We start from the raw sequence: 144,179 nt of genomic DNA, 5'->3' as shown, positions 1-144,179 counted from the left end.
TATCATTAAAATACTATAATTAAAATATCATTAAATAATATAATGATGAAATAAAATGTTGACCAGATAAGAGTCATATGCAGTTGCACATAAAAATAATAAATAAAACAATAAATAAAAGCAATTGTACACAGGCCTTAGTGAAATCAACACACCAAAAAATCTTAAAGAGAAATCCATATTAGATGTATAATCAAGTTAATACAAGACTTTAGTGATGTTAACTTAACTGCCCAAAGCAATGATTTTGTAATTTTATCAAACCAAACTCACTTTAAAAGTTTCTTGTGATCATTTCATTTATGTTAGTGTAAGTTATAAAAGACAAAGCTATTACTGCTAAACAGGTATTCATTGATGGAATTATGCTCAAATAACATTTACATAGAAGGATTCTGTGTCTGTTAAATAAAGTATTATAAAATGTCTTACCTGGCTTTTATTGCACTATTCATGCCAGTCTTCTGAATGAGGTACTTTGACTCAGTCAAGCAACAAGCTAGAAGGAAATGCAAATTAATGCAAAAACAAAATTATTTCTCTATTGACAGTGCATCCCCTCATTGGACCAATAATGAACCAACAGGATGTATGCTGCAGTGCCAATCAAAAGGATCTATTCAAGTCAGCACACTATACAAATGTGTATGTGTTGTGAGTATCTATATCAACACTGCAGTATGGATGTGCCTGCGCAAATGTTGCTTTTCAACATTCTGTGTGGAATTCCTCTTTTCCCCATGAATAATGAAAAGCAAACAAACCCTTTACATGTTTGGTGAGACCACAAATCAAAGAGATTATTCCCTTGTAATACAGGTGCATCTCAGAATAGGGTGAAAAAGTTATTTTTTTCTTGTAACTTATATCAAAAAGTGAAACCTTCATATATTTTAGATTCATTACATGTAAAGTAAAACACTTCAAAAGTTTTTTTTGTTTTCATTTTGATGATTAGAGCTTACAGGTCATGAAAATAAAAAATCAGTATCTCAAAATATTTTAATATTTACATTTGAGTTTCAATAAATGACCATCCAAACAGTATACATTCTGGGTATCTCTTGTTCTTTGAAACCACAATAATGGGGACACTGCTGACTTGCCAATGGTCCAGAAGACAAACATTGACGCCCTCCACAAAGAGAGTAAAGTCACAGAGGGTCATTACTGAAAGGTGTGGCTGTTCACAGAGTGCTGTATCAAAGCATATTAAATGCAAAGTTGACTGGAAGGAAGAATTTGGGTAGGAAAAGGTGCACAAGCAACAGGGATGACCGCAAGCTTGAGAATACTGTCAAGCAAAGCTGATTGAAACACTTGGGAGAAATTCACAAGGAGTGGACTGAAGCTGGAGTCAGTGCATCAAGAGTCACCATGCTCAGATGTCTTCAGGAAAAGGGCTACCAAGCCACTTCTGAAACAGAAACAATGTCAGAAGCATCTTACCTGGGCTAAGGAGAAAAAGAACTGGACTGTTGCTCAGTGGTCCAAAGTCCTCTTTTCAGATAAAAGTAAATTTTGCTTTTAATTTAGAAATCAATGTCTGGAGTCTGGGGGAAGAGTGGAGAGACACAGAATCCAAACTGCTTGAAGTCCAGTGTGAAGTTTCCACAGTCAGTGATGATTTGGGGTGCCGTGACGTCTGCTGGTGTTGGTCCATTGTGTTTGATCAAGTCCAAAGTCAATGCAACCGTCTATCAGGAGATTTTAGAGCACTTTATGCCTCCATCAGCTGATGAGCTTTTTGGAGATGCTGATTGGCTTTTCCAGCAGGACTTTAGCACCTGCCCACAGTGCCAAAACCACTTCCAAGTGGTTTGCTGACCATGATATTACTGTGCTTGATTGGCCAGGCAACATGCCTGAACCCCATATGGAATATATGGGATATTTTCAAGAGAAAGATGAGAAACAGTCGATCCAACAATCCAGACGAGCTGAAGGCTTCAAAATTAAAACAAAAAACTTTTGAAATGCCTTACTTTACATGCAATGATTGTAAAATATATATGAAAGTTTCACTTTTTGAAATAAGTTACAAAAAAAAGCAGTTTTTCACGGTATTCTAATTTTTTTAGATGTACCTGTACTTCTGCAATTTTGTTCAGTGATACAGCCAGGGCTGGAAATGGGGGGGACGGAGTCCGGGGAGTGAATTTCGAGGGGGGACGGCATTTAATTTCCAACTGGTTAGATTTATTTGAAAATTAAAGTGATTTCTATATTTTATCCATTCAAAAGACTACAAAAGCGAACCCAGTTCTGCACAAACCATAGTGCAGAGCAGACTAAACAAAATGTAGCGGGATATTTGTGTCTATGGATATTTGTGTGTATGGTTTGCTGGGCAATGCCGTCTTTGATTGGCCATCAAGAGCAGACTGCAGACAATGGAAATGCTTCTCTATTGCTGGGCATGCTGCACGGATCGTGAAAGCAGACTGCAGTTTGTCATTCATTGTAACAAACAAAGTGTAGAGACGATGTAAATAATAGATTCAGTGTGCAGTGTAGAGAACTTCATTCACTAAAACAGAAGTTTGTGAGATTGTGATGAACTTAATGATTATAAAGAGTTTGCAAAAGTGAAATTGAATGTATACAACAGATTTATACATTATTGATTTTATTCAAAAGTTAATATAAAGCTACTTACATTTTAGGAACACTTGTTTGATCTGTTCAGAACTATTTTGTTGATGAAATAAAGTCACAGCTGAGCCGCTGCGCATCTCCAAGCAAACACAGCGCTGTTTCGATTATAAATTAATGTTTTTGAACAAATCTAGTGAGTCAATGATTCAATGACCCATTCATAAAGAGAGTCACTTGCTTCATTCCTTAATGAATCAGCCGTTTGAACGAATCGATTAGATGAATGATTCAGTGACAGACAGTGACTTGCTGCCACCTACTGGGAGTTTCATTTTTAAAGTATACATTTGAATTGTTTAATATTTCTATATTCAATCTCATAACATTGTTTTTATTAAGGCGAGACACTGCAGGTGAATAGGGTAAAAAAAAAAGAAACTAATAGTTATCACCTTACGTACCTAGTTGATTGATTACATTGATAATTGCAAACATTTTTTTGTATTACAAGCTTTCTAAAATGTTAGGTTTAAATATGCAAATGAGGCATTATTTAATGAAATATGCGCTAATTTGCATACATTTCTAGAACAAAAATCTAAACACTGGATGAAGTTGGAAATTCTTATTTCATTTTATTGACATATTAGAGTCAAAAGTTTTTACAGAGGGAATTTTGGGTATCTCATTTTGTCACTCCATAATTCAGAAAATACTTACAACAGACAGAAAACAATACATTTTCACAATTTTTGGGGGAATAAAATGTTGTATATAATCAAGCAAATGATATATGAACAAATCCCTCTGTAAAAACCTTCAGGATATAGACAGGAATAAAGATGTAAAGTTTGGTGTGTGTAAGTGCTACTGAAGTGGAGATATATGGCTCAATGTTGGAGAGAAAACTCATTTTGAGAAAACGGCCTTTAAAAATATGTATTGTAATTTAAATCTATTGACACAAATAGATAAAGTGCTATAAAAGAAACACTTAACAGTGTCTTTTGGATGTTTTCTTTCCACTAGTCTGAAAAAATACTTTATGAAAAACCAAAAAGCCCAAATCTCAAATTTGACAGGTGCATGAAAATTATTATTTTTTTGCCTGCAGTGTCTCCCCTTAAATGTATTAATGCCACCTCTGAGTCTTGTTAAAAAGTCTGTAAATATTCCACATTTGTGCTCTTCGGTTCCGTGCAAAGATTAATTGTTGATGCTGATTTCAGGCCTTCCTGATTGTATCTTATTATTTTAAATTAATTTATTGTTTAATTAATTTTTTTTTTTTTTTTTACAAAAAGTTAATAAATCTATTTTTGGCACAACATATGACAAACATTTAATAAAGTTAAAAATGGCATTACATGGGTTAAAAATACTTTAAGGAGTCAACAATCACCTTATGATAGTAAGGCTAATTTCTGTCATTGATCAGAATGTGTTCCTAATCTATTTATTAAGTATATTAATTTTAATATTAAATGTTGACTTGTGTATTTATTGCTTGGGCTGTATTTCTTGACTGCTCTGTCTCACGCCATGATATCTGTCTTACACAACCAGTCTTACAGGAAAAAACAAACCAAATCAAAACACTTCACTCTCTTCCGTGTTGAGAATACAGAAAATGAACTTTGGCTGATGAGGAACAATAGACCATAGCAATCAGAGAAGACTGCCGAAATACATTACAGAAGACTGGAACTTGGTTAATAGAATGCTCATGCTTGCATATCTGTTGTCATGCTTGACAATTGTCAATGCAGGTAAGTTAATTTGCTGCTTGCTTATTCTTTTTATTTTATAAAAAAAGATGTGGATGGCCATAAATGGTTTTTAATGTCTGCATGTTAAACTTAGTTGAAACCCTGTGCAGCAGGAATTTCCATGCAGTGCAATTTGTTTTCTTAGTATTTTGTCTTGTTTTTCAGTAAAATATGTAAACATCCTTAAAACAAGATATATTCCTTGACAAGCAAAATTGCATAAAATATGAATTTGTTTCCACAGAATATATATTCTAATAGATATATAGATTATAGATATAATAGATATAGATATATAGATATAATAGATTTTTCGAACCCCATTGGGAAATTTGCTGCTAATATATTCATATATTAAATGAGGTTTATGCTTGAAAACGTCTTGGGTTACACATTGCGCTGTCTGAGTAGCGAAGAGGTCCACCTGAGCCTGACCAAACACTCTCCAGATCTGCTTCACCACCTCGGTGTGAAGCATCCAGTCCCCGGATAACAGCCCCTGCCTCGACAGGGTGTCTGCTCCCACATTGAGATGCTAACTCAGATGCTCAGAAGGGAGCGGAATGCTCAAGGTGACCCTCTAAGTTGAGGGGAACAGTGCCAGCTCGACCAACAGGAGAGCCGAGAGGGAGCAGCATGCTCATAGGTGACCCTCTATAGTGAGGGGAGCAATGCTAGCTCTACCAAGGCAGGGCTCTGGAGAGCAGAGAACTTACTCTCAGCATGAGAGGGAACTCATACGCTCAGAAGGGAGCGGTATGCTCAAAGGTGACCCTCAAAGTTGAGGGGAGCAATGCCATCTCGACCAACCAAGAGAGTTCGGCCTCATAGCCCACACAAGGATCTGGTGCACCAGCCTGTACAGGGGGCGCGAACCGCAGACCTCCTTGGTGGTTGATATAAGAGACCACCGATGTGTTGTCAGTGCGAACTAACACATGGCAACCTCTTAGGTCTGGGACAAAGTATTTCAGAGCCTGAAACACGGCCAGCATCTCGAGCCTGAGCACGTGCCAAGCAAGATGATGACACAGACCGTGGGCAGGGTGGCCACTCATGATCGCTCCCCAACTGGTGTAACCGGCAGGGAACGGCCAAACTAGCTGCTCCAGAGACCCCCGAAGGGGTGGTGAGCATCTCAGCTCCGCTACGGTTCCAGGCGGAAGAGACTGAGATATGTGCTCGCTGGAGACCTCTGCGCCATGTAACACCATATGTGGCAGGGTTAGCAGATCGATCTCCTGAGGGCACTGGGGGAAGACGAGCACCGTACGCTGCGGTGAATCGTGCTCTACCCCAGCGGGGGTACCCTCATAAGCCCTGATCCCACTCACATCAGGGCTTCTTGGCCGAAGACCTCTTCGCCTGCTTGGCTGGGAGGTCCTTGACCGCGCACCCTTCTTACCGCCCGACCTGCTCCCGCGGGGGCGAGCTTGCCTATACGAGGAGCCAGCACGCGGCAGGGGCTGCTCTCGCCCAGCAGCCCCGTGAGCTAGAGAGCGGCGAGGGAGAAACCGCTGGAACGCCGCCGCCTGCCTCCCGAACCGAAAAGGCCAGAAGGCAAAGAGGGGCGTCCAGAAGGATGACCCTGTCGCGTTTTTTTTTTTCCTTAAATCCGACAGGGTCAACCAAAGATGCCTCTCCGCCGCCACCAGGGCTGTTCGCCCGACGGTCTCCCTGGCGGCGCGGAGAGACAAATCAGCGGTTTTGCGGAGTTCATTTTTTCTTTTTTTTTCGGATGTCCTCCGCACTAAATCCCTCGCCCTCATCCAACTCCTTGAGCAGGTCAGCCTGGCATGCCCGCAACACCACCATGGTGTGCAGACATAAGCCAGCCCGACCTGCTGCTGCGTACCCCTTGCCTTCAGAGACGATGCAGCGCCAGGGGACAGATAGCTTGCAAGCGTCTGTTCCACACGCGGCATCGCTCTGTAACCGCGCTCACTCGTCCCCATCACATTACCGTAGCAATCGAATGAGGGGACGAAGAGGCGGGCCGAAATGTTTTCCCTACGACCTCGACACTTCAGTGTGGAGGTCGGGGGAAAAAAAGGCATGCTCCGATGTGGAGGCGAGTCTGAAACCGCAGAAAACGCTCGTATAACCCTCTCTGCGGTTTGACAAGACACTCCACAAGGCCCTCATATTGGGGTGAAAGCGGGGGTGCAACATACTCTGCGTCTCCCGTGTCAACCTCCTCAGAAGAAGACAAGAGAAACGCAGAGGCTACTGCCCGAGGGGAAGTATCTGCGAGGCAGGTTTCCGAACTCGGGGAGCGGTCATGGGATCCGACAGGTGAGGATGGAGATAGAGACTCGCTCGTCTCCGATCCCTCCATCAGATCCTGCCATGAACCCCACGCTGAACCCCAAGAGCGCCGCCCCCGCTCCGCCTCAGTGGAAGCGGGGCCAGCGCCGCGGGGAACGCCAAAGAAAGAACCCACCTCCGGAGAGATACAGATTTGTATTCAGAGCCGGTCACGCTGAAGGCATTCCCCAAAGCGTCTCCAGATGCAGCTCGAGTTCCTGAAGAGGAACTATTATGCCTTTGTCTTATATTACACACAAGGTACTTGGACTTTAAACTGCTGAGTAAAGGCAAATATTTCATTGCAACATCAAAGAAAAAAAAAGTGAAAGACAGACAAAGGCTTTTACTTTGGTTACATTGTTAGATACAGATCTATAGATGCTGTCAGATTTGTCTGAGCATTATATTCACAAAACATGATCAATGTAGAGTACAGTCTCATTCTACAGTATTTGTGGAAGAAAACTTTAAAGCATTGAGAATCATATAAAAGCAATAACAAACTTGATTGCTTCAGATGGCTCTACTTACCATATAAACAGATATCAGCATCAAAGAACACCTGAACTTAAGTATTCATCAGAATCTGCCATTTGTATATATGCCCTATGCAGAAAAAAAAGAAAAATTTTCTTTAGATGTTCTTTGAGAGCTGCACTCATAGAACATCTGAACATATCCATCGAAATATGTCATTTGTTCTCCCTTGGTACAATTAAAAAATTTTTTTTTTAAATAATAATAATAATAAAAAAAAAATTATATAAACAGTCCTTATCCTCATGTTGCACAAAATACTTCAGATACAAAGACGGTGCACTCCTATTACTTATGAATTGGAGAAAGTGCAATATGCAATATGGAGGAATAGTCCCCCATTCTAAATAAAATCCAATCGCTAATTGGTAAAGACATCGCATCACTGCAGCTCCAGTTGCTGCAGAAACAATAGTGGTCTGAAACGCGTGCTTAGGACTGCACTGCGCATTGCCTGCACTGTAAAAAATCCCATTAACAAAATGTTGGAAGGGCAAAAATGGTAACACTTTATTTAATGAGAAGTAGTTGACATGTAGTTAAAAAGTTATTTATAGTTAGTAGCATGTCTAAAGTGGACTATCGAAATAAAGTGTAACCATAAAAACATTAATGAATGGTTATTTTCAAATCCAGTTAACATTCAGAATGCTAAATGTTGACTAAACTAAGAAAAACAAATCCAGCCAACACTGGGATCATTCTGCACGTGCACGCGCCTGAGTGACTTCGCGGGAGAAACAGCGCCGCCATCTTGTCAAGTTCACGCGTCAGGTAAGTTGCACTAAATAAATGTAATTTTTTTAGACTAAAATTAACAAGACAATCATACAACATTTTTTGAGTGGACATTTAGAAAGTGTTTTATGAGTTGTAAATACGAAGAAAATTGGGTATAAGACCAGTGATTGATATAAGACCATATTGAATAAATATTTGTACTTAACGTTAGACTGAATTTATCAAAACGTTTATTTAAAATGTATATATTTATACACAAACGTCCAACATATATAAAAACATCGAATGAGCGTTGTATGATCTGTCTTAAGGAAATTTAAGTGAAGGGAATGTGGTCTTTCACCTTGTTTAAAGGTCCCATGGCATGAAAATGTGACTTTATGAGGTTTTTTAAGATTAATATAAGTTCCCTTAGCCTGCCTATGGTCCCCCAGTGGCTAGAAAGGGCGATAGGTGTAAACGAGCCCTGGTATCCTGCTTCGCCTTTGAGAAAATGAAAGTTCAGATGGCCCGATCTGGAATCTTTCCCTTATGTCGTCATACAGGGAAAGGTTACCTCCCCTTTCTCTGCTTTGCCCGCCCATGAGAAAATGAACTACGACCGTGCGAGGTGAGCACAATTTTTTTTTCGAGAGAGAGACATCATGGCTTGCAAACGAGCGAAGCACTGTTTTGCGTCTGAGTAATAAACTGCGCATATTAACAGACAAATTATGTTCATATTTAAAAGTCCAAACAGTCAGTAAGTCAGTGGGGAAGTCGTGGCCTAATGGTTAGAGAGTCGGACTCGTAATCCAAAGGTTGCGGGTTCGAGTCTCGGGCCAGCAGGGATTGTAGGTGGGGGGAGTGAATGTCCAGCGCTCTCTCCACCCTCAATACCACGACTGAGGTGCCCTTGAGCAAGGCACCGAAACCCCAACTGCTCCCCGGGCGCCGCAGCATAAATGGCTGCCCACTGCTCCGGGTGTGTGTTCACGGTGTGTGTGTGTGTGTTCACTGCTGTGTGTGTGCACGTTGGATGGGTTAAATGCAGAGCACGAATTCCGAGTATGGGTCACCATACTTGGAAGTATGTCACTTCACTTCTAAGCGACAAGTGCTTGGAAATGCTGTTTTGTAAATTATTTATTGATGAGTCTGCTGCTTTAAGGCAAACTGAAAGCGTTGCTTCTCTGCCGCTCGCTGCTCAGAACAGATGAGAGAGGCGACACTCCGCCGGGAGAGAGACCTCACGCTCGCGGGGCAGTACTGGAGACATCTTCCAACTGAATGATAAGGGTTTTTTTTAAATCGCTAGGTTTGTTAGTATGTACCCGTTATGGGAAAAAAAAGCCACCTAAAGGGTCTGAAAGTTATTAAATATTGTGCTAAAGTCGCGCTCGTGTGTGTGAGACGCGGGAGCTAATGGCAGCGAGCGGTGGATATTGTTGCGGTCCGCCCAGGTAAAGTCTGTGTGTGGGAAACACTGACCGTATCCAGACACAATATTTTAAACTAACCAATGTTACACAGCGTCTCGTTTCTCGTGAAGGCACTTCGGAAGAGAAGTTCGTCGTTCCGAACTAAAATGAACAACCGAATTGTTTCACAAGGCCGTTCAAAGCGTCTCAGTCAGTTCCCTAGGTAGTGAATCACTAACTTAGATCGTGCATCAGATGCAACCCAGTCAGTTCTTCCAAGGCACCAAACACTGGCTCGTGACCAGACCGCTCCACTGCAACTACATACTGTGTGTACTTTCAAGACTAGGAGTTTATTGTTTTCATTCCAGGTAATATGTGTAAATGTTTAGAGTTTTTACTACAATTATAATGTGCTTTACTGTTCTTAGTGGCATCTACACTAATATTTGTCTGTTTCATTCTTATTCCAAGGTGAATGTAGCCACCCAGTCCATATCCAGATCATATGGTCACTGCAGTCACCCGGATCCAGTCCGTATTCAGATCAGATGGTGGATCAGCACCTAGAGACAACCTTGACAGCCCTGAATGTCAGCGGAGACCATGTCAGCTAGATGAGCTCCAGAGACAGATAACCCGTCCAAAGACTCCATCAGCCATCAGGACAAGACCACGAGAACCAGACAAGTCCTCTTCTCAATCTGACCTGTGTTGCAGCCTAGAATTAAACCACATGGTTTCGTCTGGCCAGAGGAGAACTGCCCCCCGACTGAGCCTGGTTGCTCACAACGTTTTTTACTCAGTTTCTGTCACCGATGGAGTTTCGGGTCTTTGCCGCTGTCGCCTTTGGCTTGCTTATTTGGGGACGCTTGGCTGATTGGACACACTATTGGAAGAGGGCTGAACTGGATGACGTCAACACTGAATCACCAATGAACTGACTTTAACTGGAAAAATGACTTGTTAATGCCCTCTTGCATTATTGACAAACTAGTTTCCTGTTTGACACTGTAAAGCTGCTTTGACACAATCAGTGTAATTTTGAACAGTAATAATAATTGTAAATGTTTGTTTGCTAACATTTTGTTTAGCTTTAGTTTTTTCTTAGTTCATTAAACAATGTTTAAATGGAATTTTGCAGTTGTATTACAGATGTAGGCCTAATGTTTGTCAACTGGAGTTTTAAAGGGATACTTCGCCCAAAAATGAAAATTTGCTGTTAATTTACTAACCCTTAGGCCATCCAAGATGTAGGTGACTTTTTTCTTCATTCCTTTAATTTGTATGAATTTGTATGAAAATTTTTATAAATGGAGCTTGTTATTAAATAAAGGCTATTATGTGTTGTAAAGTGTGTTTTAAACCTTATTTGAGGTAACATATAAAACGCATGGAGTAAACGGTTAAATTTTAATTGACATAACTTTCTGTAGTCTTCTAAATGTTTGACCAATTAAAACATTTTAGCTGAATGGAATATAAAACTAGTTCACTAATGGTTGAGCCAACTAAAAAATAACAATTCAGATAACACTTTGAAGTCAGAAATTGACTGAACGTAAAATTTCTGTGGAACTAGTTACTAAATAATAATTAGTTGAAACCACTTGAAATTTTTTACAGTGTGGCCTAACCTAAAAAAAATTAACTTTTCTGACGCTACTTAAGCATTACAAAACAGAAGAAGAATTTGATGTTTCCCCATTCAAAGAGATAGAAGCTGTACTTGCATGACTCAAATAGCTGCCCGAGGGGCGTTTCAAACATGGCCGCAGAGTGAAATGACTTGCCTTAAAGGGACTTTGCATCTATTCGGCATAAATAAAATGCATTCAGCATCTATTCAGCATAAATTTAAATTTTAGTCAGCCAGTGATTTTATTGCCATTTGAATCCAAAATGCCAGTGTTTTTCTTCCACCACCCGCATAAAAATCCACAGCTGAATTACCTACGATCGATTAAAAATTCACAATTTAAATCTTTATTGAACCCTGTCAAACACCATATAGTAACTATTGCACTTCAATGTAATTTGCATGCACGTTTATTACTGAAATACTGTAAACTGTTGACTAATTAAGCATATACCGCCTTTGTGTCCCTGGACACGGTGTTGGAGGATAAAGATGGCCCTCCAAAGGAACTGCAGCACTGGCTTGTCTTTGGGCAGCAATAACTGCTGGAACATGCCTTTGATGTCCCCGTTCACTGCAACAGTATGTTGATAGAACCTCAGAAGTACACCTAATAAAGATAAAGACAGCAGTTGACTGTTCAAAGATTGTGCCTGATGTTGAAAGAAACAGTTAACCCTTTGAGATAGTACGGCCAGTGCTTTGCATATATCACAACTTTTCAGTGTTTTCAACCACATAATGTTTATTTTGGTTTTCAGACAATTAAATACACAAAAGTACTAGCAAAAATTAATTTATAGTTTTTAAAATACACACTGATGTCTATGGAAATGGCTATAATGATCCTTTCAAATATAATTTGATGACGTTTTATTTATATCATATACACATTGTGTAGCTAACTATAAAGTATACTCAATTATTCTCCCAGTTCACCAGCCACTTACTTTCATGTCTTTTTGGAGGACAGGATGAATGTACGTGTTGTAAATCCAACAGTTCAGATTCAGCATGAACTAACATGGTGGTGGCCCGTTGCCCATTATAGATCAACTAACATGATCAATATAAAGGTGTTTAAACTACCAAATACATTTACTTAAACATATTTGAGAATCATAATATTAGGTATTTCGCAATATAGTGAACACATTTGTGAATATTTTAAATAAAAAAGGGAAAATGAAATAAATACGATACATCACTCATACAGAACAGAGGTATTTTGGCTGCGGTGTGTCACGTGACAAGCATAATGCATCGCCATGGAAATAATGTGATGATACATTCTAAAATAACAGTTACCTCAGGCTTAACCCTTTCACATGTCAGTTTATAATTCTCATTGACAACCCCCACCCACACCGCCTGTGTGAGACAACCATTATTTTAGAACACATCACATTATTTCCATAGTGATCTTGCTTGACACACTAGCGCTTTATGACAGATGTACCACTTTTATTTCACTTTTTCTTTTTTGTTCAAAATATTTACAAACTTGTTAACTGTCATGAACTGACTGATATGTGTAAAATGTGTGAACTCATTTATGTGCATATGAATATATATATGTGTAACTGAATGTTTTGTTGTTTACAAACCTTTATAATTATCTTGTTATTTGATCTATAATGTTCAATGTGTGCTGCCATGGATTTACAACACATAAATTCATCCATTTCTCATGAAATACATGAAAGTAAGTGGCTGGTGAACTGGGAGAAGAATAGAGTGGTCTTTATAGTTACACAATGTGCATGCGATATATATATAATATCATCAAATTAGAATTAAATGGATTGTTATTGCTGCCTCCATGGACATCAGTGTGTATTTTACAAACTATAATTGTATTGTTTTGCTAGTACTTATGTGTAATTAAATGTCTGAAACCTAAAATAAACATTATGTGATTGAAAAGTTGTGATTAAACACCGAGTGCATCCATCTTTGGCTCAGCACCAGCCAAATTACAAAAGCACATTTGAATATGGCAGTTATGTAATGTCACTGCACACTCTAAAATACCCAAAATAACGATCTCACATATGGGACTGTACCACTCAAGTGGTTAAAAAATTCACACCGGGGGCTCTGCTAGAATATTTTAAACTTATGTGTGAAAGAGTTAAAGACTATTCTGTTTTTACTGTTGTGATGCACCATACGGTGAGGGATGAACTAAGGCTCCACAATTTTGTGCCTATGCATCCAGTTGATTCCAACATATAGATTTCAGTGTACTAGGCTTTTGACTCTTTCAGGATCCTGTGCCAGTCTGCATTTAGTGGTTTGACGACTTGGAAGAACAGTATCTTTTTCTGCATGGAGTATGTTTATAGGCTTATGTCAAAGTGTTGCAAAAGTATCACTTTGAAGCAGAGTGTCTGTCTCGCTTGGACCTGTTGACCATTTTCTCTCTTGGCATGTCAGAACCAGTGAGGCGCAATGGCTTCACTCTGTCTACAGGAGAAAGTGGCAGATCTCTCAGATGATGATATGCCCATTAAAGAGCAACCACTGGATAGCTGTACTCTGCAAGACTCAAACTGGCTGCAGTGAATACATTGTGAATAGCAAAAGATTTCATGGGCTTGGATTCAGATGATGCCTCTAAGGAAATAGATGACCCTTCAAGTTCTGTGAGACATTATTGGACAGTCTGTCAGGGAAGTAATAACTTGGGTGCACAGGTTAGCTTGAGGTGCTGTATGACTGGTGAAATAACTATTGTTCTCTCTGGCCCATTGTCATGAACTGCATGGGCATCCATTGTGCGGCGACCATTGTGAAGAAGGACTTTAACCACCTTCAACATTACCCTTTGTGAACTGTTTGGTCTGTCCAGGTAAACCCAGGTAGGTGGAAGGATTATAATGAGAACAGCTCTGGTGGTGTCACAGACTGGTCAGGCTCAATCACCAGTCTATCACAGCGCACGCTGTCACCTGAGTTCTAATCATCTGCACCTGCACGTCATCATAGCAATCATCCAGTACTCCTCGAATACACACACCTCACAACACTCCAGTGTCCGGTCTCGTTCATTCGAAGAGGACTAACATTGCTATCACAATCGCTAAGCCTGATTCTAACCTCCTTGTCTACTTACCTGCCATGTCTCTTCCCAAGTGTTCCCTTCAGCGATCCCCAGTCCGTCTGCTCCCGAGTCCAGTCCAAGTCCGCCGCTTCAGTGAGGTGTGTGTTCAGCTCCTGTTCCTGTCACCTACCAAGAAAGAGATTCTCAAGTTCATGTTCCTCCCTTACTCCGAAGAATCCAAGCATGACCTCTTACCTGTTCCACTCCATTTGCCTTAGTCTGTCAATAAATATCTGTTTATTTATACACCACGCCATCCGTGTCGTGGTCTCGACAACCTCGGTTGACAGACCGGAAGCTATGAGTTGTGCCCCCTCAGGGGCCACACCCACAGCTTCCATAACTCCGGGTGAGGGTGCACCTCGGTGCCCCCGGCCTGTGAGAGGAGGCCCCTTCTGATGGGCACTTCCCACGGAGTGCCGTCGAGGAGAGATATCGGGTCCGAGAACCATACTCAGCCCGGCCAGAACGGCGCTACCAACGGTAGACTGACCTCGTCCCGGCGCACTCTCGCCAGAACTCCCGGGAGCAGAGCGATCGGGGGGAAGGCGTACAGACGGAGCCTCGGCCACGTCTGTACCATAGCGTCCAGTCCCGGAGGAGCTGGAGGAACCAGAGGGGACATTGCGCTGACTCTCGAGTGGCGAAGAGGTCCACCTATGCCTGGCCAAAACCTTCCACATCTGCTTCACCCCTCGGGTCCATACCCCGGGCCTCGGCCTCTGTCTCGACAGGACGCCTGCTCCCACATAAAGATGCCCAGGAATGTGCACAGCTCTCAGTGATAGGAGCTTGCTCTGGGACCACACAAGGATCTGGTGTGCCAGCTTATACAAGGGGCGCGACCGCAGACCTCCTTGGTGGTTGCTGTAAGAGACCACTGCCGTGCTGTCGGTGCGCACCAGCGCGTGGTAATCTCTTAGGTCTAGGAGGAAGTGCTTGAGCGCACGGAACACAGCTAGGATTTCTAGCTGGTTGATATGCCACGTCAGGTGGCGACCACTCCACAGACCGCGGGCAGGGTGGCCACTCATGACCGCACCCCAACCGGTGAGGGAAGCGTCCGTCGCTAGCGAGACGCGGCGACAAGAAGCTCCCAGCACCGGCCCCCGGGACAAGAACCAAGGATTCCTCCACATGTCTAAGGCACGGACAGCGGCGTGAAACTTTGACAGCGCGGAGCGAGTCTCCCCTCAGGGAGACCCCCTTGCTCTTGAGCCACCACTGTAGGGGCCTCATGTACAGCAGGCCAGAAGGAATCACGCTGGATGCAGCTGCCATGAGCCCAAGCAGTCTCTGAAACTGCTTGACAGTGAATGGCTGGCCTTCTCACACTCTCTCGACTGCCGTGAGGATCGGCTCGATCCGAGCAGGGGTCAAACGAGCCTGCATCGTGGTCGAATCCCACACTACACCTGGATAAGTGGTTCTCTGAGCTGGAGAAAGCACACTTTCCTTGGCGTTTAGTCTTAACCCCCCAAATCTTTCATGTGGGCGAGAACGACACCTCGATGCCGAATCGCCGCCCGCTCTAATTGAGCGAGGATCGACCAATCGTCGATATATTTGAGTATGCGGATGCCCTGCAGTCGCAACGGGACCAGTGCCGCATCCACACACTTGGTGAAAGTGCGGGGCGAGAGTGCTAGGCCTAGGGGAAGAACCCGATACTGATACGCTTTGCCCCCGAAAGCGAACCTCAGGAACTCCCTGTGAGAGGGAAGGATGGGTACATGGAAATAGACATCTTTGAGGTCTGTCGTGACAAATCATTCCTCGGACCTGATTTGAGACACGATCTGCCTGACAGTGAGCATCTTGAACTTCAGCTTTCTGGCTGAACGGTTCAGAAGACTAAAATTCAGTATGGGCCTCAGCCCCCCATACTTCTTTCGAACAATGAAGTACAGGCTGTAGCAGCCGGCGTGGACTTCGTGAGGAGGAACCAACTCGATGGCTTCGTTCCTCAGCAAAGTATCGACTTCCTGTTCCAAGACCAGAGCCTGCTCGGGGCGGACCGTAGTCACACAGACCCCGTTGAACAGCGGAGGTGGCCCATCGAACTGGATGGAATAGCCAGCCTCTACCGTCCGCAGGACCCAAAGAGACACATTCGGCAGCTCGCTGCCCAATGATCTTCTAAGGGAATCAGTCTCTCGAGACTGACCTTTGGGTTCAGAGAAGCGGCCAGACCGCTGTCTCGATGCGGCGCACCGGAATGAGACGCGTAATCTGGCGGCTGAGGCGAGTTTCTCAGGCCCGCTGAAATCACAGGCGGAAGAACCTGAGAGTAACACTCGCTGGGACCTGCTGTGCCCTGGAACTGCAGGGTTGACAGACAAATCCCCGGAGGGCACCGAGGGGAGACGGTCACCGTGTGCCGCGGTGTAAGCCGCTCCACCCCAGTAGGGGTCGTCCTCCGTAGTCCTGGGGCTCACCCGTCAGGACCTCTGAACGAACCAGACCCTGCAAGGCAGGACCCAAAGAGACACATTCGGCAGCTCGCTGCCCAATGATCTTCTAAGGGAATCAGTCTCTCGAGACTGACCTCTGGGTTCAGAGAAGCGGCCAGACCGCTGTCTCGATGCGGCGCACCGGAATGAGACGCGTAATCTGGCGGCTGAGGCGAGTTTCTCAGGCCCGCTGAAATCACAGGCGGAAGAACCTGAGAGTAACACTCGCTGGGACCTGCTGTGCCCTGGAACTGCAGGGTTGACAGACAAATGGTTGACAGACAAATCCCCGGAGGGCACCGAGGGGAGACGGTCACCGTGTGCCGCGGTGCAAGCCGCTCCACCCCAGTAGGGGTCGCCCTCCGCGGTCCTAGGGCTCGCCCGTCAGGACCTTTTGCGCGAGGAGCTGGTATGCGGAGGAGGCTGCGCCCGCCCAGCAGCCACCTGAGTTTAGAGAGCGCGCATACCCTCTGCCCACCAAAAACGTTGTAAGCAGAGCAGGAGCCTTCAAAGGCGATGCCGTAGAGGGAGACAGATAGCTCGCAAGCGTCTGTTCAACCCGCGGCATCGCCGCATACCCGCGCTCATTCAGTTCCCGCGGGAATGAATGGCCGGGACGAAAAGATTTCACCCGCAATCTCGACACCTCGGTGAGGAGATCGGGGAAAACGGAAGGCTCCTGTGTAGAAGTAGCTCCTCACACTGGAGCGAGAGAGGCGGCGAAACCTCGTCAATGCTCATCACATCAACCTCCTCGGAGGAAGAGAGACGAAGCGTTGAGCCCTTGTCTCGGGGGGAAGAGACCGCTTCCGAACCGAGAGACGGGGCGCCAGATCAGGCGTGGGAGGAGATAGGGACATGCCCGTCTGACTCTCGCCAGCCAGATCAGCCTTTTTCTTTTTTCTCTCTCTCTGCAAGCCCCGCGAGCGCAGCCGCCGCTCTGCCTTTTTTTCTCTCTTTTTTACGGCAGAAGCGGGACCGGCTTATTTTTCTCTTTGTGCTTGTGCAAACACTGCAGCTTACAAAGCTCATAGTTATATCATATTGGGGTGACAGAGGCGGCGAAACCTCGTGAACGCTCGTCACATCAACCTCCTCAGAGGAAGAGAGACGAAGCATTGAGCCCTCGTCTCGGGGGAAGAGACCGCTTCCACACCGAGAGACGGGGCGCCAGATCTGGCGGATACGGGAGGAGATAAGGACATGCCCGTCTCACACTCACCAGCCAGATCAGCCTGCGAGCCCCACGAGTGCAGCCGCCGCTCTGCCTCGGCAGCAGCGGGTCCGGCACCGCGTGGGGAGCTCGCGAAGGCTCCCTTCTCGAAGAGAGCCCTCCGGGTGCGGAGACCGATTCTGCGTGCTCCGCACCCAGGCAGACCACGCACAAATCGTGTGTGTCCTCGCTCGTGATATAGCGAGGGCAAGGATGCACACACGACTTAAAACGTGGTCTGAAAGCTTCACCCCTGAGCTTGCCCTTGGCTTTGGCATGATACTGAATGCTTTCCACTTAAAACTAGGACAAACAACAGTAAATTAGACTGACACACAGAGCGCTTCGCTGAATGACAAAAAGCTGAAGCCGGCTCCGCCGCACGTGCTTATATGCTTCCTGGTCGTGACGTCACCCCGCCCGTGACGCCTCGCCCTTGTTTGACTGATTACACATCATATTCAGAGCCTGGTCACGCTGAAGGCGTTCCCATATGCGTTTCGACGCAGCTCGAAGTTCCTGGAAGGGAACAGAAAAACAATTAAAACAAGTTACATCATCAAAAAATCTGTAATTTAAAGCCATAGAAAACAAGTATGTTTTCACGCGAGATTTAAAAACATCAACTGAGGGTGAAAATCTGATGTCAGGTGGAAGAGTGTTCCACAGCAACCAAAAATGCATGATCCCCTTTAGTTTTCAAATGAATTTTCTGAATTGAGAGCAGTAAGAAGTTGAATGATCTTTGAGGTCTACAAGAGTTCATATGAATCAGGTCCTTAATATATTCTAGGGCCATATCATGGACAGCTTTAAAAACGTACAACAACACCTTATACTGAATCCGATCTTTAACTGGAAGCCAACGCAGGTTTTCCAAAACTGGACTAAAATGCTCCCTTTTCTTTGTGCTAGTAAGGAGCCTCGCAGCTGCGTTCTGGACCAACTGCAATTTTGAAATAAGAGATTGGCTTACTCCCAAATAAAGAGCATTACAGTAATCCAAACAGATTCATGAATAGTAATTCATGAATGCATGAATTACTATCTCAAGGTCACGAACAGACAAAATCGCAATAGTCCTCAACTGAAAAAAGCAACTTTTCACCACACATTTAATCTGGTGATCAAACGTTAGAGCTGAGTCAAAAATTACACCCAGATTTCTTATGTGGGACTGCACATTTGTTGTCCATGTACCTAACACATCGTTATGTCACTGTCAACCTTATTTGGCCCAAAAATTATTACTTCAGATTTACTCGCATTTAGCTGTAGGCGATTTTACTCTAACCAGCACTTCACTTCCTCAAGACATAATAACAAAGATGAATGAGAACTTGATCCTCCAGAATAGGCAAGTAAATCTGAATATCATCAGCATAAAGATGATAAGACATACTGTATTTTAAAAAAAATAAGGCCTAAAGGCAACAGAAAAAGTGAAAACAGAATAGGCCCCAAAATGGAGCCCTGAGGTACTCCACACTCAAGAGAAACTGAAGAGGATGAAAATTCCCCAACCCTCACTGAAAAAGATTGTCCCTTCAAATAAGATGAAAACCATTTTAAAACAGTCCTTCTCAGCCCCACTACATGTTCTAAACGATTAATAAGAATATTGGGATCTATTAGTTTAAAAGCTGCACTAAGGTTGAGAATAATTAAAGCTCCTCAACTACCCGTGTCTGCAATGAGTAACAAATCATTGGAAACTCGCAATAAAGCTGATTCAGTGCTGTGTCCTGCCCCTAAAACCAGACTGAAAAGCATCTAGCACATCATTATTAGCCAGCTGAGAGCTCAGCTGAGATAAAACCACTTTCTCCAGTATTTTTGAAATGCAAGTCAGCTTTGAAATTGGCCGGTAATTTGTGAATTCCAAAGGGTCCAAAGCAGACTTCTTAAGAAGGGGCTGAATGACCGCTTGCTTAAGACATGATGTAAAAATACCTTTAGAGAGACTACAGTTCACAATAGATGTAATACTTGGTCCAATAAAATCAGCTGTCGCACCAAGCAAACCTGAAGGCAAAAAATCCCAACTGGTTGCTGGGCATTTCAACTGAGCAATGATATGACTAATATCCAGAGGTGGAAAGAGTACGAAAATATTCTACTCAAGTAAAAGTACCATTACATTAATTAAATTTTACTTAAGTACAAGTAAAAGTACCAGTCTAAAAATCTACTCAAGTAAAAGTAAACAGTTAGCTCTAAAAGTAAAAAGTAGCTCATTTAAAATTTACTTAGTTACATTTTAACAGTCGGAGGGAGGCAAAAATGGGACAGGCCAAGGGTGTCAAACTCAGTTCCTGGAGGGCCACTGCCCTGCACACTTTAGATATAACCCTAATTAAACACATCTGATCCAGCTAATCTAATAATTTAGGCTTCTCTGAAAACTATATGGAATGTGTGTTGGAGCAGGGGTTGGAACTAAACGAGTTTGACACCACTGGGATAGGTCTATAAATCTCAAACCGGTTGTTTTTCTCCTGCATTTACAAATGCAGAAATTATTATTCAGAGCCGGTTACGCTGAAGGCGTTCCCCTAGCGTCTTTTGACGCAGCTCGAGTTCCTGAAGAGGAACGTTCTTAATACATAAAAAACTGGACGTTTTCAACGTGTACAAAACATTCCGAAATAACGTTTTCATAACTTAATGGGATTGTTAACAAGACGTTCTGACAACTCGTTTTTGTTAGCTGGGGTGACAAAAGAATGACTTGAACCTGAAGACTCGCGAGATAATCATTGCTGTTTCTGGTACAGACTGCATAGCTTTAGTTTATAGGAATGTGACGTGACAAAAGAACAAATGATACAGATCACTTGTGTCACAACCTGAAACAATGAATTAATCGCTTCTATTTCTCATAATTTGGCCTTGGTTGCATTATTGTTTTATTGCATTAACAGTCTTATTCGAAGCGTTGCGTAAGTAGATGTGTTAAATATAGCCTACTCCGCTGAAGTGAACGGCATGAAAAAAGATTTGTTAATTTTGATGAATGATCCAAAGATCAGAGTCATTAAATTTATCCGATCTTCCCATCACGATTACAGGCAACAAATAAAAAATAGATATAGAAATAAAAATTACTATTTATGGCCTAAGGGCTTGACGTGAACGTTTATGCGCTAATCCAGCCCTTAGCTGACAGATCACCAAAAGACACAAATGTAAGATCCACAAATAATTTATTAAAGTGGAATGAAATAATAAAATTAAGGAGCAATGGTTTTAGTGTGGCCCAAGACCATAACAAACTGAACAAAAATAAACATAAATAACCTAATCAGAAATAAACTAATAAAGGAACTTCCCTAGCTCCCTAAATAAACAACTCATAAACAAAGTCAAAACAAATGTTAGGACACCCCTACACTCCTAAATCATGTTTAAGGGGCTTGTGAAGTGTTGTCACAAATGAAAGTATGATCCAGTTACAACAATACAGTGGTAACAAAGGTTTTAGGATCTGTCGACTGGAGGAGGAATCCAGATATCCTCACGCCAAAACACTTCATCTTTTAACAGCGCCACACTTTTACAGCAGAGCATCAGCAGGTTCAATCACATTCATCCATTAGCAACCAATCCCTGCACACACAACAAAAGAACAACCCACACAGGAACACAGATGCCGAGGATCCTAACATCTATGTCTCCCTCTGTAAATGTGTGCAAGAATGTATGGTTACATTTAATGGTCTAATTTGACACCATACTAATATTATATGCTTGTCCTTGTGTATTCGCAGGTTCTCACTCACTGATGGCTTTTGCAACATATATAGTTGGACAGACACCATTTCCTGAGTTCAGTGCTGTTGTTATGCTGGATGATGTGCAGTTGATGTACTATGACTCAGTCACATGGAGTTTTTCCCCTCGCAGACATAGCAATTCAAAGTACTACGAAGAAGAGGGACGTGATTTAGATTATATATTCCGCGATATGTATAACAACATGAAAGATCGAGCATTTTATCTTAAGAAACACCTAAATCACACAGATGGTGAGTGCAAGCTAACAAATTGGTAATACCAAACAAAACATTAAATTAAAAATGTAACCTTACCATGTTAACACCAGTGCTGGCCCTACCTAATAACCGATATAAGTGGTTACGTAAAGCCCCCATGCCAGGTTCAGACTAAAATGTTTAGTAATAACTTTGATAAAGATTGCTAGTGTCAGTCGTGTGCATTGATGTTTGAAAATGTAAAGGCTGCACTATTAATCTGTTGCAGAGAAGAGGAAAAATAGAAAAAAGTGAGCAAGATAAGGGTAACTGAGGGATTATTAAGTATGTCTATTCATTATCGGTGAAGAATAATCACTCAGTTTCTTTCTATTCATTTGAAGGTGTACATGTTCATCAGAGACTTGCTGGATGTGAACTGTTGAACAATGATAAACCAGGCCTACTTAAGACGTGGGATGCTTTCAATGTGCAAAATATAGAGGAGTTCTCCTTTGACATGGAAAAAAATGAAATCCAGATAAAATTGCCATGGATGCTATGGGACCGAATACAATGGCTTCAAATTAAATTTCTATATGAAAATATTTATCATCCTGTTTGCATTAAAGTTTTGCAGAAGTACCTGAATATGGAAAAGAAAACAGTGATGAGAAAAGGTGAGAGAACATCTGAGAGAAAGTGTGTAACCATGCTCCCTAAGAGGAGAGCGAAACACTGCATCTGGGAAGCCGCGATGGGGAACGCCAGCAGCGTGACTGAAGCACGTGTGAAAAGACCTTTCTTTTATCATTATTTTCATCTGGAACCCAAACAAAAAAGGAGAGGGACATCTTGCTCGACCCTGAGGCTCAGGGGCAATACCAAGGGGAACCGCCTCCTCCTCTGTACTCGATTCCTTAAAGTAGGAGTAGTGCGAGTGGCTACGCTATCTCTCTGGCCCTGCCTCCGATCCTTGGATTGTGACAGGCCAGAACCCCCAGTGGCATTAGACGTAAATCTGGATCGGCATGGGATATACTTTTTGAATGCTGCCAACTAGGCCTTCTCCTCTATGAACTTCCCGACCACCGTTTCAACCGATGTGCCAAAAAACCCAGAGGGCATCAAGAAGAAAGTTATTTTCTTTCCTCCCAATGTCCGTCAAGTTCAACCACAGATGTCTCACCATGGCCAAAATTGCTGTCAATGCACGACATAGCAACAGCTATTTGTTTAATGGACTGGACAGCTAAATCCGTGGTACAGCGCATCTCGCCGACTGCCTGACAAGAAGTGCTTGGAAACAGTGGGGCCTGAGACGCAAGGATGTTTTTCTCACACCCCTCAGCAGGGACATAAGTGAATGGAGCTTTTTCATTGTAAACTTTTCACAATGAGTGCATTCAGAGACCTCCAGCACAAGCAAGCATGCTCCTCTCCCAAACACATAATGCAAAGGTCATGTGTGTCCTCAGAACCTGGGACACGGAAGCACACACTTCTTAAAACATTTGCTAGGATTCTCAATAATACTGCCTTCACCACATGCTAAACAAACAAACTGCTACTGAAAAAAATAAAATCAAATAATGAGAACGTGTATTACAGGTGCTCTCTTATACTCCCACTAATGATGTCATGTGCCATTGTTGTCCAATCATATTGGAGTGTTTTCATGCATGCTTCAGACACTGGTCACACTGATGGCATTCCCCATAGCATCTTCCCAGATGCAGAATATAGTTCCACTTGAAAGTTAATTGGTCTAAATTTATTTATATGTATTTATATCATCTGTGGAAGGCGTAGGACCATAAAATGTTCGTCCAATCAAAATGTTCAGTCCGAATATTATGATAGGCTGTTGTATTGTAATATTATGCGCTTTGTACTGTAATGTTTTGTAATTGTTGAATGAGACATGAGGTAATCTGTCATTGCATTCAACGCTCCACCAACACTGTCTCTCATTGTGTCGCAGGTTAGTCTCTGCTCTGATGGAGCGCGTTCATGTGTTTTGGAGGAGGCATGGCTTTGGAGAGTGATTATGCAGGGAGGGAGGGGATCTTGCTTTCAAAGCTAACTTGCTATTGCTAGCCTTTCCGAAATCACCAACCCTACCTTTAAGCATAATTAAGATATTTTGATAAGATATCTTATCAGATATTGAAATAAGCATAACTGACAGATTTGGACAGCAATGTTGACAGAAAATACACTTGCATTTGAATACTTTATGAATCATAATTAGCATTCGTTAAAGACTGGTACAACCCAACACTTTTACACCAGTAACTTATAGTCCTTTGCTGCAGTGAAACCCAGAGTCAGACTCCTTAAGAAGCCCCTCACAGACTCTCAATGGCTTCAGATCAGCTGTCTGGCCACTGGTTTTTACCCCCGTCACATTAACCTGACCCTGTTCAGAGATGGTCAGCCTGTGGATGATGATCAGATCACAGGAGGAGAGATTCTGCCCAACGGAGACGGAACTTACCAGATGAGGAAGAGTTTGGTGACCAGTGAAGAAGAGCTACATGAGGGACATAAATACAACTGCACAATGAAGCACCTCAATCTGGATAACAAACTGGACATTACATTTGGTAAAGAAAATATAACAATTCCACAAAAAAAAAAAAAAAATGCCCCTTTGGGTAAGAAAGTACACATATAATTAGAGCTGTATTAGAGGAAATCAGTTCTGTATTCAAAAATCTTGTACTAATTTTTCTTTCTTTCTTTCTTTCTTTCTTTCTTTCTTTCTTTCTTAATTCACCTCAATTTCAGATGTGGCAGAATCTGACCCAGGATCCTTTAGTCTTTCTGTTGTTTTCAGTGTGCTTGTGTTCATATGTGTGGCTGTTCTCATCATAACAGTACTCTTCAAATGGAGAAAGAGACGTGCTGCTGGTAAATGTTCTGTACAATCCAGTTCATTACATCTAATGAGAAATTTAGAAAAATAAACAAAACATCACTTCTTCTAGAGACACTCTTTCAAAGTTCAACATATGCAGTTATATGTTTCTGTAACTTTCTATTTATTCTGTGTTATTCTTATTAAGGACGAGGCTCTGGGATGTCAAATAATGAGTATTCCCCTACTCCATGTGAGTACACTATGTTTTATGAAGTACAGTAATATGAATACAGCAACATTCAGTTCATTTTAAGGTAAATTTTAGAAACTTTGTAATAATAACCAAAGACCTTTTCTTTATTTCAGCTTCTGTGAATGATTAAACATGAAAAGTGAGTCTATATGGTCCCATATTAAAGTCAAGACAATACATACAATAATAAAAAATCAAAAAAACCTTAGCATTTGCTTGGTTATTGGCTTTTGGTTTATGTTATGATAATAGCCAACAAACAATATGTAGTGCCAACTATTGAACTTGGAGCTCAAGCCGAATCTCTGGTTCGAGCCTCTGTCGAGGACAGCAAGCCAAGTTCATTTACCATTAACCATCAGGACTGGATGGGCAGACAAACTCGAGAAATTTGATTATAACCTCAAAAGAATGTAATATGATACACAACAATAACAGAAATACATTATGTAACAAAAATGAGCCTGTGTGGCCTGAAATCGTAATACATTTTAAGAACTTTATCTCATGCTTTATTACTGTTTTTCTTGCTTGTTCAAGGGGATCTGTGTTTTATTATTCAACTATTTTGTACTAAAAATACTGTTTTGTTCTGAATTCTCCTGAAATCATTATGACTAGATCATGTGGAGGCTGATGTTACCACAAATCTATGGCCAAGATAGACCAAACTAAAGGTTTCTGGATGAACGGAGCAGTAGACACATAATCTGCACTGTTAGCAATTGATGTAATTTTTACAATAAATTTTACAACAACACATTGTATTCATGTTTTTACTGTAAATGCAAATGCATGACGGGAAATTTATGGACAGTCCTGTAATATTATTGTAACTACACTGTAAAAGCATTATTTTACAGCCACCGCATAGCATTGTGGGATCGCTGCTGTTTGAATTTTGAAATTACGCGGCCAACGGTACCAGAAGTATGTAATCCTTTTTGGAAAAAGGAACATGTCTCAGGTATGTAACATACTATTTCATAAGTCTATGGATATATTAATACCGTGATCTGAGTGAGTTCTGATTGTGTCGTTTGTTATATTTCAGTGGTATATTTTCAGATTTCTCTTGAATTGTTATATCTAAACATCATCTCCTCGGCTCGCCTCTACTACTCGACTGGAACCTCAACAGAAGTGAAATGGAAAAAGGTAACGTAAGCCCATAGACTGTAAAAATAAGCATTACTCCGTTCAGCTTCCTTAGCTCAGGTTATTATTGCATTATGCTACTGGACAGGCTATTGTAACGTTATTATGACTTCTGTTTTGCTGTCTTTTAATCGGGGGTCTTGAAGTCATTGTGAAGCAGATGTTAAAACGTTACTTTGTGCTTGGCAAACCAGGGAGGAAGAGCAGAGCATGTGTCAGGTAAGCTGTCTTTATCTAAAATAAACTGCATTTAAAGTCACACCAGAGGTGTTCAGCTGGGATCAGGACTTGGCTTTCTGCAGACCAGTCAAGTTCTTCCACACTGACTGAATCAATCATGTCTTTTTGAACCGTGCCTTATACACATTGGCACTGTCATTTTAGAATAGAAAAGGGTTGAAACTGTTGCTATAAAATTAGAAGCACACAATTCCGTAGAATATAATTTATATGCTTTAACATTAAGATTTGTACTCATAGAAATGACTAAAGTAGTCAAACATGTTTATTAGAAGGGGGTGACCCTATACTTTTGGCAATATAGTGTATATTAAAAACAGCCATTTTTTTGTTTTTTTTATTCAGTGTTGAGCGGACCATTTTCTTTGTCTCAAAGCCAGACTGTATGGAATATTAAAGTAATAATAGATTTGTAATTTGTATTTGTTGTGTAATTGGTAATACATTTTGTAATGTTAATACGTTTTTTGTTTTTTAAAAACACACCACTCGAGCATGTGTGTGTTTTTATTTAGTGCAGCTTTCTAGTGCTCTTTTAGTTATCATATTGTGTTAATGCATTTCAGGAGAGGCATTAAGGACAGACAAGTGGATGATGTCCATGGAAGGAACGATTGTGATGGGGCCCCACGACAATCTTTTGAATGGAGTGGCAGCGACCTTCGCTGCTTATTATGTGTTCAACTTGCAGTAACCTAAAGAGGCCTCAAGCACTCTTGAATGTGTCCAAAGGTATGTTTAAACTGTTTACACACTAATAAAGAAAATAGATCCATAATTCTCATATGGAACGTCCCATGAATCACTTTCTTTTTGTTCAGTATTGTTAGGCTCTATGATATACTCGATGCATTGATGTCAAAAGACAGGCTTCCATCCAATTCATTTGCATCTTTTAAGCGCATTTGTAAAAATTTGGCAAAAAAAAACTATAATTGGAGAGCGTTTCCATCAGCTCTGTTATGCGAATTAGAAATGGACAGGAGAGGAGTTGTGAACAGCTGTGGGATCAAAACGTAAGGGGCAACTTAAAACATCTGATATAATTGCAACAAATGAGAATTTATGTGAATACATCCGTTCAACAAAATATCTAGTCAATCCACATAAAAGTTTTTATTCACATTAGAATATTTGATGTGAATTTGAACCATTTCCAGTCAGGATTTTTTTTTTTTTAAATGGTTAATATGTGCATTAAAAAGCTATTAAGTGTCTGTTCTACCTAGAGTTGGTATTCCCCTGCAGGACATTTATGTAAACACAGATGAGTCTGACAGACAGCAGTTTAGCATTACGACTTTCATTAATTAATGATGTCAAATTTTTTTTAAGTATGGTTATGGTATTTTGCAGACACTTTTGTCCGAAGCGACATACAATATAGTACATACATACAATGATATTATATATTTAAGAAAAACAATGTAAATTCTAAAACTTGTTAATGTTAAATAAATGCATCAAGGTCATTTATTTATATATGAAAACTTTTTTTCCACTCTCTCTGTTTTCAGAGATTTTGTGGAATCAACTCCCAGAAGGGCAGCAAAGCAGAGAAGAGAAAAGGGCTCAATGCACCTGTCTGCACCCTCTTAAGAAAACTGCTGGACTTTGAGTTGATGGGCTAATATTGATGCTAGCCCCCCGCTGAGGAGTTGTATATCACCATAGGGGATAGGCTGTCTGGACGTCTGGAAGTGAGCTAGATTCTTCAGTGAAACTGTAATTTTGTTTGGATGAAAAAGAAATACGGATACTTTTGTTTTAAAATAAGTTTGTAACGTGGTGTTGCGCATTGTGATAATAAAAAAAAGAAAAAAGATGCCATTGTTTTGGTTTTAATTGTGGAAAATTACCGTATTTTATTGTAACATTTACAAATAACAGGATACACAGTATATTGAATTACAATATTGTAATTTGCTCCTGTAAAATTACAGGAAATTCCTGGCAACTGAGGTGCAGTAAATATACAGTAAATTATACTAATGTTACGTGATGTGAATCAGGGAAGGCTGGCAACGGGGAGTTTGTGAAAACAGGGTTTGTAATAATACAAATGTATTTCAAAACAACATAACGTTAAGACACGACATTACAAGACATCAAACGGAATGCTTATAAAGCAGACGGAAACAAAGGAGTGAACAAGATGATGACAAGCCACAGGTGAATGGACTTAAATCAACTAATAAGGAACTAATGAGGGAAAACCAGAACAAAACCAAATAAGGGAAAACAGGAACAGATAGAAAAAACAAAAAACCACGAAACTTGAGTCCAAACTCCTAACAACTAAATTACAGCATTTTACTGTAATAATACTACTATAATCACAGTAGCACTGCTGTATAAATACAATATTTTATTCCATTAAAATAACAGTACATTACCTGTATATTACTTGCTGTAAATTCACGGCAATTAGTTGCCAGGAATTTCCTGTAAAATTACAATACATTTTTAACAGACCTTTTGATTACTGTCTATCACTGACGTAGCAAATTGTTGTATGGAAGAAAAAGTAGACATCACAAATTCCGCCATGATTCCAGCAAATAACTTATACTGACAAGAAGTGAAAATCAATAGAGCGTCCACCATTTTGGAGTGAAAGCGACTCGGCACTCCACTAGCTTTGCTTCTTGCTGTCGCTATAGCAAATATCAGCTACTTTGTTTAAAAAACTGTATATTACATAAATACTGAATTAATACCAACATATGAAATTAATAATAATAATAATAATTAGGAATGTTGGGCAATATATAACAGGAATATAACAGCTTGACAGTAAACAAACTTTGTGTAAAAAAACAAAAACAAAACGCGTACAGCCACTGTCTCCAAAATGATTTAATTATGACAGACACAGCAATGCATCAAGTTCTAGATCATCATGTTTGTAATGTGTTCCAGGGGATTAAAACGTACAAAATTTCAGACCTAGTGGAGTAATAGTAACTAATAATATAGTGAAATTAAATGTGCATAAGCTCATTCTAACTTAGTGTCATATCCATATAAATCATTATTATAGTTTCTATGGCTAGGAGTAACTAAAAGGAATTAAGTTTACTACTTAGACAAAAAAAACTGTTAAAAGTTTACATTTACATTTATTCATTTAGCTGACGCTTTTATCCAAAGCGACTTACAATTGCTATATATGTCAGAGGTCGCACGCCTCTGGAGCAACTAGGGAGTTAAGTGTCTTGCTCAGGAACACATTGATGTCTCACTGTGGATTCGAACCTGGGTCTCTCACACCAAAGGCATGTGTCTTATCCACTGCGCCATCACCACCCACTAAGACACGGGACAAATGCCGAAACCCGGGAGTTAGCAGGAGCAAATCAATAAACAATTTTACACTTTTGTGAATAATTACCTGTCAGGATACTGATAGTTTTTGCAGTGGATTGCCCAACATTGCATTCTTTTATTCCACTTTGAATTTGGGGAATTTTCACCCCAATATGGCGGCCGCACTACCGAAACGCCACCTAGTGGCTGTTCCCCAAAAAAGCTTCAGAGTTTCGCCTCTTGGTCTTCTATACTCTTTGACGTTACTCCATTAAAAGTAAACGAGAGGCATTGACGCCGACACCCGTGTGAATGGGGCGTGCACAGGAAGTGTTCCATTTGGGACATGGCCTTTGATTCCAGTTAAAATCAAGCTTATGTTCTATTTAAAGGACATTAAAGAGATGCAAATTTAAATTGTATTTATTTAAAGAGGTATGTTGTCACACTTCTCTGGTAGTTCATCTGTGTGTGAAGATGCTACAGGCAGTGGCGTGGCACAAATCCATGAATTATGAGATTTCCCATGCTTAGGGAGTAGGTGTCACGAACAGGCTAGGAGACACGGAGGAGTAAAGTCAATACAAGGTTTATTGGAATTGGTGCAAGGGTGAATGCTGAGTGGAGGAGCGGGGACAGGATCCAGGAAGGGAAGTCGGCGGTGCGCACTGCCGCGGGGAGGACCAGGACTAGGAAGTTCCAGGAGCGGTGGAGAACAGGAGCGGTGGAGACTAGGAGCGGTGGAGACTAGGAACAGGGAAGATCAGGAGGTCTGCAGGTAAGTAACACAAGGTTAGTAGTCTGGCTAGGTTTGGGTAGTGAACGGTGGACCGGACGAGGAAGGAGTGCTGGCGGTGAGTGGATATAGTGCTGTTCATTAGTAGGTGACAGGTGCGGGGAATCAGTATGCAGGTGATTGAGATCTGGTTAACGAAGGTGCAGGTGACTGTGATTCTCTGACAGTAGGGAGCAGTGAACACTTTTTTTTACAGTCTATGATAGGAACCATTTCAATCGGAACACAGGTCATGCAAGGAGCTCTCTTCTAACAAGCTGATGATCTAGATCAGGTGTGTTTAATAAGAGAGACATGCAAAATATGCGGGGTTGGGGTGTTCAACTGTAGGCCTAATAGTTTCTCTGTATAGTCCTGAATTTCCTTAGTTTCATTGTCTGGTCTCAGTTTGCCTTTATGAGGTTGTTTTGCTCCCTCTGATCCCCTGAGTGTGTTCCTTATCATTGGATAGACATTTTGGTGTAGCCTTCCTTTCACTAGCACAGCCACATTGTGACACACACATTTTACCATCACCCACGCTGTTGGATTTCATCGGTGGGTCATTGGGTGGTCCTTACAACAGCTATTTGCCTGAGGATAAATGTCCTAAAAACTTGGATCATATAAAAAATAGACAAAAGGAAATAAATAATAATAATAATAATAATAGATTGAAGTCCTACTCTGCTGTTGAGAAAAATTATAGAGAGATTACATTTTTTTCCACATAAAACCACAAAATGTGATGACATCTCACCAGACACTACAAAAACTCACTTTTTTTTGTATTTTGATGTTAATCAAAGAAGAAAACAAGGGAAACATGTCTGTGATTTGTGGTCTTGTCTCGCTGAGCATGTGAAGGATTTGTTTGCCTTTCATTAAACTTCATTTCATGGGGGAGAGAGAAATCAACATTTTATCGATATTAAAATGATATCAATAGAAAACAGGTTTCTGCATCTCTTTCATATGATTTAAGTACTTTTATTTGATGTTTTTGTCAAAACACCGGCATGACACCATGTGACATGACTGATTTGTGATTTGCCTTTAACAAATTTTTTTTTCTAAAAATAAACCTTTTTGAAATATCACATAGGGTAGAGTGGGGGTAAAACGTCCCCCTATTGTTTTTCCCAAAATAACCACAACATAAAGTCAAGATAAATTTTTAATGTAACTATGGACTACATTGACGAGAGTGATGTAGAAGTTTTCACTATGAAGCTTACATTGGTGATTTACCGGAGAGAAAACAGACCTGTATATAGGGAGTACGTGTTATTTAAGAAAAATATAATTATATTTTCAGAATGACGGAATTGTTTTCTCAATCATAGTCAGTGGGGTAAAATGCCGCCCCACCAGGTGGGGTAAAATGCCCCCCAGGGGGCAATGGGCAATTACTGAAGTTATTCTGTTCTGAACATCAAATCCTTTGTTTTTCCATCAAATGTCTTTTAACTAGTTGGTTGAATAAAAATATTTGTATTTTATATTTAAAAATGACTTCAAGTTAGCATCAGGTAGCTAGTTTGCTAGCCAGTTAGCATCAGCTAACAAAATGTTTCAAATAGGCTATTATAATTTTGTAATTCATAATTATAGATTGTATTCTTTTTAATTGTAAGCGAAAACTGTCTGAACTCTGATTTTGCTGTAAACGTTTAAAGCAAATTGCTTTGTCAGACTGGAGGGCATTTTACCCCACCCATGGTCTTGGCACAAATTTAATTTTTGTAAAAAATCTAATACTATGAAAACTCTGTACATTTTTCATACTTTGTTTATAATTTATATCAGGGTCACTAAAACTGTGATAACTTTTCTGAACACATTTAACTTTTGTTTCACAGGAAAAAAATGTCGCCCCTTTACATGAAACAGTATGATGCATATCTCGGCCACAGAATAAAAATGTTTTGTGGCAAAGAAACTTTGAAAGTTTTCTAAAAGCTAAAAGAGGACATGCTTGAACAACTGTTGTGGTGACCTTGATGATAACGTTAGCTATTCGGCTGATAATTTTGTTTTTGTTTTTTTGTGTTATGTTCTTATGATATTTCCCACTGGCTTCACTTCTAAACTCACTTCCCTACAAAACCAATGAAACTTGTGACATTTTGTTGTGAATAATGAAATATGTGTTATGTAGATTTGACATTTATGCCATTGACACAAAATCTACACCAAAGCTATCAGTGAGCTCTCGTTCCGCTTGTTCAAATCAGTCACACAAGCAAGTTTAGTTTATAGTGTTTATTTTTTAAATAATATAGTCGAGATAATGACTTTTACACTGAAAATAATTTTTTGACCTGAAGTTAAATTTAAACATGCATTACAAAAGGCAAAAAACAACAACAATCAGTTACAACAGTTTCTATACTAACACAGCAGGTAAAACAAGGTCTTTACAACAGAAGGGTGTTTGTGTGTGACATGCAGCATGATCTACATTGCACGCTCTAGGAATGTTTCACTTCAAATGCCTGTATGCACTTTTTTTAGATATCTGTCATAGCAGTACATTCCTTTTCGGTCTACTGGATGAATATCACATACATAATTTTCAAGAGCTAAGCCTTGACTTGAACAAATGACCCCAGTGTTAAATCTGAGGTAGTTTATGCTCTTACTGACAGCTCTTTACAACTTTAATAATATTCACAAAAATTATATAATGCTTAGCTGATCATTAGTGAAGATAAAGTCAGGGATATTCATAGTCATATCATGGATATTCATAAATGAATATCATTTCACAAATCTGATCAGGGTAATGTTACCGTTACTTTGTTACTGTTTATTGATTGAGAAATTGTTCTGAATGTTTCAGTGTGTAAGTGATCTTTCCAAATAATTCTGACTGAATCACAAACCAATTCGTGGCTGGTCATTGCTCAGATATTTGGAGTATCAACTGGAGTGGACAGTGAAACTGTAGCAGTGGCTAATGTCTGTGCTGCTGGTCTTGTTCGAAGTTCATAAAGGATTTTGTTTGTTGTATTCCTCATATTCAGAGATGGAGAAAATGCGTGTACGTTTTAATGAATCATATCCTGAGTCAAATGAATTGAAGGAGCTGATAGAGTTTCTTTCAGATGCTGTGAAGGAAAGCATTCATCTTTATTAAAAATGATGAGTGATTAATCTAATGCATAAAACCCTGTGAGGTTTAGTTTCAGCATCACTGGCAGCTTTTATTGTTAATGATAAGCAACACTTTATACTCAAGTTATACTCTGTTTAAGTGAAGTGTTTGGTCATTTGAATACTCACACTTATCAGATGGTGCCTCATCCCTTCCTGGACTGCATCTCTTTCTTCTTTGGTTTGGTAACAAAACCTCTGTGAAAATGTTTTATTAAAATATATTACTGAATGCAAATTGTGACAATGTTGCATAAATAATGTTTTTAACATGCCTTTTCAACATATCAGTTTTATAACTGAAGAATGAAGGACTTGAGATATTGTCCATTTCTGTTGTCACTCCTATTTTTGGTTTTCATTTATATTTTTGATGATTATTACCAAAATATTACTGAATGAAAATTAAACTAGTCATTAAGTTATTCATTACACAGAGGATTTGAGATATTCAGTCACCCTAATAGAAAGGAAAGGAAAGGAAAGGAAAGGAAAGGAAAGGAAAGGAAAGGAAAGGAAAGAACGTGACGTGACGTGTGGCCAAGTATGGTGATAATACTTGGAATTTGTGCTCTGCTTTTAAGCAACACTTTACATTCACAGCAGTGAGAAGTGAACAAACACACACACACCCGGAGCAGTGGGCAGCCAGAGAGCAGTTGGGTGTTTGGTGCCTTGCTCAAGGGTCTCAGCTCAGTATTGAGGGTGGAAGAGGGCACTGGACATTCACTCCCCCCTACCGACAATCCCTGCCGGACCTGAGAGTCCGACTCTCTATCCATTAGGCCACGACTGCCCCCACAAGTATATAGCAAACTGAAGGATGAAGGACTTAAGATACGCATTCACTCACCATGACACCAACATTTAAACCTTGAGTCGTCTGTTATTGGCATTGATGTGTTTTTGGAACTGACTAGAAAAGAAGAAGAGACGCAGGACTGATGAGAGAGAATATTTCACAAAGGCATGAGCTTATGGTATGAATCATGACTCAGTAGTTGTACAATGTCCATTACATAAGAAATAGGTTTGTTCAAAAACATAAACTACTGTGTTTTGGCTATTTTTAATTGTTAAAATAAATTGTATATTATATATAATGGTTAAAATACTAAATAATGGTCAATATATATATATATATATAAACTGTTTCTATTATCACTCATGTCTTTGGTTTTATTTTATTGGTCATTGTTTATTATTACAAAATTATGCTTTTTCATCATATTCACTCAGATGAAAGATTTAAAATATTCACTTATCACACAGAACAACACTCGAAGCTTAATGGCATAACATTTTCCAGTGTCATATGCAGCATAAAATATATCAGTGTCATCTAAAATACTGGCTTCTCTTATTGGCACTGTTAGGTTCTCAGCATTGACTAGAAAAGAAGAACAGACCACAGGACTGTTAAGGGGAGACACTGCAGGCAAAAAAAAAATCATTTTTTTCATGCACCTGTCAAATTTGAGATTTTGGGCTTTTTGGTTTTTCATAAAGTATTTTTTTCAGACTAGTGGAAAGAAAACATCCAAAAGACACTGTTAAGTGTTTATTTTATAGCACTTTATCTATTTGTTTCAATAGATTTCAATTACAATACATATTTTTAAAGGCCGTTCTCTCAAAATGAGTTTTCTCTCCTACATTGAGCCATATATCTCCACTTCAGTAGCACTTACACACACCAAACTTTACATCTTTATTCCTGTCTATATCCTGAAGGTTTTTACAGAGGGATTTGTTCATATATCATTTGCTTGATTATATACAACATTTTATTCCCCCCCAAAATTGTGAAAATGTATTGTTTTCTGTCTGTTGTAAGTATTTTCTGAATTATGGAGTGACAAAATGAGATACCCAAAATTGCCTCTGTAAAAACGTTTGACTCTAATATGTCAATAAAATGAAATAAGAATTTTGAAATCACCTTCATCCAGTGTTTATATTTTTGTTCTAGAAATGTATGCAAATTAGCGCATATTTCATTAAATAATGCTCATTTCCATATTTAAACCTAACATTTTAGAAAGCTTGTAATACAAAAAATGTTTGCAATTATCAATGTAATCAATCAACTAGGTAAGTAAGGTGATAACTATTAGTTTCTGTCTCGCCTTAAAAGAGAATATTTCACTAAGCCTGCCTGTTATAAATACAGGCTTATACTTTCAGGTATTGTATGACTCACAGTTAGCAGAAGTGTCCATGCTCTCTCTCTCAATTACTTCCACATTAACGTCCATGTTCTTTGCCATTATGTCCATATTCTTCAGCTCTGTGATGTTTGTGATTGAGCTCCTTTGACAATTTCTATTTTGAAACAATGTGTATTAAGGTACTATAAATTTGACTTCATTTACAATTTTTTTTTTTTTTACCTTATCAAAATGTAGCTGGGTAAGAACTATAATGTACAACAGATTAATATTAGCAACCAATAGTGAATGTGTAGTGCATTTAAACTAAATCACTTCTCATTACCTTTTCATTTACTGTGTAACAAAAGTTAGTCAAAACATAAACACTACAGCTATTACTGTTACTAAACAAGTACTCATAGACAGAATGAGACCAGTGCTCACATTTGGCACAATATTTAGCATATGAAAGGTTTTTGTATTTGGTAAGTATAATTAATATAAAATGACTTACCTGGCTTTTATGGCACAATTCTCATCACTGTTCTGAGTAGAGAGGTGTTACTTGACCGACTTAAACAACAAGAAGGACATGCTAAAAGAAAAAACAAACCCTAAACTTCCTTCTCATATGTGACACGGCCATACTCGTTTATCAGGAAGTACCAGTGCAAAACATTTAAAAAATCTATTCAAGCATGCTATATAAATGTACAATAAGGTAACCTAAAATATGCTTCATTTAAATGAGAAGTTACTGTAATATGACTAATTGAAATATATCTGAATATTTAGAATATTGTAATATGGCCAAATGAACCTGATTACATTAGCTTACAACAAAATAAGTACATGTATTACGAAGAAGAAATTGCTTATTTCAATCTTTAACCTTGCTATATGTATTTCTATTATAGAAATACATCCAGTGTTGGGGAGTAATTAGTTACATGTAAAGTACTTACATAATTTAATTACAAAATAAATGTAACTGTAATCTGTTACTGATGAAATCTGTTACTGATAACCTCCCTATATGTTTCAAAATGATAAAAAAAACACTCATTATAAATTTAGAAAAGTAATCGAAAAGTAATCAAAAAAGTAATCCATTACATTACTTTAATAAAGTAATTGAAATAGTTACACTATTATTCCATTTTAAATAGGGTAACCTGTCATCTGTAACCTATTACATTTCCAAAGAAACCTTCCCTACACTGAATTCATCTAACAAATGTGAAAACAAAATGCTAAATAGCTAAACATAAAAAATAAGCCATATTTTCTTTTTTAATGAAAAAAAATTCAATTAACAGTAAAACTCCGCACACCTTACAGCAATAGATGCGTTGGAGACAAAGACCAGCCAGGTCAAAAACAAAACAAAAACAAATCCCAAACACTATATATGCTATTAACAACGTTTCGGTCACATGACCTTCATCAGGACTTTTCTGAATTTTTTTAAATAAATATTTTGATACCTTTTGCATAGAATTGTGTGCGGGATTTGTTTTTTAATTAAGTTTTTTTATTCCAACAGCTACACAAAGCACACTGTGGCCAAGTATACAATGCAGCTAAATTTGCTTGTCAGTTCTTCGTTTAGTTTAATACTTGCTGCTATAAACCAATTGCTCCAGTGGCACAAATGGTAAAGCGCGTACTGTGGTAGGCCTACTTTTGATGCGATCGACCAGGGTCCGGACCCGCCTTTTGCCGAACTTTTTTTCTCCCTTTTCAAATCTCATATCACATCGTAAAGGCATTTATTTTTAATAAAAATTAAAGAAATTACCAAAACGTTGAAAATAAAGTATCAGGTAGGGTTATGGTAGGTAGGGAGGGCTTTATTGTATCAATAAGGTGGCATCCATTTAATAATCTGAATTAAAATTATAATTTACACTCAATATGTTATTATTGCATACTGTTTGATAATGTAATACAATACTGAAGTGCAATTGCCATTATTTTGCAACAAGTAAATAGCATGAAAATCCTGCTATTTTAACATAGTGTAAATATAGCTATTTGCACTTAGTGTAAATAACATATCGATAAAAAATACTGCTATTTTCAGTGAGTGTATATACAATCCATTGCTATTTGAATCTAAGAAAAATGACCGCAATTATAATCAGTCCGTGCTCAGGGCACCTCTGCGTCATAATCCGTCCCTGCTTCAACCACGCAACAGGCTTGAAGGAAACGAAAAACTCTCACGTTCTCACGTGACCAATATATCCTCTCTAATCCAGTTAGTCTGGGCCTAATTTATCATCCTCCACAAGGGGGCGCAGGGACTCACTGTCCCCCTCTACACTGTCCCAGTCTGGCGTACCAAAACAAATCCTCCATCCTTCCGTGCAATCCGATCCCACACCGCCTCTCTCAGCAAGTTAGTGTGAGCCAGCCTGTGATAGTGTTCATAGAAAGACTGAAGTTTATCCGGGAGTACAGGTGTGAGGAATGGTGTCCCGGTGCGATTCATACAGGATAGAGCACCTAAAAATAACTAGCCGAGCCTTAACCCGCGATCAACAGGACGCTCGCTCCGGTCTGTCCCGACAGACAGCAGCGAGGTTTGGTTGAGCTCGGATCCCTAACAGCTCACTCACAGGTGGGACATACAGACGGCTGCTTGAAGTGGACGAAAAGGTGCGTAAAGTGAAATGTCGTGTTTGCGTTTACCTGCTTAATGTCACGCTGCTTTTGTTGATCTCCAGACTAATGGGAATAATGAAGCAGGCTAGTCAAATCAGCTAACAAAGAAACTCACACGCGAGCTATTTACATTTCTTACCATTACAAAATATACCACGATAATCTTAATTTACGCCATAGTTTCTGTATGTATTGTCACTGCAGCAAAACTGAAGTTTTCTCAGGGAAAGTAAAGTATTATGGTAATGACAAATATTGTAAAAGCTTCTTACACAGTTAGCCCATTAACAAATTTATTCCTTAATAATGTTTTTCTCTCGTCAACCGTGTATTGTATTTTAAGGGTATTTGTGCTTTTATTTCACCATTTTATGGACGGACATTTTTATAAAGCTCGAAATACTATTGACTTTTACGTTTCTGCATACATGTTGTATCCTTCATTTTATAGTGTACAATGTGGTGGATTATGCTTCATTTTTGTAATAATATTTTTTACTTATTAGTATAATTGTTATTATTTTCATAATAAGCGTTAGTTGAGTTTGGCTGTAGCTGTTTATTTCTGGTAGTTGTTAATCAAGTTTTTCAGTCAAACTAGATCTTTTGTTGTGGTCTGTGGTTTTGTTATTGGCAAGTTAACATTGTGACTGTATATGTGTCTTACAAGTTTCTGAGTCAGCTTTCTTCTGTCTTGAAACATTTGCGTACACTACATGAGCTGGTCTTTAAAGGGGACGGTATCACACTGTCATTCAAATGTTTGTTACAATTTTTTTATTTTAATCAGCAATGATGCTGTAAATTCATCTAAAGTGAATGTAAAGACATTTATATACTATTTAAAAAGATTTATTTTTCCAAATACACTTGTATTCAAAAAATAATCCTAAACAAATGATCACAGTTTCCATGAAAATATTAAGCAGCACAACTGTTTTTGATCATAGTAGGAAAACTTCTTGAACATCAAATCAGCATAATAGAATGATTTCTGAATGACCAGACTGAAGACCAGAGGTGGAAAGTAACGGATTACATTTACTCGCGTTACTGTAATTGAGTAGCTTTTTTGTGTACTTCTACTTTTTAATAGTAATTTTTAAAATCTGTCATTTTACTTTTACTTAAGTATATTTAGTTTGAAGTATTGTACTTCGCTACGTATTAAAACACATTAATTATGGAGTAAAAAAAAAATCGCTCCCTGGAAACTACTGCAGTATATAATGGGCAGGAGAACAAACTGGCGCTAAAATCACAAGAAAGATGCAGATGGACAAGTCATGCGTTATGGAGCAGATCCAGCTGAAAACCAAACTCTGCTGAAGTTGAATTTGAAGGAAATGAAGTGAACCCCTGGCCATGTTTATGCTCTACTAAGCTGTTTGCCTATGGAGACCAAACTAGCAGCTTATAAAACCTCAACCCTTCGCAAGCATGTAGAGGTAAATACCTGCATCGTTGCATTGGTGGTTAAAATGAAGCTTTGGCAGTTTAGCAAAAGGTTTTTGCACAAATTAGCCAAAAAGACAGTGGTGCAGGGTGTGCGATATATAACGTCTGCGATAATATCGTAATTGTTGTTTTAACGATGTGCAATTTGACATTCAGTATTTAGCCAAACACCAAACAAAACACTCCTACAGAGTGCTGTGAAGTCTAGATTAGACTAGTGCCCGCGCATTTATAGTGCATTCTTTCACTGCGTGATTCAGTCTGTTAAAATGCATTTAAAATGATCACAAAATTGAAGAGATAGGTGCAGAAAATGTATATGTAATTTAATATAGTAAATCAATATCACACGAAGAGTGCCAAAAATCAGCATGATTATATAATAATTTTTTTTTACAACAGTTCAATAAACAAGAAATTAATTAAGAGACTTGCATTTTAGACACCATATTTCCTGTTTTTGCTCTATTTTGACGACAAAAATAATCCCAAACACAGCCACAGCATTGTTTTGCGTCTCTGAGCAACATAACGGTGTTTCGTTCCTGAATGAATCAACTAAATGACTCGGTTCAGTCGCAATAAATCACTTATTAACAGTGACTTGGTGAAACCTACTGGCGGTTTTAATATCGCATTTAAAATATCTTTTGATAATTTTTTTTATAATTTCAAATGAGTATTCAACATTTTATGTCTTATATATCAAAACATTATTGCTGCATTTGTAATTGCAGGTTAAATGCATGTATGTCCTGCATTAAACAGTTTGTAAATGCATCTAAATGCCACTTCAGATGAAGCTTCTGTGTTTCCTCTCCATTGTAAAGATGAATTTTGTTGATACTGATTTAATTTGCCTGGTAACAGCCCAAATGTCTCATTATTCTAAATAACTGATTCCTTTAATTAAAAACAACTAGTTTGAGATTTATAGGCCTATCCCAGGGGTGTCAAACTCAGGGTTGTTTAGTTCCATCCCTGCTCCAACACACATACCATGTAGTTTTCAAATAAGCCTAAAAGATTAGATTAGCTCGATCAGATGTGTTTAATTAGGGTTATATCTATACTGTTGTAGGGCTGTGGCCCTCCAGGAACTGAGTTTGACACCCTTGGCCTATCCCATTGTTGCATCCCTCCTACTGTTAAAAAGTAACTTTTTACTCTGAGTAAATTTTAAATGAGCTACTTTTACTTGAGTAGATTTTTAGACTGGTACTTTTACTTGAGTAAAATATTTTCGTACTCTTTCCACCTCTGCTGAAGACTGGAGTAATGATGCTGAAAATTCAGCTTTGCCATCACAGGAATAAATTACATATAAAATATATTAAAATAGAAAAGGATTATTTAAAATTTCCAAAATATTTCACAATATTACTCTTTGTACTATATTTTTGATGAAATAAATGCAGCCTTGGTGAGCATAAGAGATTTCTTTCAAAAACAACATGACAAATTTTGAACTTTAGAGCATGTGTCTGAGCGGTTAATGAAAGTAAATTCAGTTGAATCTTAATTAATTCACCCAAATGCAGCATATTTATATATCCTTTAACATTTTGGTATTCACATATTTCTTTGTGAATTCCACTTTCCCAGTAGTTTTTCCTAGCAGGTGTGCTTTAAATGATTTTCTGCTGGTTCTTTACACACAGAAATACGATGAATGATGTCAGCTGTGTATTCAGGTGATGAGCTTCGTGTGTGCGCTGAAGCCCTGCCAGTCCTGCTCATTCATGAGTGCTGCTGCTCAGGTCGAGCATGGAAAGTATTTTCCTTCTGCAAAACTGGCTGAACCAGAGCGTCAGTTGTGCGCACACACGCTGAAAAAAGACAGGAAACAAAGTGGGGTAAAAAGGCTTTAGGGCAATCACTTGGTCCTTGCTAACTGGGGTTCTTGCCAGGTTAGTTGAAAGATAGTAAAACTAGACATAAATCTGATACATTCTTTCTTAGTGTGTCAATCACCTCTGCTCACTACCGTTTTTAAAATCATTTTTAACTATGGCTTAAAATATTTGTATTTTTAAGGACACAGAAGTATTTTATTTGACACTTAAGCACATTGGCTTGTTTTTTTTGTTTTTTTAAATAATTATCTTTAGCTCAGAGATTTCCTTTGCAAAGTTGCAAAGAGGGTGAGGTTAAGAGTGTTGTTGTTCCACTTGCATGTAAATGTACTTAGAAATGTAATCTTAAATTGAAGTATGGTTACTTTGTAAGAATTATACAATAAAAGTCAAAGTATCTTACCTTAAACATACTAGAGTGAAAGTACAAGATGTTTCTGCTTTTCATTGTATTCAAGAATTTATTATTCTTAATATTATTATTGTTTAATGGACTGAAATTAAGACAGTCTATGGTTTTTGATTCGCACAAAAATAAGAATTTGCTGAAAATGTACTCGCTCTCAGGTCATCCAGGCTGTAGATGATTTTGATTCTTCGTCAGAACAGAGTTGGAGAAATGTAGCATTACATCAATTGCATTACTTTTGACTTAATTAGTATCATTCACTGTAACATGAGCTCAGTAAGAAAGTACTTAATATTTATGATGATAGATTTATGTCATGGTGGTCACTGATCAGTAGCATGTACCTTGTACTTTGAGAGTCTAAATGAAACTGAAAGGAGTACAAAGTGACCTGGGTGGTGTACAGGTGATGCTCAACCCCTCTCTTTCATCTAATTTCCAACACTTTTGCATTCTTGTAAATAAAAATTAAATGAAATAAAATGAAATAGATGTAATTGAGTAGTTACAAATGATACTTGTAAATAATCCGCAAGGATGTTTTCGGTTTTATTTTTTGTTTATATGGCTTTAAAATCCATTAAATCTTTATGGTACTGAAGAAAAGTAAATTCCATTTGTTATAACTAAACATTGAGTATGATTATCTGTGGGAACCCAGTTACTTTTGCCACTCGTAGTTGAAGAGCATGTTTAATATCCAGCAGAGCCACTCGTTTTCTGATCTGATTTTCACAGGAACTCTGGCAGCTTCTTCATTAAAGACAGTTGTTAATTTGCGCTCTTTGATGGGAAGCTTATGCAGTGCCTGAGGATGGTTTTCTTGTTTATCTTTCCACTGGAATCTGATTTGATTGAGTGATTTTTACAGCCGTTGGTTTATGTTAGAGCTTGACTGTGTGGAGCTGAATGTGTTTTAGTATTGATTTGTTGGTGAAGGTCAAACCAAGATTTTGAGACCACAACATGGTGGGAAAGTTTTGAACTCCGATTGCAAGTCGAGTGCTTTATGAAAACTTTTATGTATCACTGAAATCTTTAATGCTGGTAAAATAGCTAGTGCTTGTCCATCACCATACAAGTATTTGGTTTATATAGTAGTTAATATATTTCAGTAGATATAGATTGAATGACAATGATTTCTTCTGGGAAAAAAGTATGAAGAAATATATGTGCCATTTTTCACTAACTAAACGAACGAACAAACAAACAAATAACTAAATAAAATTTTAAATAAATAAATATTTATTTAAATAAATATGTGATTCTGGACCGACCCTAATTAAACACACCTGAAGCAGCTAATCAGGCTCTTACTAGGCATACTAGAAACTTCCATACAGGTGTGTTGAGGCAAGTTGGAGCTAAACTCTGCAGGACACCGGCCCTCCAGGACCAAGTTTGGACAGCCCTGATTTTTAACACATCCCTGCTGAATGAAAGTATTCATTTCTTAAAAACAAGACAGGAAAAATGTACTGTCCCCAAACTTTTGAATAACATTGTAGATTGTAACACAAAATAGATTTTTTAAATAAACGCTTTTTTTTTTTTACTTTTTATTAATCAGGGAATCCTAAAAAAATATCACAGGTGCTCCCCCCCCAAAAACATGAAGCAGCACAATGGTTTCCAACATTGATTATAAATTAGCATATTAGAATGATTTCTGAAGGATCATGTGACACTGAAGACTGGTGTAAAGATGATGAAAATTCAGCTATGATCTCAGAAATAAATTATATTTTTAAGTATATTAAAATAGAAAGCTGTTATTTTAAATTGCAATAATATTCCACAAAAAATAAGTTTTTTTTTTTTAATCAAATAGATACAGCCTTGATGAGCAGAAGAAACTTCTTTAAAAAACATAAAAAATCTTACTGATCCCAAACGTTCAGTATATATATATATATATATATATATATATATGTCTATATAATTTATTTTTTAGAGACACATTATATAAATTTCAGCCCTGTAGCGTTTGAGGCGTAATGTTTGCTGTTACCAAGAAGTCTTCCATGTTTTGAGATTTGCAGTGTGGCTTAAGTGCTGCAAACTTTAATACGGAGGTGTAAAGGTCTGTTTCAAAGTTTCTAGGTTAATGGCTAGATCATGTTTGTGTGTAAATGCATATCCACGGGATGCCAGAAACGACTTACTTAAACACTCTGGTTTTGAAGCTGTAGATATTAAACATTCCAGCTGCAGAGGCGTTTCCTGTCAACAAGCGACTGCCAGTCCATGCACTCAGACCAGGATCCTCCTCCTCTCCTTCCTTCGCAGTCGTTCTCCCTCTTTCTGTTCATCTGTTGGCCATCCCCCTCCTTATATGTCACTACTTCTGTCCCCCTTGCGCAACCACACAGCTAAGATTTCACTACGGGAGACATATCAAAGGTTTTGGTTTGCTCGGTAATCTGTAGATGTAGGTCAATCGTGCTGGTAAATATCTAGCTTCGATCTGTGTGTCTGCTTTCTGTGTGATCATTTGTTTGTAAAGAGACTGATTGAGTCTAATTTGCAAGTTGCAAAAATTGTGTAGATTTCGGATACGTGTTTGTGTGTGTTTGAGTCTGTACTATGTCTCAAGGTTTCTGAGTCTCTCTGTGTCTCAAGGTGTACCATTGACTATGTGTGCATGTGTGGAGTCAAAATTACAAAGGACACTGATACCTTAATTGTGCAGAAGTAACGGTGTCTTACCATGCTGTGTTCTCTGCAACAGAGTCTGGCTCCTCCTCCTCTCCGTATGATATGACATCACTCTGCGGTTACCACAGAAACCAGGGCTCCACTGCAGACGGTTGACAGCCAAGCAGGTGAGTTATTATTGTGGTGTTGGAAAACTGCAGACAAAGCACAATTTAATAACAGCACAGGGAAGCATAGCAAATGCATGTGCATTTACACAAGCATGTGAATGTGTTACGAATCACGCTCGCGTTCTGTGAAAAATGTGAGAGTGTGTGTGTGTGTGTGTGTTGTAAAAGTCTGCGTGCCCATCTAAGTGTGAACACGTGTTTGCATTAGCGCGCGGCCTCCAAGAGTGACATGTGTATTGCATTAGCAAATATGGCTCTTTGGATTCTCCTGTGAATTCCTTTTGTTTGATGTGTGTTTGCCTGTAGTAGCAGGATTTTTACGCACAGACCCGGTCTCAGTCTGGACTCTTAATTCAGCAAACTGATCCCTCCCTTCTGGGCAATGTTCAATCATGCTGATTTAATACACTCGTACACACACACACTCTCATGGCGTTATTAATGATGTGTCAGTAAAGCGTTCGATGTGTTCTTGTGAGCTCTGTATCTGCCAAGGCAAAGTCCACAGCAGAGGAGAGGAAGAGGGTTAGAGAGCATTTTTCTTCAGCTTCATAGACACACCCCATCACAACAACATTTCTGTAGACTGTATTTTTTTGTGGGGTAAAATGATAGTGCAGAGATTCTGCTCATCATGTTGTATTTTAGACTAGTCCGTGGTTTCAACTGACTACAGACTTTTCGGACTGATAGCGTTGAGCTGTGATAAGGCGACTGGATACCATTTCCAATAATAGCCCGTGATTCCTATTGATACGAGTGACAGTTGGCAGTGAAATAGTGTTGAACAGATCTTAAATTTATGCAAATGAGCAGCGAAGAGATTATGTTTTTCTATTTTCTTGTTTTAGCTGGTGCGATGGCTGCCCAGGTTGAGGTTGATGCTGGGCGGCCATGTGTGGTTGGGAGTCGTCTGCACCTTAGCCCTCTCATGGACTCTAGCAACAAGAGCTTGATGGAGAGTTCAGGTGGCACCCAGGGTCCACTTATTATTCCCTCTGAGCCTCATAAACCAGTCCCAGGCCCCAAGCCTAGACTCACCCCAAAACCTTTCACTGTGGAGAAAAATCCTACTATACGCCACATTCTTGCTCCCAGACCACAGCCAAAACCAAAACCTGAACCCAGTCGACCAGTTTCCTCCAAACCAGACCTGCCCAGCACACCTAAACCACAGCCAGGCAGTAAACACAGTGTACCACCTGCCTTTAAAACATCCCCGAAGCCCAGCGGACAAACAAATAAACCTGTGGCACAACCCTTTAAACCAGCATCTTCCATCGCATCTACTGATTCCAGCAAATTTAGAACAACCCAAACCGGAGATGTGCTGAGAAGAACAAGTTTTGGAGCCACACCAGCTCGACCCAAAATTGATTTTCAGGCCTCCACTCCTGGTGCTGAATGGCCTTTTGCTTCTCGGAAGAACCAGCCTAGCCCTTCAATCACTCGTGCTAAATCTTTGGGATTTCTCTCAGAGATTGGTCTGAACAATGAGGACAGTAAAGAAGATTCTGGTGCCAAGGACGAGTGCTCTCCTACTGTTCTTCGCCCCCAATCTAAAGGTTCAAGACCCAGACCGGTTTCAGCTGTGTTCCTCCAAAACCCCACTATGTCTGAGTCTCAGGTTGTAACCCCTACACCTGCTCCTCGTTGGACTAAAGGACGACCCCTTTCATCTGACCTTACCTCAAAATTTGAATCAATTGGACTGTCCCTAAACCGGCGACCTATGGAGGAGGACGGCAAAGAAAACACTTCTCAAATGCCAGAGGGTATTGGAGCTAATACTCAAGAGAAAGAACAGGGTGCAGAAAAGGCAGTAGGGCCAAATAAGTCCCCTGCGCTTGAGGAAAAGACTCAAAAGATTGAATTAAAAGATGAGGACTACAAGAAAGACTCTAAACCTGAGGATACAGGAGGTAGCAGTATAAAGAGACGCATTAGTCTGCTCTTAGACTCTTCTTGCTCCTCCTTCTCAGTGGCACGTGTGGATACTCCAGGGACTGAGCCTCGCTCACCGGGGCCATCTGTCTCTGATTCTGATGGAACGGTGGGGGTGAAACAGCGAATCAAAGAACTGACCGAAGAAGTGCCTACTATGCTGTCACCACCCCAGAAGCCACAATATAAGCCACGTACCCTAGTATCTGACCGCACTAAAAGGTAAGGTCCAGTGATTTTCAACATTCATTATCGAGGTCTGCTAATTAAGAGTTGTATAATCAGTTATCAACCTCATATTGTATGTAAATATTATGCATGTACTGAAATACTTCAATATGCACAGTTCTGCAGTAGTTTTACTGCCTTTGGGTTTTAACATATGAGTTTCAGAAGTTGTAATTATGCAAAAAGTTTGTGCGAATAAAATAGATGTGGTGTGCAACATCTCTCTTTTACTTCCTGAAAAAAGAAGAAAATACAAAGGAAGCATTTTATTACTAGTGCAACAAATAAATAGTAAAGGATTTACATTATGTGCATAAGTGATCCTTTATGTATATTGTGCTGACATTGTGTAATTACGTCTCGCATATCCCCCCCCCCCCAAAAAAAGTACACAAAAATGTATAATACATGTTTGCAGCTGGATGGTACAGAAATCATAATTAATACCAATTTGCTTTTGTCATGATTCACATTCTTTACTCTGAAAATCAAATATATAGTATTTGTTTCTAACTAATCTGATTTGTTTACAGATTTGAAGCAGAGCTTGACAGCCATATTTCCTATGAGCTCAAAGGCCCCCAGCAGGTTGAAGAAGATGTCAGCAAAAAGGTATGGTAATATGAACCACTGCTATTAATCATACTGCCAAAAATAAAGCATCTGTAAGTTAGGCTTTGTGTTTAGAAGTTTAGTTTTTCCATAAAATCTAACATTTTAATATCTTTTTTAAACAAATGACACCAGCGTATACTATAATTGTGATAAGTCTATCACACATTAAGTGAACTAACTGTAATTGCTTGTTTTCCATTTCCTTTAACATTTGTGGCAGAAGTCCCGGTTTAATGATTTTAATAAGGAAATATACAAGCGTTTTTATACTGCATACAGAAAACATGTAGCTCTTTATTCTCAAAAAAGTATTTGTGTTCTTACCCTAACACTTTTTCTATGATAGTCGCATGTTTGATAAAGTAAAATAATTTATTGTTAAATGAATAGAAAAATCCTTTTGAAAAGGGCCTTTTTGACATTTGTGACAGTAACTGTCCTACTGTGGTCACACCCCCAAAATAAATGTAAATGAAAAAGAAAAAGAGAGATTTCACTTTGAGAGAGAGAAAGGAATAACAAATGAGGTTGAAAAAGACGCTTCTGATGTCACAGAAGGTGCGGCACTCCAAAGACATGTAACCTGAGTTGTAGCATTAGTCATATAGTGATTATGAAACATGCACGCTTCGAAGGGAGGGGGGGTGGGAAAGGTCAGTTTGTGAGAGAAGAGGACGCTTTGATTATGGCCCCTTCATGCCCCACCCGGCTTTATGAGCTTTGACAAAGAGCATATAGATCTTATTTCACTGTTCTCAGTCACACGCGTCAAGCTCCACTCCCTTTTCATGTGCCTCCGTCTCCATCCCCTCTTTGTAGTACAGTCCTTCATATATCAGTTTTTTCATCTATCACTATCTTGTAATTTTTCTTTTTTGTTATATTTTTATACCCTTCTCTGTAAAATAATAACTTAGATAAGGAATTTTTAAAGATTTGGCCATCTGTTGTTTATTGAAATGAGTCTGAATTGCCTCCTTTCTGTGGCTGATTTGCCCTTTGGAGTAGAAACACATTCTATTCTCTTTCAAAGTTTCATGTAATTCACATAATGTACACAGACACCCACTGTAATGATAGCTCATATCTGAGCAAAGAAAATGTTACCTCTAAATGCCATACAGTGAAAGCTATAATTACACACGGGGGTTGTCAAAGGCTGCTTTAAGGATCACAATTGTAGACAGAGCTCACCTTGTCTGTTTGAAAGTCAATCCAAGTTCTGGGTTCTTGCTTACTCATTAAAAAGGAACTGCGACGAAGAAGTGAATCAGTGGTAAGTGAAATCATGTAAAAATATACTTAATTTTATTTTTACTTTATTTTGTAGTTTGATTACTCCACGATTGAAGGGCAGTTCACCAAACAGGAGGACAGGAAAGCATCATCACTGGGTGTTCAAGACTTGCCTACCAACTCTGGTTTTTATAGCGACGGAGTGCAAACAGTACGAGCGTCTATGTTCGAGCATGTGGTGGAAAGGCATAATGTTCAAGTGATGGAGGATAACATTTCACAAGACCCAAGAGCACAGCAGGAAAGCACAATTAAACCCATGCCCAGGCGAAACCACTCTTTGCGTATTCAAGATAACACCTTTAAAGCTCTTGAAGATGATAATCCTGGTAGTTTGGTTAAGGCAACCTATAGAGAACAAGTTTCTCCTTCCAGCCCTGTACGTGTGGAGCATGTCTTTGACACTGTGGCTTTGTTTGGAGAAAACCGTGTTGTTAGTGAGGTTTTGCCAACCGCTTCCCTTGAGGACAGAGCTCACACACTGCGTTCTCGGCGATCGGCTCCTCACGGTAAAGAGGACAGACCTACCTATGAGATAAGTAACCTGCTAAAGGATGAAGCAGCCACTACACGTTACCTCAGAGTAGGGGCATTACAGAAATGGACTGCCACAGAGGCAGACAGAGAGATTGAATCTCAGATGGAGCAACAGAAAGAGATGTTGAGAAATATGGAAGAAGAGATACAGAGGCAGATAGAATTGCACATGGCTGCAGCAGCAGCATTGGAGGAAGAGGAAGAAGACAGCGAAGCAGAAAGGAAGAAACAGTTAGAAGCACAAAGAGTCAGAGAGAGGGAACGAGAGGAAGTTGCAGCACCCAAACGGCCTAAGATACTAGATGCTGAAGAGCAAATGAATAAACCTAGAGCCACTTACTTTGCTCTGACTGGTCAGATTCAAGAGCCTGTGTATCAAGGTGAGAGAGTGGATGAGGAAACAATCTTAGGGAGTGTTAAACGAGGGATGAAGGAGGTTCCGCTTGATGATTTCACTACAAGATCAAGGCAGTGGGGTCCTCATAATCCAACTGCTCCATTTAGAAGAAATGCTTCATTGGAAGCTGCAATGCAGAGAGATTCGCAAGAGGGACCGCATAAAAATGACACTGGACCAAGAACAGATCACAGATTACAAGAAAGGGAACGGCAAAAAGCAGCTACGGAGGAGATGGAAATAGAGAAACAAAGACTAGCAGAGTTTGAAAAGGAATTGGTAAGGCAGCAAGAAATAAAGAAACAAAGAGATTTGGAGATTGAGAGACATAAAATTGAAAGGGAGAAAAGGAGAGAAATTGAGTTACGGAAAGAGAAAGAGAGACAAAAGGAGTTGGAAAGACAGGGAGAGCAAGAGAGGGAGAAACAGAGGGAGTTGGAAAGACAAAGGGAAATTGAACTCCAAAAACGAGAAAAGGAGCGACTCAAACATATTGAATATGAGCGAATGAAGGCTGCAGAAAGAGAACTAGAGCAGCAGAGAGAGTTTGAGAGGCAACGACAGAAAGACTTTGAACGAGAGAAAGAGAGAATGCTTGACCAAGAGATGCTTAGGCTTAGAGAATTGGAAATGGAGAGAGAAAGAAAGAGACAGCTGGAGTTGGAGAGACAAAGGGAAATTGAAAGACAAAGGCAGAGAGAACTTGAAAAACAAAGAGAGATGGAGAGGCTAAAGGAGTTTGAAAGACAGCTAGAGAAACAGAAAGAGCAAGAGAGGGAAAGACAGAGACATTTGGAAAGGCAGAGAGAACTGGACAGGCAAAGGGAACTTGAGAGGCAACAAGAGTTGGAGAGACAACAGGAGATTGAAAGACAGAGGGAGATTGAAAGGCAGAAAGAATTTGAAAGACTGAAACGGAGAGAGCTGGAGATTGAGAAATGGAAGCGACAGAAAGCAGAGGAGAGGGAGACCAAGAAAGAGCTGGAAGAACTTGAGAGGATCAAGGAGCTTGAGAGACAAAAGCTTCTTGATTTTGAGTTGCAGAGACAGCGGGAAAAGCAACTCCAACAAGAGCAAGTGAAACAGAGATCAAAAAAAGACAGAGAAGAGAGACAAAAGCTGTCTGAACGGCAGAGAGTAGCAGAACGGCATCGGATGGAGACAGAGCAAGAAAAGTCTATACCTACATCTCCACTACGGCCGAAAGTGCTAGATCTGGATGCAGTGTCTCTTGGTTTTAGGACTGGTCGAGACAGCCATGAAAGTAGCCCCACAGCCCGATGGAAGCAGCCCTCCCTTCATCCTAATGATTTTTACAAGCCTGGCATCTTAGATATTGATTCATTCAGGAGTCAAACCCAACCTGAGATCTTCTCTTCAACTGGATTTGGAGGTTTAGAGTCAGGAAGTGTTGGTTCAGCGATTCAAGCTCGTCCACAGGCCACACAACCAAATGTTCTCCAACCCCAAACAGCATCTCAAGTTCAGTCTCCTCCTCAGTCCCAGTTTCACCCCCAGTCCCAGGCTTTCTTCCAGCCCTCCCCAGCAGAACGTATGAGAACTCAACTCCCGCCACCTCTGCAACCTCAAATTCTGCATCAAACCCAGCCTCACTCACTGCCATTTGCTACAGAAAGACCTAGGCCACAAACACACTCATTGATAGAGACCTCGGATTGGCCCTTTGTTGCTCAGCTGCCAAATAATCATTGGGGACATACTAAAACAGAGTTGGCTGTAGATGAGCCCCTTGGGGTATCAGCCATGGAAGGATCCAGAAGGCCAGTTAGCACCAGACCTGGTGGCCTTGAGCAGCAATTCTTGCGTCACGAGGATAGAGGTTCAAGTAACATTTTGACACCCAGTTCGACCTCTTCCATGAGTCCAATCTTCACTCCTGTACTGCATCCCACTATTGCACCACCCATGGTTCCGATTCAAACTCCTGTGCTGACTGCACAACCAGGTCTTGGACCAATTCAAATTCCTATGCTGATTGCACAATCGGGTTTTGGACCAATTCAAACTCCTGTGCCGACTGCACAACCATTTCTTCGTCCCTATGTAGTCCCTATACTAACCCCAGAGAGATGCTGGACCTCAGAACCCTTGAATGTGGGGTCAAGTGGAGCTTTGCTTCCTTCTCCCACAAAGCCATTAGCTAAGAAAGAGACTTCAGTACCCACTAGTCAGGTTGCAACCTTCTCTGTCACCGATCCTATATGGAGTCCAAACTGGGAGCTGGCATCCCAGGGACAGAGAGAGAACCGTGACTCACACAGGGACAAAGTACAACAGGTGAGGAAGAGCACACTGGCATAGATGTTTGCGCACACACATTCCCACCGTATAGTTTTTGTGTGTGTTATGTTTAGCACTGTATCGACATTGGTCAGTTGAATTGTAGAACCACCCAACTACTGCTATTGAAAAATGTTTTTTGGAGTGGTCAAATATTGTGCCAGCCCTAGTTGTGTAACTTGTTGCATTGCGTTTCCTTTGAATTCTTTAAATAAGCTTCACTGTAGCCCCTTCTATGTTTGTGTAGAAACGTTCAAGGAGTATGTGTCGAAGATCTGCCCCGACGGAAAGCTCTGCTGATGGTCCGCTTACCCACGTGAGAACTCGCAGAAGTCGCAGTGCACACAAAGAAAGAAGTGGAGAGACCTCGGTAAGTACAGGTCCTTCTCAAAAAATTAGCATATTGTGATAAAGTTCATTATTTTCTGTAATGTACTAATAAACATTAGACTTTCATATATTTTAGATTCATTACAACACAACTGAAGTAGTTCAAGCCTTTTATTGTTTTAATATTGATGATTTTGGCATACAGCTCATGAAAACCCAAAATTCCTATCTCAAAAAATTAGCATATCATGAAAAGGTTCTCTAAATGAGCTATTAACCTAATCATCTGAATCCACTAATTAACTCTAAACACCTGCAAAAGATTCCTGAGGCTTTTAAAAACTCCCAGCCTGGTTCATTACTCAAAACCGCAATCATGGGTAAGACTGCCGACCTGACTGCTGTCCAGAAGGCCATCATTGACACCCTCAAGCAAGAGGGTAAGACACAGAAAGACATTTCTGAACGAATAGGCTGTTCCCAGAGTGCTGTATCAAGGCACCTCAGTGGGAAGTCTGTGGGAAGGAAAAAGTGTGGCAGAAAACGCAGCACAACGAGAAGAGGTGACCGGACCCTGAGGAAGATTGTGGAGAAGGACCGATTCCAGACCTTGGGGGACCTGCGGAAGCAGTGGACTGAGTCTGGAGTAGAAACATCCAGAGCCACCGTGTACAGGCGTGTGCAGGAAATGGGCTACAGGTGCCGCATTCCCCAGGTCAAGCCACTTTTGAACCAGAAACAGTGGCAGAAGCGCCTGACCTGGGCTACAGAGAAGCAGCACTGGACTGTTGCTCAGTGGTCCAAAGTACTTTTTTCGGATGAAAGCAAATTTTGCATGTCATTCGGAAATCAAGGTGCCAGAGTCTGGAGGAAGACTGGGGAGAGGGAAATGCCAAAATGCCTGAAGTCCAGTGTCAAGTACCCACAGTCAGTGATGCTGGTGTTGGTCCACTGTGTTTTATCAAGGGCAGGGTCAATGCAGCTAGCTATCAGGAGATTTTGGAGCACTTCATGCTTCCATCTGCTGAAAAGCTTTATGGAGATGATTTCATTTTTCAGCACGACCTGGCACCTGCTCACAGTGCCAAAACCACTGGTAAATGGTTTACTGAGCATGGTATTACTGTGCTCAATTGGCCTGCCAACTCTCCTGACCTGAACCCCATAGAGAATCTGTGGGATATTGTGAAGAGAAAGTTGAGAGACGCAAGACCCAACACTCTGGATGAGCTTAAGGCCGTTATCGAAGCATCCTGGGCCTCCATAACACCTCAGCAGTGCCACAGGCTGATTGCCTCCATGCCACGCCGCATTGAAGCAGTCATTTCTGCAAAAGGATTCCCGACCAAGTATTGAGTGCATAACTGAACATAATTATTTGAAGGTTGACTTTTTTTGTATTAAAACACTTTTCTTTTATTGGTCGGATGAAATATGCTAATTTTTTGAGATAGGAATTTTGGGTTTTCATGAGCTGTATGCCAAAATCATCAATATTAAAACAATAAAAGGCTTGAACTACTTCAGTTGTGTTGTAATGAATCTAAAATATATGAAAGTCTAATGTTTATCAGTACATTACAGAAAATAATGAACTTTATCACAATATGCTAATTTTTTGAGAAGGACCTGTAGAAGCATGATCAGAATTAAAACTTTTTTATTTTTATTTTATTTTTTCATACACGTGCTCGCATACTCAACCCTATTTACAGGTACTTTGCACTAAGGCTGGGTACTCTATTGAATATTTACTTGGGGATGCATCGATATGAAAAGTTTTGGTCAGTTGCAAATTTAGCATGTTTTGTCACTGCTGAGTTTAGCTTTTGTTGTCAGTTTTGTTTGTGGATCAACACAATTAAATGACACCCTCACAAATCTTTTTTTTTATTTATGTAGTAACAGTCGATTAAAAAGTACTGCATTCCATCTGTTAGTTGGATGCAACTAAAACTAATCTATGAAAGAGATGAAATGAAAAAAGTAGCTCTTCTAATATGACAATTGATCGTAGAGATGGTTTTATTTTAATATTTGCACTCCTAAACAACAAAGTGTACAGATTTTAAAAAATATATATATATATTTATTATTTTTTTCCTAAACTCACTTGCCTTTAATAATAAAAACTTGTCAGCTTGTCAATTAAGCTGCAAGCTTTTGCAAAAAGGTGCAAGCTGCTTGTTAATTTCTCAACTTATGAGACTTAGCCAAAATCACTAAGGGCATAGTTTCTCACACTTCATCATAAAGTTTGTGACTTTGTTGTATTTGTTCGGTTCCTAACTTAAAACTTTTATTGAGCTAAATTTCTATTGAGCTGTATTTCAGATATTGTCAAAAGGCTGAAAAACAATTGAGATGAGATTGCCCAGCTCTACTTTGCACATGGACCTGCAAAACATCTTACATAAGAGTCGAGAACTATGTTCTAATGGAAAGTGTACAAAAATGAAGGTTGGAGAGATTGCTTGTTGACTTCTGATGATGTCACCCAGCTTTTAGAGACCAGATGTTGGAGGAGTTCCCCGACAATGTGAATAACAGCTGTCATATGACCCTTTCTGGCATGTAGTGCTTGGCTAATGATGTTTGCCCGTATCTGATGGACTTAATAGACTTGTTAAAGCACATACTGAACTAGTTATTTAGGCTGAGGGTCATTAAAGTTAAATGTTTATATTTATATGCATGTTTCTTGGGTATGGAGGCTAACTATCTTGTGTTTTATTTGTGTTTACGAGTGGGTGGTGCAGGAATGCAGTCTGATGACAGAAAGGAGTGTCTTAAAGTTACTGTGTAATGGTAGAGCATTTTCTAACACGGCTACACAGCTAGCATTGAGTAAGATTGTGTAAATCAAACTAAAAACAGACTTAATCATAATGTGTTCATCAGCTGGGTGAAAAGTTGTGAACGTGTATGAACAACATCAACTCCAGTTTAAACATTCTGTTGAAGAGCTTGAGATCAATCACTGCCTTGCTTTTGATGGACAGATTCATTGAAATTTTATACAAATTCTTGGATGATGAAGTGTTTTCAGGAAAGAGGAAAGTTTTTCCACCTGGAGACTTATTCTACAAGGCAGTTTTAGTTGTTTTTCCCCCCTTAGTTCCTCTGAATGCATACACAGTGCCATCTGCTGTATGAATCAAGTTATTACAGTGTTGATTTTTATGATTCACAGTTAGCCGTGGCTATAAACTGGGGCAGATCTGTCAGCCGAGAATATCCTCTTAACCTTTAATTTAATTTGAAACTTTCCAGGGCCGATAGTTTGTTTCTTATTTTAAACTTTTGAGTTTATTGTTGTTATGTGGGTGTTAGCATTTGGGCTTCAAGAGGAAGCACACTCTCTCTCTCTCTCTTGCTCTCCCACTCTCATCGTTTCTCAGTATTGGTCATCATAAGAAGTGTCATTTTTACATCACTGTGTGCTCATGGGCACAGAAGATTTACACAGACGCTGAGAGAGGTAGAGAAGTAATGAACATTCAAATAAACTTCACAAAAGTAAAGACCGTAAGACATTCTTTTGGGATAAATAAAAGGATTTGCTTCATAGAACCATGGCGTATCGCTTCTGTCCTTCCTGCTGTTGGTGTCTTTGGGTAAGCTTACTTTATTTTACTGTCAAGATGGTAATGCAACTACACATGCCACTACACAAACACAACACTTTATGAAATCTGAGATCAGTACAAACAAATGCTAGGTGGAGGTCTGTGACATCTCTTTTCATAGATTGACTGATGTTTGACTTTTGGATGAAGCCAAAAGTTGTGGGTTTTTTGTTTTAGCGTAGATGCATTTTATAGCTCATTGATTTGTGAAGCTGTTTCTTCCTCTGTAATTTGTGCGTATCATTCTGTTCAATAATATTATCTTCATGTGACCAAGGTGAGGCCTCCGTTGATGCTTCCTGTTGTCTGGCTAATTAAACAGATATTCTTTTAATTTCCTGAAACTTATTCAGGTGGTTAGTTTATTTAATTAACTATGGCGGTGGACAGATGGTTCACTCACCATAAAAAGTACTTTTTTTGTTTTCTGTCTCCCCAGGCATATTTGAATGAATCCAATATGGGTTTTGGGCTAAGACAGTACAGTTTGAAAAAAATAAAAAAATTCAGTATCTATTGTTATGTTTTTAGGAATACAGCAGTATTTTCTGCTTGTATTGTGCTAATATGAGCCTAGTACTATCAGTACTATGCAGTAGTATCAGAAATATAGATATAATTTTTTTTTTTTTAACAATACACATTTTTTTCAGCTAGCACTGGCCATTGACTGGCTATATGTGCATCCTCCAGATAGCCCAAAACATATACCTCTGTAGCATTTGTATTGGTTTAATCTAGTGCTGGGCAATGATTAATCATGTTTATCGCATCCAAAATAAACGTTTTTGTGTACATAATCTACATGTGTGTACTGTGTATATTTATGATGTAGGCTATATATAAATACACACACATGCATGTATATATTTAAGAAAAATATTATGTTTATATATTATATAATGTTTAGTCAACATTAGAAGTGGATCAAAACCTTTCATCAAAGTTGTCCTAAAACCAAAATGCGTTCTTGTCTGAGGACAACTTTGATTAACTTTTTTTGATCCACTTCAAATGTTGACTGCTATATTTATAAATAATATAAATTATATGAATATAAATGAAATACAAGTAAATGTTTTCGAAATATATACTGTATATGTGTGTCTTTATATATGCATAATAAATATACACAGTACACACACATATATTATATAAACAAAAACTTTTTTTTGTTGCACAGCACTAGATCACTTATCAATCATTTTAGCATGTGTATGAACCAGTTCTGTTAATGTAAATGCCCAAGCCAGTCTCAAACTGCACAATTCTTATCCAGTTCTCTTCTATACCATCTGCACATCAACAGAATCTCTTTGGTTGTCATGTGACTATACAAGCCAGTTTTGGTGAAAACAAAGGGAGTTCAAACCCTGAAGGAGTTTAGATTTGTTTAATTCCCAAAACTATTTGAGCATCTCATTTAGCAAACAAATCTCTTGCTTTAACACAGTTTTGTCATCGCTGTGTCAGAGGACCTGCCAGCTTGCACTGAGTCATAATACATGACTCAAATAAAATCAATCCTCTTTCTCAATGCTTTTGTTACATGGCTTGATATATGAAAAGCCAAAACATCCACATATGTCATAGCCTGTGCCACTGCATGTGTAAGTTTGATGTGTAAAGTTTTGACACAAAGGAAGTAGCATCAGTCTGTGTTAATACTGTTACTCCTTCCTGAATGGGCCACGTGTGGATCAAAGAGGAACATCACATTATTTAGACCACTTGTTCTGTTTGGACTTTATAATTGCTCTTTGTTATCTTGATGTAATGTGCTCAGTAATAAACCTGAATATGCTGTTGTTTGTTGTTAAAGGCTAAAGACTAACCCTTTAAAATCGTATTGGGATATTGGAACAGATGACACAGACTGGTGCAACCAAAAATGGGGTCATGTCATTTTAAGTTAAATATACCACACAGTAACCACACACAAAGTGTACGCGCATACACAATATTGTCATATTGGGGCCAAATGTATTTGACATGTATGTTACACTATGTTAGTTAGAAGAAACAGCTGCAGCTGGACAGCATTTTCGAGTACATTACAAGATTTGGATGTCTTTCTGTTAATAATGGGATTACGGTGTTAATGGGCTTTTAGATCTATTAAGAGGTTTCCAAACTAGTGGAATATGTAAACCACTCTCTATCACAAACTATACTGGTGATGTATAAATCTTCTAAGCAGCACTAACTATTGAGTGGTGTCTAAATAAATACTGTATGATCAGTATTTTTAGGAAATGCAGTAAGCAACAGATTCTGGTTCTTGAGGTGGTTTTACCATCAGGCAGATGACTGAATCATGAGCAGTGACTGTGACTCATTTGAAAGCCAGGCTGACAGGATAGTATTCTAGTGATGATACATTCATAAAAGTATAGTCCTCATTTTACCACTCAGCACTGTGGCTAATGCATGCATTTAATCGATACATGGACATTAGCTAGATCCTCCTAATGCCAGTTTAAATTGTAGCTGTATTTTAAATCTATGCCTCTATCCTGATTATCTTGTAATAAGATGTGTGGTTTGTCATGAAAGAAAGTAGATTCCACATACATAATTATTGCTCTGTTTCTATAAAAGGAACAACAACTAATTTGCCATTAATTGGCTTTTGTCATTTATAAGAGTTTCTTGTCATGCTGTTCCTTAATCTAATCTTAGTGATTTGTGTCTTCTGTGCAGGCCGAAACTGGAGCTTGTATTATTTTATTAAAATTTTGTTTATTATTTTATTTTACTTTTATTATTAAAGGACTTCACATGCATGTTTTCTTGTTAGATTAGTGATCTAGATGCATGCATCATTAATTTTATTTCACAATATTCAACATTTAATTTGGAGTTTGAATCTTGGACTTTACATGAGGTCTCTTTTGAAGCCCACTGTATATAATAAAATTAATAAATTTTTATTAGACTTAATAAAACTATGAACAATGTGACGGAGTGATTTAGATATCTGTAATAGTTAAATGTATTTGTTATATTATTAGTATTATTTTTTTTATGTAGAGTCGGTCTCAAGTGAGGTTAATATGAGGTTTGTTTTCTCCATTTACATGATACAGTGTAATACACTCTCAGTCCACAAGTGGACGCTAAATTGCACCTCAGCATTTCACTGGCTAAGACTTCTCCTTTTTCCCCCCCATTTGAACTCATTATGTTTAATTCATACAGTACATCAATGTATCCAAAAATATATTAAGAAGATTTTAATGTTCATTTATTTTTCACTTGCTATCTGTGTTGAATGCAGAAACTTAAAATCAGAATTGAAATTGGAATATGGAAATAAACGTCAGGCCAAAAAGGACAGCAAGCTTTGGTTGGTCATCAGTGATGTTTGCATGACAGATTGTGTACATTTGCAATGCAAACTAACCCATGGTACCATGTGCTTTAAAATCCTTACGAGCCAGAGTGATCGTCTCTAAACATCCACAAATATGTGCTATATCAGTACCATTTTTTGTTTCTTTTAACAAATTCTTCCTTTTTTGTTTTCTTTCATCAAGCATTCTTCTGCTCTCAGCAAAATGAGCTGCTGACAATATTGCATAACCAATGCACCTCTCTCCATCTGACTCTGTCTCCTTCTCTTGCTCTCTCAAAGATGGAACAGTAGCAGGGAACACTGCAATGCATATATCTTCCTCTCTCTCTCTCTTTCATGCTCGTATCACAGGCTTCCCTTACCCCTCCCTCTCCGTCTCTGCTCTCATTTTCCTCCTCCCTCTGTTTTCTCCTTGAGCACAAGTCCTGTAGCACAGGGGGACGGAGGCAGGAAAGCTGACGCATTTCTGTTCTACCTGCCAGTACCTGCAGGGACACATTTAAGGACACCAGAGGAAAAGACCACCTTGAAATAGTATTTGTATTTTCCATTCAGCGCCTGCGAAAACACCTGGATACTTCTGGCTCGTAGTTTCCATGTATTACGAACAGACTTTCACCCTGGACTTTGTGAAAAAAGGAAACACTCATATTGGTCTCCAGCTTTCCGTTTGACCCTATATTAAGAGTTAGGGACATTTTCCGACTTGACAGGTGGACAGATTTGATGCTTTTCGGGAGATGCAGTTGTGTTGAAGTAGCTCATGCTGCCGGACAGGTTTGAGACGTGACTGGGAAAGTGTGTGTTTGACAGCTCTGATTCATGAGTTGACTAGCGTTTGTTTGAGTATGTGACTCTGCTGACCGATCCACTCAAAAGACGCTCAAACATTCATGTAGGAGTGGTACACTGCTAATTTCAGACCATCTCTAGTGACGCAGCTGTTGTTTCTCTATTAAATGTGAATGACATTTGCATGCTATTGATGCATTGATAGATTGAAATGTAACTATTTAAAAAGAGTTGCTCAGGTCAGTAAGTAAGGCATATTGAATTAGCCTCCATTACATCACACCACTCTATTTTTTGTTTAGGGACATAATTGCAGGTGCCTCTGTGGTTACATAATAACTATAACTTTGTTGCTTTGTCACTGAGCATGAGGCATTGCAGAACTGCAGTGATCTCTGGGACAATCCAGTGTCCTCTGTTCTAGCTTTTACTATGATGTCTCAGAAAACTGTATTGTAGAATGATGACTCTATCAACAGTGAGTCATGTATGAGCCAAATAGGTCCATGTAATCTTAAATTAGGTGTACCTGAGTGATCTTATTTTACTATCTCTGACTCACAATTGAAAATGTAGCTATTGAGGTATGCCACTGAAAATAGTCCCCAAACTTTGGTCAAGCATTGTTGGAAGTTAGATCACGGTCGTCTGCTTGGTGGCAATTTGCACTTTGTATCGTACTGCAGTGCTGAGTGGAGCACAATCTGTCCTGGCCTCGCTCTGGAGACATGATGTATCAGAACAACACTTAAGTTGCTGGTTTGGGCTAAAGAGGAAGGTCCTCCATATCATAAAGTGCTACCCAACCATGGAGTTTACTCACAGATGCACTTTCAACTGGACATCTCTCGACTGGATTCTCTTGTAAATCGAGACCACTTCCCTTGAATTGGACTATCGTCAATGGACCTTTAGAGCCTCCATTTGAGAGTCTTGATTGGATGTCCACAGTGTCCCAAGTTAAAGAACTTGACTGAAAGAGCTTGACATTAAGGACGCAAACCTTTATTAAATTTACTCACTCTAAATCCTGAGAGATGGAGTACCTGGGCGACAAGTTGTCAGTTGCCCACTCGCAAGTGTCTGGATGGATGGGGAATGTGCGCCGTTCCCTTCAAGGCACCCTCAACTTGGTCTCCAGCAGCGTGGAGAGAAGATCTGCAGGAGGAGATGGAGAGGACGGAGGTGGCTTTAAGAGAGCCGCCTCTCTACGCAGCCTGGCCAGTCGCAGCCGTGAATCCTTCCGCAGATTCAGCCTGCGCAGCCAACAGCGCTTGTCCCTGCGCAGACGAACCACCTCGCTGGCTTCACAGAGCACTCCCTCATCTGTAAGAGAAACATATGCAATTTCTATCTCTGCTTTACCCAAAATCAGCATTTCTAAAACCACCCATCTCACCCACCACAAATACAGGGTAGTGCACATACTGATTTTCCCACCTGGCACCATGTAGCCCACAATCTTTGTCTAGGTGGTCACTTTCCATTTAAACAAAACTGCTTAAAGGGATAGTTCACCCAAAATTGAAAATCAATTACTCACTCTTCGTTCAAGATATTTTTGATGCATTCCGAGAGTTCTCTGACCCTCCCATAGATAGCAGGGATCCTTACACGATCAAGGCTCAGAAACGTAGCAAGGAAATTGTTAAAATAGTCCATGTGACATCAGTGGTTCAATCGTAATTTTACGAAGCTACGAGAATACTTTTTATGCACAAAGAAAACAAAAATAACGACTTTATCCAACAATTCGTCTCCTCCACATCACCCCATAGCGCAGCGGTGGCGAACATCGGTCCTGGGGAGCCACAGCCCTGCAGTTTTGCTTCAACCCTAATAAAACACACCTGAACAAGCGAATCAATGTCTGAACGGTTACTAGGAAGCTACAGGCAGGTGAGTTTTAATTAGGGTTGGAGCTGAAGTATGCAGGGCTGCGGCTCTCCAGGACCGGAGTTCGCCACCCCTGCTATAGCGCCATTTTGGAGAGTATCACATACGTAAACAACGTATGCTGTTCTGTGTCAGCAGCACTGTACGCAGATATGCTGTTACGCTTTGATCTGAACATACGTTAAACAGAGTATCCACGTACATACATTGCATAAGTTGTTTACGTATGTGATAATCTCCAAAATGATGCTATAGGGTGACGCAGAGGAGATGAATGGAGGTCTTACAGGTTTGGAACGAAATGAGGGTGAGTAATTAAAGACAGAATTTTAATTTTTGGGTGAAATATCACTTTAAAGAAGGGGTTCTCAACTCTGACCAGTAAGGTCCATTTTCCTGCAGAGTTTAGCTCCAACTATGATCAAACTCACCTGCCTGTAACTTTATAGTGATCTTAAAGACCTTGATTAGCTTGTTTAGGTGTGTTCGATTAGGGTTGGAGATGAACTCTCCAGGAAAATGGATCACGTGGGCCACAGTTGAGAACCCATTGAGAGCTTATTGTCTGAAAATGAAACTGAGCTTGCTTCTGTAGTTATCTCAAGCTTTACGGCAGGGGTGGGCAACGCCCAAACTGGTGACCCACCATCCTGCAGTTTAGCTTCATCGCGTATCAAACACACCTGACAAATCCAACCTCAGAAGTTTTCAGGATTGCTTACAGGCAGGTGTGTCTGATTTGGCTCTCCAGGACCGAAGTTGCCTATCCCTGCTTTATGGACCCCCTGAAGCAGGGCTGCTCAATCCTATTCCTGGAGGTCTGCCTTCAGGCAAAGTTTAGCTCCGACTCTAATTAGAAAATTCACCTGAACCAGCTAATTATGACAATCAGGAATATAATTACAAACAGGTGTGTTGGAGCAGGGTTAGAACTGAAGTTTGCCAGAAAAATAGATCTCCGGGATCACAAATGAGCACCCCTGCCCTATAGTGACACTTGTAAGAAAAACCCCTGAGACTTTCAACCCTGAAATTTATCGGAATGACTAACCAAGTTTCCCCATAAAATTAGGCTAGATGAGAGACATGTCCATCCTATAAATGATATATGGACAGTAAACACAATACGATAACAGATGTTCACAGATTCATTTAGCAAAACTTTTATTTTGTTAATAGCTGTGAATTTGGAGGCATTTAGATGGCTGTAGCAGTGTTTCTCATCCCTGTTCCTGGAGGCACACAAACACTGCACATTTTCAAACTCTTTCTGATTAAACATGTCTGATTTACACTCATTACAATCTGATTCCACCAGCTTTTTAGTAGAGATTCCAATGGTCCATCCAAAATCGCATACTGTCTGAGTATGTTCTAAGGTGGACGAGAAACAAACTTTATGGCCGGTAAAAAAGTATATTCTATATATTATGAAAGTGTGTAGTGTTATTATACTGCTAGGTACTACATCTGTCAAGTTGTCATAGTCATGTGACTTGTGCTGTCAGTTGTGGTGTTTCACTCCCATTCCCAACCCTTTCCTGTGGCCTAATGGCATAGTAAAGTGTTTATTGAATGTTCACTTAAAAATCTCAGTGGACGTAGTAGGTCTACTGTTTTATGAATACTATGAATTTTAAAATCACTTACTCTGTTTCGCCTACTGTATAGTATGGAAGTAGGCAAATTCGTGTGCAGGGCAAGGTCTGAAATGGATGGGTCAGATAAGGGGCACATTCAAAAAACGGGAAACCTTGGGCTTTTTTATAGGAGATGAATTTAGAGACTTCCTATGCCATTCGATCTGGATAACTTTCACATCTAGAGCCCTAGCAACTGCTAATTTTAAACCACTATATTTTGTATACATTTACTTTCTTTTGTACCTGGTGCCTCTCCATCTCCTACTCTGTTTGTGTTTGTTGGTGGCTTGACCTTTGCAGTGGTATGAGATGCACAGTGAGCCCAGAAGGACATTCTGGGAAAGCTAGGTCAGCACAGTTGACACAAAATGTAGACATCGTCTGCATGGGTACTGTTTCATGCATACTGAAACCTGCCAGTACATTGCAAGGAGAGTTTGCATACACTTCCTGGACATTTACATGCATGTTTTCAGTTTTGCACCAAAAAGATCAAGTATTTGTTCTGTTGTTAGAGTTGTGCCTCAAAGTCAGTGCCTGTTGGTGTTTAAGTATGTATAAGCCAGACGAAAAAGGTGTTGTCCTGCATGTTCAACAAAACACTGAGTGATCTCAAAAGCAAGAAGCTGCTGTTTGTCTAAGACCATGAGGTGGAGTAAATCAGGGAATGCTGCAGGTTTTCAACTACATTATATCCCCCCTGATAGCTGAGTTTCAGTCATGTCACATCTCATAATGCTCATTCACTCTGCTGTCAGTCAAGGGTTTTTCCTCCATCACTCAGACTCTATTTGGGAGCTTGCGTGTCAGAAAGATTGAACAAAAGGAACAACTGTACTGTGCATTGCTCCTTGGTTTCAATGTCACAGGAAACAATCAAAACAGGTAATCATTGTAACAGAATTAACTAGCTATAATGGGGTGTTTTCTGTGTTCTTCAGCTGTCGCCAATCTCTCTGTGACATGCACAGGCAGAGTGCTCTATTTCCTCTTCAGCCGTACTATATATATTATCACACACGAACGAGCTAAGAAATGAACACTTTGCCTGGAATAGTTTGAACTTTGTAACAATGCCTCAGGGTTACAGGCTCAGAATTGTGCATGTTTGAAAGTAAATGTGTACATTAGGAGCACTTGAAGCATATTATTTGAAGCAAAAGCACCAGTAAACTGACTGAAATGTTGAAACTACACACTAGAGACCAATAATCAAACTGCTTCCTTTAATACTGTCTACCAATACAATATATAATATACACTAGCATTCTAAAGTTTTTAGTTCTGTTAGATCGTAAGAAATTAATACTTGTATTAATCAAGTAATCAAGGACACAATAAATTGATCAAAATGACAGTAGACATTTATAATCTTACAAAAGGTTTCTGTTTTGAACTTTCTATTCATTTAAGAATCTTGAAAGAAAATTTGCACAATTTCCACAAAAATAGTAAGCATTACTACTATCTTCAGCATTGTTGATAAATGTTTCTTGAGCAGCAAATTAGCATATTACAATGATTTCTGAAGGATTGTGTGACATTAAACACTGTAGAAATGATGCTGAAAAGTCGGCTTTGCCATCACAGGAATAAAATAATGTACAATATTTTAAAATATAAAGCAGTTATTTAAGAAAAAATAATATTTCAAAGTATTACTCTTTTTACTGCATTTAAAAAATAAATAAATTAAAAGTCGTATAGACCCCAATTTTTTTTATTTTTATAGTGTATATTATTTGGATAATTTGTCAACTTTTTAAATAGCAGCCATTCATTCTCAAGTGCCAGAGATTAGCCTAGACTTACTGCAGTTGTATGTAAATTCAGTCTTCCAAATGTCTTGCGTTGCTCCTTCACAACCCAGTAATATCAACTGTTAATGTTTGATGTTCCCTCAGGTAAATATAGCCACACCTTTGGTGGGAATGTTTTATGAGAATGCCAGGAGATGAAAATGAGTCTTTGAGCGTGCACGCACAAATAAATATGCACAGTGTGTGCACTATTGGAAATGAAGTAAGGCTTTTGTTGACTCTGAAGACACAAATAGGAGATTCAGATTTGGAGATGTGACTCTCACAAGTGTAAATAGAAACACAGGCATCTCTATAAACGGCCAAACATAAGTGTGTTGGTGTTAAAGTGACGAGTACCCCTTTTTTTCTACCTCTCTTATTTTCTTTCCATCCGTTCATTGTTTCTTTGCTTCCCCTGACGCACTCTTCCTGTCCGTGTAGTGACATGGCGAGAGGTTTTCAAGTTCTCTCTCTCTCGCTCTGCTGTGTATTTGTTATTTTCACACTGTAAGGTTCAGATAAGAGTGATGTTATCCAGGGCTTTGCCCTGTAAAATAAGATATTGTTCTGTCTAGACCTACACCCTTATGTTGTCAGTGTGGCCCTTTAGGCCATTACAACTAATGTTAGTTCTGAGTAGCACTCCCTCTCAGTGTGTGTGTGTGTGTGTGTGTGTGTTTATTTATGTGTGGTCGGCAGGCTCAGAAAATCAGTCGCTTTCCAAGGTGAGCAGGCAGATCATAGGTGTGTCTTCATTGGAAGTGCATTGCTGTTATCCGCGAGCTTTGTTTAAGACATGGAAGATTTACCTGCGATAAATAAACCCAAATTGTTTGGATAAGCCAGAAATTAAAGTATTTATAACCGTACACACCCTTTCAGCCTCTTTGAGGGCAGATACAGTGGTGTGAAAAAGTGTTGGCCCCCTTCCTGATTTTTTTTTTTTTTGCATGTTTGTCACATTTTAATGTTTCAGATCATCAAATAAATGTAAATATTAATCAAAGATAACACAAGTAAAAACAACATGCAGTTTTTAAATGAAGGGGTTTTTTATGAAGGGAAAACAAAATCCAAACCCACATGGCCCTGTGTGAAAAAGTGCCCCCCCCCCCCAAACAACAAAACAAAACAACTGTGGTTTATCCCACCTGAATAGGATTAATACACTTAAATAGGACCTGCCCGACAAAGTAAAGTACACCAAAAGATCCTCAAAAGCTACACATCATGTTGAGATCCAAAGAAATTCAGGAGCAAATGAAAAAGAAAGTAATTGCGATCTATCAGTCTGGAAAAGGTTATAAAGCCATTTCTAAAGCTTTGGGACTCCAGGGAACCACAGTGAGAGCCATTATCCACAAATGGTGAAAACATGGAACAGTGGTGAACCTTCCCAGGAGTGGCCGGCCGACCAAAATGACCCCAAGAGTGCAGTGACGACTCATCCAAGAGGTCACAAAAGACCCCACAACAACATCTAAAGAACTGCAGGCCTCACTTGCCTCAGTTAAGGTCAGTGTTCATGACTCCACCATAAGAAAGAGACTGGGCAAAAATGGCCTGCATGGCAGAGCTCCAAGACGAAAACCGCTGCTGAGCAAAAAGAACAAAGACTCGTCTCAGTTTTGCCAGAAAACATCTTGATGATCCCAAGACTTTTGGGAAAATACTCTGTGGACTGACGAGACAAAAGTTGAACTTTTTGGAAGGTGTGTGTCCCATTACATCTGGCATAAAAGTAACACAGCATTTCAGAAAAAGAACATCATACCAACAGTCAAATATGGTGGTGGTAGTGTGATGGTCTGGGGCTGTTTTGCTGCTTCAGAACCTGGAAGACTTGCTGTGATAAATGGAACCATGAATTCAGCTGTCTACCAAAAAATCCTGAAGGACCATGTCCGGCCATCTGTTCGTGATCTCAAGCTGAAGCGAACTTGGATTCTGCAGCAGGACAATGATCCAAAACACACCGGCAAATCCACTTGTGAATGGCTGAAGAAAAACAAAATGAAGACTTTGGAGTGGCCTAGTCAAAGTCCTGACCTGAATCCTATTGAGAGGCTGTGGCATGACCTTAAAAAGGCGGTTCATGCTTGAAAACCCTCCAGTGTGGCTGAATTACAACAATTCTGCCAAGATGAGTGGTCCAAAATTCCTCCACAGCACTGTAACAGACTCATTGCAAGTTATCGCAAACGCTTGATTGCAGTTGTTGCTGCTAAGGGTGGCCCAACCAGTTATTAGGTTTAGGGGGCAAGCACTTTTTCACACAGGGCCATGTGGGTTTGGATTTTGTTTTCCCTTCATAATAAAAAAACTTCATTCAAAAACTGCATGTTGTGTTTACTTGTGTTATCTTTGATTAATATTTAAATTAGTTTGATGATCTGAAACATTAAAGTGTGACAAACATGCAAAATTTTTTTTAAATCAGGCCAACACTTTTTCACACCACTGTATATGCAAAGATGTGCAAAAGTCCACACAGACATTTTGCTGATGCATTGTTTTTGTAGCCGATGCTAATGAATTAGCGCTGCAATGCATGCTAAAAGCTTTAGGTTAATCAGCCACCATCTGTTTGAGACATTCCTCTTGGCTTTTCTGGTCAAGTGATCAGTGTAAAAAGTCTAATTCCAGCCTGTGTTTTGGTATTTGGATTAGTTATTCAGAACATACGATTTTTTTTACTTAACAAAGATTAAGAGAAGATTTGTACTGTTTCTGGCATTAGCTTGCATAGAAGCAACCATTTGATTACCTCAGTATGTTACGTTTACACAAAATATACCACAGTTTCAGTCAAAATTGCTGTAAAATGTTTATTGAATCTGTTTTAAACAAAGTATAATTTTGTCATTTAATCTTCAACTTATGATAGTGGTGACTTGGTATTAGTTACCACAGTTTTATTATATTAACAGTAAGTGCAGTAACTATGGTATTATGGTGGGAACTAAGGGTTACTCTGGTAAGACTAGAGGTTCATATTCTGTTGACTCTAGCAGTTACTATCATAGAGCTGACTGAATCAGTGTGCTCTCGTGTTATTGAGCTGTACACAGACATCTGTTTCTTTTGTCTGTCCCAGCATGTGTTTATGACTAGTGGTCTACCGAAATGGGTTTTTCAGTAGCCAGTGCTGGTACGGATATTTGCAGACCAGAGCAGGCTATTGTTAATATAAAATACTTTATATAATATTAATATAATGTAATAGAAAATAGTTTAGTGAAGCCAAATGTACACAGAATTGATAAAAGGGAATTCACTTCTCTTTATTTATTTAAAAATGCACTTGAAAATTAAATTTTAGATAGGCTAGGGTTTGAGTTTTGGATATTTATAATTAGCATTTTATTTTTATTTTTTAAACAACTGATGTTATGTCCTCATATAGAAAGCTATATATGTGTGTGTGTGTGAGAGAGAGAGAGTGATGAGCTGTTTGTCAGGTGGGAGCGCTGCTCTGATGTTGTCCGGTCTGATTCTCACTGCTCTCTGTTGCCTGTTACTCTTCCTGACAGTAAAGGCAGGGCTGATGAATGACATCCTGTTTTCTCCAATGCAAACAGCCTCAACACACACTCTCCCTCTCATTCAGTCAGTCAGTCACTCACAAACACACACACACACACACACACACACACACACACACACACACACACACACACACAGACAGTCTCTCTCTCATTGTTACTAATGACTTAATGCTCAGATCAATAGTCTTCTTAAATTCTATATTTTGCTCTGGTGACTGTGTTTATGAATTGTCTCAGTTTTTACCTAGTTCCATTTTCTAGTCATAAACAAATGTGAATTTAAAGTGATTTAGCCACGCCCCACAGGATGCTGAATTTGAATGGCAGGAACAGGAATTCACAATGAATCGAAGAAAGTCACACATAGGGGTGTGCGATTATATATCGTCTGCGATAATATCGTAATTGTTGTTTTAATGATGTGCAATTTGACAATATGGAGTATTTAGCAAAAACCAAACAAAACGCATAAAGCTGCGTTCACTCTAGCAGTGACTTTGTCGCTGCATGTCGCCAGGGGCTGGTGATGAGGTCGCTAGTGGGCGTTCTCACTACTGGTTGCCTTGACAGCAAATTAGGTTCTTTCCGCTACATAGAAACATTTTGGCAAAATACTAAATATAATATAAATATTAATTAAGTCTGGACATACAAACAAAAATGAACGAGAAACAGAGCCTACTTATTTTCCATTGAGAGTGTTTGTCTGCGGCTGAGAGGAGAACGATCACATGAGCTCAACTGTCTTCTTTCCTATTGGCTGTCACTCCCGAAAGTCTCTCTTCATTTGCGTAAAGTTGAAGGATTCTGAACTTTGCCGCATCGCTGGACACGCCCCATCCAGTCGCCAACGGTCGCTGTCGCTTGTGTCGCCGGAAATCGCCAGCTCTCCATTGAAATGAATGGGATCTTGTCGCTGAGTGTTGCTTGTAGTGTGAACGGGGCTTTAGGAGTGCACACATACATTAGCCTATGTGGTGATGAAGCGGGTTAAACAGTGCGCATTCACATTTAGAGTGTGTTCTTTCACTGCATGTTTCAGTCTATTAAAATGCAGTAAGAAAGATCGCAAAATTCAAGATATGTGGACAAATAGTTTATATATTTACGTTTCATGCTGTTTTTTTCTTCAAAAATAAGCATGAATACAAATGTGATATTGATTTTATACAACCGTTCAATAAACAATAAGTTCATATTAGAGACTTACATTTTAGACACCATATTGCCTGTTTTTGCTCCATTTTGCAGACACAAAATAATTCCAAACAGCTACAGAACTGTTTTGCATCTCTGAGCAACATGAAGGTGTTTGGTTCCTGAATGAATCAACTGTTAAATGATTCGGTTCAGTCGCAATGACTCACTTATTACCAGTGACTTTCTGCCACCTACTGGTGGTTTTAATTTCACATTTAAAGTCTATTTTCAGTTTTAAAATAAATTTAAATATCAGTATTCAATGTTTTGTTTAAAATGTCAAAAAATGATGCATTTCTAACTGGTTAAAGCACTCAATGTTCCTCTGAGCTGCATTAAATAGTGTGTAAATACATCTAAATGCCACTTCAGATGCAACTTCTGTAAAGATTCATTTTGATGATACTGGTTTCATTTGTTTGGTAACAGCCTACATGTGTATTATCATAATTGACTGAATAAATGTAACAATTTGAATCAAAAGATGTACACTTTTAGAAAAAAAAATTGCTTTATTAAAAGGTAAAAATCAATTTAAACTTAAATGAAAAGATGAATCACTGATGTGAACTGACCACGCAGAATATGAAGAATATCAAAAACTGCAGCTGTCCACGGTAGTGAGATATCAGCACAATAACACACACTGCAAAATACTGTCTAATTACCGTTATCGAAAAAATACAAAAAAATATTGAGAGATCATTTTTTTTCGATATCGCACACTCCGTCACACATCAGAGAAAATTCATTAGTCCACCACAACAAATCAAACAAGAGCAGATCACTTGTTCTGTTAAAGGTGTCCATGGTTTAAACCTGTTGCTTCTTGTTTGGCTAAATTTTGAAAGTAAATTAGAGCATTCTGGGTGTTCTACCATCATGGTTGATATGAATATATATGAAGAATGACTGTATGCAAATATTAAATGCAAATTGTTATAGGTAGCATTAGCAATTTACCCATTGATTTGGTAACATAATCTTATGCTTTTATAAATAACTTTTACTAACAAGTAATGTTACATACTAGGGTGTTATTATTGTTAAATGAAACTGTTAAAACTGTATTTTGTTTCATTGAAATAAAGCTGACGTAAATAAAACAGTAGATAAAAAAACTTCAACTTAAAGGGGACCTATTATGCTCCTCTTTACAAGATGTAAAATAAGTCTCTGATATCCCCAGAGTGTGTATGTGAAGTTTTAGATCAAAATACCCAACTGATCATTTTTTTATAGCTTGTTAAAATTGCCACTTTTAGGGTATGAGCCAAAACGCGCTGTATTTGAGTATGTTGCTTTAATGCAAATGAGCTGGTGCTCCCGGAGAAGAGGGCGGAGCTTCAAGAGCTTAAGCTCTGGCAATGGCAGTGCTAGCCTTTGCAAATAAACATTCTGTTATCTTTACAGAAAACATACTCTGTTTAAAAGTCAGTCATCTGATTGTACTGTGCATAATAAATTCGCATTTATGAATTACACAGACGGGGAGCACGACGCGCAAAAAATAACAACATAACTGGTCTCATGTTGCATGGCATGCTATCACAAACTTTATAAGTCCCACTCGTGATTATGAGCTCAACAAACTCAAGCGATCGAATCACATTGTTTTCATATTCAACTTTTAACTACCACATTCCTATTCACGATCATTCATGAAGGCAGCACCAGTGAAAACAGGCAGAGACGATGGTAGCTTTAGCATCATTAGCCTTACAGAGTGCCAAGAAGCTCTTTCAGAATGGCAATTTGGAAAACAAACGTTTGATACCTACTTTGTCTGGAGATGATGTTCGTGCACGAAGTGTGGGTATTGATCCCTACACGTATTGGGGACTTTACAGAATTTTTCCAGGACATTTCCTCAGACAATTAAACTTGACCACAGTGTCCTCAGTGGCTCAGATGGAGGGATTCTATGGAGACTCCTATGTTCGTTAGTGCATCCCAAAACACAACACTTGAAATGCCTCTTTGGTGCTGACATTGTATATCTCCAGCAGCTACAGCAAGTAATCAGTAATGGCGGAGTCAGACTGCTGCTTCTATAGGGCAGCGTCACAAATGGGTGGGACTTTTTCACCTCGGTGACGTGAAAAGAGGGAGAATCTGAAACTGCTAGTTCTGAGAGACTCTTTATGATATTTTTAGATTATAAAAAAAATGAGTGGGTGGAATTTTACCATTATAGGCTGGTTGTTTTCACACACTGCGGCCACACGACTGTGTTCAAACACCTTATAAAAGTGATTTTTGCATAATATGTCCCCTTTAAGAAACTTAGAAAATGAGAAAAGTTGTCTCTGCAATAAACTGAATTAAAATACATTTTGAAGAAATGTAAAATACAAGTTGAAGTACTTAAATGACTTCAAATAAAGCTGAAATAAAATAAAGGTTGCTATTAATAAAACACATAAAATTATGCATATAAAAACAATAAAATGACTAAAACTAGAACTAAAATTAAAATGAAAACTGAAAATATATATATAAAAAAAAACAGTTCAAAAGATTAATAAATATTCTAACAGTATATAAATGATAATAAAATAACACAGGTATATGTACTATATTAAGGTCATTCTTGGTTAAATTTATTTTTAAACTACCTTAAAACATTTTATTTGAATTATATAACTATTCATATTCCTCGTATTCAGGAATTGATTTGAACTTCTCAAAGGGTTTTCAGTTCAGTTCTGATTGGCACATACCCCTGACAGTCACATACACAGTGCTCAAACTCAGTTCTGCTTGTGATCAGGGAACTGATGACTCTGTGCGTGTGTTAGATACACTGTACCCTCTGTAGTCTCCTCATTAAAAGAGGCACGGTTGAATGGATGTGCTCACCAGTTCGACCAGTAGATTTCTATGAGGTCATTCCTTGTCATTCATTTTCACTCTGTCACACTAACAGTTTTTGTGACTCTGCTTCTGGTTTATTTGCAAATAATTTCCTATATATTATATTATATTACATTTACTGGCTGAAAATATCAGCAGCTGCCCAGTTATGACACCAGGACGCCAGTTTAATGTTGTTTCTTATAATTTATTTATTTGAATTAGTTATTTGACAGGGACAATAGACAGTCAAAAACCGCCCCAGAATTAGCTACAGAGCTAATCCCAAGGATGAGGAACTGGTGCGGACTGGGTTTGTAGTTGAAATGTGATCAGGGTTAATAGTCCTGCTGTTCTGTTCTGTGATACACACAAGATAGTTTTATGCCCCGCTGGGCGGATTGCATCTTTTCACTCAGTGATTGGCTAATGTCCAGCTCTGGTGCTGTGATGTCACACCTTAAAGGGGAGTGGCGGGGTTTATTACTGGGAGGTTCAGTGTGAGATTTAGCTTCACCTGGTGGTTGTTTAGAGTGCTGCAGGGTGATTAAACTCCGTCTTCATCTTCATTCATGCCTTTCCACAGGTAGAAGCATCATGCCCATTCAGGAAAAACCCATGGTGATCACTGACTGTCAAGTTCACTTCCAATATATATATATTTTTATTTATTAAAGAAAATGACAAAATATTAAACAGTTTGTTTTTTTATACTACCATTCAACTTTTTTTTAAGGAAATCTATTAAAATGTATGTATGAAATTGTATGTGTGTGTGTGTGTATATATATATATATATATATATATATATATATATATATATATATATATATATCACAGAAATAAATTACAATAAAATGCATTAAAATAGAAAACAGTTATTACAAAACATTGAAAATATTACTGTTTTATAGTATTTATTACAGTATTTATTTTGGTGAGCATAATCTTACTGACCCCAAATTTTTGATTGGTGATGTGTTATTTCAGGATTTGAACACAGGTCTCCATGGATACTAAACACAAACAGTTTAATTTAATTAAATTACCACTAAGTTGTTTATTTTTCTTTGGTAATTTCCTGTCGTGTCAACTCATCAGCCACTGTTACTCCCTCAAAAAAAAAAGACATCACCATGTGAAATATTAATTTGATAGCTTTTTTTTTCTCTACAGAATCTGGTAAAGCAGTGTGGTAGTGGACCGGAGGAGAATAAAGACACAGACAATCTGGTACAGGAGACCGACAGTCAGTACGGCACATGGGAGACAGGACTTCGCACAGATGACAGGTGAACACATGCCTCCCAAAACCATAGAAAATCATAAATCAACTGTCTATGTCCTCAAACTAACATATGACTCCAAAACTTTCCTCAGTCACTGTTTGTAACTCAACACCAGGATCAATTGCATCTATTGAGTGGGTCAACTGTAACAGAGCTATAATGATCTCATGGACAGACACACAGGCAGATACATCTTCATTACAGAGCAGACTGGGCTTGTCGGAGAGGTTTGGTTACAGCAGTGCATTCAGATGAAACGAGAGCTCATTTACAGTATGCGAATCATTGGGTTGGATGGGTTGTATCTGTGCCCTGAAATGATCTTTTGATGGGTGGATATGTGTTGTCTATTATCAGGGATGTTACAAAGGGGCGATGTAGCTGCTCAGTACTCATAGTTGGCCGGTAACTTTATTAGGAACTGCCCAATTATACATGGTTTAAATTAAATTATAGGAACGGGAGTCTGACCAACACTCATGTAGGCCTAAACGACATGTGCAAATCAAATTAAAATCAATGGGCTATAAACCATCTGCTATTAAAGTAGTGATGTAACAGAAGTAGCGACAGATCTTTCATTTCATATTTTGCCATAAATCAGAGTATAACAGATTATTGAAAAAGAAAAAAATGTAGGGTGGGAACTTGGTTCTGTTCATTGGTTGTCAGTTGGATGGAGGAAGGTCTTAATGCGTAGTCGATTGTAAGGATCGTATTGTATGTTTAAGAGAACAAAATGATTGAAGTCTGGCATATTTCGCCAGAGAGAAGTCTGACATTTTAGGGGAAGATTATTATGATGTTTTGATTAAAAATGACTTTCAAAATGCCAACACTCAACTACTTTTCGAACTACTTTTACTTTGGAGAAATGTTCCTCACATAATACGAGAGAACAAATATAAGGAACAAAAACGGATATTGTCTTTGTTTTTGTGCTGCTGCTTCTTATTCATCTAATGTTGCAAGTAACAAAACTTACCAACACAAATATGCAAGGATAATACTTGCAAAAATAAATAAATAAATAATAAAGTAATGCAAAATACAGTTTCATGATAAATAATCAGAAATCTTAGTTACATTAATAAGTACACTGTATTTATACATTTAATATATTTTAATATATAATTTCTTTTTCCTCCAGTTGACTGGCCATACACTGGTAAAAAACAGTTTGAACCTCATAGCAACCTAGTTTTACTGTCATGTTTTTGCTTTCTTTCTACATTATCTGCACAAATACAGACAACTTATTTACAGTAAGTGTGTTTAAAGCTGCAGTCCGTAACTTTTTTTTGTTAAAAATGATCCGAAATCAATATTTGAGCAAGTACATAACCCACCAGTGTTCAAAACTATGCCTTATTTTAGCCCGATTCACAACGGTAAGCTTATAATAATGTTTTCTAATTTGAGTGGTACGGGTAGGTTTTCGCGAGAAATTCGAGCATGGCACTGCGTCATTACGTCACGTCTGTAAACATAAAGAAGTTGTCTCGGCTAGTAGGCTATGGCATGTGAGGATCCTGCAGGTGGTGGATTATTTATAGCCTTTTCTCACAGCAGCTAGAATAATTAAATGTATAATTTTGATGGCGGATTGTGATCCAGAAAGGATTATATGTTTATGAAACATATATGTATATGTGAATGAAATAAATTTTTTTATTCCAGTTTTAAATATGCTTCTGATTACAGATAGCCTAGGATTACACAAGATTTGTATTTTAAAGAAAACCAGTTCGAAGGGAGCATAGTTTGCTTTTTGGGTTAAAAGATTTTCTTAATATGAAATTCGAATGGTATGACAATTAGATATTGCTAATACACACTATACTCATATTCACGCAATGCTGATGTTGTTATCATTAATAATTTGAGAATAAAGTATAACAATACTATTAATTTGCACGGTTTAATGTGATATGAGCTAACTGATTATTAGATTAAATAACCATTGGTAGCGCGATTTATGGTAATGCTTTTTTTCCGCAGTTGGTCAAATGTGGCAGACTTGTTACTTACTTGTTCAGATGGCAATATACGGTGAGAAGTCTTATTTGGGTCATATATTCCAAGACGTAGGCTAGAATCTGTGATTGCGAAGTACAGTAAACATCCACAGCGGTGCGGTGACTAACTGCTACACATACTCTTCAAAACATTAGATTAATCCACGCTGGAGCCGTGCCGACTCACAACCCCACGCAAGGAAAATAATTCCGCAAAAAGATGCAATTCCAGGTTTTCAAACAGAGATGGCGACAAAGAGGCTAAACTTACAGACTGCTGCTTTACATATCCCTTTTCTCCTCCTCAGCCTCACTCCAGCTACACCTTCATCTGATGACAACCTCACCCCATCTCCACGGAAGCTCACCCCACCCCACACGGCCGAACAACCCCTTCTCATCGACACACCAGATGGCACGACCACGTCTCTTCAAAAACAGACAGAGCTCCCATTCCCAGAGGTCAGTGAAATTTAAGAGGTTTCTGTCAAAGTCCATGACAGAAATTAACAGATTTAATTCAGACCTCATTCGTGGATTAAACCATTTAATTCACATGGATTACTTTTACAATGTCTTTATGAACTTTTTGAAGTGTTAGTTTTGGTGGAATGGACTTAAAGTGGGTTGACAGAAATCTCTCAGGTCTCACTAAAAAAGGGGTGTCAAACTCAGCCGCAGCCCTGCAGAGTTTAGTTCCAACCCTGCTCCGACACACATACCCATCTAGTTTTCAAATAAGCCTGAAGGACCTGATTAGCTAGATCAGGTGTGTTTAATTATGGTTGGAGCTAAACTCTGCAGGGCTGTGGCCCTCCAGGAACTGAGTTTGACACTATAAGGATAGTTGATACAAATTCTGGAAATTGTCATCATTTGTCAATGTCACCCTCATGTCATTTCAAACCTGTTTGACACTTTTTCTGTGCAGCATAAAATAACATTTTGAAGAATGTCGGTAACCAAACCATTTCAGTTCCCATTGACTTGTATTATATGGACAAGAAACAAAATGAAAGTCATTGATTGTCAACATTCTTTAAAATATCTTTGGTGAAAGTGAAAGTGACGTGATATACGACCAAGTATGGTTGCCCATACTCGGAATTCGTGCTCTGCATTTAACCCTTCCAAAGTGCACACACACACCGTGAACACACACACACACCGTGAACACACACCCGGAGCAGTGGGCAGCCATTTATGCTGCGGTGCCTGGGGAACAGTGCCTTGCTCACTAAGTCGTGGTATTGAGGGTGGTGAGAGCGCTGTACATACACTCCCCCCACCTACAATCCCTGCCAGACCTGAGACTCAAACCCTCGACCTTTGGATTACAACTCTCTAACCATTAGGCCACAACTTCCCCATGGTGTTTCATAGAGAAAAAGTATAGTCATATAGGTTTGGAATGACCAAATGAGTAAATGATGACACAGTTAAAACATTTTTGGAGAACGATCTCTATAAAGATCTCAAAAAATTTGAATGCGAACACACAAAACTGTGCATGGCATTTGTTTGAGATGTCACTGTCTTTGTCTGTAGACCCCCACAACACTGTTAGACTCTAGTGCATTACGTGCCAGGGTCAATCTGAACAAGAAGAGCACTCGCAGAGCCCCGCCCTCTCGAGCCGCCCGTCACATCGCCCTCTTATCACAAGTACCCGAGGGAACCGGAGCAGATGATGAATGGCACTACAAAGACTCAACAGGTATTACACACATCTGTGCAGTGAGATGCGTGCACCTGCACATCTCATCCCATGAGGTTGAGTTTAAGTAGGTTGCAGGTCCTCTTTGGCTCATAATTGTCTTTGTACCGTAGCAAAGTCAATTAAAATCTAGTCCTCTGCACTCACTCTGAAGTTCTCTGTCAGTAGAGGAGAAGACAGACTCTTCTAAGCAGGATGAGGAGTCAGACTCGGAGGAGCAAGCCAAGGGAATTGAATCCCGTACTTCCTCCATGTCTCAGCCTCAGAGAGTGGCGCTCTTCCCTGGCATGGACCCATCTGCTCTTAAGGTAAGGGGATTTTGGGGATTTTTTTCCACCAGTTTCCATTTCCATAACCTTGTAAAGCCTGACATATGCAATAACAGTCTGAAAAATCGTTTTTTTGAAATGGAACAGTTTATTGAACCTTTAGACAAAATCTGAAGAAAAACAATTATTCAGTTTTATTTTTATTTTTTTTAAATATGCAATTTGATGCAGTTGCTGATATTTATATTGATAAAAAGTGATATATGATAAAAATCGGTTAGCTTGTAATTTATGTATATATATATCAGTTGTCACATTATCTTTAAATAATGTTTTAGTAAGATTATATAATATGCAATAGAATGCAATGATGATTAATAAATGTACATATACACATATAAACATTCCTCAAAAAGCCTGATGTATTATTTTTGATACTCGTACTCTCCTTTTAACATGATTAAAAAAAATAAAAATGCACTACAAAATAATGTCAAGTAAATCAAAGTTGCTTCAGTCCAGTAAATATCCATCTTGAAATTTTAGTAACAATATAACAATTATTCTTATATTTACTTTATAAAAATCAGTAAAGATTTCACAGCAAAAAGGTGATTACCATGACCTCAAGGTTAAATTTATTAACAGAATGAACTAAAAAATTCAGTGAAGTTTTGATCATGTTGAAGACTGAAATGTACATATCAAATATGATATACATAGCTGCAGTTCATAAAACTGTTTATTAAGAAAAATAAATGAATAAATCTTGGTGATTAAACAGAAACACCTTCCTAACAATGTTTGTTTTAGGTCTTACAGGCTACAGTTTGTTTGGAATTTGATCATTTTGCAGCTTGTTTGACGCGAGATTGGTTCATTCATTTCAGGCTCAGCTAAAGAAGAGAGGAGAGTCAGACAATCAGACAGACGGCCCTTCACCCTCTCAGCTCTCACGCTCACCCAAATCTCCGTTCTTGCCTCGAGCCGCCCGTGTGCTGCCTCCTGCTGGTAGCAAAGAGAATGGGTGAGTGCTTTTAGGTCAACAGGAAGTGTCAGAATGGTCTGGTTTGGTAGTACGGCCATTATGTTGTGGTGTTTCTGATTTTTTTTCTCTCTACATCCCCTCTCAGAGAAGAGTCCTCACCTCAGTGGCTGAAAGAACTAAAGACTAAAAAACGTTTGAGTCAGTATGAAAACGACAGTACAGCCTGAACAAGCAGGTAAATGGTCTTATGTGTCTGTATGTGCAATTACATTATAACTAGGCTTGTCACAATATCTGTAGTTGATTGCAACAGCAATGTTTTTTTTTAAACACAGTTTTGATAGCATAGCAAAAACAATTTTACACTTTATTAAAAATGTTAAATATTAGTTCAAACATTAACAAGTTTTTTTTTTTTTTTTGCAAGCAATAGATCAAATAAAGATTAATTTGAGGGCTTTTGAGTATTTGACAGCAACATTTAATGTTAAAGTAGAGAAAAAAAATATTCCACTTAAATTATTGGCATGATTGTTAGATACAATACAATAATATATGAATATAAAAAAGATAAGTTCTTTTTTTTTTTTTTTAAGTTCAGTCAAAAAAGAAAAATGTCATACCCACCCTCATGTTGTAGGGGCTTTCTCACCAGAGGAACCTTTTAATAGTTCCTAGAATTATTGGTGGAAGTTCCCCCTAAACGTATTTAGTTTGGGGGGAACTTAGTTTGGGGGGAACTTAGTAGAACTCTGTTTGGGGAACTAGTTTAGCTCCTACTTCAGAGTAGAGTTTACATGGAAAACAGCGCTAACGGCATTTAGCTACCTGTTGTCTGCAGCGTTGTGTTCTTTTCTCAGCCTTGATGAAATGTAACAATGCAAGTTGTCATAGGAGATTTAGTCAGATTTTCATGCTTTTTCAATTGTGTAAATTGTGCGTTTACATTCCATCTCTGTTATCATGAAACCCATGACGCACAACAAAAACATGTCAGGTAACACTTTATTTCAGGTGTCCTTGTTACATTTTACATGAACCTACTATTATAAGAACAATAAATTATGCATAATTACATGCTAACTCTAAGCCAAACCCTAATCCTAACCCTGACCATATAAGTACTGTACATGTAGTTAATAAATATTACTCAGTACTTAAATGTATAATTACACTGTAACAAGGACACTTTAAAATAAACCGTAACCAGATGCCGCTGTTGGCCATTTCAGAGTTCCTACTTCCAGCAGGGTTGCCAGGTTTTCACAACAAAACCCGCCCAATTGCGTTCCGGGGGGTTAAATACACGTTTTTTGGTGGGGTTCCTCCAGTAAAATTTGCATTCCAGGGGCTAAATATCACTTTATTGGGAGCACTTCAACCTGCGAATATGAAAAGCAATCCATGCCAACAGTGCTAAAGTAGCTCAATTCCACGGGAAAACCGTGGACTTGGCAACACTGACTGCCAGTGCAAATGCAACAGGAAAAAGGCCCAAGGGAGAAACTGGTTCTCTAGGAACCTCCATGCTGGCTGTTCCTACAACTGAGTTCCTAGAACTACGCGGTGCAAAAGCCCCTCATATGACTTACGTTTTCTGTGAAACATTACAGTGTCATTAAATAAGCCACCAGAACACAAATAAACAAATGAAGGTAATGGACCAAAATTTATGCATGATAATCAAGTTTTGCTTAAACAGTTTATGACCTTTTGTGACCCTGTAAAAATACATAGTGTAAGGCATAGTAAAGCATTATTTTTGTGTTTGTATTAAAATTCAGTGAGATGTAATAAAGTTGTACTACTTATATTGGTGGAAAATTGTTCCGTGTATTGTTACTTATTGTTAATTATTACAGTCTCTTACTTCTGTGTAATGCTCCTGCTCATCTAATACATACCCCATGTGTTTTTCCCCATCATCTCAGGATGCCTTATAACTGCAGTATCTGTAGCTGTAACTTGTGACAGAAGCCTTAACCTTTGACCTGGAGTTGACGGGAATTCTGCTGCTGCTGCTGACTAAGACATCATTCTGTTTCGTTGGTTTTTCTGCCCTTCCTCTCCAGCCTGAGTCATGTACATGTGCATGGTGCCTTTCTAAAAGATTTCTGACTGACATTAAGGGCGAAGCAGAGATCTGTGTGTGAAGCGTGTGTCCATGTAACGAGTTTCTCTTCAGCTCTTCGTCATACGAGAGGGAATTATTTTTGCATAGAGCCACTTCAACCTCTAGTGAGCGAGAGATCATCCTTTATAGTGGAACTGTGGGACCACACGCACCTACAAGTAACCTGAAGTGCTTCATATAACTGGAGTATGATGTTGGTTTGTTTTTACCCTTTTATGTTCATATCAGTACAGCTTTCATACAATTGTTTTTGGTTTGTTTGTTTGTCATATTCTCATTGTTTTTGTTCAGTTGACGGTTATAGTTGCACATGCATTTCCATAGACGATCACAATTTTATTTTTAAACTTTAATAGTTGACAAATCAATGCTGAGCTGTCTGTATAGAAAGTGTATTTAGTTATGATGAAATGTTAATCACAGAATGTTATATTTGTATTAATGTTGGTTTGAAAGGAAATTGGTAAATGTTTAATGATCAAAAATGGAGTTAAAATTCATTTAAGAACAGCGGTCTTGTTTGTGTGTTGATGTGCGTGTGAGAATCTGTTTGGATGAGCCACTAATGAATTTAGTTCATCATTTGTTTGCACGTCTTTATAACTCATATTTTTTGTTTAGATTTGAGACATTCAGACATGCAAAGGTCTGTATGTTGTCTCAGTTTGTCTAGCTTTCACCATTCCATCATATCTTCCATCATGTTTGAATCCATAATAATATCATGATTGGAAAAATTGCGCATGTACAATCAGTCACTTTGTTCTTTTTTTTTATCCCAGTACTTTACTTGCTTAAACAATGGGCCAAAAATTATGATATGAAATTGCACAATCAGCATATAAATCAGTTTTTAATTATAAGATAATGAATTAATACAAAAGGGAAAATGTTTTATTTGTGTCCCTCACTCTTGGTTACACACATCTTGAGTTCTTCTCTTTTGTTTACTAGTTTGCTAAGGGAAATTTGAAATGTCAAAGTACTGTAAACATTGTTCACATATACATTACACAATTGTTACCGTATTAAAAAAAAACAAACAAACGCTGGGCCGTTGTGCCACTCCCACCTAACAAGCACTTTTCACCTGTTAATGAACAGCGGTTCTGACCAGTAGTTACTTTTGTAACGCATGTGTCTTCACACGTGATGTCAATGTTGTGATGTATGTGAGTAATGTGTCCTACGCTTTTTTTTTTTTTTTTCTGTTATCAGCTTCTTTTCATTGTCTGCCTACAGTTGCTATAGTCTGTTAAGGGTAATTTGTCCTTTTAATTTTCAATTTGACTGTAAAGATGTTTATTGCACTGTTGTAATGCCAGTGTCCAATACTGTAAATTCGTAATAAAATGTACTATAAATATATTTTAATTCCTTTTTTTTAACAAATGTGTGTTTTTCAGAGCTTTTTAAGAAGATTTTTTTTTTATTGCAAGGCTATAAAGCCACTTAGAAGAGCTCAGCCGTTAACACCATCGTTGGCAGACAACAGCTTTAATCAGAAAGTACACTCTAAAACATTCTGGGTTAAATACAACCCAGTGCTGGGTACAAATTGGTCAGAACACATGCTGGGTTGTTTTCAACCAACAGTTGGGTTAAATGTTTAACCCAACCATCTGGGCAGTAGCCCAACCGCGGGGTCTAAACAACCCAATCGCTGGGTTCGTCCATATTTTACCGAGTGCTGGGTTGTTACCCAGCATTTTTTAGAGTGTATAATTAAAACTCAGTGTTAACATATTCCTAATAAACTAAGACATGCAAGGTATGCTATTCTATTATGGAAATATTTGACAAGCTTGGTCTTGAAGTGCATATTACTGTTCAAACGTTGACAGTCAGAAACTTTTATTCAACAGTGATCCAATAAGAATCATGTGACACTGAAGATTGGCACAATGGCTGCTGAAAATTCAGCTTTACCATCACCGGAATAAATATTTTCAAATATATTATTACAGAAAACAGTTATTTTAAATGGTAATATTTTCACAATTTACTGTTTTAACTATATTTTTGATCAAATAAATGCAGCCTGAGACATATGAGTATAATAAACTCAAAAACAGCAGGTATTAAATTACTTCTTGTAAAAAAGGATTATTGATCTCAGTGGGATTTCCTAGTTATGAATGTTTTGAATTGTGAATAATCTTGATATGATGCAGGTTCAGATGTCAATTTCAAATGTAGTACACTGAATGTAATATATTAATTATGGATCAACCGATAGAGTCAATCAGCTATACATTTCTAAAAAGTTCAACAGTGAATGCCCAAATAAAAGCTCAGAAAAATTCATAACGCAAAATCACTTATTTATTTCTCAGCTGTAGCAAATGGAATCACTGACACAACTGAAAGAGTCAAAGATAAGCATTCAAAGGTGAAGAGTAAGGAAAGGATGGGGCGTTTCAGAAGCTTTAGTGTTTGAGGAGAAGTGCTGGGAACTTAGGTGGAGGGTTGGAAGGCCCCTCTTGGGTGATACTGCATGTCACGGATGCGCCTCACGGACTGGATCTGAGGCAGCACGGCCCCAAACTCAGAACACTCCTTAAACTCTCCTTTCTCAAACAAGTACTGGTAGCCTCTGTATCCTGGGTACTGATAGCCCACCCAGCTGGAACCGAGATAACAACAAGAAATGAACTAAAACAATTACTATACAGGAGAACATTTAAAGATTAGCCTGGAAAGTATCAGAAATTGTCTGAAATGTGAGTTCACTGTACTCATGTCAGCGCTTTTTGAGGTTTTACTTACGTGCCACTCTGCACACGAACTGAAGAGACTTTCTCATGGTATCCATGAGCGTGGAAGCTGGGAACATCATCATCTATGATCTCAATCTTCTTCCCAGCGAAGCTTGGGTTCTCATAGAGTACGATCTTGTGTTCCTGGCTGTCCTGCAAGGACATAGAAAGTGTAGAAAAAAAGAGAATGTACAGAGGACATTGAAGAAGCTAAATTATTACTTAGTTTTCTTTTGTCACTATAATTTCCATAATTAAATTTTATACGTTTGATGATGACCATCCTATTATTTTCATATATGTGAAATAGTCATAATTAATAATGAATCCAAACTTTTGACTGATACTGTAAATATTAAAGCACCAGGCACAGATTGTGTTACACCAGTCTGTCTGAAATCCTGTGCTGACCAGCTGGCCCCCATCTTCACACAGATCTTCAACAGATCACTGGAGCTGTGCAAAGTCCTTTCATGCTTCAAATGCTCCACCATCACCCCATCCCAAAGAAACCCAAAATTACAGGACTAAATGACTACAGGCCTGTGTCTCTAATGTCTGTGGTCATGAAGTCATTTGAAAAACTGGTGCTGGCCTACCTGAAGGACATTACTGGACCTTTGCTGGATCCTCTTCAGTTTGCCTACAGAGTAAACAGGTCTGTGGATGATGCAGTCAATATGGGACTGCATTATGTTTTGCAACATCTAGACTTGTCTCAGCCTCAGACGTCACACCCACAGACCGTTGGCTAAACTTCTGATGCATATGGCACACTTATCTGGAAACACTTCAGGAGTTTCAAAGTCGTCGTCGGATTGGTTGAATTATACAGGATTTCCAGGAGACGTGTGTGTCGCGTTCTTTTTAATGTTTCGCCTGGAAACAAAGATGCCGTGACGCCAAACACCCTCATGAAAGAAGAAAGCCGTCGTGTTTACAACTGTGACGACAAACGCTTATCAGGATCAAATAAATGCTGGATTTTCAAAAGTATGTGAAATATTAAAAGTTTGCGGCATAGAATTTTAAAATTCATCTGAGAGTGTTACACACCGGTCTGTTATTGTGGCGACATTTCCACGCCCCGAAACGTGATGCTGAATGAAACGAACTGTGATTGGTTGTTTGACATGTCGGTCCTTGGCCAATGAAAGCTACCATAGATTTCAGACATTCAGCCATCTCTCCCCACCACTCTTCTCCCTCTACACCAACGACTACACATCTAAAGGGAAAGGAAGGGGAAGTGGTGTGTGGCCAAGTACGGTGACCCATACTCGGAATTTGTGCTCTGCATTTAACCCATCCAAGTGTCCACACAGTAGTGAACATACACCCGGAGCAGTGGGCAGCCAATGCTGTGGCGCCCGGGGTGCAGTTGGGGGTTCGGTGCTTTGCTCAAGGGTCTCACCTCAGTCGTGGTATTGAGGGTGGAGAGAGTGTTGGTTATTCACTCCCCTCACCTACAATCCTGTCTAAAGACTCCTCTGTCAAGCTCCTAAAGTTTGCAGACAACACCACACTTATCGGCCTCATCCAGGACGGTGATGACTCTACCTACAGACAGGAAGTTAAAGAGCTGGCTGTCTGGTGCAGTCTTAACAACCTGGAGCTAAACACGCTCAAAAACTGTGGAGATGACCGTGGACTTCAGGAGAAACCCCCCTGCACTCCCACCACTCACCATCACGGCACCGTAATGACAGTGGAGACTGGAGATTCTGGTTCCTGGGCACGACTATCTCTCAGGACTTGAAGTGGGACAATTGACATTGTTAAAAAGGCCCAGCAGAGGTTGCACTTCCTTCGCCACAGGAGCTGATGAAAAAGTTCTACTCCGCCATCATTGAATCCGTCCTCTGCACTTCAATAACTGTCTGGTTCAGCTCAGCTACCAAATCTGACCTCAGAAGACTACAGAGGGTAGTCCAGACTGCTGATGGTGCAACCCTCCCTATTCTCCAAGAACTGTACTTATCCAGAGTGAGCAAAAGGGCCGGAAAAATCACTCTGGACCCCTCTCATCCAGCACACTCCCTCTTTGAACTGTTGCCGTCTGGTAGACGCGACAGAGCACTGCACACCAGAACGGCCAGGCACAGGAACAGTTTCTTTCTCAGGCAATCCATCTCATGAACACTTGACAATAATTGTGGAACACACAACACTATTTATACACTTATTACTGCATTACTACATTTCGAATTTGCACATAATATACCTGTACATACAAAACTGTGTATTGTAATATACCTGTTCATACAATTGTCAATTTGTATATTGTTATTCCGTATTTACTTGTTCTATTTTATTATTTTATTATCTGTGTTTTTGTCGAGTCACTGTCATTCTGTTGCACTGTGGAAGCTTCTGTCACACAAACAAATTCCTTGTATGTGTAACATACCTGGCAATAAAGCTCATTCTGATTCTGATTCTATTATACAATTTTATAATCCTGGAGATAGCTGTTAGTTACCACTTTGATGGGGCGGAAGGCGACGATGCAGTCACTACGTCTGCTGTTGGTCCAGGCGTCCCAGCGAGGATACTCACCCTTCTCAAACACATACTGTTCCCCCTTACAGCCAGGCTGCTCATATCCCACCCACCTGGAACAAAAGGTGGACAAGTCTTTGTCATATTTTCTTGCTTATTCATTTTTATACATAATAGTTCTTCAATCTGATCAGACCAAGAATACTGATATAACAGTCCAGCAGAACTGGTATATTTCATTGTTTGTATCAGTCCACTTTTCTGTGTTGACAGATTTCCAGAAAAGAGTATGTGAGTGTTATGGAGTTGTTTCACTGTGAAATAGGGTTGCCAAATCTGTGTAACAATCGAATTGGCTAATAAATATATAAAATATATATTACAGTCACAATTATGCATTCTAATTTCAACTTTAATATCATTGTTTAGTAGTAATTATCTTACATTAAGATTTGACAACTAGTGAACAAAAGCCTTTGGTGGGGTGGCAATCCTTATTTTTGAACTATTTGAAAATATACCTTTTACAGTTTACAATCTACAATACAAATTTCTAGATTTTAAAGATTTTAAAAAGTTAGGAATTGACGGAAAATGCCTTTATACATGACATATAATACTTTATTTGTATTTACTAGCAACCCTGGGGAGAGTAGCCAGTGCCACTCCCTCACAAAATCCCCTCACTACCTCATCAACTAGAGTCTTATCATTGGTAGAATATAAATAGTATTATATAATATAATTAATGCAAATACAGTTAAAGCAGTATGTCAAACCTTAAACACGTTGGAAAAACAACAGTATAAAATTAGCCCAAATCCACGAGAAAATATTAATGTTTTTTTCACAGTCCATTACGCGTTTCTGTAGTGGAATGTAAAATCCGGGGTGGAATGTTTGAGCTGTCGCTCCGGTCCACTCGCACATTCAAATCCATTTTGTGTGTTGCTTGACATCAAGTAAAGCCTGAAGCTATCGGTTCTTTTAGAATTGTTGTCTTGGGCCGAAGAACACAATATCCATACAAATTAAACAAAATATGTTTGAAATGTAAGTTATTTAATATTAACTTATTGTTTATTTAATGTAATGTAATATTATCCCCACAAACGTGCTATTTTCTCTCGCACACAAACTCACGGTCCACACAGCACCAGTATTGAGCCCACTTTCGCCACGTCCGCCTCCTGGATGTTGTTACAGGGCCCAGTCAGCTCATGACAGTGGCCTTGAAAGTTTTCCTGTTCGTAGATGACCAACTATGGAACAAAAGATGGGAGAGAAAGTATAAAGGAAGATAGGCAGGAGTAACGGATAAGTTACGCACACCACACATACTCTGGGAAAATGTTTGTACCTTGAAGTTACTGGCAACGGGTTGTTTTTGCTTGGTTGCAGGGTTCTGGTGATCAGTTGCCATAGTGAACCAGGATGGGTGTGATGAGCTTTGTTCAGAGATAACATTTGGAATAAAATAGGAAGCAAACTATAATTATTAGTGTCAATTGTGTAGATATTTAAATGTTGCAAAAGCATAAGAGTGCATGACTGACAAGGTTGTTATATTTCATACTTAATAGCTAAAATATATGAAAATAACATTAACAATAATAATAATAAAAATGCAATAATATGCATATCTTACCAGCTCCGGGATGTGCCAGTCGCTGTGGGGTGGCATGAGCAGCTCAATATATACCGCAAGCTCAGGGGTGGAAACACTGCCAAAACATGTCTCTGTCCAGAACATGCTCATAGTCAGGTCCTAATAGGCTGAACAGCTGGCACTGGGAGGGCTGAAGAAGTACGAGCCAAACATCCTCACCCTGCCCATCCTACCCTCCCTTTTCTTTTGATACCCCACAAAGTTATTTCATTAGTTGTCAGTTTTCACCCAGCCACGCTTTGTTCCATATCCCATGATTCAGCACAACCTGTGCCAAGAGTCCAGGACCTACAACAAGAGTGACCAACTCTGGATGTAGGACTGAAAGAGAGAGGCTGATGCATCTTTGCTATTCACAATTATTCTGAATCCAATGAGATTTCGGAAACATCTTACGTTGTCATATATGTTCCATAATCATAATCAATATTGATTATGTTTTTCATCAATGATGTATTGTTTGAGGAACATTCTGGCTTGGAGGGTCACCTTGCTGTTATCATAGGCATTGCATTATAAACTGTTTTACAGGATAAACACACAAATGTTTCTAAACCAAAAACAACAACAAATTCATTAACTGAAAATATATCCATTAAGTTATATAGTTAAGCCATTAAAAGGACTTAAACATTAAAGAGACAATACAATATAAGATAATAAATCAAAAAAAGACTTATTACATATTGATTAATGCAAATCTATTTAGCCTTTTATATGAAGTCTTTAGAGCCTGTTTTTAGATAAATCGAGGGGTTTGACAACCATAGTTGGACAGAGGTTATTTATATGTACAAATCATCCAAGCACCTAATTTCTAACCATTTCAAATATACATTTGATTAACATTGATAAATATTATTAAACTGTAAAAAAATGAAAGATCCTTCTTTGATTGTCAAAATATTTCACAGAAAAGAACAAAATACAAACATAAAAGATATAAAGTAAAACAAAGTAACCTACAATAACCAGTGTATTAAAACAAAAATGCAACAATAAAAAAAACCAAGGACAGGCCCTAATGAAGAAATCTGTTTCAAGATATTTTTTAAAAGTGCATAATGATAACTTTTGACAACGTTTAATTCAGGTGCGAAAAAAATTCATCTTCATATATATATATATATATATATATATATATATAGGCCTATATATTCGTTTTAGGAAGGCGTGGACTTGTCTTAACTTTTATAAAGGGTTTGAGACTTTAGTCTTTGCAACTTTAGGGATCTCATCTATGCACAAACAGCTTGTAACACTCCAAAGAGAAAGGACAAATCGCTTCATATGACCCCTTTAAGAAAAATGTGACGTTTTTATATTAAATATATTTATATATGATTTACTTTAAATGAATATAAATATATAGACATAAATACATGTAAATATTTTCAAAATATATGCTGTATGTGTGTGTCTTTATATATACATAATAAACACAAACATATATTATGTAAAAAACTTTTATTTTGGGTGCGATTAATCACGATTAATCATTTGAGAGCACTACTACATTTCATTTTAAAATCAAAGACATATACCGCCAGCTATATTTAAAGGTTTTCATATTGTAGAATTTATAAAAGACAAATAAAGCAACGAGAGTAAGTGTAAAGTCCATTTCCATTTAATGATTTGTTAAAAAAAAAGGAAGAAGTTATACAGCTTGCTCAATTTTCAGTTCCTGTGAGCCAGGAGTTTTTGCTCTCTAAATGATTCAGACATTCAGACAAGTTACAGCAATGCTATTTTGCATTAGTGTTTCAAAAGGAAGCCCATTGCACTGCCAAACATGTGAGCAGCGATAGCACAGCAAGACTTCTGGTCACACAGCCACTGATGCAGGGTGCCGGTGGGATGACTTTGAGATCAGGAAGTGTCCCTTTATAGGAAGATGCGTTGTTCTGGAAATACAAATGGAAAAGTGTGTCAGGTAAATGCAGCTGTGGTCAGAACAGAAGCAGATATTGTGGAGGTGTGGACATTTACAACTGAGTTCACGACTGTGATGAACTGGTCAATACTCTTCAGTGTTTGTTGGTATTCATTCACAGTCGTGTCATTCCAAGTCTTTGTGAACATTATATTGAGCCAAGAACTGCAAAATGATCAAATAAAAGACACATTATCATTAGGGCATATTTTAAGAGCTAAATGTATTAAAAATAAGGTTTTTCATTTAGATTACTTTAAATCGGTTGCTCCCATCACAGATGGTAAAGACTTTAAATCAGATTCATAGCTGGATAGTAGAAGAGGAAGGCCAAACACATCTCTTCTGTAGTTGAGAACCCCCCCTGTGGCCAGAAAGTGAGTTTTACACATCCATAATATTTATTTTCTATTTTAATGAGTAGATAAATAGAGCGCTATATGAATTATTTCTGTTTTGGATCTGAAGTCAAATTTGAATGGATTTTTTATTCAATGCCTGAAATAAGGTCTGGCTGAAGTTATTTTCACGTTTTATTCTACAACATAAAATACATCAGTAATGCTTTTTTTAAAAGCTTTTACTTGTCTTGAAAAAGGCAGCACTCATACACATATCAAGAACATCGAGGTGTTAACAACAGGTGAGTAACCTGCCATATATTAGTCGAATTAGACACTGGCTGCTGCTCAATAACCCACATGTTGTATAGGAACGGACTAGCAATATATAGGAAGTTTGGCTAACAAATATTATGAATGTTGTTTATTTTAATATAACCTGTAAGATCTGTTATTGTATGGTAGTTTTTTTCTCTGACCATAAACTACAATAACACTGACAGGATTGTGACTCTGTTACAGGAGATTGCTCCAAGCACAAACAGGGATGATGAGGGGCAGAATCATCAATGACCAGGCCAGCTGTCAATTTTATTGAAATTAGGTAACTCAAAATACATGTGATTTTACATTATATTTACATTCCTGCATTTGCCATATGCTTTAATCCAAAGCAGCTAGTGCTGCATTATGTACACATTTTATTGAGTTAAGTTACCCAAACAGTATTTTCAATTACTGCTTTTTATTATTATTTTCTAGTTTGTGCTCTGGATCATATCGTCTGCAATACATTCCAGTTGGAGGCTTTTTTTGTGATTGCCATCATAACAGGGATAACATTAACTGGTTAGTTAACCGAATTAAACTAGTTAAAGGTTTTTAGTTTTTTAAAATCGTTATCCATTCCCAGGGAATCAACCGCATTATTTCAGCCATATAACACTAAGCTTACAATGTCAAATGCAGAAACATTAATACATGCGTTCATGACCTCGACGTGGTTGCTCTGCACGTTTAATAAACTAACTCCAGCTGGTTCAAAATGCAGCAGCTAGAGTTCTTACTAGAACCAGGAAGTATGACCACATTAGCCCGGTTCTGTCAACACTGCACTGGCTCCCTATTAAACATCGTATACATTTTAAGATCTTGCTAATTACCTATAAGGCCCTGAATGGTTTGGCACCTCAGTATTTAAGTGAGCTCTTAACGCATTATAGTCCTTCACGTCTGCTGCAATCTCAAAACTCTGGCCATTTGATAATACCTAGAATATCAAAATCAACTGCAGGCAGGAGATTGTTTTTCTATTTAGCGCCCAAACTCTGGAACAATCTACCTAACACTGTTCGGGAAGCAGACACACTCTGTCAGTTTAAATCTAGATTAAAGACCCATCTCTTTAACCTGGTTTACACATAATACACTATCGCATTTCTATAATTCAAACCGTTAAAGCATTGTTAGGCTGCATTAATTAGGTCAACCGGAACCGGGAAAACTTCCCAAAACACCTGATGTACTTGTTACATTGTTAGAAGAATGGAATTTACGATAATATTAGTTTCTTCCGAGGTCACAGTAGCCACCCAGATCCAGACTGTATCCAGATCAGATGGTGGATCAGCACCTAGAGATGACCTCTACAGCCAGGACACCTAGATAAGCCCCAGAGACTGATCCCCAGTGAAGACCCCGTCTCCAAGACGGTCACTGGGACAAGCCCACAGGAACCAGATGAGTCCTTTGCACAATCTGACTCTATTGCAGCATGGAACAACCTGCTGGTTTCGTCTGGCCAGAGGAGAACGACACAGTATCTCGACACACTATTTCCCTGTTTAATACTGTAAAGCTGCTTTGACACAATCTGCATTGTAAAAAGCACTATATAAAATAATGGTGACTTGACTTGACTTTGATCTACTGTTTGATCTACAGGAATGCATTACAAGGAATGGATTATAAATTTAATGATTTGTGATCAACTAATTATGCACCTTCCTTGTAGGTGCGTTCAGAGAGTATAAAATAAATAAACTGAACAGTACTAATATTGACAATACAGGAATAATATTTTAAATGAGAATACAGTAATAATATATCCAGCTACTGTCAAATTTACAGCAATCTCTTTACAGTGTAGTTTAGTTTATAACAGTGTAGTCACTGTTATACTGTACATTTGTTTATAATTTTTTAAATATATTAAATATATTTAATCATCGTGTAAATGATACTCTCATAATTATCTATGTAATTAACGGGTTTATCTTTTATGAAGCCTCTTTGTGAGTTGAAGCAGGGATGGGCAAACTTGGTACTGGAGGGCACTGTCCTGCAGTTTAGCTTTAACCCTAATCAAACACACCTCTACCAGTTAACTTAATTAGGACCAGTGTTGGGATAGTTACTCATAGAATGTAATATATTACTCATTACTAGTTACTCCTTTCAAAAGTAATACTGTTACTTTCTGGCAACAGTAATTAGTTACACTTTATAGTTACATTACTGTCTCTTCAAGCCCCACAGATGTTGTAACTGTGTATCTTCCACATAAAATTATTCTAGAATGTTACTAACAACATATTTCTGCCTCATCATTTGACCAAAATCCACATTGGATCGCAGTCAGAAGTTATTACAAACAATTTTAGCATCTTATTGATATTACAGATAAATGAGGAATGTGTAGCACTGACAAATGTGTTAAACTTAATAAATATTAATATTTGAATGCATTTGGTATTGTTTAATTTGTGTTATTGATTAATTATAGATGCCTGCTAACAGAGGCAGGCACTATAAAAAGCCAAAAAGCGAATAAAGTGGACCCAGTAGCTTGGGTGGCACTCTTAAAGCCTGTTCACACCAGAACAATAACTATAAAATAACAGTAACTATATGTTAGCATCCACACCAGTGACCCGAAATCACTATGTTTAGCTATGCATACGAATAATGCGATTATTTCCAATAATCAGAGTAAGAACTTGTAGTTAGTATTCGCCCGCTGTAAATACAGTTTTTTTAAACTCGTTTAAAAATGTATTGTTTCGTAAACTTCTAATACACCACAAAAATTCACCATGATTTTTGTTTTCTGCACCTCTGGCATCCAATAATAGGACGAAGCTGTGAGTTCGCGGGAGTGGGGGAGGATAGCTGTGTTTATTATCTTTCAGCCACAGATGGTTTCAGAGTCTGAGAGGCTGCAGTACAGACACGCAGAACGACAGTCGGGGATGAAGCCGCAGCTTTTGGGAAAAAGTTGCATTTATTGCATGCATAGCCTGGCCACGAGACATAAGCTCTCGCGATGTTAATGCACATAGTTATGTTTGCCGTTTTGGTTCTGAGCATCAGACCTGCAGACGGTTTCCCCAATTACAAAGATGACTACATGGACGAGGATCTGGCCACCTTTGACTATTACAAAGGCACGGATGAGTTTGACGAGGGGAACAGGACGCAGGAGTGTGAGGGGTGTGTGCCGGAGCTGTGTCCGCTCCCGCTGGGGTGCAGAGCGGGGCTGGTGCAGGACAGCTGTGGTTGCTGCCCTCAGTGCGCCAACCTGGAGGGACAGACCTGTGATCTCGGCCAAAGAAGCGTCAATTATGGACTGTGCGGAGAGAACCTGGAGTGCAAACTGGACCGGTCGGATGGAGCGGACGCAGAGGAGCCAGAAGCTCAGTGTGTGTGTTTGTCCCAGAAACCTCTGTGTGGCTCAGACGGACAGACTTACATGAATATCTGCAAATATAAAGAAGCGGTTTATTCAAATCCTGGACTCAATGTGAGCGACGGACCGTGCAGAACAGGTATGGACAATACAAACAAGCCTTTTCCCAACAAGTATATGTTTATTTAGTTTTTTTCTTTATTTACTTTGTTTTTATCTAATACATGGAATAAACATATTTCCAGGGTGTTAAAAAAAAAAAAAAAAAAAAAAAAAAATATATATATATATATATATATATATATATATATATATATATATATATATATATATATATATATATATATATATATATATTTAATAATCACAAGTATCTCAAATGTTTTTTTCCCTTTAAACAGCATTCATTCATTCATTCATTCATTAATCCAATCATTTATTTATTGATTTATTTGCTGTAGAATTGTTAAAAATGTTTTTGTCCAAACAAATTTTATGATATTGAATTTAAGTTTTTGTCATTCTTTCATTAATACATGGGATACACATGGTTTAGTAGTGTTTTCCTAACCTGTATTTATTTATATATCAATTTATTTTCTTTCTTTAATAAATAGAACATAAATGTTTCCCCCAAACTTTATTTATTTATTTATTTATTTGCATGGAGTATCTCAAGTGTTTTTACAACCAATATGTATTATTATTATTATTATTATATCATATATCATACATATATCAAAACAAAAATATGTATCTTAATAATCAGAGATGTCTCAGACGTCCCCCCCCCCCCCCCTAATCATATTTTTTATTTCATTATTTACTTGTTTGTTTGTTTGTCTGTTTATTATTTTCTTTCACAAGTGATTTGAAGTGTTATCTCAAGAGTGTTTTTCTCTCTGGGCTGCCAGCACTTGGGAATTTTGGACCTGGCCCCTATAATTTTCCCAGTGACTTTAAAGCGGAGATTTATGACCTTTAAACATCTCTTTAAGTTGGGCTGACATAGGAAGTGGTTTCTGAATGTGATCCCTGATATGACTTCTTTCCCTCTCTCTCTATTTCTGGTAAGTCCCCATCATCAAGGTGCCGCCGCATAATCTGGTAAATGTAACAGGCAGCAGTATTGCATTTCTCTGTGAAGTGTTTGCATTTCCCATGGCGCTAGTGGAATGGAGGAAAGATGGAAAAGAGGTCATTTTACCTGGTGATGATCCCCACATATCTGTTCAGGTAAAGTACTTCCAAACAGAAATTCTGTAAAGTGATATAACCTTGATTAGGGCCTCATGGATGTAGAGGAGTTTGTTTCTTCATCAGAACAGATTTGGAGAAATTTAGCATCACATCACTTGCACATCAATGGATCCTTTGCAGTGAATGGGTGCCGTCAGAATGAGAGTCCAAACAGTTGATAAAAACATCACAATAATCAACTAATAATCCACACGACTCCAGTCCATCAATTAACGTGTTGTAAAGCAAAAAGCTGCATGTTTGTACGAAACAAAACATTAAGGCATTCTTACTTGGTCAAAATACAAGTTCGTAATCCATAATAACACTTCCTCTTCCTCTATTGTCCTCCTACATCAAAATCCACTGACATATTTGTTTGTTGGATTTTATTTGTTTTGCATATTTCTCTCCTGATTTAGACAAGACATGTTTTTCACAGGAGAAAGCAATATTATGGATAGAGGACTCATATTTAGCTGGAAGCAATAATTTGAAATTAAAAACGTCTTTTTTTTATGACAAACATGCAGCTTATAAGATGTTAATTGATGGACTGGAGTCGAATGGATTACTTGTGCATTATTGATATGTTTTTATCAGCTTTTTGGACTCATTCTGACGGCACCGATTCACTGCAGGGGATCCATTGTTGAGTGATATAATGCCGTTTTTTCCAAACCTGTTGTGATCTACATCTCTACATCTACATCTTGGATGGCCTGAGAGTGAGTAAATTTTCATTTTTGCTTATTTTGACTAAAGATACCTTGTATTTTTCCACAAAGTAAGTTCAGAAAATGTGAATAGAGTCAACAGATTTTATGGGAATATTCATGTCTAATGATTTACTGCAGGTGTTTATGGTACTGTAAATCTGATACAGTTTTATATCAAGCTGATGTAAAGCTGCTTTGACACAATTTGCATTGTTAAAAGCGCTATACAAATAATAGTGACTTGACTTGACTATGGCTTCAAGATTTGGGACATGCAGGGCATTCCTGGTTAAATCCATTAATGAGCTTGTCAAGACCTACAAAATTTATATATGAATCTTGTTGTTTAGTAGATAGGAAAAAGTGTGTCGGGATCCACCTCAGTCTTGCCATTTCTCCGTTTTTCCTGTAGTCACGAGGTGGCCCTCAGAAATATGAACTTTCCAGTTGGCTGCAGATTGAAGAGGCCAGTCAGATGGATTCTGGCACATACAGGTGCATCGCTCGAAATGAGCTTGGCCACGTCTCAGCCACAGCAATTTTAGGAGTCCAGCCACCAGGTAAAAGTTATACCCTGAGCTAATGGCCTAATATTTCCTGTTCCATTAGCTTTATGTACAGTATAACCTGTTTTTTTTCTGTCTTTTGTTTTTTACCCAGATGAGATGTCTACCTATTTGGAACAAAACTTGAATGAAATGATGAGCTATGGCCAATTACAGGACTATGACAGGGATTATTACTGAAATTCAGATCCCAACACCCTCAAGAAGAAAAATGTCTTTTTACTTTTAGCCAATAAATTTGAGACATGGCAAGACGACACTCAAGCAAGGACTGTAAAAAAATAGTAAACCTGCAAAAAAAAACATCGCCCTCCAGAGCTTTTTCTACATCTGGATAATCAAACGTGGAGACGTCGAGGAAGATGCTTAAATAAATTCCCAATGGCACAGGCCTCTAAAATGGATGAAAAACACACAATGAGAGAGTGGAGTAGTTTGGAAGCTGCTAGAAGCTCTGAAATTCAGTACAGCGAGTAGCTACTGGAGCTGAATGTCTCTTTTGTTTCACCAATGCTCTTCTTCAGAGTGACAAGTTGAATAACAAAACATGAAGATCTGTGAAATTTGAATGTGAGCTGCACAATCATAAAAAATACATCTTTTTTGTTGTTAATTTTATATTATAATTGCAGTGTTGATCAGTAGAATTTTATATTAAAATACTTTTTTGTAATTATCCACTTTTCACTTTGGATCTAAACCTTATTTTTTTACGTGTTACAAATATAATATTTTGAATATACTGAAATGGAATGCTATAATTGTCCCTTTCACAAATAGTTAATCGCAGAAGCTGTACTTGTATTTATAAAAAGTGTAACATTTATACAACATCTCAATAAAGAATTAAAACTGAGTAACTTATACATTAGGTACAACATTGGCCGTTTTTGCTCCATCAATGAAAATAGTAAAAAAAAAAAGCCACAGAGGAATTATTGTTGTGCATCTCCAAGCAACATTGGCTTTCCTGAATGAATAAGTTCATTTTTATGAATCGGTTGAATGAATGATTCAATGACTCATTCATAATGTCACAGGCTGCATTTGAACATGCATGCGTCCCTACTATATAGCAGCGGAAAAACAGTTTGTGAAAAGAGTTGAATTTATAGTATTCATTCACACCTTTCTATCCCACGAGGCTGCGGGAGAGGATTTTTGAATGGCAGTGAAGTGACACAACTGATGCTGGTAGGTCACATGACAACAAAAACATGATAAATGTAGATGACATTCATACTACACACAATCATATAGCATTTTTTAACAGTTGCAAAGTAATTACTTGTTCAAAAGAAGTAGAGTATGCAATTTTCATTCCTGAATGAATCAGTTCAATACATTCACTTGCTGGCGAAGAGATGTAAGACAGAGTCACAAAAAAAATAATCCCCACCACTAAAATGCATAGACTGACAGCCTTATCTTTTCTCAAAGGCCACTTTTGTTTGAGAACTTGCTGCTTGCCGAGTTTGCTTGACTTTTGTGCAAACTCTGTTCTTCCATCCGTTTCTACTCAAAGCAGAATGTGTATCAGATGCTGAGTTTATGTATGTTTCCACATGTGGCATCCCTCTTTTACCAGCCTTTCCTTTGTGTGTATGTCAGATCTGGGTGAGGCAGTTGAGCACACAGCTGGGTTTAATATATCTTTATGATCTCCTGTCTTAGGACTCAAAAAAACAGGGATCCTATTCTTTGGTACATGTGCATTTATTTTGATGAAAATACAACAAACACCATCAGGCTACATTTTGATATACAGTATACATCTCTTAACCCTCTAATTTCAACTTTTAGTGGAGCAGAGACCTGTATTTAACAGAATGGCCATGGATAGCTTCTCTCTTTTGCCCTCTCATGATGTTCTCTGGTGCCTTTAACTCAGAATAATTATGATAATAGCTCCGCATGTAATTTTAGGTTACATTTTTGATGCTACATTATTTAAAATGTGTAAAAGATTCACATTTGGACACTAGGTTTTTTCAAACCTCTAATCAGAGGATTGGAGAACTTTTGATGGTATTTTACACAAATGTACTGTACAGTAGTAGTTCTACTGTAAAAATACTAATGTAGAGTTATACATCAAAAACTGTGTGCTTAATAAACCGAATGTAACAACATGTGGTTTAAAGGTCCATTTGCATGACTTCCACCCAGCAGTCAACTGTTAAAGCAATTAGCCCGAAGTAAGGTCTAAATCACTTCAGACTGACAGCACCCTGGGACAGAGCCGCTTCCTCTTGCCTTTAACAACCAAACACTCTGAAAACTCAAAACACCTCTACTAGACATGCTGAAGTTTTTGACTTTATGGGTAGTATATATCATATAGGGTCTCCAAGGGCCCCCCTTGTCACTATCAGGCCATCCAAGATTTAAATTTAAAGCTCAAATGACTTAATGATGGATTTGATTATTACAAACACACAGATTTTCACTTCACAAGATGTTAACCTATTGAGTCGTGTGGATTATTGTGATGTTTTTATCAGCTGTTTGGACTCTCATTCTGACGGCACCCATTCACTGTACATGATTAATTGATGAGCAAGTGATGTAATGTTTAAGTTCTCAAAATCTGTTATGATGAAGAAACAAACTCATCTACTCTAGATGGCCTGAGAACGAGTACATTTTCAACAAATGTTCAATTTTGGGTGAACTATTCCTTTAAGTTTTTACGTCCTCATGCTTTGTGATTTTTGTCGGAATGACAGTTCCCAAGAAAAAAATCTATAGTTTCCAGAAGTTGGAGAGAGTTTTTGGTTTCTGTTTCATTGCCACCAGTTATTTTCTTTCCCCCAAATTCTATGGAAAACTGTAGAAATATTCAAGGGATTATGTGAACTTCCAGAGCCAGCATCAAGGGGCTTCCCTTCTCTACCCAAGAATCCACTAATATCCTGTGTCATGAAAAGACATTACTGGCACAGTAGACAACCAAAAAGACATGCAGATGAATTCATATAGCTTACCAGATTTAGTTATTGCTGGTTGGGAAAGCATATTTTCCGAGTCAAAGAATAAAAATAACAAAATGACTATTGTTCATTTTTCCCTTTTTGGTCTCCATCAAGCACAGTCACCACAGGCACTCAAATCCCCCTGCAGCATTCATTGAATGGCTAATGCTAAACCATGATAGCCACTTAAAAAAGGCCTCTCTGCTCCTCTGTCTGATTTAAATAATGAAAAGCAGTTCCAGACTCTTAAAGTCACTTCCATGCTTTTGTTTTCCTTCCAGTTTTGTGGGAAATGAGATCCATGTGCTGTGTGAAAGATCACCAGTCCTCTGAGTGGATTTATTGTAATCAATAAAGTGAGCGTGGAAGACAACAGGAAGAGTTCATGTTCATAAGAAGAATAAAAGACAAATGAGCAACAGTAAAACTACAAATAATAAGTCAGGCAAAAATATAACGCTGACAGTTTCTGCAGTCATTAGAGGTTAAGTGTTCCATTAGATGCAATATAAGTTGAAGTACTAACAGAAATTTGCAAAACAACAACATCAGAAGGAGTAATAATGACAAATGTCATAAAACGTCTCCTTCCTTTCTCTATTTTTCTGCCTTGTTTGCCAGTTGTTTATTATTTTCATTGTACTCTTTTACAATTTAATCATCTTGTACTTAGTTAAATTAGACTTTTCAGAAATGTGTGATGATATATGCTGTCAAACATATTTATGTCACAGAGTGCCATCTTTCATGACAGATCATGTGCAGTACTGCTTTGAGGCCCTAGAGGGCAGTGAGAAGATACTACTTAGAAGCATGTAGTCTTTTTTAATGTTGTTCATATTTTTGATTTGAGGTATAAACGAACCCTTTAGCATTAAACTTTGACATCCTGCTTATAAAGCAGGATAAATTGACACCTCTAGTTATGGAGCGTGGTGAGCTGTTACTTTAGAGTGATATGGCTTATTTTTGCCATTGAATGATAAGCGAGTTAAACTTGCATCAACAAAGAGATATGAATCTTATGGAGACTTAGGATGGGATAATTTCATTTGAACCAGTAAGCAACCACCAGAAAAACCTAATAACTATATAGTAATGTTTTTAAAAACACTTCATAAAAACACTGTAGCAACGCCCTGGAAAACACCCACAACATTATCATAGTGGAGGCAAATTTTTGCACAGGCTTGCAGCTCATTTTCTTGAGACAGAATTCTGTTTGATTCTGGTCAACTAAACGCAGACTTTCTTTGGAAAAAAATGGTTTGTTTGTTTGTAGGTCTGACAACTGTGTTGCATTAATGCTGCAATCCAAAAGGCAGAGGCCTAATATAGAACTGGCATTGGGTCATTATAACATGATGATTTAAATATATTTTACATCACAGGCCTTTACAAATTGTATATATGTAATTTTTTTTCTTATATTGCTTTAAAGCAGCTTTACAGAAACTCACAGGAGGGCATTGTCCTTTGGCGCATGTCCATTACAAATGGCAAACATTATCTAGTTGCACAGTAAGACTATTACTGGTATTGTGTTCATTAAATTATTTAATATGCAAAATAATGATTAATTAATAGCCTTTGTCTATCTTAAAACAGCTAGAGAGATGCAGGCAATGGTCAATAAAGCACCCCTCGTTGTTTGGATGGTAAGTTGGTTTGTGTGTGTGTGTGTGTGTGTGTGTGTGTGTGTGCGTGCGTGTGTGTGATGGAAACTTGACACACCCAAGAGCAGGAACTTTGCAGTTGACCACAGACCCTGAAAAATAATCTTAAAATAGCTCTTATGTGACAAATATAAACCAGTGATGTTACTTACATTACCTTCTTGTTTAATATTTTAAAATTATTAACAATTTACTGCTTAAATTCTCATCAAAATAATATGAGACAATAATATTAATTAATAATAATAATATTGAAACGCTCAGGCCTCATGTAATGATGCAAAAAATGTGCAATTAATATCATTTGCCTAATTTCCTGGGTTTAAAAAGTTTGTGATGTTTTTAAATTTAAAATACAATACTGTTTCCTCTCATTTGGGTGTAAAATAACATGTGGAAACTCATGATCTTGAGTAATAATGGTGGCTTTGGCTCTTGCACAGCTCTGCAAAGAAGTGTAAACTCTTTTGGGCTATACAGGAAGTAGATATGGCGGAACTTGGAGATGCTGTTTGCGTCAGAAGCAAGTTTAGCAGAAGAAGTATGATACATTAGATGAAACAGTCTCAAGGAGCTGGGTCGGAGACAAGACCGAGAGAAATGGAGGAGGATATTAGAAAGAAGGGGATGCTGTATTTACAACAGCAGCGGTTTGGGAAGGTAAGACAGAACATGCTTTACTCACCAGGGGGCTTATATCAAAGAACAATCGTGTACTTTTACGGTAATGGTTTGTAACTACTGTCATAGAACAAAATGAAGGCTGTGCTAAAAAGACTCATTTGGCCTGACCGTAGGTTGTAGCTGCTCTATTACATAAATTAACTCAAAATAGTGAAATCCATGAAAATGAAATCCAAAAAATCTCAAATAATTGCAAAATGTTCTGTTGCAAAATAATACTGGACAGTTGGCCCTTCTTTAGTTCCTGTATAACAGCTATAATTTTTGTGCGTTTGTCTGTAATATTGCAGATCAGCTGTTCATATTTCAGACAGATAGATAATATAATTTTATATTTTGTTTAATTTGACAGTTAATAAGTGTGCAAATTTGTTTGTTTGGTATCTGTCCAAAGGCCTAATGGAAAGGAATCACTAATGTACCCATGATGTTGAGCAGTACTCCAAGCATATATCACTTCAGTTGCTTCTCTTTAATGTGCACCGTAAAAAAACAAACTGAAATTCACCATAAAACAACCCCGACAACGTTACAGTGGAAAAAAAAAGAAGAAAAGGATTATTTCATTAACTGATAAAAAGTTAAAATAACAGTCAACTGAAGTATTAAAAGTTTGGAACCTCAATAAAACACTGGAAACCACCAAAAAAAACACAGATGGTCATGAAAAAAAGCCACATATACAGTAGAATCACAGCTCATAACAATAATCTCTCCCACAAGATGTGAAGAAGTGTATTAAAATATTGAAGGTACACACAGTGTCATGAACACAAATATCAAACACCATCATGCTAACATTAAAATCATAATGCAATAACTTATCGTTAACTAATTAACAGGTTTTTAGAGTAACATTTTTACAGTCTTTTGCTATTAAAAGTATGACATTTGTACAGTGTGGGGAACTTAATTAATTAGTTGAATTAGTTTTACCCACTTGCATTCAAATATAAAATACTGATGGGGATCAGATATTGAAGGTTCATGTTTTATAAGGATGTAAAAGTATGTTTTATGCATGTTAGTGCGACAGAAATGATATTTGAACTCACAAGTGAATGAAAAAGATAAATATAATTGGGAAATAAAAATACTTCCGCATTATAAATATGTGTGCAGCTTGCTGGGCTTATGAATTTCAATTAGCAGCCTTCACTTTTCCTAATTTGAACCACATGTTTGTCGCCAAATACTCCATATCTATTGAGCTATTACAATAAGAGAGAAATTCATGAATCATATTAAGCTCACTGGCAGTGTCATAAACAACTTCCTGAACTGTGAACGTGATCCACTTTAACTTGTCCATATTCTCATTTAAAACCATTTTCACTTCATTTTGATTGATGCCACTGATACTATTGCTGGTTCCGCCATATGGGACTGCAGTAGAGGAATAGCCTGTTGGCATAATTTAGAGGACTTATGGGCTGCTGGAGTCCATTAAAGTGAGCTAATGTTAGCAATAGGATCAGGGCTGTCTCTTTAGGAAACCACAAGGAGTGTGTTGCATCTGTAATAATGTTCTGTTTGAGGCCATGAATTTCTCTGAAATGGTAGGTAATGTCCGTACCACCGACATTCTTTAAACTCTTCGTCTTATTACGGGTATTTCCTGACTGAGGAATCTCACACTTTAAATGCTATCATTTGATGCTCACATGAGCCAACCATCCTTAGGCGCTTTAGCCAATGGAATAAGTTCTCATTATCTTAATTGGCATTCTATGTGTGTTTCTCATTGACGTGTACACATTTTCCTATTGGACTGTTTAGTGACTTTTAGTTTAAAAATCATTATGGGAAGATGTACTCTGGCTATTTTTACACTAACTACTTCCCATTTTAAGGTCGAAGACAAGTGCAAAAGTGTTGATAAAGTGCAAAATTGTTGGTAATATCGCTGACATTATGATAACTTTGTTTTACTATGGGGAAGAGTGTCAGTGGGTAAGATGTCTCACCCCTTTAATCCAGCTTTTTGTCAAATAACCAGAAGGGATCATGTGATTTATAGATGCACGTGAGTGTTTAAAAAACTGTTTTCACATGCTGCATGTTAAAAATGTTAAAAATAAACATGATTATATGAATATTGTGCATCAAAATTAGATTTTAAAACAGGATTGTGCATGAGTAATGTTTTTTGGGGAAAAAAAGTTTGAAATGTAAATCATACAACCCAGTGATTCACCCTACCCATCAATATATGAGTCAGGTTTTGTCCCAAGATGATATTTTATGGCTGTAATATGTTTTACAGATGTTAGTTGCTTTTTTCTAATGTTGTTTTATATTAGACATGCATCCTAAAGTATAATAAGGTCCATTACTTTTATATCTAATTTTTTTTGCATGCCCAGAGGACAACGCAAATAAAAAAGTGTGATAGTTTACATCACTTTCAGCCATTTATCTTCTCTCTGTTTCAGAAATGGCGTAAGGTCTGGTCCGTACTGTACCGAGAGAGCTCCTGCTCCATCTCTCGCCTTGAGTTTTTTGAGTTTAAAGATGGAGCTGGCAACACGCTGGAGAAAGCCAACCGCAAGCAGGAAAACAAAAAGGTGAGCAACAAACTGTGGAGCTCAGATTTTCCATGTACTGTGAACATAACAAATAAGATGTGGTGTATCTGAGGAGAGTGATGTAGATCCTTGATGTACCACGGTACATGAACAATCAAACTCAGTGGGGGGTCATGCACATTGTTTATGTGTGGGCGGACATGTACAAATCATTTGGAAGTGCCATTAAATCTGTTCCCATTTCTGTCATGAAATATGACAAACAAAAAATCCCCTCTTCCATACAAAAGTAGGATTTTCACAAAAAAAAGCTATCTTCTGAAATTAATGCATATGGAGAATGATCAGATCTGGAAAGAAAAAAAAAATGTTCATGCATTACACTACCCACACAATTTGCAAATCTGGACATCTTGGAGCATATTTAAAAACTGATGTGTTGTTCCACTTGTTGCCAAACATTTCAAAGCAAATTTTTTGAGTTCTATGTTGTTGTTTTTTATTATAGGTGATAAAAATGAATGACTGCATTCGTGTTTCGGAGGCTGATGTTGAAGGCTGTCCACGGGATTGTGGACCTTTTTTGGTGGAGACAACTGAAAAGACATTTGTTTTCGCCGTTGAGACAGCTGAACTGGAGGACTGGACCCAGAAGCTGTGTGAAATCGCCTTTCCGGTATTTAACTACTTTTAAATTGTGTGATTGACTGTCTGTTTACAGTATTTAACACTGCTTTTGCCTTTTTTCTGTTTTGGAGTATTGTGTTGCAAAACCTCACTTGACACCTGATTGCAAAAGTATATAGTAGTTATATCAAAGTTTCCAGGTTTTGTCCTGTCTTTTGTTCCAGGCTTTGTTACCGCAGTTGTGTTTTTGAAGCTTCTGTTGCATGCTAGTTTAACAGACATTTATGTTTACTTCTGCCATCAGCTAAGACTGTAGAGATTGTCTTTGCTGAAAGCTTGTCAGCTCCTTATGCTAAAATTTCTGCATACGTGAGGATTCAAATTGCAGCAGCTTGCCAAGGTTTTTTGTCATCTCAGCAGATATAAACTTGAAACTTGCTCGTGTGACTCATGGAGCTTCTCATGCTGCTAGTTGTGCAAAGACAAGCTTCTGTTTCCACTGAATGTGTGTTTTTTTAAAGAAGGGAAGTTGTTTTCATATCTCATTGTACCATATATAGTGTTGTGAGTGACAGTTATAGTTCATATAAAGGAAGTAACTGCCAAGTAACATTGACTTAATGGATGTTAGAGGTACGTAAGCTCTCTTTGGACAGTTGTAACATGTAGAGCTTCACTCTTGCTCTATTCTGGCCATGGGTTAAAGTAAAAGCTTTGTGATATTACATGGGCTAAGAAGTATGTTCTGAGTAAAGGGGCCTGTACTCAGAGGGTCAACCTTATGAAAGCTTCTCTAATTATAACTTCTCATTTTAACACTCCAGTAGTGTGTTTGACCTCCGACTATTTTGATTGAGCGAACACGCTTTAAACTATTTGAACTCCAATTCAATTACTGTATTTGAATTAAGGTAGAAAACAGAATGCAGAACTGCAATTCAAATTTGAATGTAAGGACATTAAATTAAAATGTAATGGTTATTGAATTATTAAATGGAACATTTTTAATTTTTGAGAGAAAGATTGATTGAAAGACAGCCGGATAGGAAAATTAACAGATGGATGGATGCATAGATAGATATTGTATTTAGATACAATAGATGGAGAGACAGACAAACAGACAGATAGATAGATAGATAGATAGATAGATAGATAGATAGATAGATAGATAGATAGATAGATAGATAGATAGATAGATAGATAGATAGATAGATAGATAGATAGATAGATGATGATTGATTGATTGATTGATTGATTGATTGATTGATTGATTGATAGATAGATAGATAGGGTGGCACGGTACGCGTTCCGAACTGTACGGTTCTCGGGGCAAATTCCAAATGGAAGTGATCATCCCTATAACCTTGAGTGGGGACTTTGGAGTGAACAGGGTACATGCGTGCCATTATTTAGTCGTTTGAATGCACTTGGCAAGGGAGCAGGGGTGGGCGATATGAGCTAAAATTCATATCACTGTATTTTCCATTGTCCAGATATTATATTGTGATTCCAAAAAAATTGGAATCACATTTTAGTAGACCTTAGTTAAATTACAGGCATAATATGTATGTTAACCTTATATAACTAGAAAAAAAAACATGATTTCAAGATCTAAGGCAAAAAGAGAATGGTCTAACTTTAGATGTGTGAAATTCAGTGTTGGGCAGTAACTAGTTACTAGTAATTTAGTTACTGTAATAATATTACTTTTTGCAGTAACTAGTAGTGTAACTAATTACTAAAAAGATTTCAGTAATAATATTACAGTTACCATCCATAAAACAGCTTAGTTACTTTTGATGCCTCAACCCCGCTGATTTAAAATCCAATCATCAAATAATTCCTAGATTTATTTTTATAATTTTCACGACTCGATGTGATGTGATGCATGTGATGTCCCCAGTGCAGCAGGCAAGCTTGGAATATGGAAAAGCTTGCATTCAGCAGATGGAAATAATGCATTATATTGATATTGTCAGGAAAAAAAAAAGATGACCTGAACACTGTTGTGTAATTTATGGCTTTACTTTACTCTGGCATTACATCCCTTCCACATCCCTCTGATCAGCATGTGGTACATTATATTACTATAATTAAACATCTTTTTGAAAAATCAAAGTTTCTTACAAACTTATGTGATTTGATAAAATACATAATGAAATATAATTGTATATGGGTAACAGAGAAATTACAATTAGCTTCAAGCTACACATGACAATTAATGAGATTAATACAACACTACTACTTGAATGCCACTATCAGTCACTATTGAGTGTTTGTTATAACTTCTGACTGCGATCCAATGTAGATTTTGGTCAAATGATGAGGCAGAAATATGTTAGTAATATTCTAGAAGAAATTTTATGTGGAAGATACACAGTTACAACTTCTGTGGGGCGTGATAAAAGTAATGTAACTAGTAGTATAATTAATTACTGTTGCCAGAAAGTAACAAGTAAAGTGAAGTGAAGTGACATACGGCCAAGTATGGTAATATTGTAATAACATTAAACTAGTAATGAGTAATATATTACATTCTTTGAGCCCAACACTGGTGAAATTATGCTACATAAGACACCTGCGCAAAAGAGAAACAGCACTGAAAGAACACGCAAGTTCATTCTCTGACACATGATGGCGCTTGTGGCCTCAATTTAGCGTTCCTTTGGTTAGCGCTTTAAATAAAGCTGCTCAGTGTGTTAAACACGGAGGTAAGAGAAAAAGAAAACCTTCTAAAGTTTTCTGAAGAGAGTTCGCTTCAGATACTCATTCATATTAACCCCCTTCCCCTTCCCCTAATTCATTATTTATATTTTTCTTCCTATATTTCGAGCATTGCGATCTTGCGCTGTGTTAACGGCCGTTTACAGTAATAGTACCACACGAATTACATTTTGGGAAATTATTGTAATCCGGTTTGTGTGCAGTTCCAAAAAGCCGATCGTGTGTTTGGAGCAAAAACTATCCGGTTCTGATTTATGCATCTCTCTCTGATGACGCAGTAACGACCGCGGGGGAAAAATCTTTGTCTGTCCATCCAGTTAAATCCATGAATATGTAACGGTATCCACGGTATAGCAAAATCCATATCATGGCACAACATAATACCGGTAGTCACGTTAATACCGGTATAGCACCCACCCCTACAAGGGAGCGATCTAATTTCCTCATAATCTTCAGATGGGATGTTCCCGTGACATCAGCACTGTGTGTGTCAGCACATGTCCTGTTTTAATGTCATAAATGCCTTTTTATTGTTGTTAGCATAACTGTTGCAAAGTTTTTAAAGTTTTATTTTTTGCTATATAATATATAAAAACTAATATTTAACTTTTTAAAATATAAAATGTATATTTTTTTATCTGCTGACACACACCGTGCTGCGTTGTCACCCTTTATAGACCGATATATAGACAGATAGATGGATAGATAGTTAGATAGATATATTCCTTTTCCCTTCATTTTAATGTAAATTTCAATTCAATTTCATATGGAGCTTGACAAATTTAATTCATACTCCAAATTATGAATAGAAAGGGAGCCAATTCTTCAGTCAGAATTTTGCCCACCTCTGTCTGCCAGATGAGAAATTGGCTTCTCTTTGACTGGAAATCTATCAATCATGTCTGCAGCACAAACAAAGTGAGACGAGTTACACACCAAGCTTTAAAACTCGGGCTTAAAGATTTGTTCAAATCCCCACACTTTAGAATGAGAAACACCAAGAGTGATGCTTGCCAGATCATTCAGCTATGGATTTGAATATATTGGTATAGACCAATGGGAATGTTGAGATTACGTATGATGTCTCAAGTTCCTCCAGCTTTTTAGCTTTTGCCTAAAAAAGCTGCTGTCTTTGAGAATTTGAAACTGAAGTGGTGCCACAGAAAGCCAACAGTAGAAGCTGTGTTGTGGCTGTGGAATGGAAGAGCTTGATGTAATGCACTGCGGGAAATGAATACGGCTTTATGCTGAGAAGGTTTCTGTTGTGCAACATAATATGATCACTTTGGCTCAGTTTTGGAGAGCGTTTGTTGGCTCAGAATGTGGTTCCTCAACAAAGGCCATTTGTCCAAAGTCTTATGGTGAAGTTAAACGGTATTTCAGCTGGTGCAAAAAATAAAGAAGTGCAAAGAGAATTTCCATCGCACATGCCACTGAAAATAACACTTGCTGGTAGAGGACTAACAGTGTGAAAAAGACTCTGTTCTGCTGAGTATATTTCGCTGTTGTAACTATAATTGTATTGTAACTGCAGTGTTTTGTGCTGTGACAATTGGGAGTGTTTTAAGACTGTGGATCTCAAATTATCCATGTAGGTGAATCTAATGGTTTGAGGTATACTGTACCTGTGCTTGCCTGTGATCACCATATCAGAGTGGATCAGTGTTATTTTAGTATTATTTATACTGTATATATATATGTAATGAATTTGTATTTTAAAAATGTTTTTAAAATTATATCTAAAATGCCCATTTTATGTAATGTATGTATGTGTATTTTTTTTTTTTTTTTTTGCTGTATGTACATGGTAAGCCAAAACTGCATTTTTAAAGTTTGTCTTGTCTGTTATAAACTTCTGTATGTTTTTGTTCATTGTAGATGAGCTGGACGGAGAGAGGAGCAGTGAGAGGAAACAGTTTACATACTGAATCTGATGACGTCACGATGGCGGACAACACTCTCTACTGCAGCAGAGAAACTGGTAAGGAAGTGTACCGTGTGTACAAAACCACAAAATTACAACAACATCATTCCAAAACCAATAATATGAATGCATGCACATAAGACTAAAGTCACAAGAGGAGTTGCTTGTGGAGCTGTTCTGATGGATGAGCTGGTTTCAGAGATCTGGTGAAGGTCACACTGCCAGTTTCTGTGAAAGATATACAAAACATAGACAGGACAGGAGTAGAGGCAGATACTAACCAATTTGGTACACCGTCTCTACAAAGCTGACACACTTTTGCTGAGATAGGCTTGTTCACTAGTCTGACACCTCTAGTTAATTTTGTGCTGTGAATATTGTAAACCAGCAGCTAACTAACGCAGTGGAAAGTTGTGGCTCATCTTTGTTCTCTTGTGGTGGAAAAAACTATCACACAAGTGTCCGCCTTGTTTGCAGATTGACCACTATCTGTGTAAATACGCAATATCCTGCTGTTCTCAAAGATTGTTCAGTGCCCTGTTCAACTTCCTTTTCATCCATTTTTATGTCTTCATTAATGCTGGGTAAGTGTTGTTTGTTTGAAGGTTGATATAGCGTACTTTTCTTTGTAACGCTGGTTTCTTTCATCTCATCTTTCATTTCATTTCATCAAATGTTGCAGTATTTGAGAACATTATTTTGGGAGTGTAGTTTGGCTCTTTTGCAATTATGTGAAATACTGATAGCAGCTGTGTGTATTTGTTAACAGACCATGCACATATTTTCTCATTCGGACGTTCTTGTACATCAAAACCGTATCTGATGTCATCATTCAAATTCTGATTATTTTAAAAATAGGTATTTGAGTATGTAAACATGTACAGTTAAAAGAGATAACTCTGCATTGGATTCTGGACACACACACACACGTCATAAATCATTCTATTATACTGAATTGCTGCATTTTATTATTATTATATATATTTTTTCAATGTTGAAAACAGTTGTGCTCATTAATATTTTTTGTGGACACCATGATGCATTTTTTTCGGGATTCGTTAATGAATACAAAGATCATAAGAACAGCATTTATTTAGATAAAACATTGGCAATGTTAAAAAACATTTCTATGTTTTTTAAAAATCAATTTAATGCATCTTTCTTAATAAAAATATAAATTTTATTCTTTCTTTCTTTCTTTATATATATATATATATATAATATATATATATATTTCCATTTTGATTTTTTATTTTATATTATTGTTCGCGATGATATCTTCCTATGTAAATTATAAGCATTTTCATTAATGATTTCAACCTTTCAACCTTGAATTAATGTTAACGCTAATGGAGGATTTTAGGCTTTTATTAATATAAAATGCCTCAGTTTAGGTAGTTTTTGCACGAATCCATTTTGCATGAATCCGTTTTGGATGAATCCATTGATCTATTTTCTTCAGTCTTGGTACTTGTTTCTTCCATCTGTTCATTTACATTGAGCAAATTGAAAAAGAGGCGAACAGACTATCAAACAAATGCGCAAACACAAAATAACCAAAACACGCCCCCAAAGATGGAAAAGACAGTTAGAAGTCCTCAGTGGACATGTTTCACATTGTGGCTTTCAGCAAGATGACAGTCAAGAGAAGTGGAAGTACACAAACACATATCACCGATGCAGCACAGGTGCCAGGCAATCTGCCCTAACCAGTCTAACTTCACCGGGCATTTGAACACAACCCTGACTGTTTAATCATGGGTGATTATGTTCCTATATTTGCCCGCATTCAGAAATGGCATTTAAATGATCTCATTACATTAATTGACTTATTTCAGTCTGTAAAAAGTTGGCCCATATGTCTGTGTGAGCTTCAGCATTCTGTTGCTTTCTTTCCTCTCTGGAATGTGTCGGGCTTGGGGGAGTTTCACATTCAGACGGTTTATCAAATCCATCTGTTTCAATTTAAATATCAGAAGGCCCTGTTCTGTCAAGCGACAGCAGGGTAACAGGGTGCGCGAGGAATTCAGCGATCAGAGGGGAACTGTAAGGCTGTAAAACTACTGCTTATTTACAGCACATACAGATAGTTACAGCAGGATGCACTGATTTTACAACAAACACAAAATCGTCAATGAATCAAACCTTATGGAGAAATTAGTGATACTAAAAAGCTGTAAACCACATCAAATAGCAGCAGCAACTCACCATAGTATATGAAACCACATGCCAGATTCAAAAACAATAGTGTTAGGAGGTCACTCATCTTGACTCCGCCAGTTTATTTCTGATGCCAGATTCGTCACTTAGTAAAATAAAAACTTAATCGCTGGACAGCATAAAATTACACTTCAGTTAAAAAAAGTTTGCGATTTTAAGATTTTAATGTTTTTGAAAGTCTTTTATGGTCACCAAGGCTGCTTTTATTTGAACAAAAATTTACTAAAATATTGTGAAACATTACAATTTAATATAACTATCATTCTTGAAAAAAAAAAAAAGTTAAAAGAAAGTGCAAAAGAACATCTTTATTTGAAATAGAAATATTGTGTAAAAATATAAATGTCTGTCATTTTTAATTAATTTAATATATCCATATATATATTATAAATAAATTCTTAAAATATACTGTCCCCAAACCAACAAGACTATCATTTGTTGTCTAAAAAATATCAGTCAGTGTCACAAATGGTTACTTTGCATTCAAAATAATGTGAAAGCTTTGCCTCGATGAATCAAGAAAGAATATTTTGTGACTAAAACACTATATTTGGAAGAGATAAGGGTTTCTCTGGCTGATGGTAACCTTATGCTTGACCAGTAGCCGGTGGATAGTGACCTCCTGCTAGCAAACTTGATTGAATGCCATATCCTCTGTTTATGCCGTAACGCACTGCATCTTACAGTGAAAGCGCTCTCAGACTTCTAGACCCCACTCTATTTATGTCTACATTAAATGCTGTTTGCATCAAATGTACCTTTTACGATTTTACAACTTCCTGAACACAACACACACCTGGAGGGAGAAAGAGATAAAGTATGAGAGTGTGTTATGCAAATGAGGTCATGTGGAAAGCAAGTGGAAATGGGGGGTTACAACCACAAAACAGTTGCTGTGAATTTGGTGCATTGCCAAAACGTAGAGCAATAGAGAGAGAATCTTGCATATGAATCTTGCCACTTGTTGCTTAGTGATGAGTATAATTTTTACACTAGTCTGTATAGTGTGGCTTTTTTGTTTTTTTGCAGGAAGTGCCATTCTTTCATTTGCCGAGAGGTGTGGAGTGGTTGCTTCTGTTCTGAAAGCTGCAAACAGAAGAAAGCATTTTCTGCAAAGACACACTTCCTCTCAATGAAGTATGGCTGTGGCTGGAGGAGCCACGTTTCAAACGGAAAAAAAGATACCTCCAAACCACATCGCAGCCTTTGTCTTTCTCTCTCTCTTCCACTGTCTAGTATGATTATTGGCATAATTATGCAAAAACATTTTGCATAACTATGCCAATGCATGGCCTGAAGCAATGACATGCACAGCTGCACTCGCGACCTGAGGTCAAGTCCCAGCTCCAGTCCTCTGTTGATCCTCTTCCCCTCTCTCTTCTCAATGTTGTTTCCTCTCTTGTATTGACTATCCTATTCAATAAAAGCCAAAATTACAGTAACATACAGTAACACAAATGAATGAATTGACAAAACGTTATACAAACATGCAAATGGCTGTTTATTCCTGGGTCATTATTTTAAACTAAAACCAAAACTGTTAAAGTGATAGTTCACCCAAAAATGAAAATTATGCCATTAATTACTGACCCTGATGCCGTTCCAAACCCGTAAGACCTCCGTTCATCTTCGGAACACAAATTAAGATATTTTTGATGATATCTGAGAGCTCTCTGACCCTCCCATAGACAGCAAAACAAAAACAAAACAATGAAAACAAAAATAACGCAAGCAAAATAAGTTGCGTCATGTACTATCTTGAGCGCACGTCCACAAGAGAAACAGTGGAGATGAAAATGTGGAATAAAATCTTTATTTTTATTTTCTGTGCACAAAAAGTATTAAGGCTTCGTAAATTGACTACTTTTTTCGATCACCTTGGCTCTTTTCTGGACTTTGATCGTGTAAGGACCCCTGCTATCTATGGGAGGGTCAGAGAGCTCTCAAATATCTTAATTTGTGTTCCGAAAATGAAATAAAATAAAATATTAATATTAGATGAAAAACCTAAACTAAATTAAAATGAGAAATATTGCCCTAACTGAAGTTGAAAGACTAAAATAACACTTATTTGAATAAATGAAGCTGAACTAAAACTGTGGGAGAAAAAAAAAAACTAAATAGTTATATTAAAAATACTAATATATAAACAACCAAAATTACTAAAATAAAATCTAAAACTTATAATGAAAACTGAATTATATAAGACGTAATCCATAAACATGTGCAATAGTCTGGGCTGGGGCAAACAGTATCCAAACTGCAAGGCAATAGGTAAATCTAAGATACACAGGCAATAATCTAAAACACAGGAAACCAGGCAAGACTACGACTAGGAAAACTTAAGACAGACTCCATAAAGCCGCTATCACAGTAACAGCTGCTAAACAATCCTCAGCGATCTGGAAGAGGATGTCCAAGGCTTATAAAGCGTGTCTGATGGGATTCAGCTGTGTGTCTGTGTAATCAGTGCATTCAGGTGTGTGTGCAATCAGTGCAATGGATGATGGGAAATGTAGTCCACGGTATAGTGTAAGAGTCTGTGTAGTGTGAGAGTCCTTGTGGTGAGCGGGTGACCTGTGGTGGTGAGTGAACGGAAGTTCATAGCCCGGATTTGTGATATATAAGTTAATTAAAAATATTGTTTGTTTTTTCTTAAAGCTTTTTTGTAAACTTTTATTCTTATTTTTTTTTATCATGCCTTCAGCATATGTTTTTGGTAAATTCTTGCTACGTGCTTTTAACAATATTTATAGATTTGATTATTTATCCTTGTTCCAGACCAAGACTTTACATTTTTTTATTTTATTTTTTCATTTATTTTCTGGGGAAAATATATGAAAAAAATTCAGCATTACATTTAGATAATCATCTAAACTGACATATGAAATAATCATAAAATATTTAATAGTATTTAAATATTGCAGTGACAGAATATTTTATTGTGCGTAATTCCAAATCAAACTGTTATGGTAAATTAAAATAATATTTACATCATTTTTTTTTACAATGTTTAAATGTATGAATAAATATTTTAATATTTATTTAATTGTATTTTGGATACAAAACATTGTGAGTCCACTGTTTTATGTAAAAATTGTAATTTCCACAGAACATACCTGACATGTCCTGAAAATGTTTGACAAAAATGAAAGACCCAAATATTGTTTATTTATTTATTTTTTAATTCTAAAGGAATAGTAAAAGTAATTTGAACTGCTGTTATTAAATCAGACTTTGAGAAACATCCTCGTTTGCATTAAATTTATGCAGAGGCTTAATAGCCCACTGTTATGGGTTGACTGTTTTTGGATTGAATGACATGTGCAGAAAAATCTCTTCCTGACACTTCACCTCAGGAAATTAATAGAGTTTCATCACCCATGTCTGCTTCATGCAGAAAAACATGGTGAGCCCTTTAATAGACAATCCCTCTGGAGCAGCAGCAGAATCCTGCGCCACACAGTTCACCCTGCAGTTCAGCAGTAGCGAATGGGGTGTTGACCTTTCTTAACCGAGAACATCTAATAAGATGCTTGTTTCTCAGCAGTGCATGTGCTAAATCTGTACACTTTTGTGAAAAACCAATTATATCGCATACATGTCGCATCAAAAGAAATCTGCTTTGAATTATTGCACATATGTGAGAATGACCTCTGATACGTACCATCTGCTTCCAAAAAGAGTTGAAATGGGTGCAATCAGTATATTCATTCACAGAGAAAAGCCTTTAAATATTATGTGATTTATTACATATTTATACATTTTTATGATTATAGAACACCATTTGTGTTTACCCATCAGATGTAGTTTCTAATACATCTTTACAATACAATATTTTGAAAGTTACAACTGCTAAGAGACTCATAAGCCTTCAGAAGGCCACAAGTGTGCTGAATGCACTGTTATTTTTCATCTGAAAACGTGTCAAGTGGTTGTTATATGTTGTGTTCTTTTGGCACATTGTTTATGTAAAGCTTTTCCTTTCTGTTGTCTTCAGCAATGAACGACTTTAAGGTGACGGTGAGGCGTACGGAGGCTTCTGAGAGATGCGGCCTGAAAGGAACAGTGCTGTTACGGACTCATTTTGATAGCCTCCTTCTGAAGGAACCAAAGACAGGAGAAGTTCTCTACTCCTGGCCTTATCGCTTCCTCCGCAGGTTCGGCAGAGATAAGGTATGGCTTTGGCAGTGATCTGCAGTCATTCAGTTAATGCTAGTGAGGTGTGTGCTCTTTGTCATTCATAATGCCCAGTAGAGTGATGGGGATATTTAACTGCAAAAAGACATTGTCATTTGAATGAGATGTTATTGTAATATCCAGACTCCCTTGTGAAAAAGAATGTCAGAAAAAATGTTGCCACCAAAAGTTTAGAAATGCCAAAGTTATCAGTATCAGCAGTTATCAGCAGTACTTTCATTGTATTTTCATTTTGATTTGTATCGCCAACAAATATTGTCCTATCAAAACAAACCATACATCAATGGAAAGCTTATTTATTCACTTTCAGATTATGTATAAATCTCATTTTCAAGAAATTGACCCTTATGACTGGTTTTGTGGTCCAGGGTCACAAATTACATTTTAAAATATATTAAATAGAAATAAGTTTATTATTATTATTATTATTATTATTATTGTAATACTATTTCTCATTACTAGCTGGGTTTCCAATTTTTTTTGCAGTTTGCAAAAAAAAAAAAAAAAGAGGTGAAAAAAAGTTAATTAGGTGCATTTCCATTAAGTTGTTTGAGCAGTTGAAGGTGGTATTGGTAATCTAGTAATTAACAGTAAATAATAAAAAAAACAGAAAGACACCATCATTGGAAACAGACAATTAGTTACATGGATTTAATGTTTGCTACATCAGAATTTATTCGGCAAATGCTTTTCCATCTGCCATTATTCACATGAACTACCTCACATAAAATACCTCAAGTGAGCGTAAAAACTTTAATTAAGGAATTTATGTTATTCGAAATTTCCATCACTTTTTTCTGATGCAATCCATCAAAATGTGCAGAAAAACAGGGTGAGGCTTAGCTACCGTTTCACCATGTTTTCAATCAAATAAATTCAGCCTTGATGAGGATAAGAGACATTTTTCAAAAATATTTAAAAAATTGTACTGACCCCAAACTTTTGGATGTAATAGTACATGCATTGTTTTTGAAGATTAAATTGAAATTTAGTGTCTTAGCATTTACTAGTAATTAAATATATAATTTCTCAACAAACAGGCAACATTCTCCTTTGAGGCTGGGCGAAGATGCGACTCGGGGGAAGGCAACTTTGAATTCGACACAAAGCAAGGAAACAGCATCTTCCAATCTGTAGAGGCCGCCATCAATCTTCACAGAGTCAATTTACCTCAGAAGCAGATATCAAGTGGGGAGCGAGATACCATGCCCCCTTCACCTCGAATGAGAGCTGTGGCAGAGGATTCAGGTATCTACAGTATGGTGACTGACGGAGTAATCAGAGATGGACCCAAACAACCCCAGAACCCTCAGCAAACCAGACTTGAAGCCCCTGCAGAGAAACTTCTTACCGGAGTCAAGAGCCTGACTCTGGACACCAGGCCTCCGCCGCGAAAGAGCCAGGTCAAGAACTTCCGCAGCTGTCCTTTGGTCAACAGTGAGGATGAGATGCATTCCCGGGCCATGGTCCCTGATCCAGATCAGGGAAGTCCAGGGGAGAAGAAAGAAACAAAAGACAGACGTTCCACATGCTCCAACCCTGAGGACTCTGACTACTCGCTGCCCTTTGACACCATTGCCAAGAACGTTATTGGAGACATTTTGTCCGCATCAAACCCTCCACCCATGTTTGTAGAACCCAGTTGTGAAAATGACAAGAAAGTCAATTTAGAAAACACAGAACCACTTTATGACATCATAGATGAAACTGCAATCAGAGCCCGTTTCTCAAACAGAAAAGAGGGTCATTCTTACAAAAGAGTGGAGCACATTTATGATGAACCAGAGGGTTGTGTTGTGGCCCCAAGTGTGCCTTCATCGCTCTATGATGAACTGGAGGAGGTTAAAGGCCATGCTTGGAAGATGTTGGGCACAGTAATGGATCCGAGTGGTCATGAGTACCCTTACAACGCTTCTGCCGATGACTACGCGGTTCCTAAACCTCCCAGGAGGGCCTTGCTTTCAAAGCAGAAGGACAGTGAGGAAGAGGACAGTTCACCGTATGATAACATTATGGTGAAAGGAGTACAAAAGAAAAACTAAGGACTGCTTCAGAATCTAAAGAGGACAATGAAGTTAAATATAAGTGCATGTGCGAATGAATGAATTAAATATTTAATCAATTAATATGCATAATATGGATAATAGTCATCAGAGTGCTTTACTGTTCTTCAAAAAGATGTGATCTGCAACACATATCATCATGTTGGTCAATATGATTAACAGTTCAGTTCCTCTCTGGGGGTGAATCACTGTAGCCTAACTTTAACCAAATGCGCTAAAATTACACTGTTATGTGAAAGTTTAAATAGTCATTATTTGAATCAGAGACACACACTTTTTATGACACACTATATTGATCATGTGAACGTTTATTCTTCAAATGATGGTAAAGTGTGAAATAATCACCATTTATTCAAATGAGCACAATTTTGGCTGTTTAAGTGCACCCATAATCCATAATCATCTAAATGCACTAAAATAACCATACACAGTGAATATTCTTTAAGTGCAAACACTCCTCTTTTTGTGTAAATTAGGCTAATTATAGACGACACCTTATTCACAACATGCATTGTTATTTTCCAGCGCAATTAACATTGCATTATGTTGATCAGGTGAACAATTATTTGTAAAAACTTTATTTATATAGAGCACACTTTTGGATTTTTAAAGAACGCCTGTAATCCAGTTGAACCAGTAAAAACTAAACTAAACTAAACCAATAATTAAATATGTAAAAGTAGCGATGCGCAGTGAATGTTATGTTTTAAAGTGCGTCTTTTTATGCTCATTATAAACTGTTCACAACTTGCATCGCTATTTACCATATTATCGAAATTATCGTTACATTATATTTATCATGAATATCTATTCATGAAGTTTTATTTATTTACACGAGGCCACTCTTGGCAAACCTCTAGCTAAATTCGCTAAAGTAGCAATGCTAAACCGTTGTGTCACTTTTGGCGAAAACACAACAAACCAGTTTATGTAATATAATAAAATTGTGCTGTCCTGTGAATGTTTAAATCTTTATATGTAAATTAGGCTAATTATAGATTGCAACTTATTCACAACACGCAAAGCTATTTATTGGAGCATTTAATGTTGTGCTGTATTGATCGTGAACATACATTTCTCAAAAGTTGGTAACTGGGCGTTTATTCATACTTTTAGTTTTTATTGAGCACCCACAATTCAGTTAAACCAGTAGAAAAATGCAGTAGCGATGTGCAGAATATCATTTATGAGGTGTGCGAACACATCTCTTTTTATGTAATTTAGACTGCACCGTATTCACAACTTGTATTGCTGTTTGCCATTTCGATTATCGTTGCGTTATATTAATCGTGAATATTCATCAAATAGTTTTTATTTAGACAAGCCCACTTTTGTCTTTTTGACGATCACCTGCAATCCAATTTAACAAGTAGCTAAATGTGCTAAAATAGCAATGCGCAGTTAATTAAAAAAATAAATAAATACATCGAGCGCAAGCGTGCTTATTTTACGTTTTTTAGGTTCATTATAGACTGTACCTTTTTAACAAATTTGCCAGTGCAGTTAAGAGTGCATTATTTAATCAGTTTAGTTTAGCCAGTTGCTAATTGCACTAAAGTAGTGATGCGCAGTGAATATTCTTTTTTTTTAATTCATGTCTCCATACTATGTAAATTAGGTTCATTATAGATAACGTTTTATTCACAAAACTTTCGCATTTTAAAGAAACAATTGAGGTGTCTGAATCTGTGAAGTATAGCAAAATGTTGTAGTCCGCTGTATTCACCACAACGGTGCTTAGAATTAACCCTTAAGATCTGCATTTGCATTCAGCACAATTTCTGTGGACGTGTTTGCATTGTTAACTAATTTGCAGAACCACAACTGCTAAAACAGCGCTATCAGCAGGCACAGTGCATTCCCCATTAAGTGTCCTAATAGCACACGAGCATATCTACTATGACCTTCACTATCTACAAAGGCAAAGTTGATTTTATCTGGTTGTAAATCAAAGAGTAATTTAGTTTCGGTTGAACGTGGGGCTCTAATAGCCCTTCTTCTCTGTCTTTTTCTACTCTCAATTCTACGGGACTGTGATGAGAGCTCACACAGGTAATTAAAGTCCTGCAGATCTCTCCCAGGATGGATGGCGCCCATCACCTAATCCTCTGCTCGTGAATGATGGACAAGGGAGTTCCGCCGAGTGTCATTGTACTATTCAGGCCAGACTCTGACTTTCCCTCTCACAGGCTTCCTATTTTGAAGAATACATGAATAATAATAACTTGACTTGCAGAGGGAAACTGGGGCACTGTTAGGATGCTGCTGGGCTCCCTGCCTGCCACGCTTCACGAGTCCCACACAGTCTTGAGACTTTTAAAAGTCTGAAAACACTTTACAGCTCTTATCAATTCAGTGTCTTTCCTCTTTCAGAGCATTCCAGAAATATGAACTGCATTGCACATGATGTGAATGTTTTTTTTAATGTATTTTACTGTACATTAACCATGTTTTAAATGCACACAGCATATTGTTATCGTTGTAATTAGACTGGATATAGTTCAAAGCATACGTGAGGGCAATTTAAAGCTATCTGCTTTCATCAGACTGAAGAGAGATGTGGTGGCAATATACTACTGGAACATTTTAGCATAGTTTTGCAACTCATTAACGGAGTAAACTGGTACAGACTTAAGACGTCATTACAGTACACACTGATGCACTTATTCCAGCTTTGGGAGTCTGGTGTGAGATGAGCTCTGCATAAATGCTGAAAAAGATTAAAGCTTTTCTAAGCACTCTCTGTGGCCTACTTCCTTGTTGTGTAAAATAGATTGGACAGCAGGGGGCACTGTTTCTCCTCAGTAGGGACCCAGAACACTGCGTGGTTGGAGTCATGGTGTGCGTCGTTGTGAGAGAGTCGAAAGCTTCAGGGGTGTTGATTTTTTGTTAATAAAAAATATTTTCTCTCTTATTGTTGCACAGAAATCGACTTGGAGTATTCAGTGGTATGCTTGAAATTATTAATGGGAAAAAAATCAACTGAAATGTAACTGAAATGTGCTTAGTGTTCCTTTACTGAATAAATACGAGTGTTGCAAGCTTATTTTAGGTGGATATCATGAGCCTCATGCCAAGTTATGTTTCATGCCCACGATTTCTTTGAACCAGACTTGACACTAAGGCAACGCAAGTCTTATGTGGAAACTCTGAAAATAGACATACTGATAGTTTTTAGTTTTTTTTTTTTTAGATGGAAAGATGTAAAGTGATACAACACTGGCACCATATGACACTGTCTACAATAAGATCTATAATACCTGGATATTAATGGTAAAAACTCAACTAAAATATATTTTAGTGTATTTAACCCACTGGTGTGCCATGGGGGAAATCAAATAGAATAATCAAAAAAAAAAAAAAAAATGTATTTGAAGACGATGTGCTTAAGCATGCTAGTGAAAGTAACCATTGAAGCTAAAATAAAGGTTGCATGTTCAGTCCCAGTCAGTGAAGTGTTGAGGTATTGAGTTTACTGTCCTGCTCAATTATTATTGTGCCCTTGAGCAAACACTTCACCCCAGGTTATCCCACAGGCATTGTGCTCAATTAGTGCACTGTAAGCCACTCTACATGAAAGCATCTGCTAAAATGGCAAATATCTATCTGGAATAATAAACTGCTTCCCAGATGCAAATAAGAGCTAGTTGTTTTCAATGCAAGGACAAACTAGTATAACTAACCTTATAACATGTTTAGTACATGTGTTGGAGCGAGAAGCGTGCCTTACAATGTTGATAACCCCCACTTTAAAGCAATTGTGTCTGATCAATAAATACATGAGGATGCGCAGCGTTCAGTGTCTTCAAGTGGTTAATTGGGTCCAGTGGATCCAATTTACCAGTGGCACTTTCTAATGATAAGCAACTACCTAATAGAACGGGCCGAACTTAACAGTCGTTTCATATCCAGGAGCAACGCCTTATAAATTCCAATTCATCACCATTGATTACACTAATTACAGTATAAAGATTCCTATGCACACAGTGGGGTTGTCATGACCCTGTGCACTTTTATTTAAACCTGAATGTTTTCTTTTTCATGAGTGAGATGACTGAAGAATCCATTGTTTTTGACTCCACTGCGCGTTCATATCAACGTGTCACATATCAATCTGACTCTCGCATTGGCTGGTGCAGTGACATTGGAAAATGGAAAGAATTTCTCTTCCAACACTCCGGAATGGAGCAATGCTGCTCTGACAGCTTAATGTATGGTATTTAAAGGCATTTCACCAAATCACTTCTACCCTCCGCACTGCGTGTCATGCGGGATGACAGCGAAGTAGGGGTCACTGTCAATTTAAAGATGTATTGGATGCATTTGCATATATATATATTTTTAAATAAAGTGCACTGAGAGTACTTTATGATATGATGCTGGGATTGAATATATTTTTTAATCTCTTCAAATGAACATGATCTAGTTCTTGCAGTACTTGACTCGCAGATATGAATAGCATATCGAAACTGGACGACAGCCAATGGTAGATTATCTTACAATATTTGAGGTTATATATGGTGATTAGAGTTATAACAGCCTACATCTGAGGTAAATTTTCACCTCTTAATTAGCTCAGCTGGAATGGTGTTACACTGTTAAGAAAAATCATGTGTTCTTGTGTGTTTATAGAGTCTAATGTGAGGTCACAGAAAGGGAGCGCTCTGTCCTTATGGAGTTGGTGCTGCCAACCCAATCAGCTTTATTTAAATTACATCTAAGGCCAAATAAACATACTGAACAAGACTACACTTGCTAGACCTGCCCATTTGATTAACTGCTGTGCAGAGGAGAATAGCAGCAAATAAACATAGAGTGCAGACTTATAGTGTGTGGGCCTACCGACAAAATCAATGCATATGCCAGCTTATGTACACATCAGTATGTATTAAAAGTGGTAACACGAATGTAACATCTACGAAATAAACATCAACCTACTATTTTTTTCAAGTTTATTTTTTGAAACATTAAGACAATTAACAAGTAAGATCAAATCAATTTCTCATGTTCATGTATTTATTTATTTTATAAGTCGCTGTCTAATAGGTAGGCTAATTTTCAGTCAGACAGTCAGTCATTATCACAAAATAAACCAAGACCTGCTTCACAATGGGGACCTCGTTACCCTGTCTAGGTTTATTGTGCAGTATAACCAGCTGTCCATCATCCCTTATATAACTAATGCATTACAACATAAGCTATAAACATAAAGGTTGATAATTGATGCGCTGATCCTTTGGAAATACCTTCAATGACATTCTACAGAAAGCATGTTTTAATGACCACAAGTTGGTCGTCTCATCATGTAAAAATAGATACAAAGTCACATGTAAATATGTCAGTGGTTAGTTTTAGATTTAGATTGGTTGTTGAATGACATTTATAGCCTGTATCATCTACTCCATTAATACACTGACTCTAAACAAAATCTGCCATTTGTGCCAACAAATACTTTAACAAAAGATCGTAGTTTTAAGACCCAGGCTTTCAGATGGAGGGCAATGAGGCTATCGAACCTCGACCCTGTGCGGATATTGACCGTAAGAGGGCCACTGGGCCACGCTGGCAACTCCCCCATTCCTTACTCAACATGCCAACCGGACTCAAAACACATTACCGCTCACTCACATATGAACACACACACGCTCTAGCATTAACTTCTGTGGCCAACGGCATTGTGAGAGTTGACCTGCAGACTGACAGGTCAACGTCGAGTGCCACTGGCTGCGTGACAGAAAGAAAGGAAAAAAAGCAAGAGGAGAAAAAAGAAGAAAGGCATTGTGCGGAGAGCAATGGCCGCAATTCAGAACCCACGCAGCATGAGGACAATTATCCCCATTTTTCAGTCCACCTCCTCCTCCCTCTGGTAAGTCTCCTCTAGCTAGAACGAGCACAGGAGGAAAGCGCCGGAACGGTCTGCGTGACACCTGCATCTATTACACTACTGCAGTTCTGTTTGGTGAGACGTCTAGTACTGCGCTCACAACAACACGAATGGAGCTGCAGCGCTGCTGTTTGCACAAACCCCCGTGTGTTTAATGCCATCAAGCCGTTTTTGCCAAACGCTTGGCTAGAAATGACTAAAAGTGCTCAAATCTAGCCACTCAAGATGTGCACGTGACTGAAAGATGAAAACAGGATGGATTTGGCTGCACTGGCCACATGGCATGTCTCGTTCCCTTTCATCCGCACACCTTCTGGGAAATTATAAAAGTGAGAAAGCGAGGGAACGGAAGGCTGAGGGGAAAATACAGGTATTTCACCCCTCCCTCCTGCTGAGGCTTGTCATCATAAACACAGAACAGGTGTCAGTTCGCACCTGTTGCCTGTGTGCAGTCTGCTCCCACAGCCAAACTCTACCAGCCCTACCAGAGTGCCAAATTGATTAGTATTTCATGCTTGGTGACCGACCACAGGACTTTCTGTATTCTGCACAGTGCCTCGGCGATGCCCTGTGGGCAGCACGCAATGAGGGTTACTGTGTAGGGAGGATGTGAATAACATTCAGTGCATCTGCAAAGACATGAGCTCTGTTCTGAAACCTAGCAAGCTGCCTCACTAGTGCCTATGTCATAGATGAATGATTTGTTGTGCAAAATCAATGAGTCATACAAATAGCACTCCTTAGTAGAGAAGCGCATTTCTCGGTTTATCCTAAGAGCTGCTTCCCTGCCATATGGCATTAAGTTTTTTGGAATGAAGCAATAGCATTCTACAGTTAGGGGATAATTCACCCAAAAATTAAAATTCTGTATTTCAAACTGTATTTCAAACTGTATTTGACTGTCACACAACTCACATGACACACCAGACCGATCTCACGGCAATTCGTAAATATTTTACGAGTTGGCTAATTCGTACGAATTTGTATGAATGACCTACACCTAACCCCGCCCCTAAACCTACCCGTCACTGGGGTTTAGACAAATAGTGCAAAATCACTCATACGAATTAGTATGAGTATAAAATACGTACAAATTGCTGTGAGATAACGTTGGACACACATGATCCAAGCTGATTGTTACGCTTTCTCCAGTGATGGAGTCTTGGTATCTCCCAATATTAAAGGGATATTTCACCCAAAAATAAAAATAATGTTATTAATTAAATAAATAATTGAATTAAGTAGTTATTTTTGTTTTCTTTGTGCACAAAAAAAGTATTCTCGTAGTTTCATACAATTACGGTTGAACCACTGATGTCACACGGACTATTTAAATGATGTCCTTATACCTTTCGGGCCTGGGAACGTTGTGTTGCTGTCTATGCAGGGTCAGAAAGCTCTCGGATTTCATCAATAATATCTTAATTTGTGTTTTGGAGATGAATGAAGGTCTCACAGGTTTGGAACAACATAAGGGTGAGTAATTAATGACAGAATTTTCATTTTTGGGTGAACAAGCCCTTTAAGACATCTCTTGATGTACACTTGCATTTATTGCTGCTGTAAAGCAATCCGCCCTTGTTGAGGAAATTCGTACCTGCTTACCAAACTTACATATACAGATATTTGGGGAAAGCATGGGAAAATAACAGAAGACATTTGCCTCAATTTGTGTACAACAATTTGTAGTTGCAAGATAAAGTTGTAATTCTGAAAATAATTTAATCTAAGGTAGAATTCCTAGCTTGGATGTTGATTGTTGCAGTGATTCACATTGACATTAAAGGTCAAAGGTTACAGTGTTTACACTTTCCAGGAAAGTCAACAGATGGTTTACTTGTTGTAGTCACTTCATATTAAGCTCACATTGAAGAACGTATTTTAACAGAAAAAAATGCACACCACATATAATATGAAGAAAAAGGCTTTATTTATTGATTTATTTATCTTCTATTCCATTTATGTGCAGCTGAAAGGCTTGAAGTATACAGTATTAGTCGTGAAAGACTTGATAGAGGGCAGAAAAAGAGAACATTAACCAAAAAGAAGAGTCTAACCAATGGCTGTCCATCCAAAATTCAAGACAAGTCATCCCATGCAGTCTACATTCTGTAGCATCTGTTTAAGATCATCCTCAGGCTTTTGTTCTTCATATGCAGCCAGACCTCATCTTGCCTACAGTAAAGCCAGACCTCAAACTCACTAGTCAGTGACAGATCCTGCATGACAGCAAACTGATAACTTTGGTCCGTTTCACTCATGGCCTTTGGCAAGACTCTGAAGCATAGAGCTCAGTCCCAGCCATATTTGTTGGACTGGGCCTGATCTTTATCATTGACTTGTTATCCTTCTACAACAAATGACAGAGGGAACGAGGACCAAGGCTCCTCATCCCTGTTTACTGAGAATAATTGAGCACTGGCTCTTTCCCGGTCTTTTCCAGCGGATTCTCCCTGAGCTGCCCCCAAGGGAAAGCAGGCAGGAAATGAAATGATAACATCCATCCGCACCTGACGGAGAGAGGAGCTGGGAGGTTCGGAATGGGGATAGTAGAAAAGGAGAGAGTGAAAAAGAGTGGCAGAAGAACAGCAAGACAAAAGAAAAGAAAAGAAGACAGCATCTCATAGGAAATAAAAATCGCAAATGAGATCTTTTTAATATCTCAATTGCTTATCTTGGACAGCTATGAGATGAAATGAAGAGCAAAAGAAGAATTCTGCTTAAATCTTCTCCTCAGATTTTTCTTTTTGAGAAACAGCCTGCATATCTCACTTGGGTCTCCTCAAAGTTTTCTACTTGATCTCACTGAAAAACATGCTAAAACTACCAATGCCACTGAGACAAATTAAGATTAGACTATAATATGATCAGAAAATATTTCACAATCCTTTTCTTCTAATTTTTCATGATGCAACACAGCACATGCAAAGCAGACGTTTTGGCTATTTGCTTTCCTTGGTGAAACGTGAATCCCTCAAATTAATTTTTTTTAGATCATTGTTCATGTCTTTAGGCTATTGTCTTGGATAATGTTGATGTAAAAAAGACCTCCTTTGTCAGTAATTGTACTGATAAGATTGGCAAGACATGAGGGTAAGTAAATAATATCAGAATTATTTTCATATTTGTGTAAAATATCCATTTAAATGGAAAAATCTGTGAATGTAAAAATGTAAAACTGAGAAGTGTTCTGAGCAAAAAAGGTCAACATGCAGTTTTCCATTGGGGTGGGTAGCAAACATGATCAAGGAAGTGAGAGAAAAAAAAAAAGCGTGTGGGAGATTTGTAAGTGTGACTTTAAGCTACCAAATGGGGATGCAGTCACGCGAAAAGGAAAGAGTTACTTTGCGAGAGAAAGAGTCAATATGAGTTGAGAGCGAGCATACTCCAGGGTCTCGGCCTGACTAGCCTGTGCCCAGCTCTCGTAAAAAAGTTGTTGATTTCCATCCGTAATCTACATTTACATACGTCTCCCCTTTTAATAATGGATATTAGTCCCATCAAATTTCACTCAACACTTCAAAAAACCACCATCGACTTCACCATTGACACATCCTCTCCATCTGGCAGCGCTCCTGCATTGCTCCTTGTTCATGGCTATTTAAAATTTCAGTAGCCTGTCGCCTTGAGTAACACAGAACAGTGCTGTAATGAGGACATGAGGGAGGTTGTATTGATTTACTCTCTTGCCTATTGTCAATCATTGAGGCTGGGATATGTGCATGCAGTAGAGGGATGTTAGACCTATCACTTATGCTAAATGGCGCTGCCCGTACCTGTTTGCCTATTAAGCTATTTATGTAACGTAGCTAACATTGTTAGCTGCTTCTGTGGCTGTAATGCACTTGCAGAGTAGTGCTTGTAAATTACCATGCTTTTGTTCATGTATATTTGCATCATGTGTCTCAGACTAACATATGTACCATTCTGGCATGCATTTGTGCAGTTTGTGCAGAATACAAACACACTAGCAATAGGAATATCAGGAGTTGTCTGGCGCCATTGCATCCTAGGTATGGTTGGTTTGAACCAACTGCATCCAAAACCGGTCTCTGCTGGCACACAGTCTTTTTAAAGACTTCCTTCCAGTGCAGAACATTCATAAAGAATTCATGCAGAAAGATAAAAATGCAAAAAAAAAGCCATAATGAAGTTGTAACCAGGGCAAGTGAGCATCTAAAGGTGTAGGAGTCAGTGGCTGTATTAAATATAATGAGTCTATTTCTCCTGTATGCTGTTGAGACACAGGGAATTATTAAATATATGAAATGCCATAAGGACCGTGCCTTGTAAATTGTGTGTTCAGCAGATGAGACTCCTCGCATAGACGAGATCTACATATCTTAAGATATAACAGTAAGGGTTCGTTAACAGTATGGCCGATAACTATAATAATTGCAACTAAAGTTTTAATAATTATTCTAAATGTTTGTTCACAACAAGAACAATAAATATAACTTTAACGATAGCTGTATTTGCATCCACATCAGCCAGCAATAACTGTCTGTTTATTCTAAAATTTGTGTGGCGCAGTTTCAAAGTAACGAAAATGGATGTAGATGACCTGCTGCTGTTTTACAAAATAAAAGATGCTGTTGGGTTCATGAGATCTTTCAAAGATGAGAGGATTTGGTAGAATCTGTCATTTTGATTATAGTTTTGTTATCTTTTAAAGACAAATTTATTTAAACTTCCATAGAGTCACTATCATCAGCTGGAAAAAAAAAATCATTATGAAAGTGATCCCAATAATATTGTTCCTCTGTAACGTTACAGTTGTGGTGTGGACTATGCTATTATCTTAAATTTCAAAGGATTTTTAGAACTTTATATTTATAGTTATCGTTAGTTCTTGGTGCGAACAACCCTTAAAGATAGACTATAAACATAACTATAAAGATGACTATATCAGCGTCCACACCAACTCATGATAACATTCTGTTTATTATAAGCAGGCATTTCAGATCTGGTGTCTCTAAATCATATATGTTCACTATCCTGAGGCTAGGTTTTCTTTGTGACCTTCAAAATTCATTTGGATTTAGAAACATGTGATATCCCACAGACAACTTCTAAAGAATTTTACGACATGGTCAACTTTCGGAACAAATCTGTTTTGATTATCTTTTACAAGGTCAGTGTCATAAAGTTTTAAGATTTCCACAAGAGCAAGTGCTAAGCTGCGTATGGAGAAACAGTAAATAGAGCTGATAGACTTTTAATAGTCTCCTTTTAGGCTGCCCCTGAATTTTAAGTGTTATAGACGAGCTATAAAAATAATGAATAGGTGGATATGATTAACGGAGGCTATAAAAGCATCAGCAAATCCCAGGGCAACAAGCACAATATTTTGATGTTGATGGCATAAGATATTAAATTTTTTAGAATAGTCTATTTCATTAATTTAACAAAAAATGACATTATTCAAGTCCATCAGCCATGTTGATTAAATGATTTACCAGCATTTAGCAGACACTTTTCATTCAGAGTGGCTTCAAGGCTTTTCACTTAACCTTGGGTTAACATCTTTTTAAACCTATAGGCCAGGGTTAAGGTCACTTTTAACTCTGGGTACCCAGGGTTTAGAATGGCACTAGGTTAACAATATTTTAAGTGTGAAAAGACCATTACAGTAAACAACTTGCAGAGAGAGTCATAAAGCAGTAACCTCAGGTTAAGTGCCTTACTCCGGGGCATAACAGCGATGGAGCACAATTACAGTCTAGTATCGCTTGCTACAAATATAAGCAAATGGGTCGTTGTAGAACCTCTCTCTTATTGCCACTCCAGCAGGATCCCCCTCCCCCTGTCTTTTTTCCCTATCCTCTAGATTTCTGCCGCTGCCCAGATAGTAAACAGCTATCGGAGGTTGAATCGTCTGCTGCAAAATTGCTTTTCATAGAGAGGCAAGCCTGGTGGCAGCGCTGGAGCATCTCTGTACCCTGCAGTCAGATTTCTTCTCTCTCTCTCATATGCCTTTTTCTATGATTATTCTGATTAATCACTTCCACTCATAAACATGTACAGAGTTATTTTAGTCATTATGATGCATATGCATGTGCATAAATACGGAACATACTTTTTGTTTATATAACAAAATACAGCATTTTGTTGAGTATAATTACATGTAGAAAGTGCCATGCAGTCCAGTAATTTAGTAAATAAACACAGCTCACTTGAATATTAATGTAATGTAATATTGGTGTTGATTATGTTCATTATTGTTATATTTAATGTTCTATAGTCAAAGTTAACTTTTAATTATAATAGAAAAAAACTGCTTAGTTTTCTTTTAGTACCATTGATACTTTTAAAGTTTTAGTAAATTTGTTGTATTTGTATTAAAAATATATCTATATATTTTTTAAATTAAGTTTACTTAGTTGTTTTGTACTTCAACAAATGAAATGAACAAGAGTTGACTTGATAGCTAGTTAAAATAAAATCAGTTTTAATTATTATTATTATTTTTTTTATTTCAGTTAATAGTCATTTTATTTAAAATGGGTTTTAATGGTTTTAATAACCCTGCTTCTTCATCATTAAAACAGCTTTATTAGGTATTTTTTTTATGTTTAATTGGCTTAAAAGAGGTAATTCATTAAGCCAGAATTAATTGAAAATTTTAGAAGCAAATTTTAGTAGGCTCAAAATTTAAGATTAATGGTGTTGATAGAAACCATGAGATAGTTTTGTTTTGCTGACAGTTACATAATAATGTATATTTCTGTTTAATTTCTTTTTTCTTTTTTTTGGCATCTTTTTTTGATGGTTCAGAATGATCTTTTAATGTATCTTGAATGGATGAAACAATTTTTCAAAAATGATTACATATAGCCTGCGAGGGGCACATAGAAGGTCTTATAACGAGTAAACCAGTGTTGGTGCTATACCGTCACCATGACAGGCTTCTGGACTATTTCTTTATGAAGTCAGTGCAGTGCATGTGTTATTACTCTCAGCAGAGCCACATTTCATAGACAGAAAATTTGTCATTTTTTTCTTGTTAAAATATGTGCATCGTTACATGTTATAGATATATCAGCACCTTTAACTTCCTCATGTTGCATATTAATGGAATACTATAGTTCACCCAAATATGAAAACTTGCTGAAAATGTACTCAGATTAAGGCCATCCAAGATATAGGTGAGTTTGTTTCTTCCTCACTTGCTCACCAGTGGATCCTCTGCAGTGAATGAGGGCCGTCAGAATGCGAGTCCAAACAGATGCTAAAAACATCAAAATAATCCACAAGTAATCCACACGACTCCAGTCCATCAGTTAGCATGTTGTGGATTGAAAAGCTGTGCGTTTGTAATAAACAAACCCATCAAGACGTTTTAACTTCAACATTTTAACTTCTTGCCAAAATACGGGTCCATATGCTTTCTTAAAAAGTCAATCCCCTGTTGTCCTCCCACATCAAAATTCACTGACATATTTGTTTAGAACTACTTTGAACTGTTTTTGCTTATAAACATTGCTTGATATGTTCATATTTCTCTCCTGATTCAGACAAGATGATTTTTTTCACTAGAGAAAGCAATATTATGGATAGACGATTTAGTCAGAAGCAATGATTTGAAGTTAAAAATATCTTAACTGATTAATTGTACTACACTGTGATGCTTTATCAGCTGTTTGGACTGTCATTCTGATGGCACCCATTCACTGCAGAGGATCCATTGTGAGCAAGTGATGCAATGCTACATTTCTCCAAAACTGTTCAAATAAAAAAACAAACTCATCTATAAAATTTTCATCTTTTGAGGTGAACTATTCCTTATAAATCCTGTCTGAATTTTCTTACATGTTGTACTGTTTTATTTTTTATTGTTGTATTAATTTTATAGGGTGATAAGGAAAAACTGACAGTATACACAAACAAACAAAACACAAATATAAAACTTACAGTATACAGAAAACTAACAATAGTGCACACAAAGGCAGCCACAGAAAGTCACTATATATCCATCTTGCATAATCTCATTTTCAGATATTCACTGAGGTGATAACAGGCTAAATTAATTAACTGATTTTATTCATGAAGGAGTCTCATCTTTTAAAAAGGTATTATGATTATTATTTATCTTGTATATTAATTCCTCATATCAGGCTTTTTTTTATTATTAATTCTTCCATCCATTCTTCAAAGGGAATAAATCCTGCAGTATTCCAGTCGTGGTGTGTTATTTCCCTATTTACATTTTTTTAATATGCTCCTCATTCTGTCTCCATAGCAATAATAAAATATGATGCTCATCTCTCGCTGTCATTGTGTGAAATCAAATGAACTCGGGCCCTTTGCTTTCTACAATGCTGACCGAGCAAACTGCCACCCAAGACAGTCCTCGTTTAGCTTTAAAGGTGCCATTTGGAGCATTCACATTTAAAATTTAAGTGAGCTAATATTCTGCTCTGAACAGTAAGTTTTTGAGGGTGCACAAACCTAAAACATGGATGATTCAGGCTTTGCTTGTTGCACACACACAGGCAGTGTATAGCTCTGAGAAGGATTAGAAACATTCATTGAACCTACACTACAAGACAAACAGCAGAGAAGGCCTCAGGACATCATACCAGCTTTGAGCACCTCATTGTTTTCTTCACGCACTAGCAATAAAACTTGGAGCACTATGGTTGTTTTCCTATTGGATGATAAATAAATTCCTCATCTTACCTCGAGGACATATACTTACGAAATATCACCTTCTCATCATATGGATATTAATCTAATCGCTTGAATATGCTTAAGTAGCGGGTTGGGTTCTTGCTTGTTGGGAGACTAATTTTACCTCAAGGCAAATCTAATAAAATCCCTTCTATGCTATTATGATCAATCAGTGAAGCAGTTAATCACCAACTGATTCACCACCAGCAACTAGAACGATTATTTCTGAAAGACAATGTTTGTTGAATTTGGCGAGCGTTTTTGTACACGACATAGCTGTTGGTTCTCTCAGCCAAAAGCAGCACTGGAGGACAGTGGTCTTGTTGATGGACTCTCAAACTCCAGCGAGATGTAATGGTCCAGGCTCTGGCACTGATGTGTTTCAGGTTAGGGTGAGGTGTCATCATTGAATGCTACAGGCTAATGAGAAAGTTTGCTAGTATAAAGTTCATTTGTGTGAATCAGTAAAGAGAGTGTTTATGTTTTCGCAGTTATAATTTCACAGCTGACAGTTCTTTAGTCTGACAAATCTGAACCCAAGTTTAATATGAATGTTATTATTATTATTTAGTCATTTAGCATTTTTAAATAATAAAAATAATAATAATAATATGAATGTAAACAGATGAAATCGCTTAAAGCATCATGAAAGCAAAAGATGTATATATTTGATAAAGGCACGAGCCGTCTCTTGCATATTTTCTCTTTTTTATATCATTTTTTTTTTGATTAGATTAAAAACAGGAATAACTTTTTTGGGGGGGGGGGGGGGGGGGGGTATAATCTGTGTTTGACAAGTTTTTTTTTGGATTGGACTTGAAGAAGAATCTTTACTCTACTTTTCTAACACATACCGTACATTTTTCAAAATAAATAAACCTGCAATAACTAAAGATATTTTAAATAATACAAATAAAGCATACTACTTCATCTCTTAAATTATTTATCAAAGCCTTTGCTGCTGACTGAGTAGATTCCACAAAAAATGCAAATGACTTAACTTTGGCTAAACCTCACTCATACAATTTGTGAAAAATCGTATTTTACAAGGTGAAATTGTACAAGGTGGCAGATTCGTAGGAATGCATACGAAGGACCACACCTAACCCTGCCCCTAAACTTAACTGTCACAGAAATCGTACAAAATTGAGTGAGGTCTTACGAATTCTTACGATTTAGCCACCTCGTAAAATACATACGAATTAGCCGTAAAATAGCGTTGCATTTTGTTCTGTCCAACGAATATTAACTTTGCTCTTGGTGTGAGTAGACCAATCTCTGTCGATTTGTTTCACTTTTTTATACCATGTTCAGTATGAACAAAGCAACATGTGATAAAAGATTTCTCTTCAATTTAAATTTGAGTGTCCTTTGAGTGAAATAATATATTTCACCATCCAAAATGTAAAGTTTCAAGACTTGTTTTTAGAATATATTGCATTAAGATGATTGTTCTTATCCCATAAATCTAACAAAACGTGTCTGAGTTTGACTTTTGTGTTTCTTTTCTGTGAAAAACAAAACATATTTTATCAATGGAATAATAAATGCTTAAAACTTAAAAATACCTCAATTCAAATTATTAATATATAGAAAAAGAATATTCCATTTCCTGTGGTTTTCAGACTGTTGATTGATTTGGTCTGGAGTCAACTGTTAGTTCAGCTTCCTGTCGAGCTTAAGCAGTCATTACCTACTGTGTATCTAATTTTTTTTAGCCACTGCCATTTGTACTTGTATTTCACAAGGAAGAGGCTCACGTCCTCGTTGTCATGGGCACATACTCTCTGCTCTTTGTTTTTGAAAGATGGCTTTTAAAAGTGTGCGTTCATAGGGTGCAGCCACCCACAAACAGCCAACTTTAACTTTCTGTATGGTTATTCATACAGACAAAGACAGGTTTCTTCAGAGGGTTAAAAGATGGTTCAGAAAGAACTTTTAAATTTGAGGGAAGTCGTGGCCTAATGGTTAGAGAGTCGGACTCGTAATCGAAAGGTTGCGAGTTCGAGCCCCCGGCCGGCAGGATTTGTAGGTGGGGGGAGGGAACGTCCAGCGCTCTCTCCACCCTCAATACCACGACTGAGGTGCCCTTGAGCAAGGCACCGAACCCCCAACTGCTGCCCGGGCGCCGCAGCATGGCTGCCCACTGCTCCGGGTGTGTGTTCACGGTGTGTGTGTGTGTGTGTGTGTGGATTTGTTCACTACTCACTGCTGTGTGTGTGCACTTGGATGGGTTAAAGGCAGAGCACCAATTTCGAGTATGGGTCACCATACTTGACAATACGTCACGACTTTACTTTACTTTACTTTAAATAGACGTACCTTGAATGGATAAAGCAATTTTTCTACAAATTATTACATATAACCTGCAAGGGGCACAGAGAAGTTCTTATGAGTAATCCAGCGTTGGTGTTACCATCACCGTTACAGGCTTCTGGACTATTGCTTTATGAAGTCAGTGCTGTTCATGTGTTATTACTCTCAGTAGGGCCACTGCAGTGAATGGGTGCCATCAGAATGACAGTCCAAACAGCTGATAAAAACATCACAATAATCCATAGGTAATCCTCCAGTCCATCAATTGACATGTTGTGGATTGAAATGCTGGACGTTTGTAATAAACAAATCCATCAAAACATTTTAATTTCGCTTCTTACTAAAATATGAGTCCTTTATCTACAATTATGCCTTCTCAAAACGTCTGTCCTCTGTTCCACATTAAAATCCAGAGACATATTTGTTTTGAACTATTTTGACTATTTGAACTATTTGAACAATTTTTTTTTGCTCATAATCAAAGCTTGATCTGTACATATTTCTCTCCTGATTCAGACAAGATGACTTTTTCACTAGAGAAAGCAATATTATGGATAGTCGATTTAGTCAGAAGCACTGATTTGAAGTTAAAATGTCTTAATAACTGATCAGTTGTACTACACCGTGATGTTTTTATCAGCTGTTTGGACTCTCATTCTGACGGCACCCATTTACTTGAGAGGATCCATCTGTAAGCAGTGATTGTGGGGAAGTTGTGGCCTAATGGTTAGAGAGTCGGACTCGTAATCCAAAGGTTGCGGGTTCGAGTCTCGGGCCGGCAGGGATTGTAGGTGGGGGGAGTGAAAGTCCAGCGCTCTCTCCACACTCAATACCACGACTGAGGTGCCCTTGAGCAAGGCACCGAACCCCCAACTGCTCCCCGGGCACCGCAGCATAAATGGCTGCCCACTGCTCCGGGTGTGTGTTCACGGTGTGTGTGTGTTCACTGCTGTGCGTGTGCACGTTGGATGGGTTAAATGCAGAGCACAAATTCCGAGTATGGGTCACCATACTTGGCAGTATGTATGCCACTAAACTAATAACACTAATAATTAATGCTAAATTTCTTCAAATCTTTTCTGATGAAGAAACAAAGTCATCTATCAGTTTTTCATTTTTAGGTGAACAATTGCTTTGATTGACTAAATTTTGTGACATTGTGTACTGTTTTCTTATCATTATTGGTTATAAAGCTGATATGCTACCTAATAAATAATAATATTACTGGAATCACAAAATAGGCATCATTGCTCTGATGTGTTGCCTCTGTACACACTTTAAAGTGTTTCCTGCAGGCTACTTTGGTTGTTTATCTGTCTTCCCCCACAAAGACAATGTGTTATTTATGTCACGGTCCTGCTGGTGTGCCCTGGTTGGCCACCAGATGTCACTGGGTGTTTGTTTGAGCACATGGCTTGTTGTTTGTGGTTTGTGCCATGTGCTCTCCTGTCTATTGTCTGACCCCGCCCTCCTTGTTATCTCATTATTGTTTCAGTGACTTCACCTGTGTCCTCCTCGTTTGTCTCCCTATTTATTCTCCTGGTGTCTGCAGTCCTGTGCTGTTTCGTTATTTCATGTTAGATGTTTAAAGTTGTGTGTGGGTATGTTTGCAGGTACTGCAGTTCTCTGTCTGCCTGTTTTTCCCCTTCGGGGTGGTTTTTGTTAATTTTTTGTTCTCTTTTATTAAAAGACACACTTTTTCGCCAGCATTTGAGTCTTCGTCTCTCCCCACCCATGACAGAACGAAACAGCCAATTGAAGACTCAGCGGTGATGGGAATATTTTTACCCAGAACCAGACCCCAGCCAGTGGGCCGCATCCCTGCCCACAAGACAATCGTCCCTTTGGACGGTATGCCGAAGACCTCTTTTATGCAGGCCAGGGGCTAGGGATTGGAGAGAGCACCCTCATCCACCTGTTTTTAGCGGGCCTGGACGAGCCTGTCAACTGGGAGGAGCTGGGGGAGCTAGATACGTGGTCCTATTGGGAGGTGGTCGACCACGTCATCTATTTGAAGGAGGCGGAACTGCTGGAGGGTGCCCCCCTCCCAATCTGGGCTGTCCTTCCAGAACCTCCTCGGATCATGCTGGCCTCTTCCAGATTCTCGGATTCATTCTTTGGGCGTCCCGGGCTGAGACGCAGCGTGGAGGATCCTCTGCTGATGTCGGTGAGGGAGGCGGTGGCCGCTCACGGTCCACCCAAGGTGGTCAGTGGCCGCTCACGATCTTCCCGAGGCGGCGGTGCCCGCTCGCTGTGTTCCCAAAGCGGCGGTGCCCGCTCGCAAGGCTTCCGAGGCGGCGTTGCCCGCTCACAAGGCTTCCGAGGCGGCGTTGCCCGCTCACAAGGCTTCCGAGGCGGCGTTGCCCGCTCACAAGGCTTCCGAGGTGGCGGGGCCCGCTCACAAGGCTTCCGAGGCGGCGGTGCCCGCTCATGATCCTCCCGAGGTGGCGGTGCCCGCTCACAAGGTTTCTGAGGCGGCGGTGCCCGCTCACAATCTTCTCGAGGAGGTGGTGCCCGCTCACAAGGCTTCTGAAGTGGCGGTGCCTGCTCCCGATCCTCCTGAAGGGGCGGTGCCTGCTCACGATCCTCCTGAGGTGCGGTGCACGCTCACAACAGTGTTAATTTCGTTGACGAAGACGACGACGAAAAATATTGGTCAACGAACCTTTTTTCTGTGACTAAGACTAGACGTTGACGAGCTAAAACTAATATCTGATGATAAAAACTATGACGAAATGTATGCGCGTCTTCGTTAACAAGACGAGACGGGACTAAAATGTTATTTGAGGACTACCGGACATTCAAAATACATCCTATAGGCTAAGTTAACTGTCTTGTCTTTCAAAATGTGCTTCTCTGTCATTGGATAAGGTGCGTTTGCATGGCAGCCGCAGTGGACGGATAGCCTACCAAAACGCGAACTAGCGATCTGAAACAATGGCCTCAGCAACCGAAGGGTTAGGGAGTGGGTGACCAGACGTCCCGTTTTTCCCGGGGAGTCACAATTCATTGTCGATTAACTTAAAGTCAGTGAAGGTGCGATAGGCGGAAACGCGCTGATAGAAGTGCTCTCTCTCGCGCGCGCTCCACTTCTTCAGTTCTCATACAGCGCGCGATCAGTTCTCAGTGCTCACATACACACACAGCAGTCCAAATGTCTCTCATGTAGAGCATCTCACGGAAATACAGTCCGTTATGGTTTAAGTGAGCTTATATATATAAAATAGCTACCAAAATAAATGTTGGTAACTGCAGTTTGACTAAAAGTAATGACTAAAAGTTGACAAAAATGCAATGACTTTTCGTCGACTAAAACTAGACTAAAACTATGATAGACTCAAATGACTAAAATGTGACTAAGACTATTAAGCATTTTCGTCTCAAGATAAAGACTAAGACTAAATCAAAAATGCCTGCCAAAATTAACACTGGCTCACAAGGCTTCCGAGGCTCCTGCTCTGCCTGCCCCGCCTTGGCCTCCTGCTCTGCCGGCACCACCCTGGCACCCTGGCACAGAGGTGTCTCCAGGCCCTCTGTCGCTACACGGGCCTGGCCCACCATCCCTCCCCCTGATCCGCCTCTGGCCCACCTCCCTCCCAGACATTTTGATTTCAGTTTGTGGAGCATCTGGAATCTGCTCCTTAAAGAGGGGGTTGTGTCACGGTCCTGCTGGTGTGCCCTGGTTGGCCACCAGATGTCACTGGGTGTTTGTTTGAGCACATGGCTTGTGGTTTGTGCCATGTTCTCTCCTGTCTATTGTCTGACCCCGGCCTCCTTGTTATTTCATTATTGTTTCAGTGACTTCACCTGTGTCCTCCTCGTTTGTCTCCCTATTTATTCTCCTGGTGTCTGCAGTACTGTGCTGTTTCGTTACTTAATGTTAGATGTTTAAAGTTGTGTGTGGGTATGTTTGCAGGTACTGCAGTTCTAGGTCTGCCTGTTTTTCCCCTTCGGGGTGGTTTTTGTTCATCTTTTGTTCTCTTTTATTAAAAGACCCACTTTTTCGCCAGCATTTGAGTCTGTCTCTCCCCACCCGTGCCGATTTATATATGAGCATGTGTAGTTGCATCTGAGAATTCCTCTGAAAATCTACTCCCCAGCCACAAATGCAGAAGAGAAGAGCATCAGAAATGAGATATAGCATGAAAAAAATATAGAGGCTTGCCACTGTTGCTTTCCTGCCCACTTTATGGCTTCTACTAACTACATTCATACTTATGCTGAAATGAAATTCTGGACACATACTGAAAATCAAATGCTCTTGCTGCAGAGTGAAAAACATAAAGGAAGAGACCTAATTTAACAGAGGGCTCAAAACAAACAAGCAATTAGAATAGCCTAAATAATGCATACAGGCCAGCAGACACCTTCAAATTATAATAAGGTCTTGTTGATAGCATGTATAAATAGAGATTATATTGAGGAAAAACAGCACAATGATAATGTATTTCAGAGTGGTTTCAGTATCCAATGATTAAGACGTTCTAGTATAAATTAGCTATAACTAAGACTGTAACTTATTTGCTTGTTCGTTCCTAAATTAATGTGTGTTTTTTTTAAGCAAATCAGCTGAGTAAATGATAAAATGACTCATGATTTCTGTTACATTTCTGAATGTGTAATTCAGTTTAAAGCTGCAAAGGTTTGCTAGCACTGAAATTTGTGTGACTTTGGATGGAACCTCATCTTTATACCTTGATTATATCACTCCTGATTACTTAAGGTATGCATGAAGCCTATTTTTAGTCACTGTGCTAGATGGGGAGAACAGGTTAAACATAGATACTTATGTACATAGAAGGTAACCTGTACTAGCAGTAGAGCAGAAGAAATGAACCCACCACCCCTGCTTATGTTATACAGGATAAGAAGCTGCAAACAAACAATGAATCAATAGACCTAAAACAGGTGCCAGTGTTCTTTTCTCCTGAGCAACATTCCTGACCTGTCTTGACCTATGTTTACTTACCCTCAGGTGAGTGGAATAACCTGCATACAAGCAGCTTCTGTTCCATCTCCTTCCAGCAACAGAATAAGAATAAGCACTCACACTGCTACTACCAAACATGCCTCCCCTACCTCCTCCTCCTCCTCCTCTATGTCTCTCTCTGTTCCTCTGTCAGTCTTTTAACATCCTGGGAGGAAGATGTTGATGTGTTGATTATTCAGACTGAGAAATGCACAGTGTGTTCCCTATGTGTGTTCCTATGACCGTTCTGCTGTCTGCGGGAAAGAGAGAGGGCAAATGTCCAGGGAACAAGCACATGGTATTTTTGTATTACAGGATCAGTGGTGAACTGATTCAGAACTCAGATTTCACATTGGACACAGTAGCAAAATTGTATAAACAAGCAAACAAAAATGTCCTTTGTCGAACACTGAAACGTACTTTTATTTCTATGAACATCATTTGTCACACAAAAGTATTAACGCTTGAAATTAATAAGTGAATTCAATTAAGTTTGGATCATATTTTCTTTTACATTGTAATGTTATGAATGGATGTGAGGGCATGTCAAATAACTGTTTAATGACCTTGTTTTGTTACAATTTAGTTTTGTTGGATGCACAGCCTTCATAAACAAATAAAACATGGGAAGCATTTTTAAACTGATTTTTATTATTATTTTTTAACACAATGTAGTCTTTTAATCTGACATTCTGAAAATTCCTGATCATGTGAATAAATTGTTTTCAGATTTAGTCTTTTATTTTTATAGTTTAAATTTTTACACACAAAGGAAAAACATACACATAAACACACAGTACTATTCATTAGTATTATGCAGTGGGAGTCTATGGAAGCCTCGAGAAACTTCCATTTGGAGGGAAGTTTGGCATGCTGATTGCTGTTGGCATGACTAGTCCTCTGACCAAGTTTGGAGTCTCCCACTTAAACCCTCTAGCACCACCTCTAGCTCAAATTGTCTTATCTTTTTCTTTAAAATGTCTAATCCTTTGGGTTGGAAGTATTTTTTTCTTAACTTCTTTATTTTGTTTATTACTTTTTTCACTGCAGATCTTGTTCAATCTCCCCCAAGTTTGGTTGATGTGAACTTCATACAAAGCCTCATAAAAGTTGTCAGATTTATCAGGATTTATGATGTTTATAACTAGTTTTAAATCATGCTCTTGTGTATTTGACAATGTTGGTGGAAAAATGATCTCAGACTGTATATAAGTAATTTTACCCAAAAGGTTGTGTTGCACCTCTGTCATCCTTGAACTCTTAACTGCTCCCTGCAGCTATGTTCTATAACTGTAATTAAATATAAGCAATGATGAACATCATGTTCATTTAGAAATGTATATTTAGTAAGTCAATGGAAAATTGTTATAATTGCTTTTCTCTCTTTACAGTATGTTTATTACAGGTGTAGCTCCCCTGGAGCAACCTGAGATTAGGTGCTCTGCTAAAGGACACAGTGGGAATTGCGCATAGACCCTGTAAAACCAACGCAACCAATTGTAACCTAAGGTAAAGTTGTATGTGTTGTAGCTAGAGATAACAGAACTCAATTTAAAATGAATCCCATTTACTTACAGTTTAAGTTTCTTAAATTGGACTGTGGTGAATTTATAATAAATTGACATTTGAAATTATAAATTGTATTTAATATCAGATGTATTGACTGAAATAGTTAATGGTTAGCATGGTTAACTGAAATTTATATATATATATATAATATATAAAAAGAGTTTGCAAAAATTGAATTTGCAAAAACAGATAACCCCATTTTTTTTTTTTTTAATTTCAGAAATCAAGTTTTTTTTATTGTGCATTCCAATTAATATAAATCAAACTGCAGTTGGGTTGTTTTGATTAAGTAATAACTTACACAAATACAGGTAATTTACAAAATTAAAGTTAATTTAAAGCATGTTTTTTTACATATTAAATGTTTGTTTTATAGCAAAAGCAGATATTTATAGCTTCTGCAGTAAAACGTGAACTAGCGATACCTTGAAAGTGGACAATACCAGCTTTAGATCGCGCTGAAGAATATGTGGAGAATATTACACGGCAATCATCTTATTTTGTTTGAAAGTGGCGTTTATCGGGTTTTGCAAATGAACTCTTTATATCAAAGAAGGCTGTGAAAATGAATCTGCATTGTTAATTGTTAATCTTTTATTAAATAAATTCACAAAAATCAAACATTTCATTGGATAATAAGAATTTAAAATGGGGGGGGGGGGTATCATTATGAAATAAATGTTTTTCTCAAATACACGTTGGACACAATTATTGGCACCCCTAGAAATTCTTATGAGAAAAATATCTCTGAAGTATATTCCCATTCATATTCACAATTTTGAACACTCCAGGGTAATTATGAACATGAAATTATCCAGCCATGGCTTCCTGTTTCACAGTAATATAAATAGGAGGAAAAACAAAGCCCAAATTCCCTTAATCATCCATCACAATGAGAAGAACCAATAATATATTTCTTATGTGCAGCAAAAGATAACTGAGCTTCACAAATTAGTGAAGTGGCTTTAAGAAAAGTTAAAATTCCCATTTCCACCATCAGGGCAATAATTAAGAATTTCCAATCAACAAAAAATGTTATGAAACTGCCTGGAAGAGGACGTGTGTCTATATTGTCCTAATGCACGGTGAGAAGGAGAGTTTGAGTGGCTAAAGATTCTCCAAGGACCACAGCTGGCGAATTGCAGAAAATTAGTTGAGTCTTGGGGTCAGAAAACCTTAAAACAAAATTTGTCAAACAGGACCTACATCACCACATGTTGTTTGGGAGGGTTTCAAGAAAAATTCTCCTAGCTCACCCAAAGACAAACTCCAGCATGTTCAGTCATCAGACACGACTGGAACTTCAAATGGGACTGGCTTCTATGGTCAGATGTAACAAAAAAAATTAGCTTTTTAGCAGCAAATACTCAAGATGGGTTTGGTGAACACAGGGAAAAAAGTACCCCATGTGTACAATGAAATAGACTGCTGTATTTTTTATGTTGTGGGCCTATATTTCTGCTGGAGGTCCTGGACATCTTGTTCAGACACATGGCATCATGGATTCTATCAAATACCAACAGATAAAAAATCAATAAGTGACTGACTCTGTTAGAAATTTTATAATAGGCCATGTTTGGGGTGAACTGAAGAGAAGAAGCACCGTCATGGAGCTGTGAATCTAAAGGATCTGGAGTGATTCTGGATGAAGGAATGGTCTCTGATCTCTTGTCAGGTGTTCTCTAACCTCATCAGGCATTATAGGAGAACATTTAGAGCTGTTAAACTGACAAATGGAGGTTTCAAAAAGTAATGAATAAAAGGGTGCTGTTAATTGTGGCCAATGTGTATTAGAGAAAAACATTTATTTCATAATGATATTTCCCCCCATTTTTAATTCTTATTATCCAATGAAAGGTTAGATTTGTATTATTTTTTAAAATAAAATATCAAAAGGATCAACAATGCAGATTCATTTTCACAGCCTTCTTTGATCATATTTACCAACGGTGCCATTATTTTTGGCCATGACTGTATATATTTAAGTTTATAATTTTAATGTTTTCTTTTTATTATGTATGTAATATTAAAAATGCCTCAAAATTGCTTGACATCTATACACAAATT

The 144,179-nt window shown here is 38.2% G+C and overlaps 4 protein-coding genes, 2 long non-coding RNA genes and 1 pseudogene across 9 annotated transcripts; 4 read left to right on the top strand and 3 right to left on the bottom strand.

The window, feature by feature from the left end:
* The first annotated feature begins 4,200 nt into the window (after window positions 1–4,200).
* LOC306849770 (DLA class I histocompatibility antigen, A9/A9 alpha chain-like) lies at window positions 4,201–28,062 on the top strand. The gene is made up of 12 exons (XM_079385068.1): window positions 4,201–4,367; window positions 21,537–21,794; window positions 22,145–22,420; window positions 24,059–24,349; window positions 24,534–24,656; window positions 24,812–24,856; window positions 24,973–24,998; window positions 25,481–25,826; window positions 25,914–26,017; window positions 26,164–26,236; window positions 26,824–26,989; window positions 27,775–28,062. The coding sequence occupies exons 1-7, from the start codon at window positions 4,319–4,321 to the stop codon at window positions 24,987–24,989; spliced, it is 1,059 nt and encodes a 352-aa protein (XP_079241194.1). The 5' UTR covers window positions 4,201–4,318; the 3' UTR covers window positions 24,990–24,998; window positions 25,481–25,826; window positions 25,914–26,017; window positions 26,164–26,236; window positions 26,824–26,989; window positions 27,775–28,062.
* A 4,553-nt stretch (window positions 28,063–32,615) lies between these two features.
* On the bottom strand, window positions 32,616–36,248 carry LOC306849879. Its single transcript, XR_013782387.1, has 5 exons — window positions 36,168–36,248; window positions 35,704–35,825; window positions 34,354–34,416; window positions 33,630–33,698; window positions 32,616–33,454 (listed from the first exon to the last, which is right to left on the bottom strand). It is a non-coding gene; the product is annotated as an uncharacterized lncRNA (long non-coding RNA).
* Window positions 36,249–37,978: 1,730 nt separating this feature from the next.
* Window positions 37,979–83,047, top strand: LOC306849875 (uncharacterized protein). 3 transcript variants are annotated; one of them, XM_079385249.1, is made up of 13 exons: window positions 37,979–38,317; window positions 44,778–44,871; window positions 45,726–47,040; window positions 47,580–47,658; window positions 48,992–52,189; window positions 52,440–52,562; window positions 74,423–74,538; window positions 76,862–77,015; window positions 78,102–78,270; window positions 78,436–78,578; window positions 79,430–79,566; window positions 79,673–79,762; window positions 81,459–83,047. In XM_079385249.1, exons 3-12 carry the CDS (start codon window positions 45,734–45,736, stop codon window positions 79,752–79,754), a joined length of 5,508 nt encoding a protein of 1,835 aa, XP_079241375.1. In that variant the 5' UTR covers window positions 37,979–38,317; window positions 44,778–44,871; window positions 45,726–45,733; the 3' UTR covers window positions 79,755–79,762; window positions 81,459–83,047. The 3 variants fall into 3 exon arrangements, with proteins under 3 accessions (XP_079241375.1, XP_079241377.1, XP_079241376.1); XM_079385251.1 differs by having other exon boundaries at window positions 78,439–78,578; window positions 81,459–83,039; XM_079385250.1 differs by lacking the exon at window positions 37,979–38,317 and adding an exon at window positions 44,387–44,494.
* Window positions 39,092–44,898, bottom strand: LOC306849877. Its single transcript, XR_013782386.1, has 3 exons — window positions 44,756–44,898; window positions 44,212–44,429; window positions 39,092–41,610 (listed from the first exon to the last, which is right to left on the bottom strand). It is a non-coding gene; the product is annotated as an uncharacterized lncRNA (long non-coding RNA).
* A 1,071-nt stretch (window positions 83,048–84,118) lies between the features above and the next one.
* LOC306849876 (beta-crystallin B2-like) lies at window positions 84,119–88,363 on the bottom strand (the record flags this gene model as incomplete). Its single annotated transcript, XM_079385252.1, has 5 exons — window positions 88,283–88,363; window positions 88,066–88,184; window positions 86,903–87,035; window positions 84,431–84,573; window positions 84,119–84,287 (listed from the first exon to the last, which is right to left on the bottom strand). Exons 1-5 carry the CDS (start codon window positions 88,343–88,345, stop codon window positions 84,119–84,121), a joined length of 627 nt encoding a protein of 208 aa, XP_079241378.1. The 5' UTR covers window positions 88,346–88,363.
* A 5,694-nt stretch (window positions 88,364–94,057) lies between these two features.
* Window positions 94,058–97,953, top strand: LOC306848957 (kazal-type serine protease inhibitor domain-containing protein 1-like). The gene is made up of 4 exons (XM_079383752.1): window positions 94,058–94,695; window positions 95,632–95,792; window positions 96,927–97,074; window positions 97,175–97,953. The coding sequence occupies exons 1-4, from the start codon at window positions 94,194–94,196 to the stop codon at window positions 97,258–97,260; spliced, it is 897 nt and encodes a 298-aa protein (XP_079239878.1). The 5' UTR covers window positions 94,058–94,193; the 3' UTR covers window positions 97,261–97,953.
* A 4,283-nt stretch (window positions 97,954–102,236) lies between these two features.
* On the top strand, window positions 102,237–121,751 carry LOC306848916 (docking protein 2-like; annotated as a pseudogene). The gene is made up of 6 exons (XR_013786024.1): window positions 102,237–102,391; window positions 104,851–104,982; window positions 105,452–105,619; window positions 110,173–110,275; window positions 116,439–116,614; window positions 117,679–121,751. The product of XR_013786024.1 is annotated as a docking protein 2-like (transcript).
* The last annotated feature ends 22,428 nt before the right edge of the window (window positions 121,752–144,179 follow it).

This window comes from Barbus barbus (assembly GCF_936440315.1).
Source record: "Barbus barbus genome assembly, chromosome: 29".
In the NCBI taxonomy this organism is placed as follows: Eukaryota; Metazoa; Chordata; class Actinopteri; order Cypriniformes; family Cyprinidae; genus Barbus; species Barbus barbus.
This window is presented reverse-complemented; position numbering and strand designations above follow the sequence as displayed.

Excerpts from the sequence above, each read along its gene's own strand:
- LOC306848957 (XM_079383752.1), top strand. The coding sequence starts at position 94,194 with ATGTTAATGCACATAGTTATGTTTGCCGTTTTGGTTCTGAGCATCAGA. Across the intron at positions 94,696-95,631 it reads CGACGGACCGTGCAGAACAG|TCCCCATCATCAAGGTGCCG; the intron begins GTATGGACAATA and ends ATTTCTGGTAAG. Across the intron at positions 95,793-96,926 it reads ATCCCCACATATCTGTTCAG|TCACGAGGTGGCCCTCAGAA; the intron begins GTAAAGTACTTC and ends TTTTTCCTGTAG.
- LOC306849770 (XM_079385068.1), top strand. The coding sequence starts at position 4,319 with ATGCTCATGCTTGCATATCTGTTGTCATGCTTGACAATTGTCAATGCA. Across the intron at positions 24,350-24,533 it reads CAAACTGGACATTACATTTG|ATGTGGCAGAATCTGACCCA; the intron begins GTAAAGAAAATA and ends CCTCAATTTCAG. Across the intron at positions 24,657-24,811 it reads GAGAAAGAGACGTGCTGCTG|GACGAGGCTCTGGGATGTCA; the intron begins GTAAATGTTCTG and ends ATTCTTATTAAG.
- LOC306849875 (XM_079385249.1), top strand. The coding sequence starts at position 45,734 with ATGGCTGCCCAGGTTGAGGTTGATGCTGGGCGGCCATGTGTGGTTGGG. Across the intron at positions 47,041-47,579 it reads GTATCTGACCGCACTAAAAG|ATTTGAAGCAGAGCTTGACA; the intron begins GTAAGGTCCAGT and ends ATTTGTTTACAG. Across the intron at positions 79,567-79,672 it reads GCTGGTAGCAAAGAGAATGG|AGAAGAGTCCTCACCTCAGT; the intron begins GTGAGTGCTTTT and ends ATCCCCTCTCAG.